Here is a 144,179-nt window from a genome sequence, read left to right on the forward strand (position 1 = left end):
ATCCTTGTCCAGGTTGCCTAATGCTCTCAAATGTCAATGTTATTGGTGACTACACATTTGTTTCTTCCTAAGATGATATATTCAACCTCAACCCTGTTGAAAATGTCTAATCCACTCACTCACTTTATACTTTTCCTGATTTCCTAATGTCTCTATTGATATCTGCTTTCCTACATATGTTCCCCAGTTCATCATTGTGACTGACTCTTCACATGTGCTGACGTTTACATTCACTCTCTAACCGACACCCTATTGCTAAAGAACTTTTGGTCCAAATTGTATACTCACTCTTCTTCCAAAACTTGCCAACTATCTTCCTAATCTTACCTACTATCCCTTTTTGACTGGATGTTCTCTTCTACATTCAATCATCCAAGGTACAAGGTCCTATGCCATTGTATATCGATTTATCTGAGACATCTGTGCAGAAAGTCATTCAAAGCTAAGTATCCCAATCAAGGGCCCAATGCCCTTCTGGCCTTCAAATCTTACTTGGATTTCTGTTTTCATACATATATTTCACCTATATATTATTATAAATATCGCAGGTTCCCAATACCATTCTTCATCCAGCAGAGTGATTCCTAAGCCACATCAAACAGGTTCTTAACCCTAACCATACACTCTTCCCTCAATCTAACTTTACAGAAGAGCAGGGACAGAGTGGGTCTTACAATACAGGAATGTGGGGGATCTTCCACCTGCTGAGAACCTCAAAGGTCCATGCAGAAATGATCCCTGGAGAAGATGTAGGCAGCTATGAAGGACCTGAGAGAGCAGAAGTCATCTTCCATGGCAAACAACCTGGTCAGGATGAAGGGATGTGTCTGAATGAGCCTCTCTCTCCTTAATGTAGACAAGATGGACCAAAGCAGGCCTGTGTGGAGAGCTGTTCCTTGGTGCCTATGGTTGATATTCCATTCTAACTTGTGAAGGTGTCACAGGAAGGAGGGGCAGCCTCCATCTAATGGGAGCCTTGGAAGCAACTGTTAGGACACAGTGGTTGCCAAGGCAGTGACCTCATTCAGTTCCTGAAGGAAGTGACCTCACCTCACTTCCTTGGTGATGGAACTCTCTGAACTTGGGATCCAGGAAGCCAGGCACCCAGAGCCAGTCCCAGTCCCAGTCCCAGTGGGCTCACTTGTTTGGATTTACCAAGGACAGAGTCAGTCTTTCTTGGTACCCACTGAGGTGAGGATTGCCAAATGCCAGGAAAGCTCTGCAGAGGGGCCTTTCCTGAGAAAGCAGGTAGTGGCTCACCGCTGGCTCCTGACAACTTCACAGAGTTGGCCAAGGAGGCCAGACGTGAGACAGGACAGGCCCTTTCGGGGGAACATCATATGGCCCAGCAGTCAGACGACACTCCGGGTAGTCACAGACCAACTTGGAAGGAGGTGCCTTTGTGGGTGTGGGTGTGAGTTTGTGGTTTTGTCTCATGTTCTGAGAATAGGTAGGAAAGGCGGTTTGTTTGGTTTGGAGTGGACTGTTTCTAGTAAGGCTTTTGACAAGGCGAGTGTTTCTATGTTTGTGTATCCCACTGTGTCCCTGGTTGTAGACATTAGAAAAGAGAATGCATCAATGGATGTGTCCTGTCTAGTAGAAAGCTTCCCAGCATTCATCCTGCCCAATTTATGAATGGACTGCGGCTTGCCTTATGGATGGGCAACACCTACTATCTTCCTAAGTTCCTGTTTTCTTTCTGAATTCTGGCCACTCTCCAGAATAGGCTCATGGTTTTGTGTCCAAGATATGTACCACCTCCAAGCTCGGTGACATGGCCATGTACTGGATAGTTGAAAGGAATGGTGAGCATCTCAGAAAACTCAGATATCAGTGTGACCAGGAAAGTCTCCCTGGAGAAACCCTGCTTTGGGCCTTTGGCTTACCTATCCTTCTGTGGCCCTGAATGTCAGGAAGGCCTTTGCCTCAGGGCACCCCTTTGTGAAGCCTGAAGAAAACAGTTTTCAAATGGAAATGAATGGGCATCACCTGTGGCTCTTTGCTTAATTGCTTTGCAAAGGGATGTGTCTGAATCAGCCTCTTGGCCCTGTGTGAGGCTGTGGCTTAGATTGTCAGCACCTGGTGGATCCAAAGAAAGATCCCATGTGTGCATCCAAAGCCAAATTGGCACAAAAGCAGTCATCCTGGATGAGGTCTCTCGCCTTCCTCTGTAAGGTTCCTGACCTCCATCAAGTGAGAATAGGGATCCTTTGTGTCAAATGAGTCCTTCAAAGCCATGCAGAGGCTAGCCCATAGGTGCTTGGGTTTTCTCATGTCTCCAGTTCACACAAAGAATCTATACCCGGCAGTCAGTAGGCCTCCAATTGGAGAAGTAGAGCAGTATTAAAGGCAGGCCTATTTGATCACTCCAGGTCCACAGGAAGGGTGTCCAGTCCACCCTACATTAGGCAAATGAGAGGCAAGGGAGCTTATTGTGGACACTGTCTTGGGCTGTGCCCCTCATGGAAACCTCCAGCCAGAGGTTATGATGAGTGTCTATATGGAAGAAGATGAGGGCCATGTGGCAGTGTTTTGGTTTGAATTGTGGTGTGGCAGTGGGAAGAGATGACTGGGTCCACCTGGGCTTGAACTCTGGTGTGAGTCCCCTTGGAGACTGAGTTCTGGAACTGACCTCAGAGAAGTATTGCCGTGAATAGTGTCGGGATGTTAGGAGGCCACGCATGAGAGTCGCCCTTGGAAACTGAGATCTAGGCCCAGGCTGGCTTTCCACAGAGCACTGGGAATCTCAGCCCGGATATCACATGATTTTATTCTTAAAGACCTGGCAGCCATCGTGGAGAGTCCAAACACACGTGGACCTCACATTGTAGACCTCAATGGGCCTGGCTTCCTGTGACCTTTTGGCCACTCTTTGGGAAGCCTTGTTTGTGAGAGTTCCCCAGAGCTTTCGTTGAAATGAGCTTCCTCACCATTGAATGGTTCCTGAAGGAATGGAAACCCACAGTGCCTCCAACTTCATCCTTTAAAAATGGCTAGCTAGATAAATACCATGACATTTTTTAAATTCCCATGACCAGGTGGCACTGGAGAACCTTTGGATGTCCTGTTGCTGATCATGAGTGTACCAGACAGTGCCTTGATTGACTGGGTTTCATGAAAATGGTGTAAAACAGAGATGCCAGTAAGTTGGGGCCTGCTGAGTAGTGGGCCTAGAGCAGTGGTGTGCAGGTGTGTGATAAAACATCTGTGGTGGGGCCATGTGGATCTGCCATTGGCTTCCAAATGGCTTGTGACTGACATGGTGCAGTGAGCAGACCCTTCTATGTAAAGGCATCTTGTTATATGGAGAGGTTTCAGGGCAATGTTCAGAATCAGGTTGCTATGGTCAAGGGGGCAAGCTCTGTGGGATAGAAGCCTGGCTGGTGCATTCTCCTAGGACCTTGACCCACCACACGTGGCAGAACTCCCTCCAGCACTGTGTCCCAGTTGAACTCCTTGTATTTCCTGAAGCAAATTCCAAACTCCCAGTGCAGCAGCAAGAAACACCACGAAAAGTGGAGGATGACCAAATGGCTTCACAGTCCACACACGGAGACACTTAGACCCCAGTGGCCACAGTTTACCTGCAAAGAGAGAATTCAGCACTTCTGCCTCATGTTCATTGGAAAATCAGAAACCATGTCCTCCAGGTCACATAGATGCAGACCTGGTTTGATGGTCTCACTACAAAGGAAGCTAAAGCTCCTGACAACAACATATATTTCAAGTGCCCAACCTCAGAAGCAGTTTCTCACAAAGTCTTTAGGCCAGCAGAGCTCCACGTTTGTGGAGTGTTTACCCTGTCCCTTACTCATGGAAACTAGTCTACCACCTCCAAGGTTGTGAACTCCTGAGCATTTTCCATTCCACATATGTATTCACAGCATTTCTAACTCTTCTCCTCAAATTGTGTCTTACTTATTGTGAAGGTAATGTCAAGGCAATGTTCTGGATGAGAGTGGGAAGATTTTTTTGTAGCACATATTGGCCTACACTTTGGATTCATTTTCCTATTTTCCGTTCGAAATACTGAATCCCTGACACTAACCCATACCCTACTAGATTGTGACTACGAATACTAATGTGATGGAGAAAAATAACTCAAACAGAATAGAAATACAGGCAGTTCAGAGCAGGCCTGGTGTATAGTTGGACTGGCCTTTGGCATTATAAAGTGTAGGTGTTATAAATCTAGTCCAATTTAATAGAAATAGTTCTCCATGTGTTTTGAATGTTAACAAATATGTGAATTCCTGTCTCCCTTTCTCTGTAGCCTATTCAGCAACATGCATTTTTACATGCACATATAGAATCCTACCTCCTATCCCACGTCCATTCTTGTGAGGTGGCTGACTTGGCAGATACAAACTGAGAAGAGATCACTCCTCCTAAACGCTGTTGGAACTGAGAATTCAACCTCCAGGTGAGCTTCCCACTTGAACAACATGATACATAAATACATGTTCAGTAAAATAAATATTTTTGGATCTGTGGATGATAAATATTTCATGATGAATTTCGATTGGCATATATATTTCTACTCTTTAATGTCTGTGTTTGTGTGTGTGTTTTTCTTTTGTGTATATATATATATATATATATATATATACACACACACACACACACACACACACACACACACACACACACATACACACACTCTCCAGATTTTTCAAAATATGAAATGTATGTGTCATATTATATACTCCCTAAATTCATTCATGTTCATATATGTGGATTTATAATCAACTTTTCACAAGATTATTCTCAGAAATAGTCATCCACCTGAAATACATATTTGTTTCCTAGTGCTGAAATCCTAATATTTCTACAGTAACTGACCCAGTTTAACATGAATGCAAGTAGATTCCTATGGGACATGATGTGTATTTTGACGTTCATTTTTATTCAACACTGGTACATTACTATTTCTTCAGTTGATGCACATCATAGGATATGTATTTCATCCTCAAGTTCACAAATTTCTAGGCATTTATTTCCCTTTCAATCACTTCCTCCTTCAGAACACATGTATTCCTCCACGTTTCTTGACTGGTCTTTTCATGAGACTTCATTCCAAACACACTCTTTTCCATTTCCATAATCCCTTTTGAAGCAAAACTCACACCCCCTTCATGGTAAACCATAACCCCAATATCACCATTAGATGTATAACTGGTTAGAATGAATGGTTGTGTATCAATATTAGATTTCCTATATATTTTCAGATATCAATGGAATCCATTATTTAAATTGGAACCTGTTATAATATTTATTCACAGTATGGTCTATTCATGCATTATCTCTATATTCATAGACCCAGGGTACACCTATTTGTACCCCCAAAGGCTAATTTATATATCTTCAACATATTACTCCCAGAAATGGTGGAAGAAACACTCATGTCACCTGATCTACATATACATTTTATCACAGTGATATTCTGGACACAAAATGCAAAGGTCACACTTATGATTGCACCAAAGCCTCATTGGAAAGTGAGCATGGATTACTAAAAACATCCTTGTCCAGGTTGCCTAATGCTCTCAAATGTCAATGTTATTGGTGACTACACATTTGTTTCTTCCTAAGATGATATATTCAACCTCAACCCTGTTGAAAATGTCTAATCCACTCACTCACTTTATACTTTTCCTGATTTCCTAATGTCTCTATTGATATCTGCTTTCCTACATATGTTCCCCAGTTCATCATTGTGACTGACTCTTCACATGTGCTGACGTTTACATTCACTCTCTAACCTACACCCTATTGCTAAAGAACTTTTGGTCCAAATTGTATACTCACTCTTCTTCCAAAACTTGCCAACTATCTTCCTAATCTTACCTACTATCCCTTTTTGACTGGATGTTCTCTTCTACATTCAATCATCCAAGGTACAAGGTCCTATGCCATTGTATATCGATTTATCTGAGACATCTGTGCAGAAAGTCATTCAAAGCTAAGTATCCCAATCAAGGGCCCAATGCCCTTCTGGCCTTCAAATCTTACTTGGATTTCTGTTTTCATACATATATTTCACCTATATATTATTATAAATATCGCAGGTTCCCAATACCATTCTTCATCCAGCAGAGTGATTCCTAAGCCACATCAAACAGGTTCTTAACCCTAACCATACACTCTTCCCTCAATCTAACTTTACAGAAGAGCAGGGACAGAGTGGGTCTTACAATACAGGAATGTGGGGGATCTTCCACCTGCTGAGAACCTCAAAGGTCCATGCAGAAATGATCCCTGGAGAAGATGTAGGCAGCTATGAAGGACCTGAGAGAGCAGAAGTCATCTTCCATGGCAAACAACCTGGTCAGGATGAAGGGATGTGTCTGAATGAGCCTCTCTCTTCTTAATGTAGACAAGATGGACCAAAGCAGGCCTGTGTGGAGAGCTGTTCCTTGGTGCCTATGGTTGATATTCCATTCTAACTTGTGAAAGTGTCACAGGAAGGAGGGGCAGCCTCCATCTCATGGGAGCCTTGGAAGCAACTGTTAGGACACAGTGGTTGCCAAGGCAGTGACCTCATTCAGTTCCTGAAGGAAGTGACCTCACCTCACTTCCTTGGTGATGGAACTCTCTGAACTTGGGATCCAGGAAGCCAGGCACCCAGAGCCAGTCCCAGTTCCAGTCCCAGTGGGCTCACTTGTTTGGATTTACCAAGGACAGAGTCAGTCTTTCTTGGTACCCACTGAGGTGAGGATTGCCAAATGCCAGGAAAGCTCTGCAGAGGGGCCTTTCCTGAGAAAGCAGGTAGTGGCTCACCGCTGGCTCCTGACAACTTCACAGAGTTGGCCAAGGAGGCCAGACGTGAGACAGGACAGGCCCTTTCGGGGGAACATCATATGGCCCAGCAGTCAGACGACACTCCGGGTAGTCACAGACCAACTTGGAAGGAGGTGCCTTTGTGGGTGTGGGTGTGAGTTTGTGGTTTTGTCTCATGTTCTGAGAATAGGTAGGAAAGGCGGTTTGTTTGGTTTGGAGTGGACTGTTTCTAGTAAGGCTTTTGACAAGGCGAGTGTTTCTATGTTTGTGTATCCCACTGTGTCCCTGGTTGTAGACATTAGAAAAGAGAATGCATCAATGGATGTGTCCTGTCTAGTAGAAAGCTTCCCAGCATTCATCCTGCCCAATTTATGAATGGACTGCAGCTTGCCTTATGGATGGGCAACACCTACTATCTTCCTAAGTTCCTCTTTTCTTTCTGAATTCTGGCCACTCTCCAGAATAGGCTCATGGTTTTGTGTCCAAGATATGTACCACCTCCAAGCTCGGTGACATGGCCATGTACTGGATAGTTGAAAGGAATGGTGAGCATCTCAGAAAACTCAGATATCAGTGTGACCAGGAAAGTCTCCCTGGAGAAACCCTGCTTTGGGCCTTTGGCTTACCTATCCTTCTGTGGCCCTGAATGTCAGGAAGGCCTTTGCCTCAGGGCACCCCTTTGTGAAGCCTGAAGAAAACAGTTTTCAAATGGAAATGAATGGGCATCACCTGTGGCTCTTTGCTTAATTGCTTTGCAAAGGGATGTGTCTGAATCAGCCTCTTGGCCCTGTGTGAGGCTGTGGCTTAGATTGTCAGCACCTGGTGGATCCAAAGAAAGATCCCATGTGTGCATCCAAAGCCAAATTGGCACAAAAGCAGTCATCCTGGATGAGGTCTCTCGCCTTCCTCTGTAAGGTTCCTGACCTCCATCAAGTGAGAATAGGGATCCTTTGTGTCAAATGAGTCCTTCAAAGCCATGCAGAGGCTAGCCCATAGGTGCTTGGGTTTTCTCATGACTCCAGGTCACACAAAGAATCTATACCCGGCAGTCAGTAGGCCTCCAATTGGAGAAGTAGAGCAGTATTAAAGGCAGGCCTATTTGATCACTCCAGGTCCACAGGAAGGGTGTCCAGTCCACCCTACATTAGGCAAATGAGAGGCAAGGGAGCTTATTGTGGACACTGTCTTGGGCTGTGCCCCTCATGGAAACCTCCAGCCAGAGGTTATGATGAGTGTCTATATGGAAGAAGATGAGGGCCATGTGGCAGTGTTTTGGTTTGAATTGTGGTGTGGCAGTGGGAAGAGATGACTGGGTCCACCTGGGCTTGAACTCTGGTGTGATTCCCCTTGGAGACTGAGTTCTGGAACTGACCTCAGAGAAGTATTGCCGTGAATAGTGTCGGGATGTTAGGAGGCCACGCATGAGAGTCGCCCTTGGAAACTGAGATCTAGGCCCAGGCTGGCTTTCCACAGAGCACTGGGAATCTCAGCCCGGATATCACATGATTTTATTCTTAAAGACCTGGCAGCCATCGTGGAGAGTCCAAACACACGTGGACCTCACATTGTAGACCTCAATGGGCCTGGCTTCCTGTGACCTTTTGGCCACTCTTTGGGAAGCCTTGTTTGTGAGAGTTCCCCAGAGCTTTCGTTGAAATGAGCTTCCTCACCATTGAATGGTTCCTGAAGGAATGGAAACCCACAGTGCCTCCAACTTCATCCTTTAAAAATGGCTAGCTAGATAAATACCATGACATTTTTGAAATTCCCATGACCAGGTGGCACTGGAGAACCTTTGGATGTCCTGTTGCTGATCATGAGTGTACCAGACAGTGCCTTGATTGACTGGGTTTCATGAAAATGGTGTAAAACAGAGATGCCAGTAAGTTGGGGCCTGCTGAGTAGTGGGCCTAGAGCAGTGGTGTGCAGGTGTGTGATAAAACATCTGTGGTGGGGCCATGTGGATCTGCCATTGGCTTCCAAATGGCTTGTGACTGACATGGTGCAGTGAGCAGACCCTTCTATGTAAAGGCATCTTGTTATATGGAGAGGTTTCAGGGCAATGTTCAGAATCAGGTTGCTATGGTCAAGGGGGCAAGCTCTGTGGGATAGAAGCCTGGCTGGTGCATTCTCCTAGGACCTTGACCCACCACACGTGGCAGAACTCCCTCCAGCACTGTGTCCCAGTTGAACTCCTTGTATTTCCTGAAGCAAATTCCAAACTCCCAGTGCAGCAGCAAGAAACACCACGAAAAGTGGAGGATGACCAAATGGCTTCACAGTCCACACACGGAGACACTTAGACCCCAGTGGCCACAGTTTACCTGCAAAGAGAGAATTCAGCACTTCTGCCTCATGTTCATTGGAAAATCAGAAACCATGTCCTCCAGGTCACATAGATGCAGACCTGGTTTGATAGTCTCACTACAAAGGAAGCTAAAGCTCCTGACAACAACATATATTTCAAGTGCCCAACCTCAGAAGCAGTTTCTCACAAAGTCTTTAGGCCAGCAGAGCTCCACGTTTGTGGAGTGTTTACCCTGTCCCTTACTCATGGAAACTAGTCTACCACCTCCAAGGTTGTGAACTCCTGAGCATTTTCCATTCCACATATGTATTCACAGCATTTCTAACTCTTCTCCTCAAATTGTGTCTTACTTATTGTGAAGGTAATGTCAAGGCAATGTTCTGGATGAGAGTGGGAAGATTTTTTTGTAGCACATATTGGCCTACACATTGGATTCATTTTCCTATTTTCCGTTCGAAATACTGAATCCCTGACACTAACCCATACCCTACTAGATTGTGACTACGAATACTAATGTGATGGAGAAAAATAACTCAAACAGAATAGAAATACAGGCAGTTCAGAGCAGGCCTGGTGTATAGTTGGACTGGCCTTTGGCATTATAAAGTGTAGGTGTTATAAATCTAGTCCAATTTAATAGAAATAGTTCTCCATGTGTTTTGAATGTTAACAAATATGTGAATTCCTGTCTCCCTTTCTCTGTAGCCTATTCAGCAACATGCATTTTTACATGCACATATAGAATCCTACCTCCTATCCCACGTCCATTCTTGTGAGGTGGCTGACTTGGCAGATACAAACTGTGAGAAGAGATCACTCCTCCTAAACGCTGTTGGAACTGAGAATTCAACCTCCAGGTGAGCTTCCCACTTGAACAACATGATACATAAATACATGTTCAGTAAAATAAATATTTTTGGATCTGTGGATGATAAATATTTCATGATGAATTTCGATTGGCATATATATTTCTACTCTTTAATGTCTGTGTTTGTGTGTGTGTTTTTCTTTTGTGTATATATATATATATATATATATATATATATATATATACACACACACACACACACACACACACACACACATACACACACTCTCCAGATTTTTCAAAATATGAAATGTATGTGTCATATTATATACTCCCTAAATTCATTCATGTTCATATATGTGGATTTATAATCAACTTTTCACAAGATTATTCTCAGAAATAGTCATCCACCTGAAATACATATTTGTTTCCTAGTGCTGAAATCCTAATATTTCTACAGTAACTGACCCAGTTTAACATGAATGCAAGTAGATTCCTATGGGACATGATGTGTATTTTGACGTTCATTTTTATTCAACACTGGTACATTACTATTTCTTCAGTTGATGCACATCATAGGATATGTATTTCATCCTCAAGTTCACAAATTTCTAGGCATTTATTTACCTTTCAATCACTTCCTCCTTCAGAACACATGTATTCCTCCACGTTTCTTGACTGGTCTTTTCATGAGACTTCATTCCAAACACATTCTTTTCCATTTCCATAATCCCTTGTGAAGCAAAACTCACACCCCCTTCATGGTAAACCATAACCCCAATATCACCATTAGATGTATAACTGGTTAGAATGAATGGTTGTGTATCAATATTAGATTTCCTATATATTTTCAGATATCAATGGAATCCATTATTTAAATTGGAACCTGTTATACTATTTATTCACAGTATGGTCTATTCATGCATTATCTCTATATTCATAGACCCAGGGTACACCTATTTGTACCCCCAAAGGCTAATTTATATATCTTCAACATATTACTCCCAGAAATGGTGGAAGAAACACTCATGTCACCTGATCTACATATACATTTTATCACAGTGATATTCTGGACACAAAATGCAAAGGTCACACTTATGATTGCACCAAAGCCTCATTGGAAAGTGAGCATGGATTACTAAAAACATCCTTGTCCAGGTTGCCTAATGCTCTCAAATGTCAATGTTATTGGTGACTACACATTTGTTTCTTCCTAAGATGATATATTCAACCTCAACCCTGTTGAAAATGTCTAATCCACTCACTCACTTTATACTTTTCCTGATTTCCTAATGTCTCTATTGATATCTGCTTTCCTACATATGTTCCCCAGTTCATCATTGTGACTGACTCTTCACATGTGCTGACGTTTACATTCACTCTCTAACCGACACCCTATTGCTAAAGAACTTTTGGTCCAAATTGTATACTCACTCTTCTTCCAAAACTTACCAACTATCTTCCTAATCCTACCTACGATCCCTTTTTGACTGGATGTTCTCTTCTACATTCAATCATCCAAGGTACAAGGTCCTATGCCATTGTATATCGATTTATCTGAGACATCTGTGCAGAAAGTCATTCAAAGCTAAGTATCCCAATCAAGGGCCCAATGCCCTTCTGGCCTTCAAATCTTACTTGGATTTCTGTTTTCATACATATATTTCACCTATATATTATTATAAATATCGCAGGTTCCCAATACCATTCTTCATCCAGCAGAGTGATTCCTAAGCCACATCAAACAGGTTCTTAACCCTAACCATACACTCTTCCCTCAATCTAACTTTACAGAAGAGCAGGGACAGAGTGGGTCTTACAATACAGGAATGTGGGGGATCTTCCACCTGCTGAGAACCTCAAAGGTCCATGCAGAAATGATCCCTGGAGAAGATGTAGGCAGCTATGAAGGACCTGAGAGAGCAGAAGTCATCTTCCATGGCAAACAACCTGGTCAGGATGAAGGGATGTGTCTGAATGAGCCTCTCTCTTCTTAATGTAGACAAGATGGACCAAAGCAGGCCTGTGTGGAGAGCTGTTCCTTGGTGCCTATGGTTGATATTCCATTCTAACTTGTGAAAGTGTCACAGGAAGGAGGGGCAGCCTCCATCTCATGGGAGCCTTGGAAGCAACTGTTAGGACACAGTGGTTGCCAAGGCAGTGACCTCATTCAGTTCCTGAAGGAAGTGACCTCACCTCACTTCCTTGGTGATGGAACTCTCTGAACTTGGGATCCAGGAAGCCAGGCACCCAGAGCCAGTCCCAGTCCCAGTCCCAGTGGGCTCACTTGTTTGGATTTACCAAGGACAGAGTCAGTCTTTCTTGGTACCCACTGAGGTGAGGATTGCCAAATGCCAGGAAAGCTCTGCAGAGGGGCCTTTCCTGAGAAAGCAGGTAGTGGCTCACCGCTGGCTCCTGACAACTTCACAGAGTTGGCCAAGGAGGCCAGACATGAGACAGGACAGGCCCTTTCGGGGGAACATCATATGGCCCAGCAGTCAGACGACACTCCGGGTAGTCACAGACCAACTTGGAAGGAGGTGCCTTTGTGGGTGTGGGTGTGAGTTTGTGGTTTTGTCTCATGTTCTGAGAATAGGTAGGAAAGGCGGTTTGTTTGGTTTGGAGTGGACTGTTTCTAGTAAGGCTTTTGACAAGGCGAGTGTTTCTATGTTTGTGTATCCCACTGTGTCCCTGGTTGTAGACATTAGAAAAGAGAATGCATCAATGGATGTGTCCTGTCTAGTAGAAAGCTTCCCAGCATTCATCCTGCCCAATTTATGAATGGACTGCGGCTTGCCTTATGGATGGGCAACACCTACTATCTTCCTAAGTTCCTGTTTTCTTTCTGAATTCTGGCCACTCTCCAGAATAGGCTCATGGTTTTGTGTCCAAGATATGTACCACCTCCAAGCTCGGTGACATGGCCATGTACTGGATAGTTGAAAGGAATGGTGAGCATCTCAGAAAACTCAGATATCAGTGTGACCAGGAAAGTCTCCCTGGAGAAACCCTGCTTTGGGCCTTTGGCTTACCTATCCTTCTGTGGCCCTGAATGTCAGGAAGGCCTTTGCCTCAGGGCACCCCTTTGTGAAGCCTGAAGAAAACAGTTTTCAAATGGAAATGAATGGGCATCACCTGTGGCTCTTTGCTTAATTGCTTTGCAAAGGGATGTGTCTGAATCAGCCTCTTGGCCCTGTGTGAGGCTGTGGCTTAGATTGTCAGCACCTGGTGGATCCAAAGAAAGATCCCATGTGTGCATCCAAAGCCAAATTGGCACAAAAGCAGTCATCCTGGATGAGGTCTCTCGCCTTCCTCTGTAAGGTTCCTGACCTCCATCAAGTGAGAATAGGGATCCTTTGTGTCAAATGAGTCCTTCAAAGCCATGCAGAGGCTAGCCCATAGGTGCTTGGGTTTTCTCATGACTCCAGGTCACACAAAGAATCTATACCCGGCAGTCAGTAGGCCTCCAATTGGAGAAGTAGAGCAGTATTAAAGGCAGGCCTATTTGATCACTCCAGGTCCACAGGAAGGGTGTCCAGTCCACCCTACATTAGGCAAATGAGAGGCAAGGGAGCTTATTGTGGACACTGTCTTGGGCTGTGCCCCTCATGGAAACCTCCAGCCAGAGGTTATGATGAGTGTCTATATGGAAGAAGATGAGGGCCATGTGGCAGTGTTTTGGTTTGAATTGTGGTGTGGCAGTGGGAAGAGATGACTGGGTCCACCTGGGCTTGAACTCTGGTGTGATTCCCCTTGGAGACTGAGTTCTGGAACTGACCTCAGAGAAGTATTGCCGTGAATAGTGTCGGGATGTTAGGAGGCCACGCATGAGAGTCGCCCTTGGAAACTGAGATCTAGGCCCAGGCTGGCTTTCCACAGAGCACTGGGAATCTCAGCCCGGATATCACATGATTTTATTCGTAAAGACCTGGCAGCCATCGTGGAGAGTCCAAACACACGTGGACCTCACATTGTAGACCTCAATGGGCCTGGCTTCCTGTGACCTTTTGGCCACTCTTTGGGAAGCCTTGTTTGTGAGAGTTCCCCAGAGCTTTCGTTGAAATGAGCTTCCTCACCATTGAATGGTTCCTGAAGGAATGGAAACCCACAGTGCCTCCAACTTCATCCTTTAAAAATGGCTAGCTAGATAAATACCATGACATTTTTTAAATTCCCATGACCAGGTGGCACTGGAGAACCTTTGGATGTCCTGTTGCTGATCATGAGTGTACCAGACAGTGCCTTGATTGACTGGGTTTCATGAAAATGGTGTAAAACAGAGATGCCAGTAAGTTGGGGCCTGCTGAGTAGTGGGCCTAGAGCAGTGGTGTGCAGGTGTGTGATAAAACATCTGTGGTGGGGCCATGTGGATCTGCCATTGGCTTCCAAATGGCTTGTGACTGACATGGTGCAGTGAGCAGACCCTTCTATGTAAAGGCATCTTGTTATATGGAGAGGTTTCAGGGCAATGTTCAGAATCAGGTTGCTATGGTCAAGGGGGCAAGCTCTGTGGGATAGAAGCCTGGCTGGTGCATTCTCCTAGGACCTTGACCCACCACACGTGGCAGAACTCCCTCCAGCACTGTGTCCCAGTTGAACTCCTTGTATTTCCTGAAGCAAATTCCAAACTCCCAGTGCAGCAGCAAGAAACACCACGAAAAGTGGAGGATGACCAAATGGCTTCACAGTCCACACACGGAGACACTTAGACCCCAGTGGCCACAGTTTACCTGCAAAGAGAGAATTCAGCACTTCTGCCTCATCTTCATTGGAAAATCAGAAACCATGTCCTCCAGGTCACATAGATGCAGACCTGGTTTGATAGTCTCACTACAAAGGAAGCTAAAGCTCCTGACAACAACATATATTTCAAGTGCCCAACCTCAGAAGCAGTTTCTCACAAAGTCTTTAGGCCAGCAGAGCTCCACGTTTGTGGAGTGTTTACCCTGTCCCTTACTCATGGAAACTAGTCTACCACCTCCAAGGTTGTGAACTCCTGAGCATTTTCCATTCCACATATGTATTCACAGCATTTCTAACTCTTCTCCTCAAATTGTGTCTTACTTATTGTGAAGGTAATGTCAAGGCAATGTTCTGGATGAGAGTGGGAAGATTTTTTTGTAGCACATATTGGCCTACACATTGGATTCATTTTCCTATTTTCCGTTCGAAATACTGAATCCCTGACACTAACCCATACCCTACTAGATTGTGACTACGAATACTAATGTGATGGAGAAAAATAACTCAAACAGAATAGAAATACAGGCAGTTCAGAGCAGGCCTGGTGTATAGTTGGACTGGCCTTTGGCATTATAAAGTGTAGGTGTTATAAATCTAGTCCAATTTAATAGAAATAGTTCTCCATGTGTTTTGAATGTTAACAAATATGTGAATTCCTGTCTCCCTTTCTCTGTAGCCTATTCAGCAACATGCATTTTTACATGCACATATAGAATCCTACCTCCTATCCCACGTCCATTCTTGTGAGGTGGCTGACTTGGCAGATACAAACTGTGAGAAGAGATCACTCCTCCTAAACGCTGTTGGAACTGAGAATTCAACCTCCAGGTGAGCTTCCCACTTGAACAACATGATACATAAATACATGTTCAGTAAAATAAATATTTTTGGATCTGTGGATGATAAATATTTCATGATGAATTTCGATTGGCATATATATTTCTACTCTTTAATGTCTGTGTTTGTGTGTGTGTTTTTCTTTTGTGTATATATATATATATATATATATATATACACACACACACACACACACACACATACACACACTCTCCAGATTTTTCAAAATATGAAATGTATGTGTCATATTATATACTCCCTAAATTCATTCATGTTCATATATGTGGATTTATAATCAACTTTTCACAAGATTATTCTCAGAAATAGTCATCCACCTGAAATACATATTTGTTTCCTAGTGCTGAAATCCTAATATTTCTACAGTAACTGACCCAGTTTAACATGAATGCAAGTAGATTCCTATGGGACATGATGTGTATTTTGACGTTCATTTTTATTCAACACTGGTACATTACTATTTCTTCAGTTGATGCACATCATAGGATATGTATTTCATCCTCAAGTTCACAAATTTCTAGGCATTTATTTCCCTTTCAATCACTTCCTCCTTCAGAACACATGTATTCCTCCACGTTTCTTGACTGGTCTTTTCATGAGACTTCATTCCAAACACACTCTTTTCCATTTCCATAATCCCTTGTGAAGCAAAACTCACACCCCCTTCATGGTAAACCATAACCCCAATATCACCATTAGATGTATAACTGGTTAGAATGAATGGTTGTGTATCAATATTAGATTTCCTATATATTTTCAGATATCAATGGAATCCATTATTTAAATTGGAACCTGTTATACTATTTATTCACAGTATGGTCTATTCATGCATTATCTCTATATTCATAGACCCAGGGTACACCTATTTGTACCCCCAAAGGCTAATTTATATATCTTCAACATATTACTCCCAGAAATGGTGGAAGAAACACTCATGTCACCTGATCTACATATACATTTTATCACAGTGATATTCTGGACACAAAATGCAAAGGTCACACTTATGATTGCACCAAAGCCTCATTGGAAAGTGAGCATGGATTACTAAAAACATCCTTGTCCAGGTTGCCTAATGCTCTCAAATGTCAATGTTATTGGTGACTACACATTTGTTTCTTCCTAAGATGATATATTCAACCTCAACCCTGTTGAAAATGTCTAATCCACTCACTCACTTTATACTTTTCCTGATTTCCTAATGTCTCTATTGATATCTGCTTTCCTACATATGTTCCCCAGTTCATCATTGTGACTGACTCTTCACATGTGCTGACGTTTACATTCACTCTCTAACCGACACCCTATTGCTAAAGAACTTTTGGTCCAAATTGTATACTCACTCTTCTTCCAAAACTTGCCAACTATCTTCCTAATCCTACCTACTATCCCTTTTTGACTGGATGTTCTCTTCTACATTCAATCATCCAAGGTACAAGGTCCTATGCCATTGTATATCGATTTATCTGAGACATCTGTGCAGAAAGTCATTCAAAGCTAAGTATCCCAATCAAGGGCCCAATGCCCTTCTGGCCTTCAAATCTTACTTGGATTTCTGTTTTCATACATATATTTCACCTATATATTATTATAAATATCGCAGGTTCCCAATACCATTCTTCATCCAGCAGAGTGATTCCTAAGCCACATCAAACAGGTTCTTAACCCTAACCATACACTCTTCCCTCAATCTAACTTTACAGAAGAGCAGGGACAGAGTGGGTCTTACAATACAGGAATGTGGGGGATCTTCCACCTGCTGAGAACCTCAAAGGTCCATGCAGAAATGATCCCTGGAGAAGATGTAGGCAGCTATGAAGGACCTGAGAGAGCAGAAGTCATCTTCCATGGCAAACAACCTGGTCAGGATGAAGGGATGTGTCTGAATGAGCCTCTCTCTTCTTAATGTAGACAAGATGGACCAAAGCAGGCCTGTGTGGAGAGCTGTTCCTTGGTGCCTATGGTTGATATTCCATTCTAACTTGTGAAAGTGTCACAGGAAGGAGGGGCAGCCTCCATCTCATGGGAGCCTTGGAAGCAACTGTTAGGACACAGTGGTTGCCAAGGCAGTGACCTCATTCAGTTCCTGAAGGAAGTGACCTCACCTCACTTCCTTGGTGATGGAACTCTCTGAACTTGGGATCCAGGAAGCCAGGCACCCAGAGCCAGTCCCAGTCCCAGTCCCAGTGGGCTCACTTGTTTGGATTTACCAAGGACAGAGTCAGTCTTTCTTGGTACCCACTGAGGTGAGGATTGCCAAATGCCAGGAAAGCTCTGCAGAGGGGCCTTTCCTGAGAAAGCAGGTAGTGGCTCACCGCTGGCTCCTGACAACTTCACAGAGTTGGCCAAGGAGGCCAGACGTGAGACAGGACAGGCCCTTTCGGGGGAACATCATATGGCCCAGCAGTCAGACGACACTCCGGGTAGTCACAGACCAACTTGGAAGGAGGTGCCTTTGTGGGTGTGGGTGTGAGTTTGTGGTTTTGTCTCATGTTCTGAGAATAGGTAGGAAAGGCGGTTTGTTTGGTTTGGAGTGGACTGTTTCTAGTAAGGCTTTTGACAAGGCGAGTGTTTCTATGTTTGTGTATCCCACTGTGTCCCTGGTTGTAGACATTAGAAAAGAGAATGCATCAATGGATGTGTCCTGTCTAGTAGAAAGCTTCCCAGCATTCATCCTGCCCAATTTATGAATGGACTGCGGCTTGCCTTATGGATGGGCAACACCTACTATCTTCCTAAGTTCCTGTTTTCTTTCTGAATTCTGGCCACTCTCCAGAATAGGCTCATGGTTTTGTGTCCAAGATATGTACCACCTCCAAGCTCGGTGACATGGCCATGTACTGGATAGTTGAAAGGAATGGTGAGCATCTCAGAAAACTCAGATATCAGTGTGACCAGGAAAGTCTCCCTGGAGAAACCCTGCTTTGGGCCTTTGGCTTACCTATCCTTCTGTGGCCCTGAATGTCAGGAAGGCCTTTGCCTCAGGGCACCCCTTTGTGAAGCCTGAAGAAAACAGTTTTCAAATGGAAATGAATGGGCATCACCTGTGGCTCTTTGCTTAATTGCTTTGCAAAGGGATGTGTCTGAATCAGCCTCTTGGCCCTGTGTGAGGCTGTGGCTTAGATTGTCAGCACCTGGTGGATCCAAAGAAAGATCCCATGTGTGCATCCAAAGCCAAATTGGCACAAAAGCAGTCATCCTGGATGAGGTCTCTCGCCTTCCTCTGTAAGGTTCCTGACCTCCATCAAGTGAGAATAGGGATCCTTTGTGTCAAATGAGTCCTTCAAAGCCATGCAGAGGCTAGCCCATAGGTGCTTGGGTTTTCTCATGACTCCAGTTCACACAAAGAATCTATACCCGACAGTCAGTAGGCCTCCAATTGGAGAAGTAGAGCAGTATTAAAGGCAGGCCTATTTGATCACTCCAGGTGCACAGGAAGGGTGTCCAGTCCACCCTACTTTAGGCAAATGAGAGGCAAGGGAGCTTATTGTGGACACTGTCTTGGGCTGTGCCCCTCATGGAAACCTCCAGCCAGAGGTTATGATGAGTGTCTATATGGAAGAAGATGAGGGCCATGTGGCAGTGTTTTGGTTTGAATTGTGGTGTGGCAGTGGGAAGAGATGACTGGGTCCACCTGGGCTTGAACTCTGGTGTGATTCCCCTTGGAGACTGAGTTCTGGAACTGACCTCAGAGAAGTATTGCCGTGAATAGTGTCGGGATGTTAGGAGGCCACGCATGAGAGTCGCCCTTGGAAACTGAGATCTAGGCCCAGGCTGGCTTTCCACAGAGCACTGGGAATCTCAGCCCGGATATCACATGATTTTATTCTTAAAGACCTGGCAGCCATCGTGGAGAGTCCAAACACACGTGGACCTCACATTGTAGACCTCAATGGGCCTGGCTTCCTGTGACCTTTTGGCCACTCTTTGGGAAGCCTTGTTTGTGAGAGTTCCCCAGAGCTTTCGTTGAAATGAGCTTCCTCACCATTGAATGGTTCCTGAAGGAATGGAAACCCACAGTGCCTCCAACTTCATCCTTTAAAAATGGCTAGCTAGATAAATACCATGACATTTTTGAAATTCCCATGACCAGGTGGCACTGGAGAACCTTTGGATGTCCTGTTGCTGATCATGAGTGTACCAGACAGTGCCTTGATTGACTGGGTTTCATGAAAATGGTGTAAAACAGAGATGCCAGTAAGTTGGGGCCTGCTGAGTAGTGGGCCTAGAGCAGTGGTGTGCAGGTGTGTGATAAAACATCTGTGGTGGGGCCATGTGGATCTGCCATTGGCTTCCAAATGGCTTGTGACTGACATGGTGCAGTGAGCAGACCCTTCTATGTAAAGGCATCTTGTTATATGGAGAGGTTTCAGGGCAATGTTCAGAATCAGGTTGCTATGGTCAAGGGGGCAAGCTCTGTGGGATAGAAGCCTGGCTGGTGCATTCTCCTAGGACCTTGACCCACCACACGTGGCAGAACTCCCTCCAGCACTGTGTCCCAGTTGAACTCCTTGTATTTCCTGAAGCAAATTCCAAACTCCCAGTGCAGCAGCAAGAAACACCACGAAAAGTGGAGGATGACCAAATGGCTTCACAGTCCACACACGGAGACACTTAGACCCCAGTGGCCACAGTTTACCTGCAAAGAGAGAATTCAGCACTTCTGCCTCATCTTCATTGGAAAATCAGAAACCATGTCCTCCAGGTCACATAGATGCAGACCTGGTTTGATAGTCTCACTACAAAGGAAGCTAAAGCTCCTGACAACAACATATATTTCAAGTGCCCAACCTCAGAAGCAGTTTCTCACAAAGTCTTTAGGCCAGCAGAGCTCCACGTTTGTGGAGTGTTTACCCTGTCCCTTACTCATGGAAACTAGTCTACCACCTCCAAGGTTGTGAACTCCTGAGCATTTTCCATTCCACATATGTATTCACAGCATTTCTAACTCTTCTCCTCAAATTGTGTCTTACTTATTGTGAAGGTAATGTCAAGGCAATGTTCTGGATGAGAGTGGGAAGATTTTTTTGTAGCACATATTGGCCTACACATTGGATTCATTTTCCTATTTTCCGTTCGAAATACTGAATCCCTGACACTAACCCATACCCTACTAGATTGTGACTACGAATACTAATGTGATGGAGAAAAATAACTCAAACAGAATAGAAATACAGGCAGTTCAGAGCAGGCCTGGTGTATAGTTGGACTGGCCTTTGGCATTATAAAGTGTAGGTGTTATAAATCTAGTCCAATTTAATAGAAATAGTTCTCCATGTGTTTTGAATGTTAACAAATATGTGAATTCCTGTCTCCCTTTCTCTGTAGCCTATTCAGCAACATGCATTTTTACATGCACATATAGAATCCTACCTCCTATCCCACGTCCATTCTTGTGAGGTGGCTGACTTGGCAGATACAAACTGTGAGAAGAGATCACTCCTCCTAAACGCTGTTGGAACTGAGAATTCAACCTCCAGGTGAGCTTCCCACTTGAACAACATGATACATAAATACATGTTCAGTAAAATAAATATTTTTGGATCTGTGGATGATAAATATTTCATGATGAATTTCGATTGGCATATATATTTCTACTCTTTAATGTCTGTGTTTGTGTGTGTGTTTTTCTTTTGTGTATATATATATATATATATATATATATATATATATATATATATATATATACACACACACACACACACACACACACATACACACACTCTCCAGATTTTTCAAAATATGAAATGTATGTGTCATATTATATACTCCCTAAATTCATTCATGTTCATATATGTGGATTTATAATCAACTTTTCACAAGATTATTCTCAGAAATAGTCATCCACCTGAAATACATATTTGTTTCCTAGTGCTGAAATCCTAATATTTCTACAGTAACTGACCCAGTTTAACATGAATGCAAGTAGATTCCTATGGGACATGATGTGTATTTTGACGTTCATTTTTATTCAACACTGGTACATTACTATTTCTTCAGTTGATGCACATCATAGGATATGTATTTCATCCTCAAGTTCACAAATTTCTAGGCATTTATTTCCCTTTCAATCACTTCCTCCTTCAGAACACATGTATTCCTCCACGTTTCTTGACTGGTCTTTTCATGAGACTTCATTCCAAACACACTCTTTTCCATTTCCATAATCCCTTGTGAAGCAAAACTCACACCCCCTTCATGGTAAACCATAACCCCAATATCACCATTAGATGTATAACTGGTTAGAATGAATGGTTGTGTATCAATATTAGATTTCCTATATATTTTCAGATATCAATGGAATCCATTATTTAAATTGGAACCTGTTATACTATTTATTCACAGTATGGTCTATTCATGCATTATCTCTATATTCATAGACCCAGGGTACACCTATTTGTACCCCCAAAGGCTAATTTATATATCTTCAACATATTACTCCCAGAAATGGTGGAAGAAACACTCATGTCACCTGATCTACATATACATTTTATCACAGTGATATTCTGGACACAAAATGCAAAGGTCACACTTATGATTGCACCAAAGCCTCATTGGAAAGTGAGCATGGATTACTAAAAACATCCTTGTCCAGGTTGCCTAATGCTCTCAAATGTCAATGTTATTGGTGACTACACATTTGTTTCTTCCTAAGATGATATATTCAACCTCAACCCTGTTGAAAATGTCTAATCCACTCACTCACTTTATACTTTTCCTGATTTCCTAATGTCTCTATTGATATCTGCTTTCCTACATATGTTCCCCAGTTCATCATTGTGACTGACTCTTCACATGTGCTGACGTTTACATTCACTCTCTAACCGACACCCTATTGCTAAAGAACTTTTGGTCCAAATTGTATACTCACTCTTCTTCCAAAACTTGCCAACTATCTTCCTAATCCTACCTACTATCCCTTTTTGACTGGATGTTCTCTTCTACATTCAATCATCCAAGGTACAAGGTCCTATGCCATTGTATATCGATTTATCTGAGACATCTGTGCAGAAAGTCATTCAAAGCTAAGTATCCCAATCAAGGGCCCAATGCCCTTCTGGCCTTCAAATCTTACTTGGATTTCTGTTTTCATACATATATTTCACCTATATATTATTATAAATATCGCAGGTTCCCAATACCATTCTTCATCCAGCAGAGTGATTCCTAAGCCACATCAAACAGGTTCTTAACCCTAACCATACACTCTTCCCTCAATCTAACTTTACAGAAGAGCAGGGACAGAGTGGGTCTTACAATACAGGAATGTGGGGGATCTTCCACCTGCTGAGAACCTCAAAGGTCCATGCAGAAATGATCCCTGGAGAAGATGTAGGCAGCTATGAAGGACCTGAGAGAGCAGAAGTCATCTTCCATGGCAAACAACCTGGTCAGGATGAAGGGATGTGTCTGAATGAGCCTCTCTCTTCTTAATGTAGACAAGATGGACCAAAGCAGGCCTGTGTGGAGAGCTGTTCCTTGGTGCCTATGGTTGATATTCCATTCTAACTTGTGAAAGTGTCACAGGAAGGAGGGGCAGCCTCCATCTCATGGGAGCCTTGGAAGCAACTGTTAGGACACAGTGGTTGCCAAGGCAGTGACCTCATTCAGTTCCTGAAGGAAGTGACCTCACCTCACTTCCTTGGTGATGGAACTCTCTGAACTTGGGATCCAGGAAGCCAGGCACCCAGAGCCAGTCCCAGTTCCAGTCCCAGTGGGCTCACTTGTTTGGATTTACCAAGGACAGAGTCAGTCTTTCTTGGTACCCACTGAGGTGAGGATTGCCAAATGCCAGGAAAGCTCTGCAGAGGGGCCTTTCCTGAGAAAGCAGGTAGTGGCTCACCGCTGGCTCCTGACAACTTCACAGAGTTGGCCAAGGAGGCCAGACGTGAGACAGGACAGGCCCTTTTGGGGGAACATCATATGGCCCAGCAGTCAGACGACACTCCAGGTAGTCACAGACCAACTTGGAAGGAGGTGCCTTTGTGGGTGTGGGTGTGAGTTTGTGGTTTTGTCTCATGTTCTGAGAATAGGTAGGAAAGGCGGTTTGTTTGGTTTGGAGTGGACTGTTTCTAGTAAGGCTTTTGACAAGGCGAGTGTTTCTATGTTTGTGTATCCCACTGTGTCCCTGGTTGTAGACATTAGAAAAGAGAATGCATCAATGGATGTGTCCTGTCTAGTAGAAAGCTTCCCAGCATTCATCCTGCCCAATTTATGAATGGACTGCAGCTTGCCTTATGGATGGGCAACACCTACTATCTTCCTAAGTTCCTCTTTTCTTTCTGAATTCTGGCCACTCTCCAGAATAGGCTCATGGTTTTGTGTCCAATATATGTACCACCTCCAAGCTCGGTGACATGGCCATGTACTGGATAGTTGAAAGGAATGGTGAGCATCTCAGAAAACTCAGATATCAGTGTGACCAGGAAAGTCTCCCTGGAGAAACCCTGCTTTGGGCCTTTGGCTTACCTATCCTTCTGTGGCCCTGAATGTCAGGAAGGCCTTTGCCTCAGGGCACCCCTTTGTGAAGCCTGAAGAAAACAGTTTTCAAATGGAAATGAATGGGCATCACCTGTGGCTCTTTGCTTAATTGCTTTGCAAAGGGATGTGTCTGAATCAGCCTCTTGGCCCTGTGTGAGGCTGTGGCTTAGATTGTCAGCACCTGGTGGATCCAAAGAAAGATCCCATGTGTGCATCCAAAGCCAAATTGGCACAAAAGCAGTCATCCTGGATGAGGTCTCTCGCCTTCCTCTGTAAGGTTCCTGACCTCCATCAAGTGAGAATAGGGATCCTTTGTGTCAAATGAGTCCTTCAAAGCCATGCAGAGGCTAGCCCATAGGTGCTTGGGTTTTCTCATGACTCCAGGTCACACAAAGAATCTATACCCGGCAGTCAGTAGGCCTCCAATTGGAGAAGTAGAGCAGTATTAAAGGCAGGCCTATTTGATCACTCCAGTTCCACAGGAAGGGTGTCCAGTCCACCCTACATTAGGCAAATGAGAGGCAAGGGAGCTTATTGTGGACACTGTCTTGGGCTGTGCCCCTCATGGAAACCTCCAGCCAGAGGTTATGATGAGTGTCTATATGGAAGAAGATGAGGGCCATGTGGCAGTGTTTTGGTTTGAATTGTGGTGTGGCAGTGGGAAGAGATGACTGGGTCCACCTGGGCTTGAACTCTGGTGTGATTCCCCTTGGAGACTGAGTTCTGGAACTGACCTCAGAGAAGTATTGCCGTGAATAGTGTCGGGATGTTAGGAGGCCACGCATGAGAGTCGCCCTTGGAAACTGAGATCTAGGCCCAGGCTGGCTTTCCACAGAGCACTGGGAATCTCAGCCCGGATATCACATGATTTTATTCTTAAAGACCTGGCAGCCATCGTGGAGAGTCCAAACACACGTGGACCTCACATTGTAGACCTCAATGGGCCTGGCTTCCTGTGACCTTTTGGCCACTCTTTGGGAAGCCTTGTTTGTGAGAGTTCCCCAGAGCTTTCGTTGAAATGAGCTTCCTCACCATTGAATGGTTCCTGAAGGAATGGAAACCCACAGTGCCTCCAACTTCATCCTTTAAAAATGGCTAGCTAGATAAATACCATGACATTTTTGAAATTCCCATGACCAGGTGGCACTGGAGAACCTTTGGATGTCCTGTTGCTGATCATGAGTGTACCAGACAGTGCCTTGATTGACTGGGTTTCATGAAAATGGTGTAAAACAGAGATGCCAGTAAGTTGGGGCCTGCTGAGTAGTGGGCCTAGAGCAGTGGTGTGCAGGTGTGTGATAAAACATCTGTGGTGGGGCCATGTGGATCTGCCATTGGCTTCCAAATGGCTTGTGACTGACATGGTGCAGTGAGCAGACCCTTCTATGTAAAGGCATCTTGTTATATGGAGAGGTTTCAGGGCAATGTTCAGAATCAGGTTGCTATGGTCAAGGGGGCAAGCTCTGTGGGATAGAAGCCTGGCTGGTGCATTCTCCTAGGACCTTGACCCACCACACGTGGCAGAACTCCCTCCAGCACTGTGTCCCAGTTGAACTCCTTGTATTTCCTGAAGCAAATTCCAAACTCCCAGTGCAGCAGCAAGAAACACCACGAAAAGTGGAGGATGACCAAATGGCTTCACAGTCCACACACGGAGACACTTAGACCCCAGTGGCCACAGTTTACCTGCAAAGAGAGAATTCAGCACTTCTGCCTCATGTTCATTGGAAAATCAGAAACCATGTCCTCCAGGTCACATAGATGCAGACCTGGTTTGATAGTCTCACTACAAAGGAAGCTAAAGCTCCTGACAACAACATATATTTCAAGTGCCCAACCTCAGAAGCAGTTTCTCACAAAGTCTTTAGGCCAGCAGAGCTCCACGTTTGTGGAGTGTTTACCCTGTCCCTTACTCATGGAAACTAGTCTACCACCTCCAAGGTTGTGAACTCCTGAGCATTTTCCATTCCACATATGTATTCACAGCATTTCTAACTCTTCTCCTCAAATTGTGTCTTACTTATTGTGAAGGTAATGTCAAGGCAATGTTCTGGATGAGAGTGGGAAGATTTTTTTGTAGCACATATTGGCCTACACATTGGATTCATTTTCCTATTTTCCGTTCGAAATACTGAATCCCTGACACTAACCCATACCCTACTAGATTGTGACTACGAATACTAATGTGATGGAGAAAAATAACTCAAACAGAATAGAAATACAGGCAGTTCAGAGCAGGCCTGGTGTATAGTTGGACTGGCCTTTGGCATTATAAAGTGTAGGTGTTATAAATCTAGTCCAATTTAATAGAAATAGTTCTCCATGTGTTTTGAATGTTAACAAATATGTGAATTCCTGTCTCCCTTTCTCTGTAGCCTATTCAGCAACATGCATTTTTACATGCACATATAGAATCCTACCTCCTATCCCACGTCCATTCTTGTGAGGTGGCTGACTTGGCAGATACAAACTGTGAGAAGAGATCACTCCTCCTAAACGCTGTTGGAACTGAGAATTCAACCTCCAGGTGAGCTTCCCACTTGAACAACATGATACATAAATACATGTTCAGTAAAATAAATATTTTTGGATCTGTGGATGATAAATATTTCATGATGAATTTCGATTGGCATATATATTTCTACTCTTTAATGTCTGTGTTTGTGTGTGTGTTTTTCTTTTGTGTATATATATATATATATATATATATATATATATATATATATATATATACACACACACACACACACACACACACACATACACACACTCTCCAGATTTTTCAAAATATGAAATGTATGTGTCATATTATATACTCCCTAAATTCATTCATGTTCATATATGTGGATTTATAATCAACTTTTCACAAGATTATTCTCAGAAATAGTCATCCACCTGAAATACATATTTGTTTCCTAGTGCTGAAATCCTAATATTTCTACAGTAACTGACCCAGTTTAACATGAATGCAAGTAGATTCCTATGGGACATGATGTGTATTTTGACGTTCATTTTTATTCAACACTGGTACATTACTATTTCTTCAGTTGATGCACATCATAGGATATGTATTTCATCCTCAAGTTCACAAATTTCTAGGCATTTATTTCCCTTTCAATCACTTCCTCCTTCAGAACACATGTATTCCTCCACGTTTCTTGACTGGTCTTTTCATGAGACTTCATTCCAAACACATTCTTTTCCATTTCCATAATCCCTTGTGAAGCAAAACTCACACCCCCTTCATGGTAAACCATAACCCCGATATCACCATTAGATGTATAACTGGTTAGAATGAATGGTTGTGTATCAATATTAGATTTCCTATATATTTTCAGATATCAATGGAATCCATTATTTAAATTGGAACCTGTTATACTATTTATTCACAGTATGGTCTATTCATGCATTATCTCTATATTCATAGACCCAGGGTACACCTATTTGTACCCCCAAAGGTAATTTATATATCTTCAACATATTACTCCCAGAAATGGTGGAAGAAACACTCATGTCACCTGATCTACATATACATTTTATCACAGTGATATTCTGGACACAAAATGCAAAGGTCACACTTATGATTGCACCAAAGCCTCATTGGAAAGTGAGCATGGATTACTAAAAACATCCTTGTCCAGGTTGCCTAATGCTCTCAAATGTCAATGTTATTGGTGACTACACATTTGTTTCTTCCTAAGATGATATATTCAACCTCAACCCTGTTGAAAATGTCTAATCCACTCACTCACTTTATACTTTTCCTGATTTCCTAATGTCTCTATTGATATCTGCTTTCCTACATATGTTCCCCAGTTCATCATTGTGACTGACTCTTCACATGTGCTGACGTTTACATTCACTCTCTAACCGACACCCTATTGCTAAAGAACTTTTGGTCCAAATTGTATACTCACTCTTCTTCCAAAACTTGCCAACTATCTTCCTAATCCTACCTACGATCCCTTTTTGACTGGATGTTCTCTTCTACATTCAATCATCCAAGGTACAAGGTCCTATGCCATTGTATATCGATTTATCTGAGACATCTGTGCAGAAAGTCATTCAAAGCTAAGTATCCCAATCAAGGGCCCAATGCCCTTCTGGCCTTCAAATCTTACTTGGATTTCTGTTTTCATACATATATTTCACCTATATATTATTATAAATATCGCAGGTTCCCAATACCATTCTTCATCCAGCAGAGTGATTCCTAAGCCACATCAAACAGGTTCTTAACCCTAACCATACACTCTTCCCTCAATCTAACTTTACAGAAGAGCAGGGACAGAGTGGGTCTTACAATACAGGAATGTGGGGGATCTTCCACCTGCTGAGAACCTCAAAGGTCCATGCAGAAATGATCCCTGGAGAAGATGTAGGCAGCTATGAAGGACCTGAGAGAGCAGAAGTCATCTTCCATGGCAAACAACCTGGTCAGGATGAAGGGATGTGTCTGAATGAGCCTCTCTCTTCTTAATGTAGACAAGATGGACCAAAGCAGGCCTGTGTGGAGAGCTGTTCCTTGGTGCCTATGGTTGATATTCCATTCTAACTTGTGAAAGTGTCACAGGAAGGAGGGGCAGCCTCCATCTCATGGGAGCCTTGGAAGCAACTGTTAGGACACAGTGGTTGCCAAGGCAGTGACCTCATTCAGTTCCTGAAGGAAGTGACCTCACCTCACTTCCTTGGTGATGGAACTCTCTGAACTTGGGATCCAGGAAGCCAGGCACCCAGAGCCAGTCCCAGTCCCAGTCCCAGTGGGCTCACTTGTTTGGATTTACCAAGGACAGAGTCAGTCTTTCTTGGTACCCACTGAGGTGAGGATTGCCAAATGCCAGGAAAGCTCTGCAGAGGGGCCTTTCCTGAGAAAGCAGGTAGTGGCTCACCGCTGGCTCCTGACAACTTCACAGAGTTGGCCAAGGAGGCCAGACGTGAGACAGGACAGGCCCTTTCGGGGGAACATCATATGGCCCAGCAGTCAGACGACACTCCGGGTAGTCACAGACCAACTTGGAAGGAGGTGCCTTTGTGGGTGTGGGTGTGAGTTTGTGGTTTTGTCTCATGTTCTGAGAATAGGTAGGAAAGGCGGTTTGTTTGGTTTGGAGTGGACTGTTTCTAGTAAGGCTTTTGACAAGGCGAGTGTTTCTATGTTTGTGTATCCCACTGTGTCCCTGGTTGTAGACATTAGAAAAGAGAATGCATCAATGGATGTGTCCTGTCTAGTAGAAAGCTTCCCAGCATTCATCCTGCCCAATTTATGAATGGACTGCGGCTTGCCTTATGGATGGGCAACACCTACTATCTTCCTAAGTTCCTCTTTTCTTTCTGAATTCTGGCCACTCTCCAGAATAGGCTCATGGTTTTGTGTCCAAGATATGTACCACCTCCAAGCTCGGTGACATGGCCATGTACTGGATAGTTGAAAGGAATGGTGAGCATCTCAGAAAACTCAGATATCAGTGTGACCAGGAAAGTCTCCCTGGAGAAACCCTGCTTTGGGCCTTTGGCTTACCTATCCTTCTGTGGCCCTGAATGTCAGGAAGGCCTTTGCCTCAGGGCACCCCTTTGTGAAGCCTGAAGAAAACAGTTTTCAAATGGAAATGAATGGGCATCACCTGTGGCTCTTTGCTTAATTGCTTTGCAAAGGGATGTGTCTGAATCAGCCTCTTGGCCCTGTGTGAGGCTGTGGCTTAGATTGTCAGCACCTGGTGGATCCAAAGAAAGATCCCATGTGTGCATCCAAAGCCAAATTGGCACAAAAGCAGTCATCCTGGATGAGGTCTCTCGCCTTCCTCTGTAAGGTTCCTGACCTCCATCAAGTGAGAATAGGGATCCTTTGTGTCAAATGAGTCCTTCAAAGCCATGCAGAGGCTAGCCCATAGGTGCTTGGGTTTTCTCATGACTCCAGGTCACACAAAGAATCTATACCCGGCAGTCAGTAGGCCTCCAATTGGAGAAGTAGAGCAGTATTAAAGGCAGGCCTATTTGATCACTCCAGGTCCACAGGAAGGGTGTCCAGTCCACCCTACATTAGGCAAATGAGAGGCAAGGGAGCTTATTGTGGACACTGTCTTGGGCTGTGCCCCTCATGGAAACCTCCAGCCAGAGGTTATGATGAGTGTCTATATGGAAGAAGATGAGGGCCATGTGGCAGTGTTTTGGTTTGAATTGTGGTGTGGCAGTGGGAAGAGATGACTGGGTCCACCTGGGCTTGAACTCTGGTGTGATTCCCCTTGGAGACTGAGTTCTGGAACTGACCTCAGAGAAGTATTGCCGTGAATAGTGTCGGGATGTTAGGAGGCCACGCATGAGAGTCGCCCTTGGAAACTGAGATCTAGGCCCAGGCTGGCTTTCCACAGAGCACTGGGAATCTCAGCCCGGATATCACATGATTTTATTCGTAAAGACCTGGCAGCCATCGTGGAGAGTCCAAACACACGTGGACCTCACATTGTAGACCTCAATGGGCCTGGCTTCCTGTGACCTTTTGGCCACTCTTTGGGAAGCCTTGTTTGTGAGAGTTCCCCAGAGCTTTCGTTGAAATGAGCTTCCTCACCATTGAATGGTTCCTGAAGGAATGGAAACCCACAGTGCCTCCAACTTCATCCTTTAAAAATGGCTAGCTAGATAAATACCATGACATTTTTGAAATTCCCATGACCAGGTGGCACTGGAGAACCTTTGGATGTCCTGTTGCTGATCATGAGTGTACCAGACAGTGCCTTGATTGACTGGGTTTCATGAAAATGGTGTAAAACAGAGATGCCAGTAAGTTGGGGCCTGCTGAGTAGTGGGCCTAGAGCAGTGGTGTGCAGGTGTGTGATAAAACATCTGTGGTGGGGCCATGTGGATCTGCCATTGGCTTCCAAATGGCTTGTGACTGACATGGTGCAGTGAGCAGACCCTTCTATGTAAAGGCATCTTGTTATATGGAGAGGTTTCAGGGCAATGTTCAGAATCAGGTTGCTATGGTCAAGGGGGCAAGCTCTGTGGGATAGAAGCCTGGCTGGTGCATTCTCCTAGGACCTTGACCCACCACACGTGGCAGAACTCCCTCCAGCACTGTGTCCCAGTTGAACTCCTTGTATTTCCTGAAGCAAATTCCAAACTCCCAGTGCAGCAGCAAGAAACACCACGAAAAGTGGAGGATGACCAAATGGCTTCACAGTCCACACACGGAGACACTTAGACCCCAGTGGCCACAGTTTACCTGCAAAGAGAGAATTCAGCACTTCTGCCTCATCTTCATTGGAAAATCAGAAACCATGTCCTCCAGGTCACATAGATGCAGACCTGGTTTGATAGTCTCACTACAAAGGAAGCTAAAGCTCCTGACAACAACATATATTTCAAGTGCCCAACCTCAGAAGCAGTTTCTCACAAAGTCTTTAGGCCAGCAGAGCTCCACGTTTGTGGAGTGTTTACCCTGTCCCTTACTCATGGAAACTAGTCTACCACCTCCAAGGTTGTGAACTCCTGAGCATTTTCCATTCCACATATGTATTCACAGCATTTCTAACTCTTCTCCTCAAATTGTGTCTTACTTATTGTGAAGGTAATGTCAAGGCAATGTTCTGGATGAGAGTGGGAAGATTTTTTTGTAGCACATATTGGCCTACACATTGGATTCATTTTCCTATTTTCCGTTCGAAATACTGAATCCCTGACACTAACCCATACCCTACTAGATTGTGACTACGAATACTAATGTGATGGAGAAAAATAACTCAAACAGAATAGAAATACAGGCAGTTCAGAGCAGGCCTGGTGTATAGTTGGACTGGCCTTTGGCATTATAAAGTGTAGGTGTTATAAATCTAGTCCAATTTAATAGAAATAGTTCTCCATGTGTTTTGAATGTTAACAAATATGTGAATTCCTGTCTCCCTTTCTCTGTAGCCTATTCAGCAACATGCATTTTTACATGCACATATAGAATCCTACCTCCTATCCCACGTCCATTCTTGTGAGGTGGCTGACTTGGCAGATACAAACTGTGAGAAGAGATCACTCCTCCTAAACGCTGTTGGAACTGAGAATTCAACCTCCAGGTGAGCTTCCCACTTGAACAACATGACACATAAATACATGTTCAGTAAAATAAATATTTTTGGATCTGTGGATGATAAATATTTCATGATGAATTTCGATTGGCATATATATTTCTACTCTTTAATGTCTGTGTTTGTGTGTGTGTTTTTCTTTTGTGTATATATATATATATATATATATATATATATATACACACACACACACACACACACACATACACACACTCTCCAGATTTTTCAAAATATGAAATGTATGTGTCATATTATATACTCCCTAAATTCATTCATGTTCATATATGTGGATTTATAATCAACTTTTCACAAGATTATTCTCAGAAATAGTCATCCACCTGAAATACATATTTGTTTCCTAGTGCTGAAATCCTAATATTTCTACAGTAACTGACCCAGTTTAACATGAATGCAAGTAGATTCCTATGGGACATGATGAGTATTTTGACGTTAATTTTTATTCAACACTGGTACATTACTATTTCTTCAGTTGATGCACATCATAGGATATGTATTTCATCCTCAAGTTCACAAATTTCTAGGCATTTATTTCCCTTTCAATCACTTCCTGCTTCAGAACACATGTATTCCTCCACGTTTCTTGACTGGTCTTTTCATGAGACTTCTTTCCAAACACATTCTTTTCCATTTCCATAATCCCTTGTGAAGCAAAACTCACACCCCCTTCATGGTAAACCATAACCCCAATATCACCATTAGATGTATAACTGGTTAGAATGAATGGTTGTGTATCAATATTAGATTTCCTATATATTTTCAGATATCAATGGAATCCATTATTTAAATTGGAACCTGTTATAATATTTATTCACAGTATGGTCTATTCATGCATTATCTCTATATTCATAGACCCAGGGTACACCTATTTGTACCCCCAAAGGCTAATTTATATGTCTTCAACATATTACTCCCAGAAATGGTGGAAGAAACACTCATGTCACCTGATCTACATATACATTTTATCAAAGTGATATTCTGGACACAAAATGCAAAGGTCACACTTATGATTGCACCAAAGCCTCATTGGAAAGTGAGCATGGATTACTAAAAACATCCTTGTCCAGGTTGCCTAATGCTCTCAAATGTCAATGCTATTGGTGACTACACATTTGTTTCTTCCTAAGATGATATATTCAACCTCAACCCTGTTGAAAATGTCTAATCCACTCACTCACTTTATATTTTGCCTGATTTCCTAATGTCTCTATTGATATCTGCTTTCCTACATATGTTCCCCAGTTCATCATTGTGACTGACTCTTCACATGTGCTGACGTTTACATTCACTCTCTAACCAACACCCTATTGCTAAAGAACTTTTGGTCCAAATTGTATACTCACTCTTCTTCCAAAACTTGCCAACTATCTTCCTAATCCTACCTACTATCCCTTTTTGACTGGATGTTCTCTTCTACATTCAATCATCCAAGGTACAAGGTCCTATGCCATTGTATATCGATTTATCTGAGACATCTGTGCAGAAAGTCATTAAAAGCTAAGTATCCCAATCAAGGGCCCAATGCCCTTCTGGCCTTCAAATCTTACTTGGATTTCTGTTTTCATACATATATTTCACCTATATATTATTATAAATATCGCAGGTTCCCAATACCATTCTTCATCCAGCAGAGTGATTCCTAAGCCACATCAAACAGGTTCTTAACCCTAACCATACACTCTTCCCTCAATCTAACTTTACAGAAGAGCAGGGACAGAGTGGGTCTTACAATACAGGAATGTGGGGGATCTTCCACCTGCTGAGAACCTCAAAGGTCCATGCAGAAATGATCCCTGGAGAAGATGTAGGCAGCTATGAAGGACCTGAGAGAGCAGAAGTCATCTTCCATGGCAAACAACCTGGTCAGGATGAAGGGATGTGTCTGAATGAGCCTCTCTCTTCTTAATGTAGACAAGATGGACCAAAGCAGGCCTGTGTGGAGAGCTGTTCCTTGGTGCCTATGGTTGATATTCCATTCTAACTTGTGAAGGTGTCACAGGAAGGAGGGGCAGCCTCCATCTCATGGGAGCCTTGGAAGCAACTGTTAGGACACAGTGGTTGCCAAGGCAGTGACCTCATTCAGTTCCTGAAGGAAGTGACCTCACCTCACTTCCTTGGTGATGGAACTCTCTGAACTTGGGATCCAGGAAGCCAGGCACCCAGAGCCAGTCCCAGTCCCAGTCCCAGTGGGCTCACTTGTTTGGATTTACCAAGGACAGAGTCAGTCTTTCTTGGTACCCACTGAGGTGAGGATTGCCAAATGCCAGGAAAGCTCTGCAGAGGGGCCTTTCCTGAGAAAGCAGGTAGTGGCTCACCGCTGGCTCCTGACAACTTCACAGAGTTGGCCAAGGAGGCCAGACGTGAGACAGGACAGGCCCTTTCGGGGGAACATCATATGGCCCAGCAGTCAGACGACACTCCGGGTAGTCACAGACCAACTTGGAAGGAGGTGCCTTTGTGGGTGTGGGTGTGAGTTTGTGGTTTTGTCTCATGTTCTGAGAATAGGTAGGAAAGGCGGTTTGTTTGGTTTGGAGTGGACTGTTTCTAGTAAGGCTTTTGACAAGGCGAGTGTTTCTATGTTTGTGTATCCCACTGTGTCCCTGGTTGTAGACATTAGAAAAGAGAATGCATCAATGGATGTGTCCTGTCTAGTAGAAAGCTTCCCAGCATTCATCCTGCCCAATTTATGAATGGACTGCGGCTTGCCTTATGGATGGGCAACACCTACTATCTTCCTAAGTTCCTGTTTTCTTTCTGAATTCTGGCCACTCTCCAGAATAGGCTCATGGTTTTGTGTCCAAGATATGTACCACCTCCAAGCTCGGTGACATGGCCATGTACTGGATAGTTGAAAGGAATGGTGAGCATCTCAGAAAACTCAGATATCAGTGTGACCAGGAAAGTCTCCCTGGAGAAACCCTGCTTTGGGCCTTTGGCTTACCTATCCTTCTGTGGCCCTGAATGTCAGGAAGGCCTTTGCCTCAGGGCACCCCTTTGTGAAGCCTGAAGAAAACAGTTTTCAAATGGAAATGAATGGGCATCACCTGTGGCTCTTTGCTTAATTGCTTTGCAAAGGGATGTGTCTGAATCAGCCTCTTGGCCCTGTGTGAGGCTGTGGCTTAGATTGTCAGCACCTGGTGGATCCAAAGAAAGATCCCATGTGTGCATCCAAAGCCAAATTGGCACAAAAGCAGTCATCCTGGATGAGGTCTCTCGCCTTCCTCTGTAAGGTTCCTGACCTCCATCAAGTGAGAATAGGGATCCTTTGTGTCAAATGAGTCCTTCAAAGCCATGCAGAGGCTAGCCCATAGGTGCTTGGGTTTTCTCATGACTCCAGGTCACACAAAGAATCTATACCCGGCAGTCAGTAGGCCTCCAATTGGAGAAGTAGAGCAGTATTAAAGGCAGGCCTATTTGATCACTCCAGGTCCACAGGAAGGGTGTCCAGTCCACCCTACATTAGGCAAATGAGAGGCAAGGGAGCTTATTGTGGACACTGTCTTGGGCTGTGCCCCTCATGGAAACCTCCAGCCAGAGGTTATGATGAGTGTCTATATGGAAGAAGATGAGGGCCATGTGGCAGTGTTTTGGTTTGAATTGTGGTGTGGCAGTGGGAAGAGATGACTGGGTCCACCTGGGCTTGAACTCTGGTGTGAGTCCCCTTGGAGACTGAGTTCTGGAACTGACCTCAGAGAAGTATTGCCGTGAATAGTGTCGGGATGTTAGGAGGCCACGCATGAGAGTCGCCCTTGGAAACTGAGATCTAGGCCCAGGCTGGCTTTCCACAGAGCACTGGGAATCTCAGCCCGGATATCACATGATTTTATTCTTAAAGACCTGGCAGCCATCGTGGAGAGTCCAAACATACGTGGACCTCACATTGTAGACCTCAATGGGCCTGGCTTCCTGTGACCTTTTGGCCACTCTTTGGGAAGCCTTGTTTGTGAGAGTTCCCCAGAGCTTTCGTTGAAATGAGCTTCCTCACCATTGAATGGTTCCTGAAGGAATGGAAACCCACAGTGCCTCCAACTTCATCCTTTAAAAATGGCTAGCTAGATAAATACCATGACATTTTTGAAATTCCCATGACCAGGTGGCACTGGAGAACCTTTGGATGTCCTGTTGCTGATCATGAGTGTACCAGACAGTGCCTTGATTGACTGGGTTTCATGAAAATGGTGTAAAACAGAGATGCCAGTAAGTTGGGGCCTGCTGAGTAGTGGGCCTAGAGCAGTGGTGTGCAGGTGTGTGATAAAACATCTGTGGTGGGGCCATGTGGATCTGCCATTGGCTTCCAAATGGCTTGTGACTGACATGGTGCAGTGAGCAGACCCTTCTATGTAAAGGCATCTTGTTATATGGAGAGGTTTCAGGGCAATGTTCAGAATCAGGTTGCTATGGTCAAGGGGGCAAGCTCTGTGGGATAGAAGCCTGGCTGGTGCATTCTCCTAGGACCTTGACCCACCACACGTGGCAGAACTCCCTCCAGCACTGTGTCCCAGTTGAACTCCTTGTATTTCCTGAAGCAAATTCCAAACTCCCAGTGCAGCAGCAAGAAACACCACGAAAAGTGGAGGATGACCAAATGGCTTCACAGTCCACACACGGAGACACTTAGACCCCAGTGGCCACAGTTTACCTGCAAAGAGAGAATTCAGCACTTCTGCCTCATCTTCATTGGAAAATCAGAAACCATGTCCTCCAGGTCACATAGATGCAGACCTGGTTTGATAGTCTCACTACAAAGGAAGCTAAAGCTCCTGACAACAACATATATTTCAAGTGCCCAACCTCAGAAGCAGTTTCTCACAAAGTCTTTAGGCCAGCAGAGCTCCACGTTTGTGGAGTGTTTACCCTGTCCCTTACTCATGGAAACTAGTCTACCACCTCCAAGGTTGTGAACTCCTGAGCATTTTCCATTCCACATATGTATTCACAGCATTTCTAACTCTTCTCCTCAAATTGTGTCTTACTTATTGTGAAGGTAATGTCAAGGCAATGTTCTGGATGAGAGTGGGAAGATTTTTTTGTAGCACATATTGGCCTACACATTGGATTCATTTTCCTATTTTCCGTTCGAAATACTGAATCCCTGACACTAACCCATACCCTACTAGATTGTGACTACGAATACTAATGTGATGGAGAAAAATAACTCAAACAGAATAGAAATACAGGCAGTTCAGAGCAGGCCTGGTGTATAGTTGGACTGGCCTTTGGCATTATAAAGTGTAGGTGTTATAAATCTAGTCCAATTTAATAGAAATAGTTCTCCATGTGTTTTGAATGTTAACAAATATGTGAATTCCTGTCTCCCTTTCTCTGTAGCCTATTCAGCAACATGCATTTTTACATGCACATATAGAATCCTACCTCCTATCCCACGTCCATTCTTGTGAGGTGGCTGACTTGGCAGATACAAACTGTGAGAAGAGATCACTCCTCCTAAACGCTGTTGGAACTGAGAATTCAACCTCCAGGTGAGCTTCCCACTTGAACAACATGATACATAAATACATGTTCAGTAAAATAAATATTTTTGGATCTGTGGATGATAAATATTTCATGATGAATTTCGATTGGCATATATATTTCTACTCTTTAATGTCTGTGTTTGTGTGTGTGTTTTTCTTTTGTATATATATATATATATATATATATATATATATATATATATATATACACACACACACACACACACACACACATACACACACTCTCCAGATTTTTCAAAATATGAAATGTATGTGTCATATTATATACTCCCTAAATTCATTCATGTTCATATATGTGGATTTATAATCAACTTTTCACAAGATTATTCTCAGAAATAGTCATCCACCTGAAATACATATTTGTTTCCTAGTGCTGAAATCCTAATATTTCTACAGTAACTGACCCAGTTTAACATGAATGCAAGTAGATTCCTATGGGACATGATGTGTATTTTGACGTTCATTTTTATTCAACACTGGTACATTACTATTTCTTCAGTTGATGCACATCATAGGATATGTATTTCATCCTCAAGTTCACAAATTTCTAGGCATTTATTTCCCTTTCAATCACTTCCTCCTTCAGAACACATGTATTCCTCCACGTTTCTTGACTGGTCTTTTCATGAGACTTCATTCCAAAGACACTCTTTTCCATTTCCATAATCCCTTGTGAAGCAAAACTCACACCCCCTTCATGGTAAACCATAACCCCAATATCACCATTAGATGTATAACTGGTTAGAATGAATGGTTGTGTATCAATATTAGATTTCCTATATATTTTCAGATATCAATGGAATCCATTATTTAAATTGGAACCTGTTATAATATTTATTCACAGTATGGTCTATTCATGCATTATCTCTATATTCATAGACCCAGGGTACACCTATTTGTACCCCCAAAGGCTAATTTATATATCTTCAACATATTACTCCCAGAAATGGTGGAAGAAACACTCATGTCACCTGATCTACATATACATTTTATCAAAGTGATATTCTGGACACAAAATGCAAAGGTCACACTTATGATTGCACCAAAGCCTCATTGGAAAGTGAGCATGGATTACTAAAAACATCCTTGTCCAGGTTGCCTAATGCTCTCAAATGTCAATGTTATTGGTGACTACACATTTGTTTCTTCCTAAGATGATATATTCAACCTCAACCCTGTTGAAAATGTCTAATCCACTCACTCACTTTATACTTTTCCTGATTTCCTAATGTCTCTATTGATATCTGCTTTCCTACATATGTTCCCCAGTTCATCATTGTGACTGACTCTTCACATGTGCTGACGTTTACATTCACTCTCTAACCGACACCCTATTGCTAAAGAACTTTTGGTCCAAATTGTATACTCACTCTTCTTCCAAAACTTGCCAACTATCTTCCTAATCCTACCTACGATCCCTTTTTGACTGGATGTTCTCTTCTACATTCAATCATCCAAGGTACAAGGTCCTATGCCATTGTATATCGATTTATCTGAGACATCTGTGCAGAAAGTCATTCAAAGCTAAGTATCCCAATCAAGGGCCCAATGCCCTTCTGGCCTTCAAATCTTACTTGGATTTCTGTTTTCATACATATATTTCACCTATATATTATTATAAATATCGCAGGTTCCCAATACCATTCTTCATCCAGCAGAGTGATTCCTAAGCCACATCAAACAGGTTCTTAACCCTAACCATACACTCTTCCCTCAATCTAACTTTACAGAAGAGCAGGGACAGAGTGGGTCTTACAATACAGGAATGTGGGGGATCTTCCACCTGCTGAGAACCTCAAAGGTCCATGCAGAAATGATCCCTGGAGAAGATGTAGGCAGCTATGAAGGACCTGAGAGAGCAGAAGTCATCTTCCATGGCAAACAACCTGGTCAGGATGAAGGGATGTGTCTGAATGAGCCTCTCTCTTCTTAATGTAGACAAGATGGACCAAAGCAGGCCTGTGTGGAGAGCTGTTCCTTGGTGCCTATGGTTGATATTCCATTCTAACTTGTGAAAGTGTCACAGGAAGGAGGGGCAGCCTCCATCTCATGGGAGCCTTGGAAGCAACTGTTAGGACACAGTGGTTGCCAAGGCAGTGACCTCATTCAGTTCCTGAAGGAAGTGACCTCACCTCACTTCCTTGGTGATGGAACTCTCTGAACTTGGGATCCAGGAAGCCAGGCACCCAGAGCCAGTCCCAGTCCCAGTCCCAGTGGGCTCACTTGTTTGGATTTACCAAGGACAGAGTCAGTCTTTCTTGGTACCCACTGAGGTGAGGATTGCCAAATGCCAGGAAAGCTCTGCAGAGGGGCCTTTCCTGAGAAAGCAGGTAGTGGCTCACCGCTGGCTCCTGACAACTTCACAGAGTTGGCCAAGGAGGCCAGACGTGAGACAGGACAGGCCCTTTCGGGGGAACATCATATGGCCCAGCAGTCAGACGACACTCCGGGTAGTCACAGACCAACTTGGAAGGAGGTGCCTTTGTGGGTGTGGGTGTGAGTTTGTGGTTTTGTCTCATGTTCTGAGAATAGGTAGGAAAGGCGGTTTGTTTGGTTTGGAGTGGACTGTTTCTAGTAAGGCTTTTGACAAGGCGAGTGTTTCTATGTTTGTGTATCCCACTGTGTCCCTGGTTGTAGACATTAGAAAAGAGAATGCATCAATGGATGTGTCCTGTCTAGTAGAAAGCTTCCCAGCATTCATCCTGCCCAATTTATGAATGGACTGCAGCTTGCCTTATGGATGGGCAACACCTACTATCTTCCTAAGTTCCTGTTTTCTTTCTGAATTCTGGCCACTCTCCAGAATAGGCTCATGGTTTTGTGTCCAAGATATGTACCACCTCCAAGCTCGGTGACATGGCCATGTACTGGATAGTTGAAAGGAATGGTGAGCATCTCAGAAAACTCAGATATCAGTGTGACCAGGAAAGTCTCCCTGGAGAAACCCTGCTTTGGGCCTTTGGCTTACCTATCCTTCTGTGGCCCTGAATGTCAGGAAGGCCTTTGCCTCAGGGCACCCCTTTGTGAAGCCTGAAGAAAACAGTTTTCAAATGGAAATGAATGGGCATCACCTGTGGCTCTTTGCTTAATTGCTTTGCAAAGGGATGTGTCTGAATCAGCCTCTTGGCCCTGTGTGAGGCTGTGGCTTAGATTGTCAGCACCTGGTGGATCCAAAGAAAGATCCCATGTGTGCATCCAAAGCCAAATTGGCACAAAAGCAGTCATCCTGGATGAGGTCTCTCGCCTTCCTCTGTAAGGTTCCTGACCTCCATCAAGTGAGAATAGGGATCCTTTGTGTCAAATGAGTCCTTCAAAGCCATGCAGAGGCTAGCCCATAGGTGCTTGGGTTTTCTCATGACTCCAGTTCACACAAAGAATCTATACCCGGCAGTCAGTAGGCCTCCAATTGGAGAAGTAGAGCAGTATTAAAGGCAGGCCTATTTGATCACTCCAGGTCCACAGGAAGGGTGTCCAGTCCACCCTACATTAGGCAAATGAGAGGCAAGGGAGCTTATTGTGGACACTGTCTTGGGCTGTGCCCCTCATGGAAACCTCCAGCCAGAGGTTATGATGAGTGTCTATATGGAAGAAGATGAGGGCCATGTGGCAGTGTTTTGGTTTGAATTGTGGTGTGGCAGTGGGAAGAGATGACTGGGTCCACCTGGGCTTGAACTCTGGTGTGATTCCCCTTGGAGACTGAGTTCTGGAACTGACCTCAGAGAAGTATTGCCGTGAATAGTGTCGGGATGTTAGGAGGCCACGCATGAGAGTCGCCCTTGGAAACTGAGATCTAGGCCCAGGCTGGCTTTCCACAGAGCACTGGGAATCTCAGCCCGGATATCACATGATTTTATTCTTAAAGACCTGGCAGCCATCGTGGAGAGTCCAAACACACGTGGACCTCACATTGTAGACCTCAATGGGCCTGGCTTCCTGTGACCTTTTGGCCACTCTTTGGGAAGCCTTGTTTGTGAGAGTTCCCCAGAGCTTTCGTTGAAATGAGCTTCCTCACCATTGAATGGTTCCTGAAGGAATGGAAACCCACAGTGCCTCCAACTTCATCCTTTAAAAATGGCTAGCTAGATAAATACCATGACATTTTTGAAATTCCCATGACCAGGTGGCACTGGAGAACCTTTGGATGTCCTGTTGCTGATCATGAGTGTACCAGACAGTGCCTTGATTGACTGGGTTTCATGAAAATGGTGTAAAACAGAGATGCCAGTAAGTTGGGGCCTGCTGAGTAGTGGGCCTAGAGCAGTGGTGTGCAGGTGTGTGATAAAACATCTGTGGTGGGGCCATGTGGATCTGCCATTGGCTTCCAAATGGCTTGTGACTGACATGGTGCAGTGAGCAGACCCTTCTATGTAAAGGCATCTTGTTATATGGAGAGGTTTCAGGGCAATGTTCAGAATCAGGTTGCTATGGTCAAGGGGGCAAGCTCTGTGGGATAGAAGCCTGGCTGGTGCATTCTCCTAGGACCTTGACCCACCACACGTGGCAGAACTCCCTCCAGCACTGTGTCCCAGTTGAACTCCTTGTATTTCCTGAAGCAAATTCCAAACTCCCAGTGCAGCAGCAAGAAACACCACGAAAAGTGGAGGATGACCAAATGGCTTCACAGTCCACACACGGAGACACTTAGACCCCAGTGGCCACAGTTTACCTGCAAAGAGAGAATTCAGCACTTCTGCCTCATCTTCATTGGAAAATCAGAAACCATGTCCTCCAGGTCACATAGATGCAGACCTGGTTTGATAGTCTCACTACAAAGGAAGCTAAAGCTCCTGACAACAACATATATTTCAAGTGCCCAACCTCAGAAGCAGTTTCTCACAAAGTCTTTAGGCCAGCAGAGCTCCACGTTTGTGGAGTGTTTACCCTGTCCCTTACTCATGGAAACTAGTCTACCACCTCCAAGGTTGTGAACTCCTGAGCATTTTCCATTCCACATATGTATTCACAGCATTTCTAACTCTTCTCCTCAAATTGTGTCTTACTTATTGTGAAGGTAATGTCAAGGCAATGTTCTGGATGAGAGTGGGAAGATTTTTTTGTAGCACATATTGGCCTACACATTGGATTCATTTTCCTATTTTCCGTTCGAAATACTGAATCCCTGACACTAACCCATACCCTACTAGATTGTGACTACGAATACTAATGTGATGGAGAAAAATAACTCAAACAGAATAGAAATACAGGCAGTTCAGAGCAGGCCTGGTGTATAGTTGGACTGGCCTTTGGCATTATAAAGTGTAGGTGTTATAAATCTAGTCCAATTTAATAGAAATAGTTCTCCATGTGTTTTGAATGTTAACAAATATGTGAATTCCTGTCTCCCTTTCTCTGTAGCCTATTCAGCAACATGCATTTTTACATGCACATATAGAATCCTACCTCCTATCCCACGTCCATTCTTGTGAGGTGGCTGACTTGGCAGATACAAACTGTGAGAAGAGATCACTCCTCCTAAACGCTGTTGGAACTGAGAATTCAACCTCCAGGTGAGCTTCCCACTTGAACAACATGATACATAAATACATGTTCAGTAAAATAAATATTTTTGGATCTGTGGATGATAAATATTTCATGATGAATTTCGATTGGCATATATATTTCTACTCTTTAATGTCTGTGTTTGTGTGTGTGTTTTTCTTTTGTATATATATATATATATATATATATATATATATATATATATATATATACACACACACACACACACACACACACACATACACACACTCTCCAGATTTTTCAAAATATGAAATGTATGTGTCATATTATATACTCCCTAAATTCATTCATGTTCATATATGTGGATTTATAATCAACTTTTCACAAGATTATTCTCAGAAATAGTCATCCACCTGAAATACATATTTGTTTCCTAGTGCTGAAATCCTAATATTTCTACAGTAACTGACCCAGTTTAACATGAATGCAAGTAGATTCCTATGGGACATGATGTGTATTTTGACGTTCATTTTTATTCAACACTGGTACATTACTATTTCTTCAGTTGATGCACATCATAGGATATGTATTTCATCCTCAAGTTCACAAATTTCTAGGCATTTATTTCCCTTTCAATCACTTCCTCCTTCAGAACACATGTATTCCTCCACGTTTCTTGACTGGTCTTTTCATGAGACTTCATTCCAAACACACTCTTTTCCATTTCCATAATCCCTTGTGAAGCAAAACTCACACCCCCTTCATGGTAAACCATAACCCCAATATCACCATTAGATGTATAACTGGTTAGAATGAATGGTTGTGTATCAATATTAGATTTCCTATATATTTTCAGATATCAATGGAATCCATTATTTAAATTGGAACCTGTTATACTATTTATTCACAGTATGGTCTATTCATGCATTATCTCTATATTAATAGACCCAGGGTACACCTATTTGTACCCCCAAAGGCTAATTTATATATCTTCAACATATTACTCCCAGAAATGGTGGAAGAAACACTCATGTCACCTGATCTACATATACATTTTATCACAGTGATATTCTGGACACAAAATGCAAAGGTCACACTTATGATTGCACCAAAGCCTCATTGGAAAGTGAGCATGGATTACTAAAAACATCCTTGTCCAGGTTGCCTAATGCTCTCAAATGTCAATGTTATTGGTGACTACACATTTGTTTCTTCCTAAGATGATATATTCAACCTCAACCCTGTTGAAAATGTCTAATCCACTCACTCACTTTATACTTTTCCTGATTTCCTAATGTCTCTATTGATATCTGCTTTCCTACATATGTTCCCCAGTTCATCATTGTGACTGACTCTTCACATGTTCTGACGTTTACATTCACTCTCTAACCGACACCCTATTGCTAAAGAACTTTTGGTCCAAATTGTATACTCACTCTTCTTCCAAAACTTGCCAACTATCTTCCTAATCCTACCTACTATCCCTTTTTGACTGGATGTTCTCTTCTACATTCAATCATCCAAGGTACAAGGTCCTATGCCATTGTATATCGATTTATCTGAGACATCTGTGCAGAAAGTCATTCAAAGCTAAGTATCCCAATCAAGGGCCCAATGCCCTTCTGGCCTTCAAATCTTACTTGGATTTCTGTTTTCATACATATATTTCACCTATATATTATTATAAATATCGCAGGTTCCCAATACCATTCTTCATCCAGCAGAGTGATTCCTAAGCCACATCAAACAGGTTCTTAACCCTAACCATACACTCTTCCCTCAATCTAACTTTACAGAAGAGCAGGGACAGAGTGGGTCTTACAATACAGGAATGTGGGGGATCTTCCACCTGCTGAGAACCTCAAAGGTCCATGCAGAAATGATCCCTGGAGAAGATGTAGGCAGCTATGAAGGACCTGAGAGAGCAGAAGTCATCTTCCATGGCAAACAACCTGGTCAGGATGAAGGGATGTGTCTGAATGAGCCTCTCTCTTCTTAATGTAGACAAGATGGACCAAAGCAGGCCTGTGTGGAGAGCTGTTCCTTGGTGCCTATGGTTGATATTCCATTCTAACTTGTGAAAGTGTCACAGGAAGGAGGGGCAGCCTCCATCTCATGGGAGCCTTGGAAGCAACTGTTAGGACACAGTGGTTGCCAAGGCAGTGACCTCATTCAGTTCCTGAAGGAAGTGACCTCACCTCACTTCCTTGGTGATGGAACTCTCTGAACTTGGGATCCAGGAAGCCAGGCACCCAGAGCCAGTCCCAGTCCCAGTCCCAGTGGGCTCACTTGTTTGGATTTACCAAGGACAGAGTCAGTCTTTCTTGGTACCCACTGAGGTGAGGATTGCCAAATGCCAGGAAAGCTCTGCAGAGGGGCCTTTCCTGAGAAAGCAGGTAGTGGCTCACCGCTGGCTCCTGACAACTTCACAGAGTTGGCCAAGGAGGCCAGACGTGAGACAGGACAGGCCCTTTCGGGGGAACATCATATGGCCCAGCAGTCAGACGACACTCCGGGTAGTCACAGACCAACTTGGAAGGAGGTGCCTTTGTGGGTGTGGGTGTGAGTTTGTGGTTTTGTCTCATGTTCTGAGAATAGGTAGGAAAGGCGGTTTGTTTGGTTTGGAGTGGACTGTTTCTAGTAAGGCTTTTGACAAGGCGAGTGTTTCTATGTTTGTGTATCCCACTGTGTCCCTGGTTGTAGACATTAGAAAAGAGAATGCATCAATGGATGTGTCCTGTCTAGTAGAAAGCTTCCCAGCATTCATCCTGCCCAATTTATGAATGGACTGCGGCTTGCCTTATGGATGGGCAACACCTACTATCTTCCTAAGTTCCTGTTTTCTTTCTGAATTCTGGCCACTCTCCAGAATAGGCTCATGGTTTTGTGTCCAAGATATGTACCACCTCCAAGCTCGGTGACATGGCCATGTACTGGATAGTTGAAAGGAATGGTGAGCATCTCAGAAAACTCAGATATCAGTGTGACCAGGAAAGTCTCCCTGGAGAAACCCTGCTTTGGGCCTTTGGCTTACCTATCCTTCTGTGGCCCTGAATGTCAGGAAGGCCTTTGCCTCAGGGCACCCCTTTGTGAAGCCTGAAGAAAACAGTTTTCAAATGGAAATGAATGGGCATCACCTGTGGCTCTTTGCTTAATTGCTTTGCAAAGGGATGTGTCTGAATCAGCCTCTTGGCCCTGTGTGAGGCTGTGGCTTAGATTGTCAGCACCTGGTGGATCCAAAGAAAGATCCCATGTGTGCATCCAAAGCCAAATTGGCACAAAAGCAGTCATCCTGGATGAGGTCTCTCGCCTTCCTCTGTAAGGTTCCTGACCTCCATCAAGTGAGAATAGGGATCCTTTGTGTCAAATGAGTCCTTCAAAGCCATGCAGAGGCTAGCCCATAGGTGCTTGGGTTTTCTCATGACTCCAGTTCACACAAAGAATCTATACCCGGCAGTCAGTAGGCCTCCAATTGGAGAAGTAGAGCAGTATTAAAGGCAGGCCTATTTGATCACTCCAGGTCCACAGGAAGGGTGTCCAGTCCACCCTACATTAGGCAAATGAGAGGCAAGGGAGCTTATTGTGGACACTGTCTTGGGCTGTGCCCCTCATGGAAACCTCCAGCCAGAGGTTATGATGAGTGTCTATATGGAAGAAGATGAGGGCCATGTGGCAGTGTTTTGGTTTGAATTGTGGTGTGGCAGTGGGAAGAGATGACTGGGTCCACCTGGGCTTGAACTCTGGTGTGATTCCCCTTGGAGACTGAGTTCTGGAACTGACCTCAGAGAAGTATTGCCGTGAATAGTGTCGGGATGTTAGGAGGCCACGCATGAGAGTCGCCCTTGGAAACTGAGATCTAGGCCCAGGCTGGCTTTCCACAGAGCACTGGGAATCTCAGCCCGGATATCACATGATTTTATTCTTAAAGACCTGGCAGCCATCGTGGAGAGTCCAAACACACGTGGACCTCACATTGTAGACCTCAATGGGCCTGGCTTCCTGTGACCTTTTGGCCACTCTTTGGGAAGCCTTGTTTGTGAGAGTTCCCCAGAGCTTTCGTTGAAATGAGCTTCCTCACCATTGAATGGTTCCTGAAGGAATGGAAACCCACAGTGCCTCCAACTTCATCCTTTAAAAATGGCTAGCTAGATAAATACCATGACATTTTTGAAATTCCCATGACCAGGTGGCACTGGAGAACCTTTGGATGTCCTGTTGCTGATCATGAGTGTACCAGACAGTGCCTTGATTGACTGGGTTTCATGAAAATGGTGTAAAACAGAGATGCCAGTAAGTTGGGGCCTGCTGAGTAGTGGGCCTAGAGCAGTGGTGTGCAGGTGTGTGATAAAACATCTGTGGTGGGGCCATGTGGATCTGCCATTGGCTTCCAAATGGCTTGTGACTGACATGGTGCAGTGAGCAGACCCTTCTATGTAAAGGCATCTTGTTATATGGAGAGGTTTCAGGGCAATGTTCAGAATCAGGTTGCTATGGTCAAGGGGGCAAGCTCTGTGGGATAGAAGCCTGGCTGGTGCATTCTCCTAGGACCTTGACCCACCACACGTGGCAGAACTCCCTCCAGCACTGTGTCCCAGTTGAACTCCTTGTATTTCCTGAAGCAAATTCCAAACTCCCAGTGCAGCAGCAAGAAACACCACGAAAAGTGGAGGATGACCAAATGGCTTCACAGTCCACACACGGAGACACTTAGACCCCAGTGGCCACAGTTTACCTGCAAAGAGAGAATTCAGCACTTCTGCCTCATCTTCATTGGAAAATCAGAAACCATGTCCTCCAGGTCACATAGATGCAGACCTGGTTTGATAGTCTCACTACAAAGGAAGCTAAAGCTCCTGACAACAACATATATTTCAAGTGCCCAACCTCAGAAGCAGTTTCTCACAAAGTCTTTAGGCCAGCAGAGCTCCACGTTTGTGGAGTGTTTACCCTGTCCCTTACTCATGGAAACTAGTCTACCACCTCCAAGGTTGTGAACTCCTGAGCATTTTCCATTCCACATATGTATTCACAGCATTTCTAACTCTTCTCCTCAAATTGTGTCTTACTTATTGTGAAGGTAATGTCAAGGCAATGTTCTGGATGAGAGTGGGAAGATTTTTTTGTAGCACATATTGGCCTACACATTGGATTCATTTTCCTATTTTCCGTTCGAAATACTGAATCCCTGACACTAACCCATACCCTACTAGATTGTGACTACGAATACTAATGTGATGGAGAAAAATAACTCAAACAGAATAGAAATACAGGCAGTTCAGAGCAGGCCTGGTGTATAGTTGGACTGGCCTTTGGCATTATAAAGTGTAGGTGTTATAAATCTAGTCCAATTTAATAGAAATAGTTCTCCATGTGTTTTGAATGTTAACAAATATGTGAATTCCTGTCTCCCTTTCTCTGTAGCCTATTCAGCAACATGCATTTTTACATGCACATATAGAATCCTACCTCCTATCCCACGTCCATTCTTGTGAGGTGGCTGACTTGGCAGATACAAACTGTGAGAAGAGATCACTCCTCCTAAACGCTGTTGGAACTGAGAATTCAACCTCCAGGTGAGCTTCCCACTTGAACAACATGATACATAAATACATGTTCAGTAAAATAAATATTTTTGGATCTGTGGATGATAAATATTTCATGATGAATTTCGATTGGCATATATATTTCTACTCTTTAATGTCTGTGTTTGTGTGTGTGTTTTTCTTTTGTGTATATATATATATATATATATATATATATACACACACACACACACACACACACATACACACACTCTCCAGATTTTTCAAAATATGAAATGTATGTGTCATATTATATACTCCCTAAATTCATTCATGTTCATATATGTGGATTTATAATCAACTTTTCACAAGATTATTCTCAGAAATAGTCATCCACCTGAAATACATATTTGTTTCCTAGTGCTGAAATCCTAATATTTCTACAGTAACTGACCCAGTTTAACATGAATGCAAGTAGATTCCTATGGGACATGATGAGTATTTTGACGTTAATTTTTATTCAACACTGGTACATTACTATTTCTTCAGTTGATGCACATCATAGGATATGTATTTCATCCTCAAGTTCACAAATTTCTAGGCATTTATTTCCCTTTCAATCACTTCCTGCTTCAGAACACATGTATTCCTCCACGTTTCTTGACTGGTCTTTTCATGAGACTTCTTTCCAAACACATTCTTTTCCATTTCCATAATCCCTTGTGAAGCAAAACTCACACCCCCTTCATGGTAAACCATAACCCCAATATCACCATTAGATGTATAACTGGTTAGAATGAATGGTTGTGTATCAATATTAGATTTCCTATATATTTTCAGATATCAATGGAATCCATTATTTAAATTGGAACCTGTTATAATATTTATTCACAGTATGGTCTATTCATGCATTATCTCTATATTCATAGACCCAGGGTACACCTATTTGTACCCCCAAAGGCTAATTTATATGTCTTCAACATATTACTCCCAGAAATGGTGGAAGAAACACTCATGTCACCTGATCTACATATACATTTTATCAAAGTGATATTCTGGACACAAAATGCAAAGGTCACACTTATGATTGCACCAAAGCCTCATTGGAAAGTGAGCATGGATTACTAAAAACATCCTTGTCCAGGTTGCCTAATGCTCTCAAATGTCAATGTTATTGGTGACTACACATTTGTTTCTTCCTAAGATGATATATTCACCCTCAACCCTGTTGAAAATGTCTAATCCACTCACTCACTTTATACTTTTCCTGATTTCCTAATGTCTCTATTGATATCTGCTTTCCTACATATGTTCCCCAGTTCATCATTGTGACTGACTCTTCACATGTGCTGACGTTTACATTCACTCTCTAACCGACACCCTATTGCTAAAGAACTTTTGGTCCAAATTGTATACTCACTCTTCTTCCAAAACTTGCCAACTATCTTCCTAATCCTACCTACGATCCCTTTTTGACTGGATGTTCTCTTCTACATTCAATCATCCAAGGTACAAGGTCCTATGCCATTGTATATCGATTTATCTGAGACATCTGTGCAGAAAGTCATTCAAAGCTAAGTATCCCAATCAAGGGCCCAATGCCCTTCTGGCCTTCAAATCTTACTTGGATTTCTGTTTTCATACATATATTTCACCTATATATTATTATAAATATCGCAGGTTCCCAATACCATTCTTCATCCAGCAGAGTGATTCCTAAGCCACATCAAACAGGTTCTTAACCCTAACCATACACTCTTCCCTCAATCTAACTTTACAGAAGAGCAGGGACAGAGTGGGTCTTACAATACAGGAATGTGGGGGATCTTCCACCTGCTGAGAACCTCAAAGGTCCATGCAGAAATGATCCCTGGAGAAGATGTAGGCAGCTATGAAGGACCTGAGAGAGCCGAAGTCATCTTCCATGGCAAACAACCTGGTCAGGATGAAGGGATGTGTCTGAATGAGCCTCTCTCTTCTTAATGTAGACAAGATGGACCAAAGCAGGCCTGTGTGGAGAGCTGTTCCTTGGTGCCTATGGTTGATATTCCATTCTAACTTGTGAAGGTGTCACAGGAAGGAGGGGCAGCCTCCATCTCATGGGAGCCTTGGAAGCAACTGTTAGGACACAGTGGTTGCCAAGGCAGTGACCTCATTCAGTTCCTGAAGGAAGTGACCTCACCTCACTTCCTTGGTGATGGAACTCTCTGAACTTGGGATCCAGGAAGCCAGGCACCCAGAGCCAGTCCCAGTCCCAGTCCCAGTGGGCTCACTTGTTTGGATTTACCAAGGACAGAGTCAGTCTTTCTTGGTACCCACTGAGGTGAGGATTGCCAAATGCCAGGAAAGCTCTGCAGAGGGGCCTTTCCTGAGAAAGCAGGTAGTGGCTCACCGCTGGCTCCTGACAACTTCACAGAGTTGGCCAAGGAGGCCAGACGTGAGACAGGACAGGCCCTTTCGGGGGAACATCATATGGCCCAGCAGTCAGACGACACTCCGGGTAGTCACAGACCAACTTGGAAGGAGGTGCCTTTGTGGGTGTGGGTGTGAGTTTGTGGTTTTGTCTCATGTTCTGAGAATAGGTAGGAAAGGCGGTTTGTTTGGTTTGGAGTGGACTGTTTCTAGTAAGGCTTTTGACAAGGCGAGTGTTTCTATGTTTGTGTATCCCACTGTGTCCCTGGTTGTAGACATTAGAAAAGAGAATGCATCAATGGATGTGTCCTGTCTAGTAGAAAGCTTCCCAGCATTCATCCTGCCCAATTTATGAATGGACTGCGGCTTGCCTTATGGATGGGCAACACCTACTATCTTCCTAAGTTCCTGTTTTCTTTCTGAATTCTGGCCACTCTCCAGAATAGGCTCATGGTTTTGTGTCCAAGATATGTACCACCTCCAAGCTCGGTGACATGGCCATGTACTGGATAGTTGAAAGGAATGGTGAGCATCTCAGAAAACTCAGATATCAGTGTGACCAGGAAAGTCTCCCTGGAGAAACCCTGCTTTGGGCCTTTGGCTTACCTATCCTTCTGTGGCCCTGAATGTCAGGAAGGCCTTTGCCTCAGGGCACCCCTTTGTGAAGCCTGAAGAAAACAGTTTTCAAATGGAAATGAATGGGCATCACCTGTGGCTCTTTGCTTAATTGCTTTGCAAAGGGATGTGTCTGAATCAGCCTCTTGGCCCTGTGTGAGGCTGTGGCTTAGATTGTCAGCACCTGGTGGATCCAAAGAAAGATCCCATGTGTGCATCCAAAGCCAAATTGGCACAAAAGCAGTCATCCTGGATGAGGTCTCTCGCCTTCCTCTGTAAGGTTCCTGACCTCCATCAAGTGAGAATAGGGATCCTTTGTGTCAAATGAGTCCTTCAAAGCCATGCAGAGGCTAGCCCATAGGTGCTTGGGTTTTCTCATGACTCCAGGTCACACAAAGAATCTATACCCGGCAGTCAGTAGGCCTCCAATTGGAGAAGTAGAGCAGTATTAAAGGCAGGCCTATTTGATCACTCCAGGTCCACAGGAAGGGTGTCCAGTCCACCCTACATTAGGCAAATGAGAGGCAAGGGAGCTTATTGTGGACACTGTCTTGGGCTGTGCCCCTCATGGAAACCTCCAGCCAGAGGTTATGATGAGTGTCTATATGGAAGAAGATGAGGGCCATGTGGCAGTGTTTTGGTTTGAATTGTGGTGTGGCAGTGGGAAGAGATGACTGGGTCCACCTGGGCTTGAACTCTGGTGTGAGTCCCCTTGGAGACTGAGTTCTGGAACTGACCTCAGAGAAGTATTGCCGTGAATAGTGTCGGGATGTTAGGAGGCCACGCATGAGAGTCGCCCTTGGAAACTGAGATCTAGGCCCAGGCTGGCTTTCCACAGAGCACTGGGAATCTCAGCCCGGATATCACATGATTTTATTCTTAAAGACCTGGCAGCCATCGTGGAGAGTCCAAACATACGTGGACCTCACATTGTAGACCTCAATGGGCCTGGCTTCCTGTGACCTTTTGGCCACTCTTTGGGAAGCCTTGTTTGTGAGAGTTCCCCAGAGCTTTCGTTGAAATGAGCTTCCTCACCATTGAATGGTTCCTGAAGGAATGGAAACCCACAGTGCCTCCAACTTCATCCTTTAAAAATGGCTAGCTAGATAAATACCATGACATTTTTGAAATTCCCATGACCAGGTGGCACTGGAGAACCTTTGGATGTCCTGTTGCTGATCATGAATGTACCAGACAGTGCCTTGATTGACTGGGTTTCATGAAAATGGTGTAAAACAGAGATGCCAGTAAGTTGGGGCCTGCTGAGTAGTGGGCCTAGAGCAGTGGTGTGCAGGTGTGTGATAAAACATCTGTGGTGGGGCCATGTGGATCTGCCATTGGCTTCCAAATGGCTTGTGACTGACATGGTGCAGTGAGCAGACCCTTCTATGTAAAGGCATCTTGTTATATGGAGAGGTTTCAGGGCAATGTTCAGAATCAGGTTGCTATGGTCAAGGGGGCAAGCTCTGTGGGATAGAAGCCTGGCTGGTGCATTCTCCTAGGACCTTGACCCACCACACGTGGCAGAACTCCCTCCAGCACTGTGTCCCAGTTGAACTCCTTGTATTTCCTGAAGCAAATTCCAAACTCCCAGTGCAGCAGCAAGAAACACCACGAAAAGTGGAGGATGACCAAATGGCTTCACAGTCCACACACGGAGACACTTAGACCCCAGTGGCCACAGTTTACCTGCAAAGAGAGAATTCAGCACTTCTGCCTCATGTTCATTGGAAAATCAGAAACCATGTCCTCCAGGTCACATAGATGCAGACCTGGTTTGATGGTCTCACTACAAAGGAAGCTAAAGCTCCTGACAACAACATATATTTCAAGTGCCCAACCTCAGAAGCAGTTTCTCACAAAGTCTTTAGGCCAGCAGAGCTCCACGTTTGTGGAGTGTTTACCCTGTCCCTTACTCATGGAAACTAGTCTACCACCTCCAAGGTTGTGAACTCCTGAGCATTTTCCATTCCACATATGTATTCACAGCATTTCTAACTCTTCTCCTCAAATTGTGTCTTACTTATTGTGAAGGTAATGTCAAGGCAATGTTCTGGATGAGAGTGGGAAGATTTTTTTGTAGCACATATTGGCCTACACATTGGATTCATTTTCCTATTTTCCGTTCGAAATACTGAATCCCTGACACTAACCCATACCCTACTAGATTGTGACTACGAATACTAATGTGATGGAGAAAAATAACTCAAACAGAATAGAAATACAGGCAGTTCAGAGCAGGCCTGGTGTATAGTTGGACTGGCCTTTGGCATTATAAAGTGTAGGTGTTATAAATCTAGTCCAATTTAATAGAAATAGTTCTCCATGTGTTTTGAATGTTAACAAATATGTGAATTCCTGTCTCCCTTTCTCTGTAGCCTATTCAGCAACATGCATTTTTACATGCACATATAGAATCCTACCTCCTATCCCACGTCCATTCTTGTGAGGTGGCTGACTTGGCAGATACAAACTGTGAGAAGAGATCACTCCTCCTAAACGCTGTTGGAACTGAGAATTCAACCTCCAGGTGAGCTTCCCACTTGAACAACATGATACATAAATACATGTTCAGTAAAATAAATATTTTTGGATCTGTGGATGATAAATATTTCATGATGAATTTCGATTGGCATATATATTTCTACTCTTTAATGTCTGTGTTTGTGTGTGTGTTTTTCTTTTGTGTATATATATATATATATATATATATATATATATATATATATACACACACACACACACACACATACACACACTCTCCAGATTTTTCAAAATATGAAATGTATGTGTCATATTATATACTCCCTAAATTCATTCATGTTCATATATGTGGATTTATAATCAACTTTTCACAAGATTATTCTCAGAAATAGTCATCCACCTGAAATACATATTTGTTTCCTAGTGCTGAAATCCTAATATTTCTACAGTAACTGACCCAGTTTAACATGAATGCAAGTAGATTCCTATGGGACATGATGTGTATTTTGACGTTCATTTTTATTCAACACTGGTACATTACTATTTCTTCAGTTGATGCACATCATAGGATATGTATTTCATCCTCAAGTTCACAAATTTCTAGGCATTTATTTCCCTTTCAATCACTTCCTCCTTCAGAACACATGTATTCCTCCACGTTTCTTGACTGGTCTTTTCATGAGACTTCATTCCAAACACACTCTTTTCCATTTCCATAATCCCTTGTGAAGCAAAACTCACACCCCCTTCATGGTAAACCATAACCCCAATATCACCATTAGATGTATAACTGGTTAGAATGAATGGTTGTGTATCAATATTAGATTTCCTATATATTTTCAGATATCAATGGAATCCATTATTTAAATTGGAACCTGTTATACTATTTATTCACAGTATGGTCTATTCATGCATTATCTCTATATTCATAGACCCAGGGTACACCTATTTGTACCCCCAAAGGCTAATTTATATATCTTCAACATATTACTCCCAGAAATGGTGGAAGAAACACTCATGTCACCTGATCTACATATACATTTTATCACAGTGATATTCTGGACACAAAATGCAAAGGTCACACTTATGATTGCACCAAAGCCTCATTGGAAAGTGAGCATGGATTACTAAAAACATCCTTGTCCAGGTTGCCTAATGCTCTCAAATGTCAATGTTATTGGTGACTACACATTTGTTTCTTCCTAAGATGATATATTCAACCTCAACCCTGTTGAAAATGTCTAATCCACTCACTCACTTTATACTTTTCCTGATTTCCTAATGTCTCTATTGATATCTGCTTTCCTACATATGTTCCCCAGTTCATCATTGTGACTGACTCTTCACATGTGCTGACGTTTACATTCACTCTCTAACCGACACCCTATTGCTAAAGAACTTTTGGTCCAAATTGTATACTCACTCTTCTTCCAAAACTTGCCAACTATCTTCCTAATCCTACCTACGATCCCTTTTTGACTGGATGTTCTCATCTACATTCAATCATCCAAGGTACAAGGTCCTATGCCATTGTATATCGATTTATCTGAGACATCTGTGCAGAAAGTCATTCAAAGCTAAGTATCCCAATCAAGGGCCCAATGCCCTTCTGGCCTTCAAATCTTACTTGGATTTCTGTTTTCATACATATATTTCACCTATATATTATTATAAATATCGCAGGTTCCCAATACCATTCTTCATCCAGCAGAGTGATTCCTAAGCCACATCAAACAGGTTCTTAACCCTAACCATACACTCTTCCCTCAATCTAACTTTACAGAAGAGCAGGGACAGAGTGGGTCTTACAATACAGGAATGTGGGGGATCTTCCACCTGCTGAGAACCTCAAAGGTCCATGCAGAAATGATCCCTGGAGAAGATGTAGGCAGCTATGAAGGACCTGAGAGAGCAGAAGTCATCTTCCATGGCAAACAACCTGGTCAGGATGAAGGGATGTGTCTGAATGAGCCTCTCTCTTCTTAATGTAGACAAGATGGACCAAAGCAGGCCTGTGTGGAGAGCTGTTCCTTGGTGCCTATGGTTGATATTCCATTCTAACTTGTGAAAGTGTCACAGGAAGGAGGGGCAGCCTCCATCTCATGGGAGCCTTGGAAGCAACTGTTAGGACACAGTGGTTGCCAAGGCAGTGACCTCATTCAGTTCCTGAAGGAAGTGACCTCACCTCACTTCCTTGGTGATGGAACTCTCTGAACTTGGGATCCAGGAAGCCAGGCACCCAGAGCCAGTCCCAGTCCCAGTCCCAGTGGGCTCACTTGTTTGGATTTACCAAGGACAGAGTCAGTCTTTCTTGGTACCCACTGAGGTGAGGATTGCCAAATGCCAGGAAAGCTCTGCAGAGGGGCCTTTCCTGAGAAAGCAGGTAGTGGCTCACCGCTGGCTCCTGACAACTTCACAGAGTTGGCCAAGGAGGCCAGACGTGAGACAGGACAGGCCCTTTCGGGGGAACATCATATGGCCCAGCAGTCAGACGACACTCCGGGTAGTCACAGACCAACTTGGAAGGAGGTGCCTTTGTGGGTGTGGGTGTGAGTTTGTGGTTTTGTCTCATGTTCTGAGAATAGGTAGGAAAGGCGGTTTGTTTGGTTTGGAGTGGACTGTTTCTAGTAAGGCTTTTGACAAGGCGAGTGTTTCTATGTTTGTGTATCCCACTGTGTCCCTGGTTGTAGACATTAGAAAAGAGAATGCATCAATGGATGTGTCCTGTCTAGTAGAAAGCTTCCCAGCATTCATCCTGCCCAATTTATGAATGGACTGCGGCTTGCCTTATGGATGGGCAACACCTACTATCTTCCTAAGTTCCTGTTTTCTTTCTGAATTCTGGCCACTCTCCAGAATAGGCTCATGGTTTTGTGTCCAAGATATGTACCACCTCCAAGCTCGGTGACATGGCCATGTACTGGATAGTTGAAAGGAATGGTGAGCATCTCAGAAAACTCAGATATCAGTGTGACCAGGAAAGTCTCCCTGGAGAAACCCTGCTTTGGGCCTTTGGCTTACCTATCCTTCTGTGGCCCTGAATGTCAGGAAGGCCTTTGCCTCAGGGCACCCCTTTGTGAAGCCTGAAGAAAACAGTTTTCAAATGGAAATGAATGGGCATCACCTGTGGCTCTTTGCTTAATTGCTTTGCAAAGGGATGTGTCTGAATCAGCCTCTTGGCCCTGTGTGAGGCTGTGGCTTAGATTGTCAGCACCTGGTGGATCCAAAGAAAGATCCCATGTGTGCATCCAAAGCCAAATTGGCACAAAAGCAGTCATCCTGGATGAGGTCTCTCGCCTTCCTCTGTAAGGTTCCTGACCTCCATCAAGTGAGAATAGGGATCCTTTGTGTCAAATGAGTCCTTCAAAGCCATGCAGAGGCTAGCCCATAGGTGCTTGGGTTTTCTCATGACTCCAGGTCACACAAAGAATCTATACCCGGCAGTCAGTAGGCCTCCAATTGGAGAAGTAGAGCAGTATTAAAGGCAGGCCTATTTGATCACTCCAGGTCCACAGGAAGGGTGTCCAGTCCACCCTACATTAGGCAAATGAGAGGCAAGGGAGCTTATTGTGGACACTGTCTTGGGCTGTGCCCCTCATGGAAACCTCCAGCCAGAGGTTATGATGAGTGTCTATATGGAAGAAGATGAGGGCCATGTGGCAGTGTTTTGGTTTGAATTGTGGTGTGGCAGTGGGAAGAGATGACTGGGTCCACCTGGGCTTGAACTCTGGTGTGATTCCCCTTGGAGACTGAGTTCTGGAACTGACCTCAGAGAAGTATTGCCGTGAATAGTGTCGGGATGTTAGGAGGCCACGCATGAGAGTCGCCCTTGGAAACTGAGATCTAGGCCCAGGCTGGCTTTCCACAGAGCACTGGGAATCTCAGCCCGGATATCACATGATTTTATTCTTAAAGACCTGGCAGCCATCGTGGAGAGTCCAAACACACGTGGACCTCACATTGTAGACCTCAATGGGCCTGGCTTCCTGTGACCTTTTGGCCACTCTTTGGGAAGCCTTGTTTGTGAGAGTTCCCCAGAGCTTTCGTTGAAATGAGCTTCCTCACCATTGAATGGTTCCTGAAGGAATGGAAACCCACAGTGCCTCCAACTTCATCCTTTAAAAATGGCTAGCTAGATAAATACCATGACATTTTTGAAATTCCCATGACCAGGTGGCACTGGAGAACCTTTGGATGTCCTGTTGCTGATCATGAGTGTACCAGACAGTGCCTTGATTGACTGGGTTTCATGAAAATGGTGTAAAACAGAGATGCCAGTAAGTTGGGGCCTGCTGAGTAGTGGGCCTAGAGCAGTGGTGTGCAGGTGTGTGATAAAACATCTGTGGTGGGGCCATGTGGATCTGCCATTGGCTTCCAAATGGCTTGTGACTGACATGGTGCAGTGAGCAGACCCTTCTATGTAAAGGCATCTTGTTATATGGAGAGGTTTCAGGGCAATGTTCAGAATCAGGTTGCTATGGTCAAGGGGGCAAGCTCTGTGGGATAGAAGCCTGGCTGGTGCATTCTCCTAGGACCTTGACCCACCACACGTGGCAGAACTCCCTCCAGCACTGTGTCCCAGTTGAACTCCTTGTATTTCCTGAAGCAAATTCCAAACTCCCAGTGCAGCAGCAAGAAAACCACGAAAAGTGGAGGATGACCAAATGGCTTCACAGTCCACACACGGAGACACTTAGACCCCAGTGGCCACAGTTTACCTGCAAAGAGAGAATTCAGCACTTCTGCCTCATCTTCATTGGAAAATCAGAAACCATGTCCTCCAGGTCACATAGATGCAGACCTGGTTTGATAGTCTCACTACAAAGGAAGCTAAAGCTCCTGACAACAACATATATTTCAAGTGCCCAACCTCAGAAGCAGTTTCTCACAAAGTCTTTAGGCCAGCAGAGCTCCACGTTTGTGGAGTGTTTACCCTGTCCCTTACTCATGGAAACTAGTCTACCACCTCCAAGGTTGTGAACTCCTGAGCATTTTCCATTCCACATATGTATTCACAGCATTTCTAACTCTTCTCCTCAAATTGTGTCTTACTTATTGTGAAGGTAATGTCAAGGCAATGTTCTGGATGAGAGTGGGAAGATTTTTTTGTAGCACATATTGGCCTACACATTGGATTCATTTTCCTATTTTCCGTTCGAAATACTGAATCCCTGACACTAACCCATACCCTACTAGATTGTGACTACGAATACTAATGTGATGGAGAAAAATAACTCAAACAGAATAGAAATACAGGCAGTTCAGAGCAGGCCTGGTGTATAGTTGGACTGGCCTTTGGCATTATAAAGTGTAGGTGTTATAAATCTAGTCCAATTTAATAGAAATAGTTCTCCATGTGTTTTGAATGTTAACAAATATGTGAATTCCTGTCTCCCTTTCTCTGTAGCCTATTCAGCAACATGCATTTTTACATGCACATATAGAATCCTACCTCCTATCCCACGTCCATTCTTGTGAGGTGGCTGACTTGGCAGATACAAACTGTGAGAAGAGATCACTCCTCCTAAACGCTGTTGGAACTGAGAATTCAACCTCCAGGTGAGCTTCCCACTTGAACAACATGATACATAAATACATGTTCAGTAAAATAAATATTTTTGGATCTGTGGATGATAAATATTTCATGATGAATTTCGATTGGCATATATATTTCTACTCTTTAATGTCTGTGTTTGTGTGTGTGTTTTTCTTTTGTGTATATATATATATATATATATATATATATATATATACACACACACACACACACACACACACATACACACACTCTCCAGATTTTTCAAAATATGAAATGTATGTGTCATATTATATACTCCCTAAATTCATTCATGTTCATATATGTGGATTTATAATCAACTTTTCACAAGATTATTCTCAGAAATAGTCATCCACCTGAAATACATATTTGTTTCCTAGTGCTGAAATCCTAATATTTCTACAGTAACTGACCCAGTTTAACATGAATGCAAGTAGATTCCTATGGGACATGATGAGTATTTTGACGTTAATTTTTATTCAACACTGGTACATTACTATTTCTTCAGTTGATGCACATCATAGGATATGTATTTCATCCTCAAGTTCACAAATTTCTAGGCATTTATTTCCCTTTCAATCACTTCCTGCTTCAGAACACATGTATTCCTCCACGTTTCTTGACTGGTCTTTTCATGAGACTTCTTTCCAAACACATTCTTTTCCATTTCCATAATCCCTTGTGAAGCAAAACTCACACCCCCTTCATGGTAAACCATAACCCCAATATCACCATTAGATGTATAACTGGTTAGAATGAATGGTTGTGTATCAATATTAGATTTCCTATATATTTTCAGATATCAATGGAATCCATTATTTAAATTGGAACCTGTTATAATATTTATTCACAGTATGGTCTATTCATGCATTATCTCTATATTCATAGACCCAGGGTACACCTATTTGTACCCCCAAAGGCTAATTTATATGTCTTCAACATATTACTCCCAGAAATGGTGGAAGAAACACTCATGTCACCTGATCTACATATACATTTTATCAAAGTGATATTCTGGACACAAAATGCAAAGGTCACACTTATGATTGCACCAAAGCCTCATTGGAAAGTGAGCATGGATTACTAAAAACATCCTTGTCCAGGTTGCCTAATGCTCTCAAATGTCAATGTTATTGGTGACTACACATTTGTTTCTTCCTAAGATGATATATTCACCCTCAACCCTGTTGAAAATGTCTAATCCACTCACTCACTTTATACTTTTCCTGATTTCCTAATGTCTCTATTGATATCTGCTTTCCTACATATGTTCCCCAGTTCATCATTGTGACTGACTCTTCACATGTGCTGACGTTTACATTCACTCTCTAACCGACACCCTATTGCTAAAGAACTTTTGGTCCAAATTGTATACTCACTCTTCTTCCAAAACTTGCCAACTATCTTCCTAATCCTACCTACGATCCCTTTTTGACTGGATGTTCTCTTCTACATTCAATCATCCAAGGTACAAGGTCCTATGCCATTGTATATCGATTTATCTGAGACATCTGTGCAGAAAGTCATTCAAAGCTAAGTATCCCAATCAAGGGCCCAATGCCCTTCTGGCCTTCAAATCTTACTTGGATTTCTGTTTTCATACATATATTTCACCTATATATTATTATAAATATCGCAGGTTCCCAATACCATTCTTCATCCAGCAGAGTGATTCCTAAGCCACATCAAACAGGTTCTTAACCCTAACCATACACTCTTCCCTCAATCTAACTTTACAGAAGAGCAGGGACAGAGTGGGTCTTACAATACAGGAATGTGGGGGATCTTCCACCTGCTGAGAACCTCAAAGGTCCATGCAGAAATGATCCCTGGAGAAGATGTAGGCAGCTATGAAGGACCTGAGAGAGCCGAAGTCATCTTCCATGGCAAACAACCTGGTCAGGATGAAGGGATGTGTCTGAATGAGCCTCTCTCTTCTTAATGTAGACAAGATGGACCAAAGCAGGCCTGTGTGGAGAGCTGTTCCTTGGTGCCTATGGTTGATATTCCATTCTAACTTGTGAAGGTGTCACAGGAAGGAGGGGCAGCCTCCATCTCATGGGAGCCTTGGAAGCAACTGTTAGGACACAGTGGTTGCCAAGGCAGTGACCTCATTCAGTTCCTGAAGGAAGTGACCTCACCTCACTTCCTTGGTGATGGAACTCTCTGAACTTGGGATCCAGGAAGCCAGGCACCCAGAGCCAGTCCCAGTCCCAGTCCCAGTGGGCTCACTTGTTTGGATTTACCAAGGACAGAGTCAGTCTTTCTTGGTACCCACTGAGGTGAGGATTGCCAAATGCCAGGAAAGCTCTGCAGAGGGGCCTTTCCTGAGAAAGCAGGTAGTGGCTCACCGCTGGCTCCTGACAACTTCACAGAGTTGGCCAAGGAGGCCAGACGTGAGACAGGACAGGCCCTTTCGGGGGAACATCATATGGCCCAGCAGTCAGACGACACTCCGGGTAGTCACAGACCAACTTGGAAGGAGGTGCCTTTGTGGGTGTGGGTGTGAGTTTGTGGTTTTGTCTCATGTTCTGAGAATAGGTAGGAAAGGCGGTTTGTTTGGTTTGGAGTGGACTGTTTCTAGTAAGGCTTTTGACAAGGCGAGTGTTTCTATGTTTGTGTATCCCACTGTGTCCCTGGTTGTAGACATTAGAAAAGAGAATGCATCAATGGATGTGTCCTGTCTAGTAGAAAGCTTCCCAGCATTCATCCTGCCCAATTTATGAATGGACTGCGGCTTGCCTTATGGATGGGCAACACCTACTATCTTCCTAAGTTCCTGTTTTCTTTCTGAATTCTGGCCACTCTCCAGAATAGGCTCATGGTTTTGTGTCCAAGATATGTACCACCTCCAAGCTCGGTGACATGGCCATGTACTGGATAGTTGAAAGGAATGGTGAGCATCTCAGAAAACTCAGATATCAGTGTGACCAGGAAAGTCTCCCTGGAGAAACCCTGCTTTGGGCCTTTGGCTTACCTATCCTTCTGTGGCCCTGAATGTCAGGAAGGCCTTTGCCTCAGGGCACCCCTTTGTGAAGCCTGAAGAAAACAGTTTTCAAATGGAAATGAATGGGCATCACCTGTGGCTCTTTGCTTAATTGCTTTGCAAAGGGATGTGTCTGAATCAGCCTCTTGGCCCTGTGTGAGGCTGTGGCTTAGATTGTCAGCACCTGGTGGATCCAAAGAAAGATCCCATGTGTGCATCCAAAGCCAAATTGGCACAAAAGCAGTCATCCTGGATGAGGTCTCTCGCCTTCCTCTGTAAGGTTCCTGACCTCCATCAAGTGAGAATAGGGATCCTTTGTGTCAAATGAGTCCTTCAAAGCCATGCAGAGGCTAGCCCATAGGTGCTTGGGTTTTCTCATGACTCCAGGTCACACAAAGAATCTATACCCGGCAGTCAGTAGGCCTCCAATTGGAGAAGTAGAGCAGTATTAAAGGCAGGCCTATTTGATCACTCCAGGTCCACAGGAAGGGTGTCCAGTCCACCCTACATTAGGCAAATGAGAGGCAAGGGAGCTTATTGTGGACACTGTCTTGGGCTGTGCCCCTCATGGAAACCTCCAGCCAGAGGTTATGATGAGTGTCTATATGGAAGAAGATGAGGGCCATGTGGCAGTGTTTTGGTTTGAATTGTGGTGTGGCAGTGGGAAGAGATGACTGGGTCCACCTGGGCTTGAACTCTGGTGTGAGTCCCCTTGGAGACTGAGTTCTGGAACTGACCTCAGAGAAGTATTGCCGTGAATAGTGTCGGGATGTTAGGAGGCCACGCATGAGAGTCGCCCTTGGAAACTGAGATCTAGGCCCAGGCTGGCTTTCCACAGAGCACTGGGAATCTCAGCCCGGATATCACATGATTTTATTCTTAAAGACCTGGCAGCCATCGTGGAGAGTCCAAACATACGTGGACCTCACATTGTAGACCTCAATGGGCCTGGCTTCCTGTGACCTTTTGGCCACTCTTTGGGAAGCCTTGTTTGTGAGAGTTCCCCAGAGCTTTCGTTGAAATGAGCTTCCTCACCATTGAATGGTTCCTGAAGGAATGGAAACCCACAGCGCCTCCAACTTCATCCTTTAAAAATGGCTAGCTAGATAAATACCATGACATTTTTGAAATTCCCATGACCAGGTGGCACTGGAGAACCTTTGGATGTCCTGTTGCTGATCATGAATGTACCAGACAGTGCCTTGATTGACTGGGTTTCATGAAAATGGTGTAAAACAGAGATGCCAGTAAGTTGGGGCCTGCTGAGTAGTGGGCCTAGAGCAGTGGTGTGCAGGTGTGTGATAAAACATCTGTGGTGGGGCCATGTGGATCTGCCATTGGCTTCCAAATGGCTTGTGACTGACATGGTGCAGTGAGCAGACCCTTCTATGTAAAGGCATCTTGTTATATGGAGAGGTTTCAGGGCAATGTTCAGAATCAGGTTGCTATGGTCAAGGGGGCAAGCTCTGTGGGATAGAAGCCTGGCTGGTGCATTCTCCTAGGACCTTGACCCACCACACGTGGCAGAACTCCCTCCAGCACTGTGTCCCAGTTGAACTCCTTGTATTTCCTGAAGCAAATTCCAAACTCCCAGTGCAGCAGCAAGAAACACCACGAAAAGTGGAGGATGACCAAATGGCTTCACAGTCCACACACGGAGACACTTAGACCCCAGTGGCCACAGTTTACCTGCAAAGAGAGAATTCAGCACTTCTGCCTCATGTTCATTGGAAAATCAGAAACCATGTCCTCCAGGTCACATAGATGCAGACCTGGTTTGATGGTCTCACTACAAAGGAAGCTAAAGCTCCTGACAACAACATATATTTCAAGTGCCCAACCTCAGAAGCAGTTTCTCACAAAGTCTTTAGGCCAGCAGAGCTCCACGTTTGTGGAGTGTTTACCCTGTCCCTTACTCATGGAAACTAGTCTACCACCTCCAAGGTTGTGAACTCCTGAGCATTTTCCATTCCACATATGTATTCACAGCATTTCTAACTCTTCTCCTCAAATTGTGTCTTACTTATTGTGAAGGTAATGTCAAGGCAATGTTCTGGATGAGAGTGGGAAGATTTTTTTGTAGCACATATTGGCCTACACATTGGATTCATTTTCCTATTTTCCGTTCGAAATACTGAATCCCTGACACTAACCCATACCCTACTAGATTGTGACTACGAATACTAATGTGATGGAGAAAAATAACTCAAACAGAATAGAAATACAGGCAGTTCAGAGCAGGCCTGGTGTATAGTTGGACTGGCCTTTGGCATTATAAAGTGTAGGTGTTATAAATCTAGTCCAATTTAATAGAAATAGTTCTCCATGTGTTTTGAATGTTAACAAATATGTGAATTCCTGTCTCCCTTTCTCTGTAGCCTATTCAGCAACATGCATTTTTACATGCACATATAGAATCCTACCTCCTATCCCACGTCCATTCTTGTGAGGTGGCTGACTTGGCAGATACAAACTGTGAGAAGAGATCACTCCTCCTAAACGCTGTTGGAACTGAGAATTCAACCTCCAGGTGAGCTTCCCACTTGAACAACATGATACATAAATACATGTTCAGTAAAATAAATATTTTTGGATCTGTGGATGATAAATATTTCATGATGAATTTCGATTGGCATATATATTTCTACTCTTTAATGTCTGTGTTTGTGTGTGTGTTTTTCTTTTGTGTATATATATATATATATATATATATATATATATATATATATACACACACACACACACACACATACACACACTCTCCAGATTTTTCAAAATATGAAATGTATGTGTCATATTATATACTCCCTAAATTCATTCATGTTCATATATGTGGATTTATAATCAACTTTTCACAAGATTATTCTCAGAAATAGTCATCCACCTGAAATACATATTTGTTTCCTAGTGCTGAAATCCTAATATTTCTACAGTAACTGACCCAGTTTAACATGAATGCAAGTAGATTCCTATGGGACATGATGTGTATTTTGACGTTCATTTTTATTCAACACTGGTACATTACTATTTCTTCAGTTGATGCACATCATAGGATATGTATTTCATCCTCAAGTTCACAAATTTCTAGGCATTTATTTCCCTTTCAATCACTTCCTCCTTCAGAACACATGTATTCCTCCACGTTTCTTGACTGGTCTTTTCATGAGACTTCATTCCAAACACACTCTTTTCCATTTCCATAATCCCTTGTGAAGCAAAACTCACACCCCCTTCATGGTAAACCATAACCCCAATATCACCATTAGATGTATAACTGGTTAGAATGAATGGTTGTGTATCAATATTAGATTTCCTATATATTTTCAGATATCAATGGAATCCATTATTTAAATTGGAACCTGTTATACTATTTATTCACAGTATGGTCTATTCATGCATTATCTCTATATTCATAGACCCAGGGTACACCTATTTGTACCCCCAAAGGCTAATTTATATATCTTCAACATATTACTCCCAGAAATGGTGGAAGAAACACTCATGTCACCTGATCTACATATACATTTTATCACAGTGATATTCTGGACACAAAATGCAAAGGTCACACTTATGATTGCACCAAAGCCTCATTGGAAAGTGAGCATGGATTACTAAAAACATCCTTGTCCAGGTTGCCTAATGCTCTCAAATGTCAATGTTATTGGTGACTACACATTTGTTTCTTCCTAAGATGATATATTCAACCTCAACCCTGTTGAAAATGTCTAATCCACTCACTCACTTTATACTTTTCCTGATTTCCTAATGTCTCTATTGATATCTGCTTTCCTACATATGTTCCCCAGTTCATCATTGTGACTGACTCTTCACATGTGCTGACGTTTACATTCACTCTCTAACCGACACCCTATTGCTAAAGAACTTTTGGTCCAAATTGTATACTCACTCTTCTTCCAAAACTTGCCAACTATCTTCCTAATCCTACCTACGATCCCTTTTTGACTGGATGTTCTCATCTACATTCAATCATCCAAGGTACAAGGTCCTATGCCATTGTATATCGATTTATCTGAGACATCTGTGCAGAAAGTCATTCAAAGCTAAGTATCCCAATCAAGGGCCCAATGCCCTTCTGGCCTTCAAATCTTACTTGGATTTCTGTTTTCATACATATATTTCACCTATATATTATTATAAATATCGCAGGTTCCCAATACCATTCTTCATCCAGCAGAGTGATTCCTAAGCCACATCAAACAGGTTCTTAACCCTAACCATACACTCTTCCCTCAATCTAACTTTACAGAAGAGCAGGGACAGAGTGGGTCTTACAATACAGGAATGTGGGGGATCTTCCACCTGCTGAGAACCTCAAAGGTCCATGCAGAAATGATCCCTGGAGAAGATGTAGGCAGCTATGAAGGACCTGAGAGAGCAGAAGTCATCTTCCATGGCAAACAACCTGGTCAGGATGAAGGGATGTGTCTGAATGAGCCTCTCTCTTCTTAATGTAGACAAGATGGACCAAAGCAGGCCTGTGTGGAGAGCTGTTCCTTGGTGCCTATGGTTGATATTCCATTCTAACTTGTGAAAGTGTCACAGGAAGGAGGGGCAGCCTCCATCTCATGGGAGCCTTGGAAGCAACTGTTAGGACACAGTGGTTGCCAAGGAAGTGACCTCATTCAGTTCCTGAAGGAAGTGACCTCACCTCACTTCCTTGGTGATGGAACTCTCTGAACTTGGGATCCAGGAAGCCAGGCACCCAGAGCCAGTCCCAGTCCCAGTCCCAGTGGGCTCACTTGTTTGGATTTACCAAGGACAGAGTCAGTCTTTCTTGGTACCCACTGAGGTGAGGATTGCCAAATGCCAGGAAAGCTCTGCAGAGGGGCCTTTCCTGAGAAAGCAGGTAGTGGCTCACCGCTGGCTCCTGACAACTTCACAGAGTTGGCCAAGGAGGCCAGACGTGAGACAGGACAGGCCCTTTCGGGGGAACATCATATGGCCCAGCAGTCAGACGACACTCCGGGTAGTCACAGACCAACTTGGAAGGAGGTGCCTTTGTGGGTGTGGGTGTGAGTTTGTGGTTTTGTCTCATGTTCTGAGAATAGGTAGGAAAGGCGGTTTGTTTGGTTTGGAGTGGACTGTTTCTAGTAAGGCTTTTGACAAGGCGAGTGTTTCTATGTTTGTGTATCCCACTGTGTCCCTGGTTGTAGACATTAGAAAAGAGAATGCATCAATGGATGTGTCCTGTCTAGTAGAAAGCTTCCCAGCATTCATCCTGCCCAATTTATGAATGGACTGCGGCTTGCCTTATGGATGGGCAACACCTACTATCTTCCTAAGTTCCTGTTTTCTTTCTGAATTCTGGCCACTCTCCAGAATAGGCTCATGGTTTTGTGTCCAAGATATGTACCACCTCCAAGCTCGGTGACATGGCCATGTACTGGATAGTTGAAAGGAATGGTGAGCATCTCAGAAAACTCAGATATCAGTGTGACCAGGAAAGTCTCCCTGGAGAAACCCTGCTTTGGGCCTTTGGCTTACCTATCCTTCTGTGGCCCTGAATGTCAGGAAGGCCTTTGCCTCAGGGCACCCCTTTGTGAAGCCTGAAGAAAACAGTTTTCAAATGGAAATGAATGGGCATCACCTGTGGCTCTTTGCTTAATTGCTTTGCAAAGGGATGTGTCTGAATCAGCCTCTTGGCCCTGTGTGAGGCTGTGGCTTAGATTGTCAGCACCTGGTGGATCCAAAGAAAGATCCCATGTGTGCATCCAAAGCCAAATTGGCACAAAAGCAGTCATCCTGGATGAGGTCTCTCGCCTTCCTCTGTAAGGTTCCTGACCTCCATCAAGTGAGAATAGGGATCCTTTGTGTCAAATGAGTCCTTCAAAGCCATGCAGAGGCTAGCCCATAGGTGCTTGGGTTTTCTCATGACTCCAGGTCACACAAAGAATCTATACCCGGCAGTCAGTAGGCCTCCAATTGGAGAAGTAGAGCAGTATTAAAGGCAGGCCTATTTGATCACTCCAGGTCCACAGGAAGGGTGTCCAGTCCACCCTACATTAGGCAAATGAGAGGCAAGGGAGCTTATTGTGGACACTGTCTTGGGCTGTGCCCCTCATGGAAACCTCCAGCCAGAGGTTATGATGAGTGTCTATATGGAAGAAGATGAGGGCCATGTGGCAGTGTTTTGGTTTGAATTGTGGTGTGGCAGTGGGAAGAGATGACTGGGTCCACCTGGGCTTGAACTCTGGTGTGAGTCCCCTTGGAGACTGAGTTCTGGAACTGACCTCAGAGAAGTATTGCCGTGAATAGTGTCGGGATGTTAGGAGGCCACGCATGAGAGTCGCCCTTGGAAACTGAGATCTAGGCCCAGGCTGGCTTTCCACAGAGCACTGGGAATCTCAGCCCGGATATCACATGATTTTATTCTTAAAGACCTGGCAGCCATCGTGGAGAGTCCAAACACACGTGGACCTCACATTGTAGACCTCAATGGGCCTGGCTTCCTGTGACCTTTTGGCCACTCTTTGGGAATCCTTGTTTGTGAGAGTTCCCCAGAGCTTTCGTTGAAATGAGCTTCCTCACCATTGAATGGTTCCTGAAGGAATGGAAACCCACAGTGCCTCCAACTTCATCCTTTAAAAATGGCTAGCTAGATAAATACCATGACATTTTTGAAATTCCCATGACCAGGTGGCACTGGAGAACCTTTGGATGTCCTGTTGCTGATCATGAGTGTACCAGACAGTGCCTTGATTGACTGGGTTTCATGAAAATGGTGTAAAACAGAGATGCCAGTAAGTTGGGGCCTGCTGAGTAGTGGGCCTAGAGCAGTGGTGTGCAGGTGTGTGATAAAACATCTGTGGTGGGGCCATGTGGATCTGCCATTGGCTTCCAAATGGCTTGTGACTGACATGGTGCAGTGAGCAGACCCTTCTATGTAAAGGCATCTTGTTATATGGAGAGGTTTCAGGGCAATGTTCAGAATCAGGTTGCTATGGTCAAGGGGGCAAGCTCTGTGGGATAGAAGCCTGGCTGGTGCATTCTCCTAGGACCTTGACCCACCACACGTGGCAGAACTCCCTCCAGCACTGTGTCCCAGTTGAACTCCTTGTATTTCCTGAAGCAAATTCCAAACTCCCAGTGCAGCAGCAAGAAACACCACGAAAAGTGGAGGATGACCAAATGGCTTCACAGTCCACACACGGAGACACTTAGACCCCAGTGGCCACAGTTTACCTGCAAAGAGAGAATTCAGCACTTCTGCCTCATCTTCATTGGAAAATCAGAAACCATGTCCTCCAGGTCACATAGATGCAGACCTGGTTTGATGGTCTCACTACAAAGGAAGCTAAAGCTCCTGACAACAACATATATTTCAAGTGCCCAACCTCAGAAGCAGTTTCTCACAAAGTCTTTAGGCCAGCAGAGCTCCACGTTTGTGGAGTGTTTACCCTGTCCCTTACTCATGGAAACTAGTCTACCACCTCCAAGGTTGTGAACTCCTGAGCATTTTCCATTCCACATATGTATTCACAGCATTTCTAACTCTTCTCCTCAAATTGTGTCTTACTTATTGTGAAGGTAATGTCAAGGCAATGTTCTGGATGAGAGTGGGAAGATTTTTTTGTAGCACATATTGGCCTACACTTTGGATTCATTTTCCTATTTTCCGTTCGAAATACTGAATCCCTGACACTAACCCATACCCTACTAGATTGTGACTACGAATACTAATGTGATGGAGAAAAATAACTCAAACAGAATAGAAATACAGGCAGTTCAGAGCAGGCCTGGTGTATAGTTGGACTGGCCTTTGGCATTATAAAGTGTAGGTGTTATAAATCTAGTCCAATTTAATAGAAATAGTTCTCCATGTGTTTTGAATGTTAACAAATATGTGAATTCCTGTCTCCCTTTCTCTGTAGCCTATTCAGCAACATGCATTTTTACATGCACATATAGAATCCTACCTCCTATCCCACGTCCATTCTTGTGAGGTGGCTGACTTGGCAGATACAAACTGTGAGAAGAGATCACTCCTCCTAAACGCTGTTGGAACTGAGAATTCAACCTCCAGGTGAGCTTCCCACTTGAACAACATGATACATAAATACATGTTCAGTAAAATAAATATTTTTGGATCTGTGGATGATAAATATTTCATGATGAATTTCGATTGGCATATATATTTCTACTCTTTAATGTCTGTGTTTGTGTGTGTGTTTTTCTTTTGTGTATATATATATATATATATATATATATATATATATACACACACACACACACACACACACACATACACACACTCTCCAGATTTTTCAAAATATGAAATGTATGTGTCATATTATATACTCCCTAAATTCATTCATGTTCATATATGTGGATTTATAATCAACTTTTCACAAGATTATTCTCAGAAATAGTCATCCACCTGAAATACATATTTGTTTCCTAGTGCTGAAATCCTAATATTTCTACAGTAACTGACCCAGTTTAACATGAATGCAAGTAGATTCCTATGGGACATGATGTGTATTTTGACGTTCATTTTTATTCAACACTGGTACATTACTATTTCTTCAGTTGATGCACATCATAGGATATGTATTTCATCCTCAAGTTCACAAATTTCTAGGCATTTATTTCCCTTTCAATCACTTCCTGCTTCAGAACACATGTATTCCTCCACGTTTCTTGACTGGTCTTTTCATGAGACTTCTTTCCAAACACACTCTTTTCCATTTCCATAATCCCTTGTGAAGCAAAACTCACACCCCCTTCATGGTAAACCATAACCCCAATATCACCATTAGATGTATAACTGGTTAGAATGAATGGTTGTGTATCAATATTAGATTTCCTATATATTTTCAGATATCAATGGAATCCATTATTTAAATTGGAACCTGTTATAATATTTATTCACAGTATGGTCTATTCATGCATTATCTCTATATTCATAGACCCAGGGTACACCTATTTGTACCCCCAAAGGCTAATTTATATGTCTTCAACATATTACTCCCAGAAATGGTGGAAGAAACACTCATGTCACCTGATCTACATATACATTTTATCAAAGTGATATTCTGGACACAAAATGCAAAGGTCACACTTATGATTGCACCAAAGCCTCATTGGAAAGTGAGCATGGATTACTAAAAACATCCTTGTCCAGGTTGCCTAATGCTCTCAAATGTCAATGTTATTGGTGACTACACATTTGTTTCTTCCTAAGATGATATATTCAACCTCAACCCTGTTGAAAATGTCTAATCCACTCACTCACTTTATACTTTTCCTGATTTCCTAATGTCTCTATTGATATCTGCTTTCCTACATATGTTCCCCAGTTCATCATTGTGACTGACTCTTCACATGTGCTGACGTTTACATTCACTCTCTAACCTACACCCTATTGCTAAAGAACTTTTGGTCCAAATTGTATACTCACTCTTCTTCCAAAACTTGCCAACTATCTTCCTAATCCTACCTACTATCCCTTTTTGACTGGATGTTCTCTTCTACATTCAATCATCCAAGGTACAAGGTCCTATGCATTGTATATCGATTTATCTGAGACATCTGTGCAGAAAGTCATTCAAAGCTAAGTATCCCAATCAAGGGCCCAATGCCCTTCTGGCCTTCAAATCTTACTTGGATTTCTGTTTTCATACATATATTTCACCTATATATTATTATAAATATCGCAGGTTCCCAATACCATTCTTCATCCAGCAGAGTGATTCCTAAGCCACATCAAACAGGTTCTTAACCCTAACCATACACTCTTCCCTCAATCTAACTTTACAGAAGAGCAGGGACAGAGTGGGTCTTACAATACAGGAATGTGGGGGATCTTCCACCTGCTGAGAACCTCAAAGGTCCATGCAGAAATGATCCCTGGAGAAGATGTAGGCAGCTATGAAGGACCTGAGAGAGCAGAAGTCATCTTCCATGGCAAACAACCTGGTCAGGATGAAGGGATGTGTCTGAATGAGCCTCTCTCTTCTTAATGTAGACAAGATGGACCAAAGCAGGCCTGTGTGGAGAGCTGTTCCTTGGTGCCTATGGTTGATATTCCATTCTAACTTGTGAAAGTGTCACAGGAAGGAGGGGCAGCCTCCATCTCATGGGAGCCTTGGAAGCAACTGTTAGGACACAGTGGTTGCCAAGGCAGTGACCTCATTCAGTTCCTGAAGGAAGTGACCTCACCTCACTTCCTTGGTGATGGAACTCTCTGAACTTGGGATCCAGGAAGCCAGGCACCCAGAGCCAGTCCCAGTCCCAGTCCCAGTGGGCTCACTTGTTTGGATTTACCAAGGGCAGAGTCAGTCTTTCTTGGTACCCACTGAGGTGAGGATTGCCAAATGCCAGGAAAGCTCTGCAGAGGGGCCTTTCCTGAGAAAGCAGGTAGTGGCTCACCGCTGGCTCCTGACAACTTCACAGAGTTGGCCAAGGAGGCCAGACGTGAGACAGGACAGGCCCTTTCGGGGGAACATCATATGGCCCAGCAGTCAGACGACACTCCGGGTAGTCACAGACCAACTTGGAAGGAGGTGCCTTTGTGGGTGTGGGTGTGAGTTTGTGGTTTTGTCTCATGTTCTGAGAATAGGTAGGAAAGGCGGTTTGTTTGGTTTGGAGTGGACTGTTTCTAGTAAGGCTTTTGACAAGGCGAGTGTTTCTATGTTTGTGTATCCCACTGTGTCCCTGGTTGTAGACATTAGAAAAGAGAATGCATCAATGGATGTGTCCTGTCTAGTAGAAAGCTTCCCAGCATTCATCCTGCCCAATTTTTGAATGGACTGCGGCTTGCCTTATGGATGGGCAACACCTACTATCTTCCTAAGTTCCTGTTTTCTTTCTGAATTCTGGCCACTCTCCAGAATAGGCTCATGGTTTTGTGTCCAAGATATGTACCACCTCCAAGCTCGGTGACATGGCCATGTACTGGATAGTTGAAAGGAATGGTGAGCATCTCAGAAAACTCAGATATCAGTGTGACCAGGAAAGTCTCCCTGGAGAAACCCTGCTTTGGGCCTTTGGCTTACCTATCCTTCTGTGGCCCTGAATGTCAGGAAGGCCTTTGCCTCAGGGCACCCCTTTGTGAAGCCTGAAGAAAACAGTTTTCAAATGGAAATGAATGGGCACCACCTGTGGCTCTTTGCTTAATTGCTTTGCAAAGGGATGTGTCTGAATCAGCCTCTTGGCCCTGTGTGAGGCTGTGGCTTAGATTGTCAGCACCTGGTGGATCCAAAGAAAGATCCCATGTGTGCATCCAAAGCCAAATTGGCACAAAAGCAGTCATCCTGGATGAGGTCTCTCGCCTTCCTCTGTAAGGTTCCTGACCTCCATCAAGTGAGAATAGGGATCCTTTGTGTCAAATGAGTCCTTCAAAGCCATGCAGAGGCTAGCCCATAGGTGCTTGGGTTTTCTCATGACTCCAGGTCACACAAAGAATCTATACCCGGCAGTCAGTAGGCCTCCAATTGGAGAAGTAGAGCAGTATTAAAGGCAGGCCTATTTGATCACTCCAGGTCCACAGGAAGGGTGTCCAGTCCACCCTACATTAGGCAAATGAGAGGCAAGGGAGCTTATTGTGGACACTGTCTTGGGCTGTGCCCCTCATGGAAACCTCCAGCCAGAGGTTATGATGAGTGTCTATATGGAAGAAGATGAGGGCCATGTGGCAGTGTTTTGGTTTGAATTGTGGTGTGGCAGTGGGAAGAGATGACTGGGTCCACCTGGGCTTGAACTCTGGTGTGAGTCCCCTTGGAGACTGAGTTCTGGAACTGACCTCAGAGAAGTATTGCCGTGAATAGTGTCGGGATGTTAGGAGGCCACGCATGAGAGTCGCCCTTGGAAACTGAGATCTAGGCCCAGGCTGGCTTTCCACAGAGCACTGGGAATCTCAGCCCGGATATCACATGATTTTATTCTTAAAGACCTGGCAGCCATTGTGGAGAGTCCAAACACACGTGGACCTCACATTGTAGACCTCAATGGGCCTGGCTTCCTGTGACCTTTTGGCCACTCTTTGGGAAGCCTTGTTTGTGAGAGTTCCCCAGAGCTTTCGTTGAAATGAGCTTCCTCACCATTGAATGGTTCCTGAAGGAATGGAAACCCACAGTGCCTCCAACTTCATCCTTTAAAAATGGCTAGCTAGATAAATACCATGACATTTTTGAAATTCCCATGACCAGGTGGCACTGGAGAACCTTTGGATGTCCTGTTGCTGATCATGAGTGTACCAGACAGTGCCTTGATTGACTGGGTTTCATGAAAATGGTGTAAAACAGAGATGCCAGTAAGTTGGGGCCTGCTGAGTAGTGGGCCTAGAGCAGTGGTGTGCAGGTGTGTGATAAAACATCTGTGGTGGGGCCATGTGGATCTGCCATTGGCTTCCAAATGGCTTGTGACTGACATGGTGCAGTGAGCAGACCCTTCTATGTAAAGGCATCTTGTTATATGGAGAGGTTTCAGGGCAATGTTCAGAATCAGGTTGCTATGGTCAAGGGGGCAAGCTCTGTGGGATAGAAGCCTGGCTGGTGCATTCTCCTAGGACCTTGACCCACCACACGTGGCAGAACTCCCTCCAGCACTGTGTCCCAGTTGAACTCCTTGTATTTCCTGAAGCAAATTCCAAACTCCCAGTGCAGCAGCAAGAAACACCACGAAAAGTGGAGGATGACCAAATGGCTTCACAGTCCACACACGGAGACACTTAGACCCCAGTGGCCACAGTTTACCTGCAAAGAGAGAATTCAGCACTTCTGCCTCATCTTCATTGGAAAATCAGAAACCATGTCCTCCAGGTCACATAGATGCAGACCTGGTTTGATAGTCTCACTACAAAGGAAGCTAAAGCTCCTGACAACAACATATATTTCAAGTGCCCAACCTCAGAAGCAGTTTCTCACAAAGTCTTTAGGCCAGCAGAGCTCCACGTTTGTGGAGTGTTTACCCTGTCCCTTACTCATGGAAACTAGTCTACCACCTCCAAGGTTGTGAACTCCTGAGCATTTTCCATTCCACATATGTATTCACAGCATTTCTAACTCTTCTCCTCAAATTGTGTCTTACTTATTGTGAAGGTAATGTCAAGGCAATGTTCTGGATGAGAGTGGGAAGATTTTTTTGTAGCACATATTGGCCTACACATTGGATTCATTTTCCTATTTTCCGTTCGAAATACTGAATCCCTGACACTAACCCATACCCTACTAGATTGTGACTACGAATACTAATGTGATGGAGAAAAATAACTCAAACAGAATAGAAATACAGGCAGTTCAGAGCAGGCCTGGTGTATAGTTGGACTGGCCTTTGGCATTATAAAGTGTAGGTGTTATAAATCTAGTCCAATTTAATAGAAATAGTTCTCCATGTGTTTTGAATGTTAACAAATATGTGAATTCCTGTCTCCCTTTCTCTGTAGCCTATTCAGCAACATGCATTTTTACATGCACATATAGAATCCTACCTCCTATCCCACGTCCATTCTTGTGAGGTGGCTGACTTGGCAGATACAAACTGTGAGAAGAGATCACTCCTCCTAAACGCTGTTGGAACTGAGAATTCAACCTCCAGGTGAGCTTCCCACTTGAACAACATGATACATAAATACATGTTCAGTAAAATAAATATTTTTGGATCTGTGGATGATAAATATTTCATGATGAATTTCGATTGGCATATATATTTCTACTCTTTAATGTCTGTGTTTGTGTGTGTGTTTTTCTTTTGTGTATATATATATATATATATATATATATATATATATACACACACACACACACACACACACATACACACACTCTCCAGATTTTTCAAAATATGAAATGTATGTGTCATATTATATACTCCCTAAATTCATTCATGTTCATATATGTGGATTTATAATCAACTTTTCACAAGATTATTCTCAGAAATAGTCATCCACCTGAAATACATATTTGTTTCCTAGTGCTGAAATCCTAATATTTCTACAGTAACTGACCCAGTTTAACATGAATGCAAGTAGATTCCTATGGGACATGATGTGTATTTTGACGTTCATTTTTATTCAACACTGGTACATTACTATTTCTTCAGTTGATGCACATCATAGGATATGTATTTCATCCTCAAGTTCACAAATTTCTAGGCATTTATTTCCCTTTCAATCACTTCCTCCTTCAGAACACATGTATTCCTCCACGTTTCTTGACTGGTCTTTTCATGAGACTTCTTTCCAAACACATTCTTTTCCATTTCCATAATCCCTTGTGAAGCAAAACTCACACCCCCTTCATGGTAAACCATAACCCCAATATCACCATTAGATGTATAACTGGTTAGAATGAATGGTTGTGTATCAATATTAGATTTCCTATATATTTTCAGATATCAATGGAATCCATTATTTAAATTGGAACCTGTTATAATATTTATTCACAGTATGGTCTATTCATGCATTATCTCTATATTCATAGACCCAGGGTACACCTATTTGTACCCCCAAAGGCTAATTTATATGTCTTCAACATATTACTCCCAGAAATGGTGGAAGAAACACTCATGTCACCTGATCTACATATACATTTTATCACAGTGATATTCTGGACACAAAATGCAAAGGTCACACTTATGATTGCACCAAAGCCTCATTGGAAAGTGAGCATGGATTACTAAAAACATCCTTGTCCAGGTTGCCTAATGCTCTCAAATGTCAATGCTATTGGTGACTACACATTTGTTTCTTCCTAAGATGATATATTCAACCTCAACCCTGTTGAAAATGTCTAATCCACTCACTCACTTTATATTTTGCCTGATTTCCTAATGTCTCTATTGATATCTGCTTTCCTACATATGTTCCCCAGTTCATCATTGTGACTGACTCTTCACATGTGCTGACGTTTACATTCACTCTCTAACCGACACCCTATTGCTAAAGAACTTTTGGTCCAAATTGTATACTCACTCTTCTTCCAAAACTTGCCAACTATCTTCCTAATCCTACCTACGATCCCTTTTTGACTGGATGTTCTCTTCTACATTCAATCATCCAAGGTACAAGGTCCTATGCCATTGTATATCGATTTATCTGAGACATCTGTGCAGAAAGTCATTCAAAGCTAAGTATCCCAATCAAGGGCCCAATGCCCTTCTGGCCTTCAAATCTTACTTGGATTTCTGTTTTCATACATATATTTCACCTATATATTATTATAAATATCGCAGGTTCCCAATACCATTCTTCATCCAGCAGAGTGATTCCTAAGCCACATCAAACAGGTTCTTAACCCTAACCATACACTCTTCCCTCAATCTAACTTTACAGAAGAGCAGGGACAGAGTGGGTCTTACAATACAGGAATGTGGGGGATCTTCCACCTGCTGAGAACCTCAAAGGTCCATGCAGAAATGATCCCTGGAGAAGATGTAGGCAGCTATGAAGGACCTGAGAGAGCCGAAGTCATCTTCCATGGCAAACAACCTGGTCAGGATGAAGGGATGTGTCTGAATGAGCCTCTCTCTTCTTAATGTAGACAAGATGGATCAAAGCAGGCCTGTGTGGAGAGCTGTTCCTTGGTGCCTATGGTTGATATTCCATTCTAACTTGTGAAGGTGTCACAGGAAGGAGGGGCAGCCTCCATCTCATGGGAGCCTTGGAAGCAACTGTTAGGACACAGTGGTTGCCAAGGCAGTGACCTCATTCAGTTCCTGAAGGAAGTGACCTCACCTCACTTCCTTGGTGATGGAACTCTCTGAACTTGGGATCCAGGAAGCCAGGCACCCAGAGCCAGTCCCAGTCCCAGTCCCAGTGGGCTCACTTGTTTGGATTTACCAAGGACAGAGTCAGTCTTTCTTGGTACCCACTGAGGTGAGGATTGCCAAATGCCAGGAAAGCTCTGCAGAGGGGCCTTTCCTGAGAAAGCAGGTAGTGGCTCACCGCTGGCTCCTGACAACTTCACAGAGTTGGCCAAGGAGGCCAGACGTGAGACAGGACAGGCCCTTTCGGGGGAACATCATATGGCCCAGCAGTCAGACGACACTCCGGGTAGTCACAGACCAACTTGGAAGGAGGTGCCTTTGTGGGTGTGGGTGTGAGTTTGTGGTTTTGTCTCATGTTCTGAGAATAGGTAGGAAAGGCGGTTTGTTTGGTTTGGAGTGGACTGTTTCTAGTAAGGCTTTTGACAAGGCGAGTGTTTCTATGTTTGTGTATCCCACTGTGTCCCTGGTTGTAGACATTAGAAAAGAGAATGCATCAATGGATGTGTCCTGTCTAGTAGAAAGCTTCCCAGCATTCATCCTGCCCAATTTATGAATGGACTGCGGCTTGCCTTATGGATGGGCAACACCTACTATCTTCCTAAGTTCCTCTTTTCTTTCTGAATTCTGGCCACTCTCCAGAATAGGCTCATGGTTTTGTGTCCAAGATATGTACCACCTCCAAGCTCGGTGACATGGCCATGTACTGGATAGTTGAAAGGAATGGTGAGCATCTCAGAAAACTCAGATATCAGTGTGACCAGGAAAGTCTCCCTGGAGAAACCCTGCTTTGGGCCTTTGGCTTACCTATCCTTCTGTGGCCCTGAATGTCAGGAAGGCCTTTGCCTCAGGGCACCCCTTTGTGAAGCCTGAAGAAAACAGTTTTCAAATGGAAATGAATGGGCATCACCTGTGGCTCTTTGCTTAATTGCTTTGCAAAGGGATGTGTCTGAATCAGCCTCTTGGCCCTGTGTGAGGCTGTGGCTTAGATTGTCAGCACCTGGTGGATCCAAAGAAAGATCCCATGTGTGCATCCAAAGCCAAATTGGCACAAAAGCAGTCATCCTGGATGAGGTCTCTCGCCTTCCTCTGTAAGGTTCCTGACCTCCATCAAGTGAGAATAGGGATCCTTTGTGTCAAATGAGTCCTTCAAAGCCATGCAGAGGCTAGCCCATAGGTGCTTGGGTTTTCTCATGACTCCAGTTCACACAAAGAATCTATACCCGGCAGTCAGTAGGCCTCCAATTGGAGAAGTAGAGCAGTATTAAAGGCAGGCCTATTTGATCACTCCAGGTCCACAGGAAGGGTGTCCAGTCCACCCTACATTAGGCAAATGAGAGGCAAGGGAGCTTATTGTGGACACTGTCTTGGGCTGTGCCCCTCATGGAAACCTCCAGCCAGAGGTTATGATGAGTGTCTATATGGAAGAAGATGAGGGCCATGTGGCAGTGTTTTGGTTTGAATTGTGGTGTGGCAGTGGGAAGAGATGACTGGGTCCACCTGGGCTTGAACTCTGGTGTGATTCCCCTTGGAGACTGAGTTCTGGAACTGACCTCAGAGAAGTATTGCCGTGAATAGTGTCAGGATGTTAGGAGGCCACGCATGAGAGTCGCCCTTGGAAACTGAGATCTAGGCCCAGGCTGGCTTTCCACAGAGCACTGGGAATCTCAGCCCGGATATCACATGATTTTATTCTTAAAGACCTGGCAGCCATCGTGGAGAGTCCAAACACACGTGGACCTCACATTGTAGACCTCAATGGGCCTGGCTTCCTGTGACCTTTTGGCCACTCTTTGGGAAGCCTTGTTTGTGAGAGTTCCCCAGAGCTTTCGTTGAAATGAGCTTCCTCACCATTGAATGGTTCCTGAAGGAATGGAAACCCACAGTGCCTCCAACTTCATCCTTTAAAAATGGCTAGCTAGATAAATACCATGACATTTTTGAAATTCCCATGACCAGGTGGCACTGGAGAACCTTTGGATGTCCTGTTGCTGATCATGAGTGTACCAGACAGTGCCTTGATTGACTGGGTTTCATGAAAATGGTGTAAAACAGAGATGCCAGTAAGTTGGGGCCTGCTGAGTAGTGGGCCTAGAGCAGTGGTGTGCAGGTGTGTGATAAAACATCTGTGGTGGGGCCATGTGGATCTGCCATTGGCTTCCAAATGGCTTGTGACTGACATGGTGCAGTGAGCAGACCCTTCTATGTAAAGGCATCTTGTTATATGGAGAGGTTTCAGGGCAATGTTCAGAATCAGGTTGCTATGGTCAAGGGGGCAAGCTCTGTGGGATAGAAGCCTGGCTGGTGCATTCTCCTAGGACCTTGACCCACCACACGTGGCAGAACTCCCTCCAGCACTGTGTCCCAGTTGAACTCCTTGTATTTCCTGAAGCAAATTCCAAACTCCCAGTGCAGCAGCAAGAAACACCACGAAAAGTGGAGGATGACCAAATGGCTTCACAGTCCACACACGGAGACACTTAGACCCCAGTGGCCACAGTTTACCTGCAAAGAGAGAATTCAGCACTTCTGCCTCATGTTCATTGGAAAATCAGAAACCATGTCCTCCAGGTCACATAGATGCAGACCTGGTTTGATAGTCTCACTACAAAGGAAGCTAAAGCTCCTGACAACAACATATATTTCAAGTGCCCAACCTCAGAAGCAGTTTCTCACAAAGTCTTTAGGCCAGCAGAGCTCCACGTTTGTGGAGTGTTTACCCTGTCCCTTACTCATGGAAACTAGTCTACCACCTCCAAGGTTGTGAACTCCTGAGCATTTTCCATTCCACATATGTATTCACAGCATTTCTAACTCTTCTCCTCAAATTGTGTCTTACTTATTGTGAAGGTAATGTCAAGGCAATGTTCTGGATGAGAGTGGGAAGATTTTTTTGTAGCACATATTGGCCTACACATTGGATTCATTTTCCTATTTTCCGTTCGAAATACTGAATCCCTGACACTAACCCATACCCTACTAGATTGTGACTACGAATACTAATGTGATGGAGAAAAATAACTCAAACAGAATAGAAATACAGGCAGTTCAGAGCAGGCCTGGTGTATAGTTGGACTGGCCTTTGGCATTATAAAGTGTAGGTGTTATAAATCTAGTCCAATTTAATAGAAATAGTTCTCCATGTGTTTTGAATGTTAACAAATATGTGAATTCCTGTCTCCCTTTCTCTGTAGCCTATTCAGCAACATGCATTTTTACATGCACATATAGAATCCTACCTCCTATCCCACGTCCATTCTTGTGAGGTGGCTGACTTGGCAGATACAAACTGTGAGAAGAGATCACTCCTCCTAAACGCTGTTGGAACTGAGAATTCAACCTCCAGGTGAGCTTCCCACTTGAACAACATGATACATAAATACATGTTCAGTAAAATAAATATTTTTGGATCTGTGGATGATAAATATTTCATGATGAATTTCGATTGGCATATATATTTCTACTCTTTAATGTCTGTGTTTATGTGTGTGTTTTTCTTTTGTGTGTATATATATATATATATATATATATATATATATATATATATATACACACACACACACACACACACACACACATACACACACTCTCCAGATTTTTCAAAATATGAAATGTATGTGTCATATTATATACTCCCTAAATTCATTCATGTTCATATATGTGGATTTATAATCAACTTTTCACAAGATTATTCTCAGAAATAGTCATCCACCTGAAATACATATTTGTTTCCTAGTGCTGAAATCCTAATATTTCTACAGTAACTGACCCAGTTTAACATGAATGCAAGTAGATTCCTATGGGACATGATGTGTATTTTGACGTTCATTTTTATTCAACACTGGTACATTACTATTTCTTCAGTTGATGCACATCATAGGATATGTATTTCATCCTCAAGTTCACAAATTTCTAGGCATTTATTTCCCTTTCAATCACTTCCTGCTTCAGAACACATGTATTCCTCCACGTTTCTTGACTGGTCTTTTCATGAGACTTCTTTCCAAACACATTCTTTTCCATTTCCATAATCCCTTGTGAAGCAAAACTCACACCCCCTTCATGGTAAACCATAACCCCAATATCACCATTAGATGTATAACTGGTTAGAATGAATGGTTGTTTATCAATATTAGATTTCCTATATATTTTCAGATATCAATGGAATCCATTATTTAAATTGGAACCTGTTATACTATTTATTCACAGTATGGTCTATTCATGCATTATCTCTATATTCATAGACCCAGGGTACACCTATTTGTACCCCCAAAGGCTAATTTATATGTCTTCAACATATTACTCCCAGAAATGGTGGAAGAAACACTCATGTCACCTGATCTACATATACATTTTATCACAGTGATATTCTGGACACAAAATGCAAAGGTCACACTTATGATTGCACCAAAGCCTCATTGGAAAGTGAGCATGGATTACTAAAAACATCCTTGTCCAGGTTGCCTAATGCTCTCAAATGTCAATGCTATTGGTGACTACACATTTGTTTCTTCCTAAGATGATATATTCAACCTCAACCCTGTTGAAAATGTCTAATCCACTCACTCACTTTATATTTTGCCTGATTTCCTAATGTCTCTATTGATATCTGCTTTCCTACATATGTTCCCCAGTTCATCATTGTGACTTACTCTTCACATGTGCTGACGTTTACATTCACTCTCTAACCGACACCCTATTGCTAAAGAACTTTTGGTCCAAATTGCATACTCACTCTTCTTCCAAAACTTACCAACTATCTTCCTAATCCTACCTACTATCCCTTTTTGACTGGATGTTCTCTTCTACATTCAATCATCCAAGGTACAAGGTCCCATGCCATTGTATATCGATTTATCTGAGACATCTGTGCAGAAAGTCATTCAAAGCTAAGTATCCCAATCAAGGGCCCAATGCCCTTCTGGCCTTCAAATCTTACTTGGATTTCTGTTTTCATACATATATTTCACCTATATATTATTATAAATATCGCAGGTTCCCAATACCATTCTTCATCCAGCAGAGTGATTCCTAAGCCACATCAAACAGGTTCTTAACCCTAACCATACACTCTTCCCTCAATCTAACTTTACAGAAGAGCAGGGACAGAGTGGGTCTTACAATACAGGAATGTGGGGGATCTTCCACCTGCTGAGAACCTCAAAGGTCCATGCAGAAATGATCCCTGGAGAAGATGTAGGCAGCTATGAAGGACCTGAGAGAGCAGAAGTCATCTTCCATGGCAAACAACCTGGTCAGGATGAAGGGATGTGTCTGAATGAGCCTCTCTCTTCTTAATGTAGACAAGATGGACCAAAGCAGGCCTGTGTGGAGAGCTGTTCCTTGGTGCCTATGGTTGATATTCCATTCTAACTTGTGAAAGTGTCACAGGAAGGAGGGGCAGCCTCCATCTCATGGGAGCCTTGGAAGCAACTGTTAGGACACAGTGGTTGCCAAGGCAGTGACCTCATTCAGTTCCTGAAGGAAGTGACCTCACCTCACTTCCTTGGTGATGGAACTCTCTGAACTTGGGATCCAGGAAGCCAGGCACCCAGAGCCAGTCCCAGTTCCAGTCCCAGTGGGCTCACTTGTTTGGATTTACCAAGGACAGAGTCAGTCTTTCTTGGTACCCACTGAGGTGAGGATTGCCAAATGCCAGGAAAGCTCTGCAGAGGGGCCTTTCCTGAGAAAGCAGGTAGTGGCTCACCGCTGGCTCCTGACAACTTCACAGAGTTGGCCAAGGAGGCCAGACGTGAGACAGGACAGGCCCTTTCGGGGGAACATCATATGGCCCAGCAGTCAGACGACACTCCGGGTAGTCACAGACCAACTTGGAAGGAGGTGCCTTTGTGGGTGTGGGTGTGAGTTTGTGGTTTTGTCTCATGTTCTGAGAATAGGTAGGAAAGGCGGTTTGTTTGGTTTGGAGTGGACTGTTTCTAGTAAGGCTTTTGACAAGGCGAGTGTTTCTATGTTTGTGTATCCCACTGTGTCCCTGGTTGTAGACATTAGAAAAGAGAATGCATCAATGGATGTGTCCTGTCTAGTAGAAAGCTTCCCAGCATTCATCCTGCCCAATTTATGAATGGACTGCGGCTTGCCTTATGGATGGGCAACACCTACTATCTTCCTAAGTTCCTGTTTTCTTTCTGAATTCTGGCCACTCTCCAGAATAGGCTCATGGTTTTGTGTCCAAGATATGTACCACCTCCAAGCTCGGTGACATGGCCATGTACTGGATAGTTGAAAGGAATGGTGAGCATCTCAGAAAACTCAGATATCAGTGTGACCAGGAAAGTCTCCCTGGAGAAACCCTGCTTTGGGCCTTTGGCTTACCTATCCTTCTGTGGCCCTGAATGTCAGGAAGGCCTTTGCCTCAGGGCACCCCTTTGTGAAGCCTGAAGAAAACAGTTTTCAAATGGAAATGAATGGGCATCACCTGTGGCTCTTTGCTTAATTGCTTTGCAAAGGGATGTGTCTGAATCAGCCTCTTGGCCCTGTGTGAGGCTGTGGCTTAGATTGTCAGCACCTGGTGGATCCAAAGAAAGATCCCATGTGTGCATCCAAAGCCAAATTGGCACAAAAGCAGTCATCCTGGATGAGGTCTCTCGCCTTCCTCTGTAAGGTTCCTGACCTCCATCAAGTGAGAATAGGGATCCTTTGTGTCAAATGAGTCCTTCAAAGCCATGCAGAGGCTAGCCCATAGGTGCTTGGGTTTTCTCATGACTCCAGTTCACACAAAGAATCTATACCCGGCAGTCAGTAGGCCTCCAATTGGAGAAGTAGAGCAGTATTAAAGGCAGGCCTATTTGATCACTCCAGGTCCACAGGAAGGGTGTCCAGTCCACCCTACATTAGGCAAATGAGAGGCAAGGGAGCTTATTGTGGACACTGTCTTGGGCTGTGCCCCTCATGGAAACCTCCAGCCAGAGGTTATGATGAGTGTCTATATGGAAGAAGATGAGGGCCATGTGGCAGTGTTTTGGTTTGAATTGTGGTGTGGCAGTGGGAAGAGATGACTGGGTCCACCTGGGCTTGAACTCTGGTGTGAGTCCCCTTGGAGACTGAGTTCTGGAACTGACCTCAGAGAAGTATTGCCGTGAATAGTGTCGGGATGTTAGGAGGCCACGCATGAGAGTCGCCCTTGGAAACTGAGATCTAGGCCCAGGCTGGCTTTCCACAGAGCACTGGGAATCTCAGCCCGGATATCACATGATTTTATTCTTAAAGACCTGGCAGCCATCGTGGAGAGTCCAAACACACGTGGACCTCACATTGTAGACCTCAATGGGCCTGGCTTCCTGTGACCTTTTGGCCACTCTTTGGGAAGCCTTGTTTGTGAGAGTTCCCCAGAGCTTTCGTTGAAATGAGCTTCCTCACCATTGAATGGTTCCTGAAGGAATGGAAACCCACAGTGCCTCCAACTTCATCCTTTAAAAATGGCTAGCTAGATAAATACCATGACATTTTTGAAATTCCCATGACCAGGTGGCACTGGAGAACCTTTGGATGTCCTGTTGCTGATCATGAGTGTACCAGACAGTGCCTTGATTGACTGGGTTTCATGAAAATGGTGTAAAACAGAGATGCCAGTAAGTTGGGGCCTGCTGAGTAGTGGGCCTAGAGCAGTGGTGTGCAGGTGTGTGATAAAACATCTGTGGTGGGGCCATGTGGATCTGCCATTGGCTTCCAAATGGCTTGTGACTGACATGGTGCAGTGAGCAGACCCTTCTATGTAAAGGCATCTTGTTATATGGAGAGGTTTCAGGGCAATGTTCAGAATCAGGTTGCTATGGTCAAGGGGGCAAGCTCTGTGGGATAGAAGCCTGGCTGGTGCATTCTCCTAGGACCTTGACCCACCACACGTGGCAGAACTCCCTCCAGCACTGTGTCCCAGTTGAACTCCTTGTATTTCCTGAAGCAAATTCCAAACTCCCAGTGCAGCAGCAAGAAACACCACGAAAAGTGGAGGATGACCAAATGGCTTCACAGTCCACACACGGAGACACTTAGACCCCAGTGGCCACAGTTTACCTGCAAAGAGAGAATTCAGCACTTCTGCCTCATCTTCATTGGAAAATCAGAAACCATGTCCTCCAGGTCACATAGATGCAGACCTGGTTTGATAGTCTCACTACAAAGGAAGCTAAAGCTCCTGACAACAACATATATTTCAAGTGCCCAACCTCAGAAGCAGTTTCTCACAAAGTCTTTAGGCCAGCAGAGCTCCACGTTTGTGGAGTGTTTACCCTGTCCCTTACTCATGGAAACTAGTCTACCACCTCCAAGGTTGTGAACTCCTGAGCATTTTCCATTCCACATATGTATTCACAGCATTTCTAACTCTTCTCCTCAAATTGTGTCTTACTTATTGTGAAGGTAATGTCAAGGCAATGTTCTGGATGAGAGTGGGAAGATTTTTTTGTAGCACATATTGGCCTACACATTGGATTCATTTTCCTATTTTCCGTTCGAAATACTGAATCCCTGACACTAACCCATACCCTACTAGATTGTGACTACGAATACTAATGTGATGGAGAAAAATAACTCAAACAGAATAGAAATACAGGCAGTTCAGAGCAGGCCTGGTGTATAGTTGGACTGGCCTTTGGCATTATAAAGTGTAGGTGTTATAAATCTAGTCCAATTTAATAGAAATAGTTCTCCATGTGTTTTGAATGTTAACAAATATGTGAATTCCTGTCTCCCTTTCTCTGTAGCCTATTCAGCAACATGCATTTTTACATGCACATATAGAATCCTACCTCCTATCCCACGTCCATTCTTGTGAGGTGGCTGACTTGGCAGATACAAACTGTGAGAAGAGATCACTCCTCCTAAACGCTGTTGGAACTGAGAATTCAACCTCCAGGTGAGCTTCCCACTTGAACAACATGATACATAAATACATGTTCAGTAAAATAAATATTTTTGGATCTGTGGATGATAAATATTTCATGATGAATTTCGATTGGCATATATATTTCTACTCTTTAATGTCTGTGTTTGTGTGTGTGTTTTTCTTTTGTGTATATATATATATATATATATATATATATATATATATATATACACACACACACACACACACACACATACACACACTCTCCAGATTTTTCAAAATATGAAATGTATGTGTCATATTATATACTCCCTAAATTCATTCATGTTCATATATGTGGATTTATAATCAACTTTTCACAAGATTATTCTCAGAAATAGTCATCCACCTGAAATACATATTTGTTTCCTAGTGCTGAAATCCTAATATTTCTACAGTAACTGACCCAGTTTAACATGAATGCAAGTAGATTCCTATGGGACATGATGTGTATTTTGACGTTCATTTTTATTCAACACTGGTACATTACTATTTCTTCAGTTGATGCACATCATAGGATATGTATTTCATCCTCAAGTTCACAAATTTCTAGGCATTTATTTCCCTTTCAATCACTTCCTCCTTCAGAACACATGTATTCCTCCACGTTTCTTGACTGGTCTTTTCATGAGACTTCTTTCCAAACACATTCTTTTCCATTTCCATAATCCCTTGTGAAGCAAAACTCACACCCCCTTCATGGTAAACCATAACCCCAATATCACCATTAGATGTATAACTGGTTAGAATGAATGGTTGTGTATCAATATTAGATTTCCTATATATTTTCAGATATCAATGGAATCCATTATTTAAATTGGAACCTGTTATAATATTTATTCACAGTATGGTCTATTCATGCATTATCTCTATATTCATAGACCCAGGGTACACCTATTTGTACCCCCAAAGGCTAATTTATATGTCTTCAACATATTACTCCCAGAAATGGTGGAAGAAACACTCATGTCACCTGATCTACATATACATTTTATCACAGTGATATTCTGGACACAAAATGCAAAGGTCACACTTATGATTGCACCAAAGCCTCATTGGAAAGTGAGCATGGATTACTAAAAACATCCTTGTCCAGGTTGCCTAATGCTCTCAAATGTCAATGCTATTGGTGACTACACATTTGTTTCTTCCTAAGATGATATATTCAACCTCAACCCTGTTGAAAATGTCTAATCCACTCACTCACTTTATATTTTGCCTGATTTCCTAATGTCTCTATTGATATCTGCTTTCCTACATATGTTCCCCAGTTCATCATTGTGACTGACTCTTCACATGTGCTGACGTTTACATTCACTCTCTAACCGACACCCTATTGCTAAAGAACTTTTGGTCCAAATTGTATACTCACTCTTCTTCCAAAACTTGCCAACTATCTTCCTAATCCTACCTACGATCCCTTTTTGACTGGATGTTCTCTTCTACATTCAATCATCCAAGGTACAAGGTCCTATGCCATTGTATATCGATTTATCTGAGACATCTGTGCAGAAAGTCATTCAAAGCTAAGTATCCCAATCAAGGGCCCAATGCCCTTCTGGCCTTCAAATCTTACTTGGATTTCTGTTTTCATACATATATTTCACCTATATATTATTATAAATATCGCAGGTTCCCAATACCATTCTTCATCCAGCAGAGTGATTCCTAAGCCACATCAAACAGGTTCTTAACCCTAACCATACACTCTTCCCTCAATCTAACTTTACAGAAGAGCAGGGACAGAGTGGGTCTTACAATACAGGAATGTGGGGGATCTTCCACCTGCTGAGAACCTCAAAGGTCCATGCAGAAATGATCCCTGGAGAAGATGTAGGCAGCTATGAAGGACCTGAGAGAGCCGAAGTCATCTTCCATGGCAAACAACCTGGTCAGGATGAAGGGATGTGTCTGAATGAGCCTCTCTCTTCTTAATGTAGACAAGATGGATCAAAGCAGGCCTGTGTGGAGAGCTGTTCCTTGGTGCCTATGGTTGATATTCCATTCTAACTTGTGAAGGTGTCACAGGAAGGAGGGGCAGCCTCCATCTCATGGGAGCCTTGGAAGCAACTGTTAGGACACAGTGGTTGCCAAGGCAGTGACCTCATTCAGTTCCTGAAGGAAGTGACCTCACCTCACTTCCTTGGTGATGGAACTCTCTGAACTTGGGATCCAGGAAGCCAGGCACCCAGAGCCAGTCCCAGTCCCAGTCCCAGTGGGCTCACTTGTTTGGATTTACCAAGGACAGAGTCAGTCTTTCTTGGTACCCACTGAGGTGAGGATTGCCAAATGCCAGGAAAGCTCTGCAGAGGGGCCTTTCCTGAGAAAGCAGGTAGTGGCTCACCGCTGGCTCCTGACAACTTCACAGAGTTGGCCAAGGAGGCCAGACGTGAGACAGGACAGGCCCTTTCGGGGGAACATCATATGGCCCAGCAGTCAGACGACACTCCGGGTAGTCACAGACCAACTTGGAAGGAGGTGCCTTTGTGGGTGTGGGTGTGAGTTTGTGGTTTTGTCTCATGTTCTGAGAATAGGTAGGAAAGGCGGTTTGTTTGGTTTGGAGTGGACTGTTTCTAGTAAGGCTTTTGACAAGGCGAGTGTTTCTATGTTTGTGTATCCCACTGTGTCCCTGGTTGTAGACATTAGAAAAGAGAATGCATCAATGGATGTGTCCTGTCTAGTAGAAAGCTTCCCAGCATTCATCCTGCCCAATTTATGAATGGACTGCGGCTTGCCTTATGGATGGGCAACACCTACTATCTTCCTAAGTTCCTGTTTTCTTTCTGAATTCTGGCCACTCTCCAGAATAGGCTCATGGTTTTGTGTCCAAGATATGTACCACCTCCAAGCTCGGTGACATGGCCATGTACTGGATAGTTGAAAGGAATGGTGAGCATCTCAGAAAACTCAGATATCAGTGTGACCAGGAAAGTCTCCCTGGAGAAACCCTGCTTTGGGCCTTTGGCTTACCTATCCTTCTGTGGCCCTGAATGTCAGGAAGGCCTTTGCCTCAGGGCACCCCTTTGTGAAGCCTGAAGAAAACAGTTTTCAAATGGAAATGAATGGGCATCACCTGTGGCTCTTTGCTTAATTGCTTTGCAAAGGGATGTGTCTGAATCAGCCTCTTGGCCCTGTGTGAGGCTGTGGCTTAGATTGTCAGCACCTGGTGGATCCAAAGAAAGATCCCATGTGTGCATCCAAAGCCAAATTGGCACAAAAGCAGTCATCCTGGATGAGGTCTCTCGCCTTCCTCTGTAAGGTTCCTGACCTCCATCAAGTGAGAATAGGGATCCTTTGTGTCAAATGAGTCCTTCAAAGCCATGCAGAGGCTAGCCCATAGGTGCTTGGGTTTTCTCATGACTCCAGTTCACACAAAGAATCTATACCCGGCAGTCAGTAGGCCTCCAATTGGAGAAGTAGAGCAGTATTAAAGGCAGGCCTATTTGATCACTCCAGGTCCACAGGAAGGGTGTCCAGTCCACCCTACATTAGGCAAATGAGAGGCAAGGGAGCTTATTGTGGACACTGTCTTGGGCTGTGCCCCTCATGGAAACCTCCAGCCAGAGGTTATGATGAGTGTCTATATGGAAGAAGATGAGGGCCATGTGGCAGTGTTTTGGTTTGAATTGTGGTGTGGCAGTGGGAAGAGATGACTGGGTCCACCTGGGCTTGAACTCTGGTGTGATTCCCCTTGGAGACTGAGTTCTGGAACTGACCTCAGAGAAGTATTGCCGTGAATAGTGTCAGGATGTTAGGAGGCCACGCATGAGAGTCGCCCTTGGAAACTGAGATCTAGGCCCAGGCTGGCTTTCCACAGAGCACTGGGAATCTCAGCCCGGATATCACATGATTTTATTCTTAAAGACCTGGCAGCCATCGTGGAGAGTCCAAACACACGTGGACCTCACATTGTAGACCTCAATGGGCCTGGCTTCCTGTGACCTTTTGGCCACTCTTTGGGAAGCCTTGTTTGTGAGAGTTCCCCAGAGCTTTCGTTGAAATGAGCTTCCTCACCATTGAATGGTTCCTGAAGGAATGGAAACCCACAGTGCCTCCAACTTCATCCTTTAAAAATGGCTAGCTAGATAAATACCATGACATTTTTGAAATTCCCATGACCAGGTGGCACTGGAGAACCTTTGGATGTCCTGTTGCTGATCATGAGTGTACCAGACAGTGCCTTGATTGACTGGGTTTCATGAAAATGGTGTAAAACAGAGATGCCAGTAAGTTGGGGCCTGCTGAGTAGTGGGCCTAGAGCAGTGGTGTGCAGGTGTGTGATAAAACATCTGTGGTGGGGCCATGTGGATCTGCCATTGGCTTCCAAATGGCTTGTGACTGACATGGTGCAGTGAGCAGACCCTTCTATGTAAAGGCATCTTGTTATATGGAGAGGTTTCAGGGCAATGTTCAGAATCAGGTTGCTATGGTCAAGGGGGCAAGCTCTGTGGGATAGAAGCCTGGCTGGTGCATTCTCCTAGGACCTTGACCCACCACACGTGGCAGAACTCCCTCCAGCACTGTGTCCCAGTTGAACTCCTTGTATTTCCTGAAGCAAATTCCAAACTCCCAGTGCAGCAGCAAGAAACACCACGAAAAGTGGAGGATGACCAAATGGCTTCACAGTCCACACACGGAGACACTTAGACCCCAGTGGCCACAGTTTACCTGCAAAGAGAGAATTCAGCACTTCTGCCTCATGTTCATTGGAAAATCAGAAACCATGTCCTCCAGGTCACATAGATGCAGACCTGGTTTGATAGTCTCACTACAAAGGAAGCTAAAGCTCCTGACAACAACATATATTTCAAGTGCCCAACCTCAGAAGCAGTTTCTCACAAAGTCTTTAGGCCAGCAGAGCTCCACGTTTGTGGAGTGTTTACCCTGTCCCTTACTCATGGAAACTAGTCTACCACCTCCAAGGTTGTGAACTCCTGAGCATTTTCCATTCCACATATGTATTCACAGCATTTCTAACTCTTCTCCTCAAATTGTGTCTTACTTATTGTGAAGGTAATGTCAAGGCAATGTTCTGGATGAGAGTGGGAAGATTTTTTTGTAGCACATATTGGCCTACACATTGGATTCATTTTCCTATTTTCCGTTCGAAATACTGAATCCCTGACACTAACCCATACCCTACTAGATTGTGACTACGAATACTAATGTGATGGAGAAAAATAACTCAAACAGAATAGAAATACAGGCAGTTCAGAGCAGGCCTGGTGTATAGTTGGACTGGCCTTTGGCATTATAAAGTGTAGGTGTTATAAATCTAGTCCAATTTAATAGAAATAGTTCTCCATGTGTTTTGAATGTTAACAAATATGTGAATTCCTGTCTCCCTTTCTCTGTAGCCTATTCAGCAACATGCATTTTTACATGCACATATAGAATCCTACCTCCTATCCCACGTCCATTCTTGTGAGGTGGCTGACTTGGCAGATACAAACTGTGAGAAGAGATCACTCCTCCTAAACGCTGTTGGAACTGAGAATTCAACCTCCAGGTGAGCTTCCCACTTGAACAACATGATACATAAATACATGTTCAGTAAAATAAATATTTTTGGATCTGTGGATGATAAATATTTCATGATGAATTTCGATTGGCATATATATTTCTACTCTTTAATGTCTGTGTTTATGTGTGTGTTTTTCTTTTGTGTGTATATATATATATATATATATATATATATATATATATATACACACACACACACACACACACACACACATACACACACTCTCCAGATTTTTCAAAATATGAAATGTATGTGTCATATTATATACTCCCTAAATTCATTCATGTTCATATATGTGGATTTATAATCAACTTTTCACAAGATTATTCTCAGAAATAGTCATCCACCTGAAATACATATTTGTTTCCTAGTGCTGAAATCCTAATATTTCTACAGTAACTGACCCAGTTTAACATGAATGCAAGTAGATTCCTATGGGACATGATGTGTATTTTGACGTTCATTTTTATTCAACACTGGTACATTACTATTTCTTCAGTTGATGCACATCATAGGATATGTATTTCATCCTCAAGTTCACAAATTTCTAGGCATTTATTTCCCTTTCAATCACTTCCTGCTTCAGAACACATGTATTCCTCCACGTTTCTTGACTGGTCTTTTCATGAGACTTCTTTCCAAACACATTCTTTTCCATTTCCATAATCCCTTGTGAAGCAAAACTCACACCCCCTTCATGGTAAACCATAACCCCAATATCACCATTAGATGTATAACTGGTTAGAATGAATGGTTGTTTATCAATATTAGATTTCCTATATATTTTCAGATATCAATGGAATCCATTATTTAAATTGGAACCTGTTATACTATTTATTCACAGTATGGTCTATTCATGCATTATCTCTATATTCATAGACCCAGGGTACACCTATTTGTACCCCCAAAGGCTAATTTATATGTCTTCAACATATTACTCCCAGAAATGGTGGAAGAAACACTCATGTCACCTGATCTACATATACATTTTATCACAGTGATATTCTGGACACAAAATGCAAAGGTCACACTTATGATTGCACCAAAGCCTCATTGGAAAGTGAGCATGGATTACTAAAAACATCCTTGTCCAGGTTGCCTAATGCTCTCAAATGTCAATGCTATTGGTGACTACACATTTGTTTCTTCCTAAGATGATATATTCAACCTCAACCCTGTTGAAAATGTCTAATCCACTCACTCACTTTATATTTTGCCTGATTTCCTAATGTCTCTATTGATATCTGCTTTCCTACATATGTTCCCCAGTTCATCATTGTGACTTACTCTTCACATGTGCTGACGTTTACATTCACTCTCTAACCGACACCCTATTGCTAAAGAACTTTTGGTCCAAATTGCATACTCACTCTTCTTCCAAAACTTACCAACTATCTTCCTAATCCTACCTACTATCCCTTTTTGACTGGATGTTCTCTTCTACATTCAATCATCCAAGGTACAAGGTCCCATGCCATTGTATATCGATTTATCTGAGACATCTGTGCAGAAAGTCATTCAAAGCTAAGTATCCCAATCAAGGGCCCAATGCCCTTCTGGCCTTCAAATCTTACTTGGATTTCTGTTTTCATACATATATTTCACCTATATATTATTATAAATATCGCAGGTTCCCAATACCATTCTTCATCCAGCAGAGTGATTCCTAAGCCACATCAAACAGGTTCTTAACCCTAACCATACACTCTTCCCTCAATCTAACTTTACAGAAGAGCAGGGACAGAGTGGGTCTTACAATACAGGAATGTGGGGGATCTTCCACCTGCTGAGAACCTCAAAGGTCCATGCAGAAATGATCCCTGGAGAAGATGTAGGCAGCTATGAAGGACCTGAGAGAGCAGAAGTCATCTTCCATGGCAAACAACCTGGTCAGGATGAAGGGATGTGTCTGAATGAGCCTCTCTCTTCTTAATGTAGACAAGATGGACCAAAGCAGGCCTGTGTGGAGAGCTGTTCCTTGGTGCCTATGGTTGATATTCCATTCTAACTTGTGAAAGTGTCACAGGAAGGAGGGGCAGCCTCCATCTCATGGGAGCCTTGGAAGCAACTGTTAGGACACAGTGGTTGCCAAGGCAGTGACCTCATTCAGTTCCTGAAGGAAGTGACCTCACCTCACTTCCTTGGTGATGGAACTCTCTGAACTTGGGATCCAGGAAGCCAGGCACCCAGAGCCAGTCCCAGTTCCAGTCCCAGTGGGCTCACTTGTTTGGATTTACCAAGGACAGAGTCAGTCTTTCTTGGTACCCACTGAGGTGAGGATTGCCAAATGCCAGGAAAGCTCTGCAGAGGGGCCTTTCCTGAGAAAGCAGGTAGTGGCTCACCGCTGGCTCCTGACAACTTCACAGAGTTGGCCAAGGAGGCCAGACGTGAGACAGGACAGGCCCTTTCGGGGGAACATCATATGGCCCAGCAGTCAGACGACACTCCGGGTAGTCACAGACCAACTTGGAAGGAGGTGCCTTTGTGGGTGTGGGTGTGAGTTTGTGGTTTTGTCTCATGTTCTGAGAATAGGTAGGAAAGGCGGTTTGTTTGGTTTGGAGTGGACTGTTTCTAGTAAGGCTTTTGACAAGGCGAGTGTTTCTATGTTTGTGTATCCCACTGTGTCCCTGGTTGTAGACATTAGAAAAGAGAATGCATCAATGGATGTGTCCTGTCTAGTAGAAAGCTTCCCAGCATTCATCCTGCCCAATTTATGAATGGACTGCGGCTTGCCTTATGGATGGGCAACACCTACTATCTTCCTAAGTTCCTGTTTTCTTTCTGAATTCTGGCCACTCTCCAGAATAGGCTCATGGTTTTGTGTCCAAGATATGTACCACCTCCAAGCTCGGTGACATGGCCATGTACTGGATAGTTGAAAGGAATGGTGAGCATCTCAGAAAACTCAGATATCAGTGTGACCAGGAAAGTCTCCCTGGAGAAACCCTGCTTTGGGCCTTTGGCTTACCTATCCTTCTGTGGCCCTGAATGTCAGGAAGGCCTTTGCCTCAGGGCACCCCTTTGTGAAGCCTGAAGAAAACAGTTTTCAAATGGAAATGAATGGGCATCACCTGTGGCTCTTTGCTTAATTGCTTTGCAAAGGGATGTGTCTGAATCAGCCTCTTGGCCCTGTGTGAGGCTGTGGCTTAGATTGTCAGCACCTGGTGGATCCAAAGAAAGATCCCATGTGTGCATCCAAAGCCAAATTGGCACAAAAGCAGTCATCCTGGATGAGGTCTCTCGCCTTCCTCTGTAAGGTTCCTGACCTCCATCAAGTGAGAATAGGGATCCTTTGTGTCAAATGAGTCCTTCAAAGCCATGCAGAGGCTAGCCCATAGGTGCTTGGGTTTTCTCATGACTCCAGTTCACACAAAGAATCTATACCCGGCAGTCAGTAGGCCTCCAATTGGAGAAGTAGAGCAGTATTAAAGGCAGGCCTATTTGATCACTCCAGGTCCACAGGAAGGGTGTCCAGTCCACCCTACATTAGGCAAATGAGAGGCAAGGGAGCTTATTGTGGACACTGTCTTGGGCTGTGCCCCTCATGGAAACCTCCAGCCAGAGGTTATGATGAGTGTCTATATGGAAGAAGATGAGGGCCATGTGGCAGTGTTTTGGTTTGAATTGTGGTGTGGCAGTGGGAAGAGATGACTGGGTCCACCTGGGCTTGAACTCTGGTGTGATTCCCCTTGGAGACTGAGTTCTGGAACTGACCTCAGAGAAGTATTGCCGTGAATAGTGTCGGGATGTTAGGAGGCCACGCATGAGAGTCGCCCTTGGAAACTGAGATCTAGGCCCAGGCTGGCTTTCCACAGAGCACTGGGAATCTCAGCCCGGATATCACATGATTTTATTCTTAAAGACCTGGCAGCCATCGTGGAGAGTCCAAACACACGTGGACCTCACATTGTAGACCTCAATGGGCCTGGCTTCCTGTGACCTTTTGGCCACTCTTTGGGAAGCCTTGTTTGTGAGAGTTCCCCAGAGCTTTCGTTGAAATGAGCTTCCTCACCATTGAATGGTTCCTGAAGGAATGGAAACCCACAGTGCCTCCAACTTCATCCTTTAAAAATGGCTAGCTAGATAAATACCATGACATTTTTGAAATTCCCATGACCAGGTGGCACTGGAGAACCTTTGGATGTCCTGTTGCTGATCATGAGTGTACCAGACAGTGCCTTGATTGACTGGGTTTCATGAAAATGGTGTAAAACAGAGATGCCAGTAAGTTGGGGCCTGCTGAGTAGTGGGCCTAGAGCAGTGGTGTGCAGGTGTGTGATAAAACATCTGTGGTGGGGCCATGTGGATCTGCCATTGGCTTCCAAATGGCTTGTGACTGACATGGTGCAGTGAGCAGACCCTTCTATGTAAAGGCATCTTGTTATATGGAGAGGTTTCAGGGCAATGTTCAGAATCAGGTTGCTATGGTCAAGGGGGCAAGCTCTGTGGGATAGAAGCCTGGCTGGTGCATTCTCCTAGGACCTTGACCCACCACACGTGGCAGAACTCCCTCCAGCACTGTGTCCCAGTTGAACTCCTTGTATTTCCTGAAGCAAATTCCAAACTCCCAGTGCAGCAGCAAGAAACACCACGAAAAGTGGAGGATGACCAAATGGCTTCACAGTCCACACACGGAGACACTTAGACCCCAGTGGCCACAGTTTACCTGCAAAGAGAGAATTCAGCACTTCTGCCTCATGTTCATTGGAAAATCAGAAACCATGTCCTCCAGGTCACATAGATGCAGACCTGGTTTGATAGTCTCACTACAAAGGAAGCTAAAGCTCCTGACAACAACATATATTTCAAGTGCCCAACCTCAGAAGCAGTTTCTCACAAAGTCTTTAGGCCAGCAGAGCTCCACGTTTGTGGAGTGTTTACCCTGTCCCTTACTCATGGAAACTAGTCTACCACCTCCAAGGTTGTGAACTCCTGAGCATTTTCCATTCCACATATGTATTCACAGCATTTCTAACTCTTCTCCTCAAATTGTGTCTTACTTATTGTGAAGGTAATGTCAAGGCAATGTTCTGGATGAGAGTGGGAAGATTTTTTTGTAGCACATATTGGCCTACACATTGGATTCATTTTCCTATTTTCCGTTCGAAATACTGAATCCCTGACACTAACCCATACCCTACTAGATTGTGACTACGAATACTAATGTGATGGAGAAAAATAACTCAAACAGAATAGAAATACAGGCAGTTCAGAGCAGGCCTGGTGTATAGTTGGACTGGCCTTTGGCATTATAAAGTGTAGGTGTTATAAATCTAGTCCAATTTAATAGAAATAGTTCTCCATGTGTTTTGAATGTTAACAAATATGTGAATTCCTGTCTCCCTTTCTCTGTAGCCTATTCAGCAACATGCATTTTTACATGCACATATAGAATCCTACCTCCTATCCCACGTCCATTCTTGTGAGGTGGCTGACTTGGCAGATACAAACTGTGAGAAGAGATCACTCCTCCTAAACGCTGTTGGAACTGAGAATTCAACCTCCAGGTGAGCTTCCCACTTGAACAACATGATACATAAATACATGTTCAGTAAAATAAATATTTTTGGATCTGTGGATGATAAATATTTCATGATGAATTTCGATTGGCATATATATTTCTACTCTTTAATGTCTGTGTTTGTGTGTGTGTTTTTCTTTTGTGTATATATATATATATATATATATATATATATATATATATATATACACACACACACACACACACACATACACACACTCTCCAGATTTTTCAAAATATGAAATGTATGTGTCATATTATATACTCCCTAAATTCATTCATGTTCATATATGTGGATTTATAATCAACTTTTCACAAGATTATTCTCAGAAATAGTCATCCACCTGAAATACATATTTGTTTCCTAGTGCTGAAATCCTAATATTTCTACAGTAACTGACCCAGTTTAACATGAATGCAAGTAGATTCCTATGGGACATGATGTGTATTTTGACGTTCATTTTTATTCAACACTGGTACATTACTATTTCTTCAGTTGATGCACATCATAGGATATGTATTTCATCCTCAAGTTCACAAATTTCTAGGCATTTATTTCCCTTTCAATCACTTCCTCCTTCAGAACACATGTATTCCTCCACGTTTCTTGACTGGTCTTTTCATGAGACTTCATTCCAAACACACTCTTTTCCATTTCCATAATCCCTTGTGAAGCAAAACTCACACCCCCTTCATGGTAAACCATAACCCCAATATCACCATTAGATGTATAACTGGTTAGAATGAATGGTTGTGTATCAATATTAGATTTCCTATATATTTTCAGATATCAATGGAATCCATTATTTAAATTGGAACCTGTTATAATATTTATTCACAGTATGGTCTATTCATGCATTATCTCTATATTCATAGACCCAGGGTACACCTATTTGTACCCCCAAAGGCTAATTTATATGTCTTCAACATATTACTCCCAGAAATGGTGGAAGAAACACTCATGTCACCTGATCTACATATACATTTTATCACAGTGATATTCTGGACACAAAATGCAAAGGTCACACTTATGATTGCACCAAAGCCTCATTGGAAAGTGAGCATGGATTACTAAAAACATCCTTGTCCAGGTTGCCTAATGCTCTCAAATGTCAATGCTATTGGTGACTACACATTTGTTTCTTCCTAAGATGATATATTCAACCTCAACCCTGTTGAAAATGTCTAATCCACTCACTCACTTTATATTTTGCCTGATTTCCTAATGTCTCTATTGATATCTGCTTTCCTACATATGTTCCCCAGTTCATCATTGTGACTGACTCTTCACATGTGCTGACGTTTACATTCACTCTCTAACCGACACCCTATTGCTAAAGAACTTTTGGTCCAAATTGCATACTCACTCTTCTTCCAAAACTTACCAACTATCTTCCTAATCCTACCTACTATCCCTTTTTGACTGGATGTTCTCTTCTACATTCAATCATCCAAGGTACAAGGTCCCATGCCATTGTATATCGATTTATCTGAGACATCTGTGCAGAAAGTCATTCAAATCTAAGTATCCCAATCAAGGGCCCAATGCCCTTCTGGCCTTCAAATCTTACTTGGATTTCTGTTTTCATACATATATTTCACCTATATATTATTATAAATATCGCAGGTTCCCAATACCATTCTTCATCCAGCAGAGTGATTCCTAAGCCACATCAAACAGGTTCTTAACCCTAACCATACACTCTTCCCTCAATCTAACTTTACAGAAGAGCAGGGACAGAGTGGGTCTTACAATACAGGAATGTGGGGGATCTTCCACCTGCTGAGAACCTCAAAGGTCCATGCAGAAATGATCCCTGGAGAAGATGTAGGCAGCTATGAAGGACCTGAGAGAGCAGAAGTCATCTTCCATGGCAAACAACCTGGTCAGGATGAAGGGATGTGTCTGAATGAGCCTCTCTCTTCTTAATGTAGACAAGATGGACCAAAGCAGGCCTGTGTGGAGAGCTGTTCCTTGGTGCCTATGGTTGATATTCCATTCTAACTTGTGAAAGTGTCACAGGAAGGAGGGGCAGCCTCCATCTCATGGGAGCCTTGGAAGCAACTGTTAGGACACAGTGGTTGCCAAGGCAGTGACCTCATTCAGTTCCTGAAGGAAGTGACCTCACCTCACTTCCTTGGTGATGGAACTCTCTGAACTTGGGATCCAGGAAGCCAGGCACCCAGAGCCAGTCCCAGTCCCAGTCCCAGTGGGCTCACTTGTTTGGATTTACCAAGGACAGAGTCAGTCTTTCTTGGTACCCACTGAGGTGAGGATTGCCAAATGCCAGGAAAGCTCTGCAGAGGGGCCTTTCCTGAGAAAGCAGGTAGTGGCTCACCGCTGGCTCCTGACAACTTCACAGAGTTGGCCAAGGAGGCCAGACGTGAGACAGGACAGGCCCTTTCGGGGGAACATCATATGGCCCAGCAGTCAGACGACACTCCGGGTAGTCACAGACCAACTTGGAAGGAGGTGCCTTTGTGGGTGTGGGTGTGAGTTTGTGGTTTTGTCTCATGTTCTGAGAATAGGTAGGAAAGGCGGTTTGTTTGGTTTGGAGTGGACTGTTTCTAGTAAGGCTTTTGACAAGGCGAGTGTTTCTATGTTTGTGTATCCCACTGTGTCCCTGGTTGTAGACATTAGAAAAGAGAATGCATCAATGGATGTGTCCTGTCTAGTAGAAAGCTTCCCAGCATTCATCCTGCCCAATTTATGAATGGACTGCGGCTTGCCTTATGGATGGGCAACACCTACTATCTTCCTAAGTTCCTGTTTTCTTTCTGAATTCTGGCCACTCTCCAGAATAGGCTCATGGTTTTGTGTCCAAGATATGTACCACCTCCAAGCTCGGTGACATGGCCATGTACTGGATAGTTGAAAGGAATGGTGAGCATCTCAGAAAACTCAGATATCAGTGTGACCAGGAAAGTCTCCCTGGAGAAACCCTGCTTTGGGCCTTTGGCTTACCTATCCTTCTGTGGCCCTGAATGTCAGGAAGGCCTTTGCCTCAGGGCACCCCTTTGTGAAGCCTGAAGAAAACAGTTTTCAAATGGAAATGAATGGGCATCACCTGTGGCTCTTTGCTTAATTGCTTTGCAAAGGGATGTGTCTGAATCAGCCTCTTGGCCCTGTGTGAGGCTGTGGCTTAGATTGTCAGCACCTGGTGGATCCAAAGAAAGATCCCATGTGTGCATCCAAAGCCAAATTGGCACAAAAGCAGTCATCCTGGATGAGGTCTCTCGCCTTCCTCTGTAAGGTTCCTGACCTCCATCAAGTGAGAATAGGGATCCTTTGTGTCAAATGAGTCCTTCAAAGCCATGCAGAGGCTAGCCCATAGGTGCTTGGGTTTTCTCATGACTCCAGTTCACACAAAGAATCTATACCCGACAGTCAGTAGGCCTCCAATTGGAGAAGTAGAGCAGTATTAAAGGCAGGCCTATTTGATCACTCCAGGTGCACAGGAAGGGTGTCCAGTCCACCCTACTTTAGGCAAATGAGAGGCAAGGGAGCTTATTGTGGACACTGTCTTGGGCTGTGCCCCTCATGGAAACCTCCAGCCAGAGGTTATGATGAGTGTCTATATGGAAGAAGATGAGGGCCATGTGGCAGTGTTTTGGTTTGAATTGTGGTGTGGCAGTGGGAAGAGATGACTGGGTCCACCTGGGCTTGAACTCTGGTGTGATTCCCCTTGGAGACTGAGTTCTGGAACTGACCTCAGAGAAGTATTGCCGTGAATAGTGTCGGGATGTTAGGAGGCCACGCATGAGAGTCGCCCTTGGAAACTGAGATCTAGGCCCAGGCTGGCTTTCCACAGAGCACTGGGAATCTCAGCCCGGATATCACATGATTTTATTCTTAAAGACCTGGCAGCCATCGTGGAGAGTCCAAACACACGTGGACCTCACATTGTAGACCTCAATGGGCCTGGCTTCCTGTGACCTTTTGGCCACTCTTTGGGAAGCCTTGTTTGTGAGAGTTCCCCAGAGCTTTCGTTGAAATGAGCTTCCTCACCATTCAATGGTTCCTGAAGGAATGGAAACCCACAGTGCCTCCAACTTCATCCTTTAAAAATGGCTAGCTAGATAAATACCATGACATTTTTGAAATTCCCATGACCAGGTGGCACTGGAGAACCTTTGGATGTCCTGTTGCTGATCATGAGTGTACCAGACAGTGCCTTGATTGACTGGGTTTCATGAAAATGGTGTAAAACAGAGATGCCAGTAAGTTGGGGCCTGCTGAGTAGTGGGCCTAGAGCAGTGGTGTGCAGGTGTGTGATAAAACATCTGTGGTGGGGCCATGTGGATCTGCCATTGGCTTCCAAATGGCTTGTGACTGACATGGTGCAGTGAGCAGACCCTTCTATGTAAAGGCATCTTGTTATATGGAGAGGTTTCAGGGCAATGTTCAGAATCAGGTTGCTATGGTCAAGGGGGCAAGCTCTGTGGGATAGAAGCCTGGCTGGTGCATTCTCCTAGGACCTTGACCCACCACACGTGGCAGAACTCCCTCCAGCACTGTGTCCCAGTTGAACTCCTTGTATTTCCTGAAGCAAATTCCAAACTCCCAGTGCAGCAGCAAGAAACACCACGAAAAGTGGAGGATGACCAAATGGCTTCACAGTCCACACACGGAGACACTTAGACCCCAGTGGCCACAGTTTACCTGCAAAGAGAGAATTCAGCACTTCTGCCTCATGTTCATTGGAAAATCAGAAACCATGTCCTCCAGGTCACATAGATGCAGACCTGGTTTGATAGTCTCACTACAAAGGAAGCTAAAGCTCCTGACAACAACATATATTTCAAGTGCCCAACCTCAGAAGCAGTTTCTCACAAAGTCTTTAGGCCAGCAGAGCTCCACGTTTGTGGAGTGTTTACCCTGTCCCTTACTCATGGAAACTAGTCTACCACCTCCAAGGTTGTGAACTCCTGAGCATTTTCCATTCCACATATGTATTCACAGCATTTCTAACTCTTCTCCTCAAATTGTGTCTTACTTATTGTGAAGGTAATGTCAAGGCAATGTTCTGGATGAGAGTGGGAAGATTTTTTTGTAGCACATATTGGCCTACACATTGGATTCATTTTCCTATTTTCCGTTCGAAATACTGAATCCCTGACACTAACCCATACCCTACTAGATTGTGACTACGAATACTAATGTGATGGAGAAAAATAACTCAAACAGAATAGAAATACAGGCAGTTCAGAGCAGGCCTGGTGTATAGTTGGACTGGCCTTTGGCATTATAAAGTGTAGGTGTTATAAATCTAGTCCAATTTAATAGAAATAGTTCTCCATGTGTTTTGAATGTTAACAAATATGTGAATTCCTGTCTCCCTTTCTCTGTAGCCTATTCAGCAACATGCATTTTTACATGCACATATAGAATCCTACCTCCTATCCCACGTCCATTCTTGTGAGGTGGCTGACTTGGCAGATACAAACTGTGAGAAGAGATCACTCCTCCTAAACGCTGTTGGAACTGAGAATTCAACCTCCAGGTGAGCTTCCCACTTGAACAACATGATACATAAATACATGTTCAGTAAAATAAATATTTTTGGATCTGTGGATGATAAATATTTCATGATGAATTTCGATTGGCATATATATTTCTACTCTTTAATGTCTGTGTTTGTGTGTGTGTTTTTCTTTTGTGTATATATATATATATATATATATATATATATACACACACACACACACACACACACACATACACACACTCTCCAGATTTTTCAAAATATGAAATGTATGTGTCATATTATATACTCCCTAAATTCATTCATGTTCATATATGTGGATTTATAATCAACTTTTCACAAGATTATTCTCAGAAATAGTCATCCACCTGAAATACATATTTGTTTCCTAGTGCTGAAATCCTAATATTTCTACAGTAACTGACCCAGTTTAACATGAATGCAAGTAGATTCCTATGGGACATGATGTGTATTTTGACGTTCATTTTTATTCAACACTGGTACATTACTATTTCTTCAGTTGATGCACATCATAGGATATGTATTTCATCCTCAAGTTCACAAATTTCTAGGCATTTATTTCCCTTTCAATCACTTCCTCCTTCAGAACACATGTATTCCTCCACGTTTCTTGACTGGTCTTTTCATGAGACTTCATTCCAAACACACTCTTTTCCATTTCCATAATCCCTTGTGAAGCAAAACTCACACCCCCTTCATGGTAAACCATAACCCCAATATCACCATTAGATGTATAACTGGTTAGAATGAATGGTTGTGTATCAATATTAGATTTCCTATATATTTTCAGATATCAATGGAATCCATTATTTAAATTGGAACCTGTTATAATATTTATTCACAGTATGGTCTATTCATGCATTATCTCTATATTCATAGACCCAGGGTACACCTATTTGTACCCCCAAAGGCTAATTTATATATCTTCAACATATTACTCCCAGAAATGGTGGAAGAAACACTCATGTCACCTGATCTACATATACATTTTATCACAGTGATATTCTGGACACAAAATGCAAAGGTCACACTTATGATTGCACCAAAGCCTCATTGGAAAGTGAGCATGGATTACTAAAAACATCCTTGTCCAGGTTGCCTAATGCTCTCAAATGTCAATGTTATTGGTGACTACACATTTGTTTCTTCCTAAGATGATATATTCAACCTCAACCCTGTTGAAAATGTCTAATCCACTCACTCACTTTATACTTTTCCTGATTTCCTAATGTCTCTATTGATATCTGCTTTCCTACATATGTTCCCCAGTTCATCATTGTGACTGACTCTTCACATGTGCTGACGTTTACATTCACTCTCTAACCGACACCCTATTGCTAAAGAACTTTTGGTCCAAATTGTATACTCACTCTTCTTCCAAAACTTGCCAACTATCTTCCTAATCTTACCTACGATCCCTTTTTGACTGGATGTTCTCTTCTACATTCAATCATCCAAGGTACAAGGTCCTATGCCATTGTATATCGATTTATCTGAGACATCTGTGCAGAAAGTCATTCAAAGCTAAGTATCCCAATCAAGGGCCCAATGCCCTTCTGGCCTTCAAATCTTACTTGGATTTCTGTTTTCATACATATATTTCACCTATATATTATTATAAATATCGCAGGTTCCCAATACCATTCTTCATCCAGCAGAGTGATTCCTAAGCCACATCAAACAGGTTCTTAACCCTAACCATACACTCTTCCCTCAATCTAACTTTACAGAAGAGCAGGGACAGAGTGGGTCTTACAATACAGGAATGTGGGGGATCTTCCACCTGCTGAGAACCTCAAAGGTCCATGCAGAAATGATCCCTGGAGAAGATGTAGGCAGCTATGAAGGACCTGAGAGAGCAGAAGTCATCTTCCATGGCAAACAACCTGGTCAGGATGAAGGGATGTGTCTGAATGAGCCTCTCTCTTCTTAATGTAGACAAGATGGACCAAAGCAGGCCTGTGTGGAGAGCTGTTCCTTGGTGCCTATGGTTGATATTCCATTCTAACTTGTGAAGGTGTCACAGGAAGGAGGGGCAGCCTCCATCTCATGGGAGCCTTGGAAGCAACTGTTAGGACACAGTGGTTGCCAAGGCAGTGACCTCATTCAGTTCCTGAAGGAAGTGACCTCACCTCACTTCCTTGGTGATGGAACTCTCTGAACTTGGGATCCAGGAAGCCAGGCACCCAGAGCCAGTCCCAGTCCCAGTCCCAGTGGGCTCACTTGTTTGGATTTACCAAGGACAGAGTCAGTCTTTCTTGGTACCCACTGAGGTGAGGATTGCCAAATGCCAGGAAAGCTCTGCAGAGGGGCCTTTCCTGAGAAAGCAGGTAGTGGCTCACTGCTGGCTCCTGACAACTTCACAGAGTTGGCCAAGGAGGCCAGACGTGAGACAGGACAGGCCCTTTCGGGGGAACATCATATGGCCCAGCAGTCAGACGACACTCCGGGTAGTCACAGACCAACTTGGAAGGAGGTGCCTTTGTGGGTGTGGGTGTGAGTTTGTGGTTTTGTCTCATGTTCTGAGAATAGGTAGGAAAGGCGGTTTGTTTGGTTTGGAGTGGACTGTTTCTAGTAAGGCTTTTGACAAGGCGAGTGTTTCTATGTTTGTGTATCCCACTGTGTCCCTGGTTGTAGACATTAGAAAAGAGAATGCATCAATGGATGTGTCCTGTCTAGTAGAAAGCTTCCCAGCATTCATCCTGCCCAATTTATGAATGGACTGCGGCTTGCCTTATGGATGGGCAACACCTACTATCTTCCTAAGTTCCTGTTTTCTTTCTGAATTCTGGCCACTCTCCAGAATAGGCTCATGGTTTTGTGTCCAAGATATGTACCACCTCCAAGCTCGGTGACATGGCCATGTACTGGATAGTTGAAAGGAATGGTGAGCATCTCAGAAAACTCAGATATCAGTGTGACCAGGAAAGTCTCCCTGGAGAAACCCTGCTTTGGGCCTTTGGCTTACCTATCCTTCTGTGGCCCTGAATGTCAGGAAGGCCTTTGCCTCAGGGCACCCCTTTGTGAAGCCTGAAGAAAACAGTTTTCAAATGGAAATGAATGGGCATCACCTGTGGCTCTTTGCTTAATTGCTTTGCAAAGGGATGTGTCTGAATCAGCCTCTTGGCCCTGTGTGAGGCTGTGGCTTAGATTGTCAGCACCTGGTGGATCCAAAGAAAGATCCCATGTGTGCATCCAAAGCCAAATTGGCACAAAAGCAGTCATCCTGGATGAGGTCTCTCGCCTTCCTCTGTAAGGTTCCTGACCTCCATCAAGTGAGAATAGGGATCCTTTGTGTCAAATGAGTCCTTCAAAGCCATGCAGAGGCTAGCCCATAGGTGCTTGGGTTTTCTCATGACTCCAGTTCACACAAAGAATCTATACCCGGCAGTCAGTAGGCCTCCAATTGGAGAAGTAGAGCAGTATTAAAGGCAGGCCTATTTGATCACTCCAGGTCCACAGGAAGGGTGTCCAGTCCACCCTACATTAGGCAAATGAGAGGCAAGGGAGCTTATTGTGGACACTGTCTTGGGCTGTGCCCCTCATGGAAACCTCCAGCCAGAGGTTATGATGAGTGTCTATATGGAAGAAGATGAGGGCCATGTGGCAGTGTTTTGGTTTGAATTGTGGTGTGGCAGTGGGAAGAGATGACTGGGTCCACCTGGGCTTGAACTCTGGTGTGATTCCCCTTGGAGACTGAGTTCTGGAACTGACCTCAGAGAAGTATTGCCGTGAATAGTGTCGGGATGTTAGGAGGCCACGCATGAGAGTTGCCCTTGGAAACTGAGATCTAGGCCCAGGCTGGCTTTCCACAGAGCACTGGGAATCTCAGCCCGGATATCACATGATTTTATTCTTAAAGACCTGGCAGCCATCGTGGAGAGTCCAAACACACGTGGACCTCACATTGTAGACCTCAATGGGCCTGGCTTCCTGTGACCTTTTGGCCACTCTTTGGGAAGCCTTGTTTGTGAGAGTTCCCCAGAGCTTTCGTTGAAATGAGCTTCCTCACCATTGAATGGTTCCTGAAGGAATGGAAACCCACAGTGCCTCCAACTTCATCCTTTAAAAATGGCTAGCTAGATAAATACCATGACATTTTTGAAATTCCCATGACCAGGTGGCACTGGAGAACCTTTGGATGTCCTGTTGCTGATCATGAGTGTACCAGACAGTGCCTTGATTGACTGGGTTTCATGAAAATGGTGTAAAACAGAGATGCCAGTAAGTTGGGGCCTGCTGAGTAGTGGGCCTAGAGCAGTGGTGTGCAGGTGTGTGATAAAACATCTGTGGTGGGGCCATGTGGATCTGCCATTGGCTTCCAAATGGCTTGTGACTGACATGGTGCAGTGAGCAGACCCTTCTATGTAAAGGCATCTTGTTATATGGAGAGGTTTCAGGGCAATGTTCAGAATCAGGTTGCTATGGTCAAGGGGGCAAGCTCTGTGGGATAGAAGCCTGGCTGGTGCATTCTCCTAGGACCTTGACCCACCACACGTGGCAGAACTCCCTCCAGCACTGTGTCCCAGTTGAACTCCTTGTATTTCCTGAAGCAAATTCCAAACTCCCAGTGCAGCAGCAAGAAACACCACGAAAAGTGGAGGATGACCAAATGGCTTCACAGTCCACACACGGAGACACTTAGACCCCAGTGGCCACAGTTTACCTGCAAAGAGAGAATTCAGCACTTCTGCCTCATCTTCATTGGAAAATCAGAAACCATGTCCTCCAGGTCACATAGATGCAGACCTGGTTTGATAGTCTCACTACAAAGGAAGCTAAAGCTCCTGACAACAACATATATTTCAAGTGCCCAACCTCAGAAGCAGTTTCTCACAAAGTCTTTAGGCCAGCAGAGCTCCACGTTTGTGGAGTGTTTACCCTGTCCCTTACTCATGGAAACTAGTCTACCACCTCCAAGGTTGTGAACTCCTGAGCATTTTCCATTCCACATATGTATTCACAGCATTTCTAACTCTTCTCCTCAAATTGTGTCTTACTTATTGTGAAGGTAATGTCAAGGCAATGTTCTGGATGAGAGTGGGAAGATTTTTTTGTAGCACATATTGGCCTACACATTGGATTCATTTTCCTATTTTCCGTTCGAAATACTGAATCCCTGACACTAACCCATACCCTACTAGATTGTGACTATGAATACTAATGTGATGGAGAAAAATAACTCAAACAGAATAGAAATACAGGCAGTTCAGAGCAGGCCTGGTGTATAGTTGGACTGGCCTTTGGCATTATAAAGTGTAGGTGTTATAAATCTAGTCCAATTTAATAGAAATAGTTCTCCATGTGTTTTGAATGTTAACAAATATGTGAATTCCTGTCTCCCTTTCTCTGTAGCCTATTCAGCAACATGCATTTTTACATGCACATATAGAATCCTACCTCCTATCCCACGTCCATTCTTGTGAGGTGGCTGACTTGGCAGATACAAACTGTGAGAAGAGATCACTCCTCCTAAACGCTGTTGGAACTGAGAATTCAACCTCCAGGTGAGCTTCCCACTTGAACAACATGATACATAAATACATGTTCAGTAAAATAAATATTTTTGGATCTGTGGATGATAAATATTTCATGATGAATTTCGATTGGCATATATATTTCTACTCTTTAATGTCTGTGTTTGTGTGTGTGTTTTTCTTTTGTGTATATATATATATATATATATATATATATATATATATACACACACACACACACACACACACACATACACACACTCTCCAGATTTTTCAAAATATGAAATGTATGTGTCATATTATATACTCCCTAAATTCATTCATGTTCATATATGTGGATTTATAATCAACTTTTCACAAGATTATTCTCAGAAATAGTCATCCACCTGAAATACATATTTGTTTCCTAGTGCTGAAATCCTAATATTTCTACAGTAACTGACCCAGTTTAACATGAATGCAAGTAGATTCCTATGGGACATGATGTGTATTTTGACGTTCATTTTTATTCAACACTGGTACATTACTATTTCTTCAGTTGATGCACATCATAGGATATGTATTTCATCCTCAAGTTCACAAATTTCTAGGCATTTATTTCCCTTTCAATCACTTCCTCCTTCAGAACACATGTATTCCTCCACGTTTCTTGACTGGTCTTTTCATGAGACTTCATTCCAAACACACTCTTTTCCATTTCCATAATCCCTTGTGAAGCAAAACTCACACCCCCTTCATGGTAAACCATAACCCCAATATCACCATTAGATGTAAAACTGGTTAGAATGAATGGTTGTGTATCAATATTAGATTTCCTATATATTTTCAGATATCAATGGAATCCATTATTTAAATTGGAACCTGTTATAATATTTATTCACAGTATGGTCTATTCATGCATTATCTCTATATTCATAGACCCAGGGTACACCTATTTGTACCCCCAAAGGCTAATTTATATGTCTTCAACATATTACTCCCAGAAATGGTGGAAGAAACACTCATGTCACCTGATCTACATATACATTTTATCACAGTGATATTCTGGACACAAAATGCAAAGGTCACACTTATGATTGCACCAAAGCCTCATTGGAAAGTGAGCATGGATTACTAAAAACATCCTTGTCCAGGTTGCCTAATGCTCTCAAATGTCAATGCTATTGGTGACTACACATTTGTTTCTTCCTAAGATGATATATTCAACCTCAACCCTGTTGAAAATGTCTAATCCACTCACTCACTTTATACTTTTCCTGATTTCCTAATGTCTCTATTGATATCTGCTTTCCTACATATGTTCCCCAGTTCATCATTGTGACTGACTCTTCACATGTGCTGACGTTTACATTCACTCTCTAACCGACACCCTATTGCTAAAGAACTTTTGGTCCAAATTGTATACTCACTCTTCTTCCAAAACTTGCCAACTATCTTCCTAATCCTACCTACGATCCCTTTTTGACTGGATGTTCTCTTCTACATTCAATCATCCAAGGTACAAGGTCCTATGCCATTGTATATCGATTTATCTGAGACATCTGTGCAGAAAGTCATTCAAAGCTAAGTATCCCAATCAAGGGCCCAATGCCCTTCTGGCCTTCAAATCTTACTTGGATTTCTGTTTTCATACATATATTTCACCTATATATTATTATAAATATCGCAGGTTCCCAATACCATTCTTCATCCAGCAGAGTGATTCCTAAGCCACATCAAACAGGTTCTTAACCCTAACCATACACTCTTCCCTCAATCTAACTTTACAGAAGAGCAGGGACAGAGTGGGTCTTACAATACAGGAATGTGGGGGATCTTCCACCTGCTGAGAACCTCAAAGGTCCATGCAGAAATGATCCCTGGAGAAGATGTAGGCAGCTATGAAGGACGTGAGAGAGCAGAAGTCATCTTCCATGGCAAACAACCTGGTCAGGATGAAGGGATGTGTCTGAATGAGCCTCTCTCTTCTTAATGTAGACAAGATGGACCAAAGCAGGCCTGTGTGGAGAGCTGTTCCTTGGTGCCTATGGTTGATATTCCATTCTAACTTGTGAAGGTGTCACAGGAAGGAGGGGCAGCCTCCATCTCATGGGAGCCTTGGAAGCAACTGTTAGGACACAGTGGTTGCCAAGGCAGTGACCTCATTCAGTTCCTGAAGGAAGTGACCTCACCTCACTTCCTTGGTGATGGAACTCTCTGAACTTGGGATCCAGGAAGCCAGGCACCCAGAGCCAGTCCCAGTCCCAGTCCCAGTGGGCTCACTTGTTTGGATTTACCAAGGACAGAGTCAGTCTTTCTTGGTACCCACTGAGGTGAGGATTGCCAAATGCCAGGAAAGCTCTGCAGAGGGGCCTTTCCTGAGAAAGCAGGTAGTGGCTCACCGCTGGCTCCTGACAACTTCACAGAGTTGGCCAAGGAGGCCAGACGTGAGACAGGACAGGCCCTTTCGGGGGAACATCATATGGCCCAGCAGTCAGACGACACTCCGGGTAGTCACAGACCAACTTGGAAGGAGGTGCCTTTGTGGGTGTGGGTGTGAGTTTGTGGTTTTGTCTCATGTTCTGAGAATAGGTAGGAAAGGCGGTTTGTTTGGTTTGGAGTGGACTGTTTCTAGTAAGGCTTTTGACAAGGCGAGTGTTTCTATGTTTGTGTATCCCACTGTGTCCCTGGTTGTAGACATTAGAAAAGAGAATGCATCAATGGATGTGTCCTGTCTAGTAGAAAGCTTCCCAGCATTCATCCTGCCCAATTTATGAATGGACTGCGGCTTGCCTTATGGATGGGCAACACCTACTATCTTCCTAAGTTCCTGTTTTCTTTCTGAATTCTGGCCACTCTCCAGAATAGGCTCATGGTTTTGTGTCCAAGATATGTACCACCTCCAAGCTCGGTGACATGGCCATGTACTGGATAGTTGAAAGGAATGGTGAGCATCTCAGAAAACTCAGATATCAGTGTGACCAGGAAAGTCTCCCTGGAGAAACCCTGCTTTGGGCCTTTGGCTTACCTATCCTTCTGTGGCCCTGAATGTCAGGAAGGCCTTTGCCTCAGGGCACCCCTTTGTGAAGCCTGAAGAAAACAGTTTTCAAATGGAAATGAATGGGCATCACCTGTGGCTCTTTGCTTAATTGCTTTGCAAAGGGATGTGTCTGAATCAGCCTCTTGGCCCTGTGTGAGGCTGTGGCTTAGATTGTCAGCACCTGGTGGATCCAAAGAAAGATCCCATGTGTGCATCCAAAGCCAAATTGGCACAAAAGCAGTCATCCTGGATGAGGTCTCTCGCCTTCCTCTGTAAGGTTCCTGACCTCCATCAAGTGAGAATAGGGATCCTTTGTGTCAAATGAGTCCTTCAAAGCCATGCAGAGGCTAGCCCATAGGTGCTTGGGTTTTCTCATGACTCCAGTTCACACAAAGAATCTATACCCGACAGTCAGTAGGCCTCCAATTGGAGAAGTAGAGCAGTATTAAAGGCAGGCCTATTTGATCACTCCAGGTGCACAGGAAGGGTGTCCAGTCCACCCTACTTTAGGCAAATGAGAGGCAAGGGAGCTTATTGTGGACACTGTCTTGGGCTGTGCCCCTCATGGAAACCTCCAGCCAGAGGTTATGATGAGTGTCTATATGGAAGAAGATGAGGGCCATGTGGCAGTGTTTTGGTTTGAATTGTGGTGTGGCAGTGGGAAGAGATGACTGGGTCCACCTGGGCTTGAACTCTGGTGTGATTCCCCTTGGAGACTGAGTTCTGGAACTGACCTCAGAGAAGTATTGCCGTGAATAGTGTCGGGATGTTAGGAGGCCACGCATGAGAGTCGCCCTTGGAAACTGAGATCTAGGCCCAGGCTGGCTTTCCACAGAGCACTGGGAATCTCAGCCCGGATATCACATGATTTTATTCTTAAAGACCTGGCAGCCATCGTGGAGAGTCCAAACACACGTGGACCTCACATTGTAGACCTCAATGGGCCTGGCTTCCTGTGACCTTTTGGCCACTCTTTGGGAAGCCTTGTTTGTGAGAGTTCCCCAGAGCTTTCGTTGAAATGAGCTTCCTCACCATTGAATGGTTCCTGAAGGAATGGAAACCCACAGTGCCTCCAACTTCATCCTTTAAAAATGGCTAGCTAGATAAATACCATGACATTTTTTAAATTCCCATGACCAGGTGGCACTGGAGAACCTTTGGATGTCCTGTTGCTGATCATGAGTGTACCAGACAGTGCCTTGATTGACTGGGTTTCATGAAAATGGTGTAAAACAGAGATGCCAGTAAGTTGGGGCCTGCTGAGTAGTGGGCCTAGAGCAGTGGTGTGCAGGTGTGTGATAAAACATCTGTGGTGGGGCCATGTGGATCTGCCATTGGCTTCCAAATGGCTTGTGACTGACATGGTGCAGTGAGCAGACCCTTCTATGTAAAGGCATCTTGTTATATGGAGAGGTTTCAGGGCAATGTTCAGAATCAGGTTGCTATGGTCAAGGGGGCAAGCTCTGTGGGATAGAAGCCTGGCTGGTGCATTCTCCTAGGACCTTGACCCACCACACGTGGCAGAACTCCCTCCAGCACTGTGTCCCAGTTGAACTCCTTGTATTTCCTGAAGCAAATTCCAAACTCCCAGTGCAGCAGCAAGAAACACCACGAAAAGTGGAGGATGACCAAATGGCTTCACAGTCCACACACGGAGACACTTAGACCCCAGTGGCCACAGTTTACCTGCAAAGAGAGAATTCAGCACTTCTGCCTCATGTTCATTGGAAAATCAGAAACCATGTCCTCCAGGTCACATAGATGCAGACCTGGTTTGATGGTCTCACTACAAAGGAAGCTAAAGCTCCTGACAACAACATATATTTCAAGTGCCCAACCTCAGAAGCAGTTTCTCACAAAGTCTTTAGGCCAGCAGAGCTCCACGTTTGTGGAGTGTTTACCCTGTCCCTTACTCATGGAAACTAGTCTACCACCTCCAAGGTTGTGAACTCCTGAGCATTTTCCATTCCACATATGTATTCACAGCATTTCTAACTCTTCTCCTCAAATTGTGTCTTACTTATTGTGAAGGTAATGTCAAGGCAATGTTCTGGATGAGAGTGGGAAGATTTTTTTGTAGCACATATTGGCCTACACTTTGGATTCATTTTCCTATTTTCCGTTCGAAATACTGAATCCCTGACACTAACCCATACCCTACTAGATTGTGACTACGAATACTAATGTGATGGAGAAAAATAACTCAAACAGAATAGAAATACAGGCAGTTCAGAGCAGGCCTGGTGTATAGTTGGACTGGCCTTTGGCATTATAAAGTGTAGGTGTTATAAATCTAGTCCAATTTAATAGAAATAGTTCTCCATGTGTTTTGAATGTTAACAAATATGTGAATTCCTGTCTCCCTTTCTCTGTAGCCTATTCAGCAACATGCATTTTTACATGCACATATAGAATCCTACCTCCTATCCCACGTCCATTCTTGTGAGGTGGCTGACTTGGCAGATACAAACTGTGAGAAGAGATCACTCCTCCTAAACGCTGTTGGAACTGAGAATTCAACCTCCAGGTGAGCTTCCCACTTGAACAACATGATACATAAATACATGTTCAGTAAAATAAATATTTTTGGATCTGTGGATGATAAATATTTCATGATGAATTTCGATTGGCATATATATTTCTACTCTTTAATGTCTGTGTTTGTGTGTGTGTTTTTCTTTTGTGTATATATATATATATATATATATATATATATATATATATACACACACACACACACACACACATACACACACTCTCCAGATTTTTCAAAATATGAAATGTATGTGTCATATTATATACTCCCTAAATTCATTCATGTTCATATATGTGGATTTATAATCAACTTTTCACAAGATTATTCTCAGAAATAGTCATCCACCTGAAATACATATTTGTTTCCTAGTGCTGAAATCCTAATATTTCTACAGTAACTGACCCAGTTTAACATGAATGCAAGTAGATTCCTATGGGACATGATGTGTATTTTGACGTTCATTTTTATTCAACACTGGTACATTACTATTTCTTCAGTTGATGCACATCATAGGATATGTATTTCATCCTCAAGTTCACAAATTTCTAGGCATTTATTTCCCTTTCAATCACTTCCTCCTTCAGAACACATGTATTCCTCCACGTTTCTTGACTGGTCTTTTCATGAGACTTCTTTCCAAACACATTCTTTTCCATTTCCATAATCCCTTGTGAAGCAAAACTCACACCCCCTTCATGGTAAACCATAACCCCAATATCACCATTAGATGTATAACTGGTTAGAATGAATGGTTGTGTATCAATATTAGATTTCCTATATATTTTCAGATATCAATGGAATCCATTATTTAAATTGGAACCTGTTATAATATTTATTCACAGTATGGTCTATTCATGCATTATCTCTATATTCATAGACCCAGGGTACACCTATTTGTACCCCCAAAGGCTAATTTATATGTCTTCAACATATTACTCCCAGAAATGGTGGAAGAAACACTCATGTCACCTGATCTACATATACATTTTATCACAGTGATATTCTGGACACAAAATGCAAAGGTCACACTTATGATTGCACCAAAGCCTCATTGGAAAGTGAGCATGGATTACTAAAAACATCCTTGTCCAGGTTGCCTAATGCTCTCAAATGTCAATGCTATTGGTGACTACACATTTGTTTCTTCCTAAGATGATATATTCAACCTCAACCCTGTTGAAAATGTCTAATCCACTCACTCACTTTATATTTTGCCTGATTTCCTAATGTCTCTATTGATATCTGCTTTCCTACATATGTTCCCCAGTTCATCATTGTGACTGACTCTTCACATGTGCTGACGTTTACATTCACTCTCTAACCGACACCCTATTGCTAAAGAACTTTTGGTCCAAATTGCATACTCACTCTTCTTCCAAAACTTACCAACTATCTTCCTAATCCTACCTACTATCCCTTTTTGACTGGATGTTCTCTTCTACATTCAATCATCCAAGGTACAAGGTCCCATGCCATTGTATATCGATTTATCTGAGACATCTGTGCAGAAAGTCATTCAAAGCTAAGTATCCCAATCAAGGGCCCAATGCCCTTCTGGCCTTCAAATCTTACTTGGATTTCTGTTTTCATACATATATTTCACCTATATATTATTATAAATATCGCAGGTTCCCAATACCATTCTTCATCCAGCAGAGTGATTCCTAAGCCACATCAAACAGGTTCTTAACCCTAACCATACACTCTTCCCTCAATCTAACTTTACAGAAGAGCAGGGACAGAGTGGGTCTTACAATACAGGAATGTGGGGGATCTTCCACCTGCTGAGAACCTCAAAGGTCCATGCAGAAATGATCCCTGGAGAAGATGTAGGCAGCTATGAAGGACCTGAGAGAGCAGAAGTCATCTTCCATGGCAAACAACCTGGTCAGGATGAAGGGATGTGTCTGAATGAGCCTCTCTCTTCTTAATGTAGACAAGATGGACCAAAGCAGGCCTGTGTGGAGAGCTGTTCCTTGGTGCCTATGGTTGATATTCCATTCTAACTTGTGAAGGTGTCACAGGAAGGAGGGGCAGCCTCCATCTCATGGGAGCCTTGGAAGCAACTGTTAGGACACAGTGGTTGCCAAGGCAGTGACCTCATTCAGTTCCTGAAGGAAGTGACCTCACCTCACTTCCTTGGTGATGGAACTCTCTGAACTTGGGATCCAGGAAGCCAGGCACCCAGAGCCAGTCCCAGTCCCAGTCCCAGTGGGCTCACTTGTTTGGATTTACCAAGGACAGAGTCAGTCTTTCTTGGTACCCACTGAGGTGAGGATTGCCAAATGCCAGGAAAGCTCTGCAGAGGGGCCTTTCCTGAGAAAGCAGGTAGTGGCTCACCGCTGGCTCCTGACAACTTCACAGAGTTGGCCAAGGAGGCCAGACGTGAGACAGGACAGGCCCTTTCGGGGGAACATCATATGGCCCAGCAGTCAGACGACACTCCGGGTAGTCACAGACCAACTTGGAAGGAGGTGCCTTTGTGGGTGTGGGTGTGAGTTTGTGGTTTTATCTCATGTTCTGAGAATAGGTAGGAAAGGCGGTTTGTTTGGTTTGGAGTGGACTGTTTCTAGTAAGGCTTTTGACAAGGCGAGTGTTTCTATGTTTGTGTATCCCACTGTGTCCCTGGTTGTAGACATTAGAAAAGAGAATGCATCAATGGATGTGTCCTGTCTAGTAGAAAGCTTCCCAGCATTCATCCTGCCCAATTTATGAATGGACTGCGGCTTGCCTTATGGATGGGCAACACCTACTATCTTCCTAAGTTCCTGTTTTCTTTCTGAATTCTGGCCACTCTCCAGAATAGGCTCATGGTTTTGTGTCCAAGATATGTACCACCTCCAAGCTCGGTGACATGGCCATGTACTGGATAGTTGAAAGGAATGGTGAGCATCTCAGAAAACTCAGATATCAGTGTGACCAGGAAAGTCTCCCTGGAGAAACCCTGCTTTGGGCCTTTGGCTTACCTATCCTTCTGTGGCCCTGAATGTCAGGAAGGCCTTTGCCTCAGGGCACCCCTTTGTGAAGCCTGAAGAAAACAGTTTTCAAATGGAAATGAATGGGCATCACCTGTGGCTCTTTGCTTAATTGCTTTGCAAAGGGATGTGTCTGAATCAGCCTCTTGGCCCTGTGTGAGGCTGTGGCTTAGATTGTCAGCACCTGGTGGATCCAAAGAAAGATCCCATGTGTGCATCCAAAGCCAAATTGGCACAAAAGCAGTCATCCTGGATGAGGTCTCTCGCCTTCCTCTGTAAGGTTCCTGACTTCCATCAAGTGAGAATAGGGATCCTTTGTGTCAAATGAGTCCTTCAAAGCCATGCAGAGGCTAGCCCATAGGTGCTTGGGTTTTCTCATGACTCCAGTTCACACAAAGAATCTATACCCGGCAGTCAGTAGGCCTCCAATTGGAGAAGTAGAGCAGTATTAAAGGCAGGCCTATTTGATCACTCCAGGTCCACAGGAAGGGTGTCCAGTCCACCCTACATTAGGCAAATGAGAGGCAAGGGAGCTTATTGTGGACACTGTCTTGGGCTGTGCCCCTCATGGAAACCTCCAGCCAGAGGTTATGATGAGTGTCTATATGGAAGAAGATGAGGGCCATGTGGCAGTGTTTTGGTTTGAATTGTGGTGTGGCAGTGGGAAGAGATGACTGGGTCCACCTGGGCTTGAACTCTGGTGTGATTCCCCTTGGAGACTGAGTTCTGGAACTGACCTCAGAGAAGTATTGCCGTGAATAGTGTCGGGATGTTAGGAGGCCACGCATGAGAGTCGCCCTTGGAAACTGAGATCTAGGCCCAGGCTGGCTTTCCACAGAGCACTGGGAATCTCAGCCCGGATATCACATGATTTTATTCTTAAAGACCTGGCAGCCATCGTGGAGAGTCCAAACACACGTGGACCTCACATTGTAGACCTCAATGGGCCTGGCTTCCTGTGACCTTTTGGCCACTCTTTGGGAAGCCTTGTTTGTGAGAGTTCCCCAGAGCTTTCGTTGAAATGAGCTTCCTCACCATTGAATGGTTCCTGAAGGAATGGAAACCCACAGTGCCTCCAACTTCATCCTTTAAAAATGGCTAGCTAGATAAATACCATGACATTTTTGAAATTCCCATGACCAGGTGGCACTGGAGAACCTTTGGATGTCCTGTTGCTGATCATGAGTGTACCAGACAGTGCCTTGATTGACTGGGTTTCATGAAAATGGTGTAAAACAGAGATGCCAGTAAGTTGGGGCCTGCTGAGTAGTGGGCCTAGAGCAGTGGTGTGCAGGTGTGTGATAAAACATCTGTGGTGGGGCCATGTGGATCTGCCATTGGCTTCCAAATGGCTTGTGACTGACATGGTGCAGTGAGCAGACCCTTCTATGTAAAGGCATCTTGTTATATGGAGAGGTTTCAGGGCAATGTTCAGAATCAGGTTGCTATGGTCAAGGGGGCAAGCTCTGTGGGATAGAAGCCTGGCTGGTGCATTCTCCTAGGACCTTGACCCACCACACGTGGCAGAACTCCCTCCAGCACTGTGTCCCAGTTGAACTCCTTGTATTTCCTGAAGCAAATTCCAAACTCCCAGTGCAGCAGCAAGAAACACCACGAAAAGTGGAGGATGACCAAATGGCTTCACAGTCCACACACGGAGACACTTAGACCCCAGTGGCCACAGTTTACCTGCAAAGAGAGAATTCAGCACTTCTGCCTCATCTTCATTGGAAAATCAGAAACCATGTCCTCCAGGTCACATAGATGCAGACCTGGTTTGATAGTCTCACTACAAAGGAAGCTAAAGCTCCTGACAACAACATATATTTCAAGTGCCCAACCTCAGAAGCAGTTTCTCACAAAGTCTTTAGGCCAGCAGAGCTCCACGTTTGTGGAGTGTTTACCCTGTCCCTTACTCATGGAAACTAGTCTACCACCTCCAAGGTTGTGAACTCCTGAGCATTTTCCATTCCACATATGTATTCACAGCATTTCTAACTCTTCTCCTCAAATTGTGTCTTACTTATTGTGAAGGTAATGTCAAGGCAATGTTCTGGATGAGAGTGGGAAGATTTTTTTGTAGCACATATTGGCCTACACATTGGATTCATTTTCCTATTTTCCGTTCGAAATACTGAATCCCTGACACTAACCCATACCCTACTAGATTGTGACTACGAATACTAATGTGATGGAGAAAAATAACTCAAACAGAATAGAAATACAGGCAGTTCAGAGCAGGCCTGGTGTATAGTTGGACTGGCCTTTGGCATTATAAAGTGTAGGTGTTATAAATCTAGTCCAATTTAATAGAAATAGTTCTCCATGTGTTTTGAATGTTAACAAATATGTGAATTCCTGTCTCCCTTTCTCTGTAGCCTATTCAGCAACATGCATTTTTACATGCACATATAGAATCCTACCTCCTATCCCACGTCCATTCTTGTGAGGTGGCTGACTTGGCAGATACAAACTGTGAGAAGAGATCACTCCTCCTAAACGCTGTTGGAACTGAGAATTCAACCTCCAGGTGAGCTTCCCACTTGAACAACATGATACATAAATACATGTTCAGTAAAATAAATATTTTTGGATCTGTGGATGATAAATATTTCATGATGAATTTCGATTGGCATATATATTTCTACTCTTTAATGTCTGTGTTTGTGTGTGTGTTTTTCTTTTGTGTATATATATATATATATATATATATATATATATATATATATACACACACACACACACACACACACATACACACACTCTCCAGATTTTTCAAAATATGAAATGTATGTGTCATATTATATACTCCCTAAATTCATTCATGTTCATATATGTGGATTTATAATCAACTTTTCACAAGATTATTCTCAGAAATAGTCATCCACCTGAAATACATATTTGTTTCCTAGTGCTGAAATCCTAATATTTCTACAGTAACTGACCCAGTTTAACATGAATGCAAGTAGATTCCTATGGGACATGATGTGTATTTTGACGTTCATTTTTATTCAACACTGGTACATTACTATTTCTTCAGTTGATGCACATCATAGGATATGTATTTCATCCTCAAGTTCACAAATTTCTAGGCATTTATTTCCCTTTCAATCACTTCCTGCTTCAGAACACATGTATTCCTCCACGTTTCTTGACTGGTCTTTTCATGAGACTTCTTTCCAAACACATTCTTTTCCATTTCCATAATCCCTTGTGAAGCAAAACTCACACCCCCTTCATGGTAAACCATAACCCCAATATCACCATTAGATGTATAACTGGTTAGAATGAATGGTTGTGTATCAATATTAGATTTCCTATATATTTTCAGATATCAATGGAATCCATTATTTAAATTGGAACCTGTTATAATATTTATTCACAGTATGGTCTATTCATGCATTATCTCTATATTCATAGACCCAGGGTACACCTATTTGTACCCCCAAAGGCTAATTTATATGTCTTCAACATATTACTCCCAGAAATGGTGGAAGAAACACTCATGTCACCTGATCTACATATACATTTTATCACAGTGATATTCTGGACACAAAATGCAAAGGTCACACTTATGATTGCACCAAAGCCTCATTGGAAAGTGAGCATGGATTACTAAAAACATCCTTGTCCAGGTTGCCTAATGCTCTCAAATGTCAATGCTATTGGTGACTACACATTTGTTTCTTCCTAAGATGATATATTCAACCTCAACCCTGTTGAAAATGTCTAATCCACTCACTCACTTTATATTTTGCCTGATTTCCTAATGTCTCTATTGATATCTGCTTTCCTACATATGTTCCCCAGTTCATCATTGTGACTGACTCTTCACATGTGCTGACGTTTACATTCACTCTCTAACCTACACCCTATTGCTAAAGAACTTTTGGTCCAAATTGCATACTCACTCTTCTTCCAAAACTTACCAACTATCTTCCTAATCCTACCTACTATCCCTTTTTGACTGGATGTTCTCTTCTACATTCAATCATCCAAGGTACAAGGTCCCATGCCATTGTATATCGATTTATCTGAGACATTTGTGCAGAAAGTCATTCAAATCTAAGTATCCCAATCAAGGGCCCAATGCCCTTCTGGCCTTCAAATCTTACTTGGATTTCTGTTTTCATACATATATTTCACCTATATATTATTATAAATATCGCAGGTTCCCAATACCATTCTTCATCCAGCAGAGTGATTCCTAAGCCACATCAAACAGGTTCTTAACCCTAACCATACACTCTTCCCTCAATCTAACTTTACAGAAGAGCAGGGACAGAGTGGGTCTTACAATACAGGAATGTGGGGGATCTTCCACCTGCTGAGAACCTCAAAGGTCCATGCAGAAATGATCCCTGGAGAAGATGTAGGCAGCTATGAAGGACCTGAGAGAGCAGAAGTCATCTTCCATGGCAAACAACCTGGTCAGGATGAAGGGATGTGTCTGAATGAGCCTCTCTCTTCTTAATGTAGACAAGATGGACCAAAGCAGGCCTGTGTGGAGAGCTGTTCCTTGGTGCCTATGGTTGATATTCCATTCTAACTTGTGAAAGTGTCACAGGAAGGAGGGGCAGCCTCCATCTCATGGGAGCCTTGGAAGCAACTGTTAGGACACAGTGGTTGCCAAGGCAGTGACCTCATTCAGTTCCTGAAGGAAGTGACCTCACCTCACTTCCTTGGTGATGGAACTCTCTGAACTTGGGATCCAGGAAGCCAGGCACCCAGAGCCAGTCCCAGTCCCAGTCCCAGTGGGCTCACTTGTTTGGATTTACCAAGGACAGAGTCAGTCTTTCTTGGTACCCACTGAGGTGAGGATTGCCAAATGCCAGGAAAGCTCTGCAGAGGGGCCTTTCCTGAGAAAGCAGGTAGTGGCTCACCGCTGGCTCCTGACAACTTCACAGAGTTGGCCAAGGAGGCCAGACGTGAGACAGGACAGGCCCTTTCGGGGGAACATCATATGGCCCAGCAGTCAGACGACACTCCGGGTAGTCACAGACCAACTTGGAAGGAGGTGCCTTTGTGGGTGTGGGTGTGAGTTTGTGGTTTTGTCTCATGTTCTGAGAATAGGTAGGAAAGGCGGTTTGTTTGGTTTGGAGTGGACTGTTTCTAGTAAGGCTTTTGACAAGGCGAGTGTTTCTATGTTTGTGTATCCCACTGTGTCCCTGGTTGTAGACATTAGAAAAGAGAATGCATCAATGGATGTGTCCTGTCTAGTAGAAAGCTTCCCAGCATTCATCCTGCCCAATTTATGAATGGACTGCAGCTTGCCTTATGGATGGGCAACACCTACTATCTTCCTAAGTTTCTGTTTTCTTTCTGAATTCTGGCCACTCTCCAGAATAGGCTCATGGTTTTGTGTCCAAGATATGTACCACCTCCAAGCTCGGTGACATGGCCATGTACTGGATAGTTGAAAGGAATGGTGAGCATCTCAGAAAACTCAGATATCAGTGTGACCAGGAAAGTCTCCCTGGAGAAACCCTGCTTTGGGCCTTTGGCTTACCTATCCTTCTGTGGCCCTGAATGTCAGGAAGGCCTTTGCCTCAGGGCACCCCTTTGTGAAGCCTGAAGAAAACAGTTTTCAAATGGAAATGAATGGGCATCACCTGTGGCTCTTTGCTTAATTGCTTTGCAAAGGGATGTGTCTGAATCAGCCTCTTGGCCCTGTGTGAGGCTGTGGCTTAGATTGTCAGCACCTGGTGGATCCAAAGAAAGATCCCATGTGTGCATCCAAAGCCAAATTGGCACAAAAGCAGTCATCCTGGATGAGGTCTCTCGCCTTCCTCTGTAAGGTTCCTGACCTCCATCAAGTGAGAATAGGGATCCTTTGTGTCAAATGAGTCCTTCAAAGCCATGCAGAGGCTAGCCCATAGGTGCTTGGGTTTTCTCATGACTCCAGGTCACACAAAGAATCTATACCCGGCAGTCAGTAGGCCTCCAATTGGAGAAGTAGAGCAGTATTAAAGGCAGGCCTATTTGATCACTCCAGGTCCACAGGAAGGGTGTCCAGTCCACCCTACATTAGGCAAATGAGAGGCAAGGGAGCTTATTGTGGACACTGTCTTGGGCTGTGCCCCTCATGGAAACCTCCAGCCAGAGGTTATGATGAGTGTCTATATGGAAGAAGATGAGGGCCATGTGGCAGTGTTTTGGTTTGAATTGTGGTGTGGCAGTGGGAAGAGATGACTGGGTCCACCTGGGCTTGAACTCTGGTGTGATTCCCCTTGGAGACTGAGTTCTGGAACTGACCTCAGAGAAGTATTGCCGTGAATAGTGTCGGGATGTTAGGAGGCCACGCATGAGAGTCGCCCTTGGAAACTGAGATCTAGGCCCAGGCTGGCTTTCCACAGAGCACTGGGAATCTCAGCCCGGATATCACATGATTTTATTCTTAAAGACCTGGCAGCCATCGTGGAGAGTCCAAACACACGTGGACCTCACATTGTAGACCTCAATGGGCCTGGCTTCCTGTGACCTTTTGGCCACTCTTTGGGAAGCCTTGTTTGTGAGAGTTCCCCAGAGCTTTCGTTGAAATGAGCTTCCTCACCATTGAATGGTTCCCGAAGGAATGGAAACCCACAGTGCCTCCAACTTCATCCTTTAAAAATGGCTAGCTAGATAAATACCATGACATTTTTGAAATTCCCATGACCAGGTGGCACTGGAGAACCTTTGGATGTCCTGTTGCTGATCATGAGTGTACCAGACAGTGCCTTGATTGACTGGGTTTCATGAAAATGGTGTAAAACAGAGATGCCAGTAAGTTGGGGCCTGCTGAGTAGTGGGCCTAGAGCAGTGGTGTGCAGGTGTGTGATAAAACATCTGTGGTGGGGCCATGTGGATCTGCCATTGGCTTCCAAATGGCTTGTGACTGACATGGTGCAGTGAGCAGACCCTTCTATGTAAAGGCATCTTGTTATATGGAGAGGTTTCAGGGCAATGTTCAGAATCAGGTTGCTATGGTCAAGGGGGCAAGCTCTGTGGGATAGAAGCCTGGCTGGTGCATTCTCCTAGGACCTTGACCCACCACACGTGGCAGAACTCCCTCCAGCACTGTGTCCCAGTTGAACTCCTTGTATTTCCTGAAGCAAATTCCAAACTCCCAGTGCAGCAGCAAGAAACACCACGAAAAGTGGAGGATGACCAAATGGCTTCACAGTCCACACACGGAGACACTTAGACCCCAGTGGCCACAGTTTACCTGCAAAGAGAGAATTCAGCACTTCTGCCTCATCTTCATTGGAAAATCAGAAACCATGTCCTCCAGGTCACATAGATGCAGACCTGGTTTGATAGTCTCACTACAAAGGAAGCTAAAGCTCCTGACAACAACATATATTTCAAGTGCCCAACCTCAGAAGCAGTTTCTCACAAAGTCTTTAGGCCAGCAGAGCTCCACGTTTGTGGAGTGTTTACCCTGTCCCTTACTCATGGAAACTAGTCTACCACCTCCAAGGTTGTGAACTCCTGAGCATTTTCCATTCCACATATGTATTCACAGCATTTCTAACTCTTCTCCTCAAATTGTGTCTTACTTATTGTGAAGGTAATGTCAAGGCAATGTTCTGGATGAGAGTGGGAAGATTTTTTTGTAGCACATATTGGCCTACACATTGGATTCATTTTCCTATTTTCCGTTCGAAATACTGAATCCCTGACACTAACCCATACCCTACTAGATTGTGACTACGAATACTAATGTGATGGAGAAAAATAACTCAAACAGAATAGAAATACAGGCAGTTCAGAGCAGGCCTGGTGTATAGTTGGACTGGCCTTTGGCATTATAAAGTGTAGGTGTTATAAATCTAGTCCAATTTAATAGAAATAGTTCTCCATGTGTTTTGAATGTTAACAAATATGTGAATTCCTGTCTCCCTTTCTCTGTAGCCTATTCAGCAACATGCATTTTTACATGCACATATAGAATCCTACCTCCTATCCCACGTCCATTCTTGTGAGGTGGCTGACTTGGCAGATACAAACTGTGAGAAGAGATCACTCCTCCTAAACGCTGTTGGAACTGAGAATTCAACCTCCAGGTGAGCTTCCCACTTGAACAACATGATACATAAATACATGTTCAGTAAAATAAATATTTTTGGATCTGTGGATGATAAATATTTCATGATGAATTTCGATTGGCATATATATTTCTACTCTTTAATGTCTGTGTTTGTGTGTGTGTTTTTCTTTTGTGTATATATATATATATATATATATATACACACACACACACACACACACACATACACACACTCTCCAGATTTTTCAAAATATGAAATGTATGTGTCATATTATATACTCCCTAAATTCATTCATGTTCATATATGTGGATTTATAATCAACTTTTCACAAGATTATTCTCAGAAATAGTCATCCACCTGAAATACATATTTGTTTCCTAGTGCTGAAATCCTAATATTTCTACAGTAACTGACCCAGTTTAACATGAATGCAAGTAGATTCCTATGGGACATGATGTGTATTTTGACGTTCATTTTTATTCAACACTGGTACATTACTATTTCTTCAGTTGATGCACATCATAGGATATGTATTTCATCCTCAAGTTCACAAATTTCTAGGCATTTATTTCCCTTTCAATCACTTCCTGCTTCAGAACACATGTATTCCTCCACGTTTCTTGACTGGTCTTTTCATGAGACTTCTTTCCAAACACATTCTTTTACATTTCCATAATCCCTTGTGAAGCAAAACTCACACCCCCTTCATGGTAAACCATAACCCCAATATCACCATTAGATGTATAACTGGTTAGAATGAATGGTTGTGTATCAATATTAGATTTCCTATATATTTTCAGATATCAATGGAATCCATTATTTAAATTGGAACCTGTTATAATATTTATTCACAGTATGGACTATTCATGCATTATCTCTATATTCATAGACCCAGGGTACACCTATTTGTACCCCCAAAGGCTAATTTATATGTCTTCAACATATTACTCCCAGAAATGGTGGAAGAAACACTCATGTCACCTGATCTACATATACATTTTATCACAGTGATATTCTGGACACAAAATGCAAAGGTCACACTTATGATTGCACCAAAGCCTCATTGGAAAGTGAGCATGGATTACTAAAAACATCCTTGTCCAGGTTGCCTAATGCTCTCAAATGTCAATGTTATTGGTGACTACACATTTGTTTCTTCCTAAGATGATATATTCAACCTCAACCCTGTTGAAAATGTCTAATCCACTCACTCACTTTATACTTTTCCTGATTTCCTAATGTCTCTATTGATATCTGCTTTCCTACATATGTTCCCCAGTTCATCATTGTGACTGACTCTTCACATGTGCTGACGTTTACATTCACTCTCTAACCTACACCCTATTGCTAAAGAACTTTTGGTCCAAATTGTATACTCACTCTTCTTCCAAAACTTGCCAACTATCTTCCTAATCTTACCTACTATCCCTTTTTGACTGGATGTTCTCTTCTACATTCAATCATCCAAGGTACAAGGTCCTATGCCATTGTATATCGATTTATCTGAGACATCTGTGCAGAAAGTCATTCAAAGCTAAGTATCCCAATCAAGGGCCCAATGCCCTTCTGGCCTTCAAATCTTACTTGGATTTCTGTTTTCATACATATATTTCACCTATATATTATTATAAATATCGCAGGTTCCCAATACCATTCTTCATCCAGCAGAGTGATTCCTAAGCCACATCAAACAGGTTCTTAACCCTAACCATACACTCTTCCCTCAATCTAACTTTACAGAAGAGCAGGGACAGAGTGGGTCTTACAATACAGGAATGTGGGGGATCTTCCACCTGCTGAGAACCTCAAAGGTCCATGCAGAAATGATCCCTGGAGAAGATGTAGGCAGCTATGAAGGACCTGAGAGAGCAGAAGTCATCTTCCATGGCAAACAACCTGGTCAGGATGAAGGGATGTGTCTGAATGAGCCTCTCTCTTCTTAATGTAGACAAGATGGACCAAAGCAGGCCTGTGTGGAGAGCTGTTCCTTGGTGCCTATGGTTGATATTCCATTCTAACTTGTGAAAGTGTCACAGGAAGGAGGGGCAGCCTCCATCTCATGGGAGCCTTGGAAGCAACTGTTAGGACACAGTGGTTGCCAAGGCAGTGACCTCATTCAGTTCCTGAAGGAAGTGACCTCACCTCACTTCCTTGGTGATGGAACTCTCTGAACTTGGGATCCAGGAAGCCAGGCACCCAGAGCCAGTCCCAGTCCCAGTCCCAGTGGGCTCACTTGTTTGGATTTACCAAGGACAGAGTCAGTCTTTCTTGGTACCCACTGAGGTGAGGATTGCCAAATGCCAGGAAAGCTCTGCAGAGGGGCCTTTCCTGAGAAAGCAGGTAGTGGCTCACCGCTGGCTCCTGACAACTTCACAGAGTTGGCCAAGGAGGCCAGACGTGAGACAGGACAGGCCCTTTCGGGGGAACATCATATGGCCCAGCAGTCAGACGACACTCCGGGTAGTCACAGACCAACTTGGAAGGAGGTGCCTTTGTGGGTGTGGGTGTGAGTTTGTGGTTTTGTCTCATGTTCTGAGAATAGGTAGGAAAGGCGGTTTGTTTGGTTTGGAGTGGACTGTTTCTAGTAAGGCTTTTGACAAGGCGAGTGTTTCTATGTTTGTGTATCCCACTGTGTCCCTGGTTGTAGACATTAGAAAAGAGAATGCATCAATGGATGTGTCCTGTCTAGTAGAAAGCTTCCCAGCATTCATCCTGCCCAATTTATGAATGGACTGCGGCTTGCCTTATGGATGGGCAACACCTACTATCTTCCTAAGTTCCTCTTTTCTTTCTGAATTCTGGCCACTCTCCAGAATAGGCTCATGGTTTTGTGTCCAAGATATGTACCACCTCCAAGCTCGGTGACATGGCCATGTACTGGATAGTTGAAAGGAATGGTGAGCATCTCAGAAAACTCAGATATCAGTGTGACCAGGAAAGTCTCCCTGGAGAAACCCTGCTTTGGGCCTTTGGCTTACCTATCCTTCTGTGGCCCTGAATGTCAGGAAGGCCTTTGCCTCAGGGCACCCCTTTGTGAAGCCTGAAGAAAACAGTTTTCAAATGGAAATGAATGGGCATCACCTGTGGCTCTTTGCTTAATTGCTTTGCAAAGGGATGTGTCTGAATCAGCCTCTTGGCCCTGTGTGAGGCTGTGGCTTAGATTGTCAGCACCTGGTGGATCCAAAGAAAGATCCCATGTGTGCATCCAAAGCCAAATTGGCACAAAAGCAGTCATCCTGGATGAGGTCTCTCGCCTTCCTCTGTAAGGTTCCTGACCTCCATCAAGTGAGAATAGGGATCCTTTGTGTCAAATGAGTCCTTCAAAGCCATGCAGAGGCTAGCCCATAGGTGCTTGGGTTTTCTCATGACTCCAGGTCACACAAAGAATCTATACCCGGCAGTCAGTAGGCCTCCAATTGGAGAAGTAGAGCAGTATTAAAGGCAGGCCTATTTGATCACTCCAGGTCCACAGGAAGGGTGTCCAGTCCACCCTACATTAGGCAAATGAGAGGCAAGGGAGCTTATTGTGGACACTGTCTTGGGCTGTGCCCCTCATGGAAACCTCCAGCCAGAGGTTATGATGAGTGTCTATATGGAAGAAGATGAGGGCCATGTGGCAGTGTTTTGGTTTGAATTGTGGTGTGGCAGTGGGAAGAGATGACTGGGTCCACCTGGGCTTGAACTCTGGTGTGATTCCCCTTGGAGACTGAGTTCTGGAACTGACCTCAGAGAAGTATTGCCGTGAATAGTGTCGGGATGTTAGGAGGCCACGCATGAGAGTCGCCCTTGGAAACTGAGATCTAGGCCCAGGCTGGCTTTCCACAGAGCACTGGGAATCTCAGCCCGGATATCACATGATTTTATTCTTAAAGACCTGGCAGCCATCGTGGAGAGTCCAAACACACGTGGACCTCACATTGTAGACCTCAATGGGCCTGGCTTCCTGTGACCTTTTGGCCACTCTTTGGGAAGCCTTGTTTGTGAGAGTTCCCCAGAGCTTTCGTTGAAATGAGCTTCCTCACCATTGAATGGTTCCTGAAGGAATGGAAACCCACAGTGCCTCCAACTTCATCCTTTAAAAATGGCTAGCTAGATAAATACCATGACATTTTTGAAATTCCCATGACCAGGTGGCACTGGAGAACCTTTGGATGTCCTGTTGCTGATCATGAGTGTACCAGACAGTGCCTTGATTGACTGGGTTTCATGAAAATGGTGTAAAACAGAGATGCCAGTAAGTTGGGGCCTGCTGAGTAGTGGGCCTAGAGCAGTGGTGTGCAGGTGTGTGATAAAACATCTGTGGTGGGGCCATGTGGATCTGCCATTGGCTTCCAAATGGCTTGTGACTGACATGGTGCAGTGAGCAGACCCTTCTATGTAAAGGCATCTTGTTATATGGAGAGGTTTCAGGGCAATGTTCAGAATCAGGTTGCTATGGTCAAGGGGGCAAGCTCTGTGGGATAGAAGCCTGGCTGGTGCATTCTCCTAGGACCTTGACCCACCACACGTGGCAGAACTCCCTCCAGCACTGTGTCCCAGTTGAACTCCTTGTATTTCCTGAAGCAAATTCCAAACTCCCAGTGCAGCAGCAAGAAACACCACGAAAAGTGGAGGATGACCAAATGGCTTCACAGTCCACACACGGAGACACTTAGACCCCAGTGGCCACAGTTTACCTGCAAAGAGAGAATTCAGCACTTCTGCCTCATGTTCATTGGAAAATCAGAAACCATGTCCTCCAGGTCACATAGATGCAGACCTGGTTTGATGGTCTCACTACAAAGGAAGCTAAAGCTCCTGACAACAACATATATTTCAAGTGCCCAACCTCAGAAGCAGTTTCTCACAAAGTCTTTAGGCCAGCAGAGCTCCACGTTTGTGGAGTGTTTACCCTGTCCCTTACTCATGGAAACTAGTCTACCACCTCCAAGGTTGTGAACTCCTGAGCATTTTCCATTCCACATATGTATTCACAGCATTTCTAACTCTTCTCCTCAAATTGTGTCTTACTTATTGTGAAGGTAATGTCAAGGCAATGTTCTGGATGAGAGTGGGAAGATTTTTTTGTAGCACATATTGGCCTACACATTGGATTCATTTTCCTATTTTCCGTTCGAAATACTGAATCCCTGACACTAACCCATACCCTACTAGATTGTGACTACGAATACTAATGTGATGGAGAAAAATAACTCAAACAGAATAGAAATACAGGCAGTTCAGAGCAGGCCTGGTGTATAGTTGGACTGGCCTTTGGCATTATAAAGTGTAGGTGTTATAAATCTAGTCCAATTTAATAGAAATAGTTCTCCATGTGTTTTGAATGTTAACAAATATGTGAATTCCTGTCTCCCTTTCTCTGTAGCCTATTCAGCAACATGCATTTTTACATGCACATATAGGATCCTACCACCTATCCCACGTCCATTCTTGTGAGGTGGCTGACTTGGCAGATACAAACTGTGAGAAGAGATCACTCCTCCTAAATGCTGTTGGAACTGAGAATTCAACCTCCAGGTGAGCTTCCCACTTGAACAACATGATACATAAATACATGTTCAGTAAAATAAATATTTTTGGATCTGTGGATGATAAATATTTCATGATGAATTTCGATTGGCATATATATTTCTACTCTTTAATGTCTGTGTTTGTGTGTGTGTGTTTTTTTTTTGTATATATATATATATATATACACACACACACATACACACACTCTCCAGATTTTTCAAAATATGAAATGTATGTGTCATATTATATACTCCCTAAATTCATTCATGTTCATATATGTGGATTTATAATCAACTTTTCACAAGATTATTCTCAGAAATAGTCATCCACCTGAAATACATATTTGTTTCCTAGTGCTGAAATCCTAATATTTCTACAGTAACTGACCCAGTTTAACATGAATGCAAGTAGATTCCTATGGGACATGATGTGTATTTTGACGTTCATTTTTATTCAACACTGGTACATTACTATTTCTTCAGTTGATGCACATCATAGGATATGTATTTCATCCTCAAGTTCACAAATTTCTAGGCATTTATTTCCCTTTCAATCACTTCCTGCTTCAGAACACATGTATTCCTCCACGTTTCTTGACTGGTCTTTTCATGAGACTTCATTCCAAACACACTCTTTTCCATTTCCATAATCCCTTGTGAAGCAAAACTCACACCCCCTTCATGGTAAACCATAACCCCAATATCACCATTAGATGTCAACATATTACTCCCAGAAATGGTGGAAGAAACACTCATGTCACCTGATCTACATATACATTTTATCACAGTGATATTCTGGACACAAAATGCAAAGGTCACACTTATGATTGCACCAAAGCCTCATTGGAAAGTGAGCATGGATTACTAAAAACATCCTTGTCCAGGTTGCCTAATGCTCTCAAATGTCAATGCTATTGGTGACTACACATTTGTTTCTTCCTAAGATGATATATTCAACCTCAACCCTGTTGAAAATGTCTAATCCACTCACTCACTTTATACTTTTCCTGATTTCCTAATGTCTCTATTGATATCTGCTTTCCTACATATGTTCCCCAGTTCATCATTGTGACTGACTCTTCACATGTGCTGACGTTTACATTCACTCTCTAACCGACACCCTATTGCTAAAGAACTTTTGGTCCAAATTGTATACTCACTCTTCTTCCAAAACTTGCCAACTATCTTCCTAATCCTACCTACTATCCCTTTTTGACTGGATGTTCTCTTCTACATTCAATCATCCAAGGTACAAGGTCCTATGCCATTGTATATCGATTTATCTGAGACATCTGTGCAGAAAGTCATTCAAAGCTAAGTATCCCAATCAAGGGCCCAATGCCCTTCTGGCCTTCAAATCTTACTTGGATTTCTGTTTTCATACATATATTTCACCTATATATTATTATAAATATCGCAGGTTCCCAATACCATTCTTCATCCAGCAGAGTGATTCCTAAGCCACATCAAACAGGTTCTTAACCCTAACCATACACTGTTCCCTCAATCTAACTTTACAGAAGAGCAGGGACAGAGTGGGTCTTACAATACAGGAATGTGGGGGATCTTCCACCTGCTGAGAACCTCAAAGGTCCATGCAGAAATGATCCCTGGAGAAGATGTAGGCAGCTATGAAGGACCTGAGAGAGCAGAAGTCATCTTCCATGGCAAACAACCTGGTCAGGATGAAGGGATGTGTCTGAATGAGCCTCTCTCTTCTTAATGTAGACAAGATGGACCAAAGCAGGCCTGTGTGGAGAGCTGTTCCTTGGTGCCTATGGTTGATATTCCATTCTAACTTGTGAAAGTGTCACAGGAAGGAGGGGCAGCCTCCATCTCATGGGAGCCTTGGAAGCAACTGTTAGGACACAGTGGTTGCCAAGGCAGTGACCTCATTCAGTTCCTGAAGGAAGTGACCTCACCTCACTTCCTTGGTGATGGAACTCTCTGAACTTGGGATCCAGGAAGCCAGGCACCCAGAGCCAGTCCCAGTCCCAGTCCCAGTGGGCTCACTTGTTTGGATTTACCAAGGACAGAGTCAGTCTTTCTTGGTACCCACTGAGGTGAGGATTGCCAAATGCCAGGAAAGCTCTGCAGAGGGGCCTTTCCTGAGAAAGCAGGTAGTGGCTCACCGCTGGCTCCTGACAACTTCACAGAGTTGGCCAAGGAGGCCAGACGTGAGACAGGACAGGCCCTTTCGGGGGAACATCATATGGCCCAGCAGTCAGACGACACTCCGGGTAGTCACAGACCAACTTGGAAGGAGGTGCCTTTGTGGGTGTGGGTGTGAGTTTGTGGTTTTGTCTCATGTTCTGAGAATAGGTAGGAAAGGCGGTTTGTTTGGTTTGGAGTGGACTGTTTCTAGTAAGGCTTTTGACAAGGCGAGTGTTTCTATGTTTGTGTATCCCACTGTGTCCCTGGTTGTAGACATTAGAAAAGAGAATGCATCAATGGATGTGTCCTGTCTAGTAGAAAGCTTCCCAGCATTCATCCTGCCCAATTTATGAATGGACTGCAGCTTGCCTTATGGATGGGCAACACCTACTATCTTCCTAAGTTCCTCTTTTCTTTCTGAATTCTGGCCACTCTCCAGAATAGGCTCATGGTTTTGTGTCCAATATATGTACCACCTCCAAGCTCGGTGACATGGCCATGTACTGGATAGTTGAAAGGAATGGTGAGCATCTCAGAAAACTCAGATATCAGTGTGACCAGGAAAGTCTCCCTGGAGAAACCCTGCTTTGGGCCTTTGGCTTACCTATCCTTCTGTGGCCCTGAATGTCAGGAAGGCCTTTGCCTCAGGGCACCCCTTTGTGAAGCCTGAAGAAAACAGTTTTCAAATGGAAATGAATGGGCATCACCTGTGGCTCTTTGCTTAATTGCTTTGCAAAGGGATGTGTCTGAATCAGCCTCTTGGCCCTGTGTGAGGCTGTGGCTTAGATTGTCAGCACCTGGTGGATCCAAAGAAAGATCCCATGTGTGCATCCAAAGCCAAATTGGCACAAAAGCAGTCATCCTGGATGAGGTCTCTCGCCTTCCTCTGTAAGGTTCCTGACCTCCATCAAGTGAGAATAGGGATCCTTTGTGTCAAATGAGTCCTTCAAAGCCATGCAGAGGCTAGCCCATAGGTGCTTGGGTTTTCTCATGACTCCAGTTCACACAAAGAATCTATACCCGGCAGTCAGTAGGCCTCCAATTGGAGAAGTAGAGCAGTATTAAAGGCAGGCCTATTTGATCACTCCAGGTCCACAGGAAGGGTGTCCAGTCCACCCTACATTAGGCAAATGAGAGGCAAGGGAGCTTATTGTGGACACTGTCTTGGGCTGTGCCCCTCATGGAAACCTCCAGCCAGAGGTTATGATGAGTGTCTATATGGAAGAAGATGAGGGCCATGTGGCAGTGTTTTGGTTTGAATTGTGGTGTGGCAGTGGGAAGAGATGACTGGGTCCACCTGGGCTTGAACTCTGGTGTGATTCCCCTTGGAGACTGAGTTCTGGAACTGACCTCAGAGAAGTATTGCCGTGAATAGTGTCGGGATGTTAGGAGGCCACGCATGAGAGTCGCCCTTGGAAACTGAGATCTAGGCCCAGGCTGGCTTTCCACAGAGCACTGGGAATCTCAGCCCGGATATCACATGATTTTATTCTTAAAGACCTGGCAGCCATCGTGGAGAGTCCAAACACACGTGGACCTCACATTGTAGACCTCAATGGGCCTGGCTTCCTGTGACCTTTTGGCCACTCTTTGGGAAGCCTTGTTTGTGAGAGTTCCCCAGAGCTTTCGTTGAAATGAGCTTCCTCACCATTGAATGGTTCCTGAAGGAATGGAAACCCACAGTGCCTCCAACTTCATCCTTTAAAAATGGCTAGCTAGATAAATACCATGACATTTTTGAAATTCCCATGACCAGGTGGCACTGGAGAACCTTTGGATGTCCTGTTGCTGATCATGAGTGTACCAGACAGTGCCTTGATTGACTGGGTTTCATGAAAATGGTGTAAAACAGAGATGCCAGTAAGTTGGGGCCTGCTGAGTAGTGGGCCTAGAGCAGTGGTGTGCAGGTGTGTGATAAAACATCTGTGGTGGGGCCATGTGGATCTGCCATTGGCTTCCAAATGGCTTGTGACTGACATGGTGCAGTGAGCAGACCCTTCTATGTAAAGGCATCTTGTTATATGGAGAGGTTTCAGGGCAATGTTCAGAATCAGGTTGCTATGGTCAAGGGGGCAAGCTCTGTGGGATAGAAGCCTGGCTGGTGCATTCTCCTAGGACCTTGACCCACCACACGTGGCAGAACTCCCTCCAGCACTGTGTCCCAGTTGAACTCCTTGTATTTCCTGAAGCAAATTCCAAACTCCCAGTGCAGCAGCAAGAAACACCACGAAAAGTGGAGGATGACCAAATGGCTTCACAGTCCACACACGGAGACACTTAGACCCCAGTGGCCACAGTTTACCTGCAAAGAGAGAATTCAGCACTTCTGCCTCATGTTCATTGGAAAATCAGAAACCATGTCCTCCAGGTCACATAGATGCAGACCTGGTTTGATGGTCTCACTACAAAGGAAGCTAAAGCTCCTGACAACAACATATATTTCAAGTGCCCAACCTCAGAAGCAGTTTCTCACAAAGTCTTTAGGCCAGCAGAGCTCCACGTTTGTGGAGTGTTTACCCTGTCCCTTACTCATGGAAACTAGTCTACCACCTCCAAGGTTGTGAACTCCTGAGCATTTTCCATTCCACATATGTATTCACAGCATTTCTAACTCTTCTCCTCAAATTGTGTCTTACTTATTGTGAAGGTAATGTCAAGGCAATGTTCTGGATGAGAGTGGGAAGATTTTTTTGTAGCACATATTGGCCTACACATTGGATTCATTTTCCTATTTTCCGTTCGAAATACTGAATCCCTGACACTAACCCATACCCTACTAGATTGTGACTACGAATACTAATGTGATGGAGAAAAATAACTCAAACAGAATAGAAATACAGGCAGTTCAGAGCAGGCCTGGTGTATAGTTGGACTGGCCTTTGGCATTATAAAGTGTAGGTGTTATAAATCTAGTCCAATTTAATAGAAATAGTTCTCCATGTGTTTTGAATGTTAACAAATATGTGAATTCCTGTCTCCCTTTCTCTGTAGCCTATTCAGCAACATGCATTTTTACATGCACATATAGAATCCTACCTCCTATCCCACGTCCATTCTTGTGAGGTGGCTGACTTGGCAGATACAAACTGTGAGAAGAGATCACTCCTCCTAAACGCTGTTGGAACTGAGAATTCAACCTCCAGGTGAGCTTCCCACTTGAACAACATGATACATAAATACATGTTCAGTAAAATAAATATTTTTGGATCTGTGGATGATAAATATTTCATGATGAATTTCGATTGGCATATATATTTCTACTCTTTAATGTCTGTGTTTGTGTGTGTGTTTTTCTTTTGTGTATATATATATATATATATATATATATATATATATATATACACACACACACACACACACATACACACACTCTCCAGATTTTTCAAAATATGAAATGTATGTGTCATATTATATACTCCCTAAATTCATTCATGTTCATATATGTGGATTTATAATCAACTTTTCACAAGATTATTCTCAGAAATAGTCATCCACCTGAAATACATATTTGTTTCCTAGTGCTGAAATCCTAATATTTCTACAGTAACTGACCCAGTTTAACATGAATGCAAGTAGATTCCTATGGGACATGATGTGTATTTTGACGTTCATTTTTATTCAACACTGGTACATTACTATTTCTTCAGTTGATGCACATCATAGGATATGTATTTCATCCTCAAGTTCACAAATTTCTAGGCATTTATTTCCCTTTCAATCACTTCCTCCTTCAGAACACATGTATTCCTCCACGTTTCTTGACTGGTCTTTTCATGAGACTTCTTTCCAAACACATTCTTTTCCATTTCCATAATCCCTTGTGAAGCAAAACTCACACCCCCTTCATGGTAAACCATAACCCCAATATCACCATTAGATGTATAACTGGTTAGAATGAATGGTTGTGTATCAATATTAGATTTCCTATATATTTTCAGATATCAATGGAATCCATTATTTAAATTGGAACCTGTTATAATATTTATTCACAGTATGGTCTATTCATGCATTATCTCTATATTCATAGACCCAGGGTACACCTATTTGTACCCCCAAAGGCTAATTTATATGTCTTCAACATATTACTCCCAGAAATGGTGGAAGAAACACTCATGTCACCTGATCTACATATACATTTTATCACAGTGATATTCTGGACACAAAATGCAAAGGTCACACTTATGATTGCACCAAAGCCTCATTGGAAAGTGAGCATGGATTACTAAAAACATCCTTGTCCAGGTTGCCTAATGCTCTCAAATGTCAATGCTATTGGTGACTACACATTTGTTTCTTCCTAAGATGATATATTCAACCTCAACCCTGTTGAAAATGTCTAATCCACTCACTCACTTTATATTTTGCCTGATTTCCTAATGTCTCTATTGATATCTGCTTTCCTACATATGTTCCCCAGTTCATCATTGTGACTGACTCTTCACATGTGCTGACGTTTACATTCACTCTCTAACCGACACCCTATTGCTAAAGAACTTTTGGTCCAAATTGCATACTCACTCTTCTTCCAAAACTTACCAACTATCTTCCTAATCCTACCTACTATCCCTTTTTGACTGGATGTTCTCTTCTACATTCAATCATCCAAGGTACAAGGTCCCATGCCATTGTATATCGATTTATCTGAGACATCTGTGCAGAAAGTCATTCAAAGCTAAGTATCCCAATCAAGGGCCCAATGCCCTTCTGGCCTTCAAATCTTACTTGGATTTCTGTTTTCATACATATATTTCACCTATATATTATTATAAATATCGCAGGTTCCCAATACCATTCTTCATCCAGCAGAGTGATTCCTAAGCCACATCAAACAGGTTCTTAACCCTAACCATACACTCTTCCCTCAATCTAACTTTACAGAAGAGCAGGGACAGAGTGGGTCTTACAATACAGGAATGTGGGGGATCTTCCACCTGCTGAGAACCTCAAAGGTCCATGCAGAAATGATCCCTGGAGAAGATGTAGGCAGCTATGAAGGACCTGAGAGAGCAGAAGTCATCTTCCATGGCAAACAACCTGGTCAGGATGAAGGGATGTGTCTGAATGAGCCTCTCTCTTCTTAATGTAGACAAGATGGACCAAAGCAGGCCTGTGTGGAGAGCTGTTCCTTGGTGCCTATGGTTGATATTCCATTCTAACTTGTGAAGGTGTCACAGGAAGGAGGGGCAGCCTCCATCTCATGGGAGCCTTGGAAGCAACTGTTAGGACACAGTGGTTGCCAAGGCAGTGACCTCATTCAGTTCCTGAAGGAAGTGACCTCACCTCACTTCCTTGGTGATGGAACTCTCTGAACTTGGGATCCAGGAAGCCAGGCACCCAGAGCCAGTCCCAGTCCCAGTCCCAGTGGGCTCACTTGTTTGGATTTACCAAGGACAGAGTCAGTCTTTCTTGGTACCCACTGAGGTGAGGATTGCCAAATGCCAGGAAAGCTCTGCAGAGGGGCCTTTCCTGAGAAAGCAGGTAGTGGCTCACCGCTGGCTCCTGACAACTTCACAGAGTTGGCCAAGGAGGCCAGACGTGAGACAGGACAGGCCCTTTCGGGGGAACATCATATGGCCCAGCAGTCAGACGACACTCCGGGTAGTCACAGACCAACTTGGAAGGAGGTGCCTTTGTGGGTGTGGGTGTGAGTTTGTGGTTTTGTCTCATGTTCTGAGAATAGGTAGGAAAGGCGGTTTGTTTGGTTTGGAGTGGACTGTTTCTAGTAAGGCTTTTGACAAGGCGAGTGTTTCTATGTTTGTGTATCCCACTGTGTCCCTGGTTGTAGACATTAGAAAAGAGAATGCATCAATGGATGTGTCCTGTCTAGTAGAAAGCTTCCCAGCATTCATCCTGCCCAATTTATGAATGGACTGCGGCTTGCCTTATGGATGGGCAACACCTACTATCTTCCTAAGTTCCTGTTTTCTTTCTGAATTCTGGCCACTCTCCAGAATAGGCTCATGGTTTTGTGTCCAAGATATGTACCACCTCCAAGCTCGGTGACATGGCCATGTACTGGATAGTTGAAAGGAATGGTGAGCATCTCAGAAAACTCAGATATCAGTGTGACCAGGAAAGTCTCCCTGGAGAAACCCTGCTTTGGGCCTTTGGCTTACCTATCCTTCTGTGGCCCTGAATGTCAGGAAGGCCTTTGCCTCAGGGCACCCCTTTGTGAAGCCTGAAGAAAACAGTTTTCAAATGGAAATGAATGGGCATCACCTGTGGCTCTTTGCTTAATTGCTTTGCAAAGGGATGTGTCTGAATCAGCCTCTTGGCCCTGTGTGAGGCTGTGGCTTAGATTGTCAGCACCTGGTGGATCCAAAGAAAGATCCCATGTGTGCATCCAAAGCCAAATTGGCACAAAAGCAGTCATCCTGGATGAGGTCTCTCGCCTTCCTCTGTAAGGTTCCTGACTTCCATCAAGTGAGAATAGGGATCCTTTGTGTCAAATGAGTCCTTCAAAGCCATGCAGAGGCTAGCCCATAGGTGCTTGGGTTTTCTCATGACTCCAGTTCACACAAAGAATCTATACCCGGCAGTCAGTAGGCCTCCAATTGGAGAAGTAGAGCAGTATTAAAGGCAGGCCTATTTGATCACTCCAGGTCCACAGGAAGGGTGTCCAGTCCACCCTACATTAGGCAAATGAGAGGCAAGGGAGCTTATTGTGGACACTGTCTTGGGCTGTGCCCCTCATGGAAACCTCCAGCCAGAGGTTATGATGAGTGTCTATATGGAAGAAGATGAGGGCCATGTGGCAGTGTTTTGGTTTGAATTGTGGTGTGGCAGTGGGAAGAGATGACTGGGTCCACCTGGGCTTGAACTCTGGTGTGATTCCCCTTGGAGACTGAGTTCTGGAACTGACCTCAGAGAAGTATTGCCGTGAATAGTGTCGGGATGTTAGGAGGCCACGCATGAGAGTCGCCCTTGGAAACTGAGATCTAGGCCCAGGCTGGCTTTCCACAGAGCACTGGGAATCTCAGCCCGGATATCACATGATTTTATTCTTAAAGACCTGGCAGCCATCGTGGAGAGTCCAAACACACGTGGACCTCACATTGTAGACCTCAATGGGCCTGGCTTCCTGTGACCTTTTGGCCACTCTTTGGGAAGCCTTGTTTGTGAGAGTTCCCCAGAGCTTTCGTTGAAATGAGCTTCCTCACCATTGAATGGTTCCTGAAGGAATGGAAACCCACAGTGCCTCCAACTTCATCCTTTAAAAATGGCTAGCTAGATAAATACCATGACATTTTTGAAATTCCCATGACCAGGTGGCACTGGAGAACCTTTGGATGTCCTGTTGCTGATCATGAGTGTACCAGACAGTGCCTTGATTGACTGGGTTTCATGAAAATGGTGTAAAACAGAGATGCCAGTAAGTTGGGGCCTGCTGAGTAGTGGGCCTAGAGCAGTGGTGTGCAGGTGTGTGATAAAACATCTGTGGTGGGGCCATGTGGATCTGCCATTGGCTTCCAAATGGCTTGTGACTGACATGGTGCAGTGAGCAGACCCTTCTATGTAAAGGCATCTTGTTATATGGAGAGGTTTCAGGGCAATGTTCAGAATCAGGTTGCTATGGTCAAGGGGGCAAGCTCTGTGGGATAGAAGCCTGGCTGGTGCATTCTCCTAGGACCTTGACCCACCACACGTGGCAGAACTCCCTCCAGCACTGTGTCCCAGTTGAACTCCTTGTATTTCCTGAAGCAAATTCCAAACTCCCAGTGCAGCAGCAAGAAACACCACGAAAAGTGGAGGATGACCAAATGGCTTCACAGTCCACACACGGAGACACTTAGACCCCAGTGGCCACAGTTTACCTGCAAAGAGAGAATTCAGCACTTCTGCCTCATCTTCATTGGAAAATCAGAAACCATGTCCTCCAGGTCACATAGATGCAGACCTGGTTTGATAGTCTCACTACAAAGGAAGCTAAAGCTCCTGACAACAACATATATTTCAAGTGCCCAACCTCAGAAGCAGTTTCTCACAAAGTCTTTAGGCCAGCAGAGCTCCACGTTTGTGGAGTGTTTACCCTGTCCCTTACTCATGGAAACTAGTCTACCACCTCCAAGGTTGTGAACTCCTGAGCATTTTCCATTCCACATATGTATTCACAGCATTTCTAACTCTTCTCCTCAAATTGTGTCTTACTTATTGTGAAGGTAATGTCAAGGCAATGTTCTGGATGAGAGTGGGAAGATTTTTTTGTAGCACATATTGGCCTACACATTGGATTCATTTTCCTATTTTCCGTTCGAAATACTGAATCCCTGACACTAACCCATACCCTACTAGATTGTGACTACGAATACTAATGTGATGGAGAAAAATAACTCAAACAGAATAGAAATACAGGCAGTTCAGAGCAGGCCTGGTGTATAGTTGGACTGGCCTTTGGCATTATAAAGTGTAGGTGTTATAAATCTAGTCCAATTTAATAGAAATAGTTCTCCATGTGTTTTGAATGTTAACAAATATGTGAATTCCTGTCTCCCTTTCTCTGTAGCCTATTCAGCAACATGCATTTTTACATGCACATATAGAATCCTACCTCCTATCCCACGTCCATTCTTGTGAGGTGGCTGACTTGGCAGATACAAACTGTGAGAAGAGATCACTCCTCCTAAACGCTGTTGGAACTGAGAATTCAACCTCCAGGTGAGCTTCCCACTTGAACAACATGATACATAAATACATGTTCAGTAAAATAAATATTTTTGGATCTGTGGATGATAAATATTTCATGATGAATTTCGATTGGCATATATATTTCTACTCTTTAATGTCTGTGTTTGTGTGTGTGTTTTTCTTTTGTGTATATATATATATATATATATATATATATATATATATATATACACACACACACACACACACACATACACACACTCTCCAGATTTTTCAAAATATGAAATGTATGTGTCATATTATATACTCCCTAAATTCATTCATGTTCATATATGTGGATTTATAATCAACTTTTCACAAGATTATTCTCAGAAATAGTCATCCACCTGAAATACATATTTGTTTCCTAGTGCTGAAATCCTAATATTTCTACAGTAACTGACCCAGTTTAACATGAATGCAAGTAGATTCCTATGGGACATGATGTGTATTTTGACGTTCATTTTTATTCAACACTGGTACATTACTATTTCTTCAGTTGATGCACATCATAGGATATGTATTTCATCCTCAAGTTCACAAATTTCTAGGCATTTATTTCCCTTTCAATCACTTCCTGCTTCAGAACACATGTATTCCTCCACGTTTCTTGACTGGTCTTTTCATGAGACTTCTTTCCAAACACATTCTTTTCCATTTCCATAATCCCTTGTGAAGCAAAACTCACACCCCCTTCATGGTAAACCATAACCCCAATATCACCATTAGATGTATAACTGGTTAGAATGAATGGTTGTGTATCAATATTAGATTTCCTATATATTTTCAGATATCAATGGAATCCATTATTTAAATTGGAACCTGTTATAATATTTATTCACAGTATGGTCTATTCATGCATTATCTCTATATTCATAGACCCAGGGTACACCTATTTGTACCCCCAAAGGCTAATTTATATGTCTTCAACATATTACTCCCAGAAATGGTGGAAGAAACACTCATGTCACCTGATCTACATATACATTTTATCACAGTGATATTCTGGACACAAAATGCAAAGGTCACACTTATGATTGCACCAAAGCCTCATTGGAAAGTGAGCATGGATTACTAAAAACATCCTTGTCCAGGTTGCCTAATGCTCTCAAATGTCAATGCTATTGGTGACTACACATTTGTTTCTTCCTAAGATGATATATTCAACCTCAACCCTGTTGAAAATGTCTAATCCACTCACTCACTTTATATTTTGCCTGATTTCCTAATGTCTCTATTGATATCTGCTTTCCTACATATGTTCCCCAGTTCATCATTGTGACTGACTCTTCACATGTGCTGACGTTTACATTCACTCTCTAACCTACACCCTATTGCTAAAGAACTTTTGGTCCAAATTGCATACTCACTCTTCTTCCAAAACTTACCAACTATCTTCCTAATCCTACCTACTATCCCTTTTTGACTGGATGTTCTCTTCTACATTCAATCATCCAAGGTACAAGGTCCCATGCCATTGTATATCGATTTATCTGAGACATTTGTGCAGAAAGTCATTCAAATCTAAGTATCCCAATCAAGGGCCCAATGCCCTTCTGGCCTTCAAATCTTACTTGGATTTCTGTTTTCATACATATATTTCACCTATATATTATTATAAATATCGCAGGTTCCCAATACCATTCTTCATCCAGCAGAGTGATTCCTAAGCCACATCAAACAGGTTCTTAACCCTAACCATACACTCTTCCCTCAATCTAACTTTACAGAAGAGCAGGGACAGAGTGGGTCTTACAATACAGGAATGTGGGGGATCTTCCACCTGCTGAGAACCTCAAAGGTCCATGCAGAAATGATCCCTGGAGAAGATGTAGGCAGCTATGAAGGACCTGAGAGAGCAGAAGTCATCTTCCATGGCAAACAACCTGGTCAGGATGAAGGGATGTGTCTGAATGAGCCTCTCTCTTCTTAATGTAGACAAGATGGACCAAAGCAGGCCTGTGTGGAGAGCTGTTCCTTGGTGCCTATGGTTGATATTCCATTCTAACTTGTGAAAGTGTCACAGGAAGGAGGGGCAGCCTCCATCTCATGGGAGCCTTGGAAGCAA

The sequence above is a fragment of the Spermophilus citellus genome, assembly GCF_964194105.1.
Source record: "Spermophilus citellus genome assembly, chromosome: 12".
Classification (NCBI taxonomy): domain Eukaryota; kingdom Metazoa; phylum Chordata; class Mammalia; order Rodentia; family Sciuridae; genus Spermophilus; species Spermophilus citellus.